Source organism: Quercus lobata, chromosome 2 (assembly GCF_001633185.2).
Source record: "Quercus lobata isolate SW786 chromosome 2, ValleyOak3.0 Primary Assembly, whole genome shotgun sequence".
In the NCBI taxonomy this organism is placed as follows: domain Eukaryota; kingdom Viridiplantae; phylum Streptophyta; class Magnoliopsida; order Fagales; family Fagaceae; genus Quercus; species Quercus lobata.
The window spans coordinates 96,347,063-96,490,796 of NC_044905.1; the positions used below are offsets into that span (position 1 = coordinate 96,347,063).

The 143,734-nt window shown below is 34.8% G+C and overlaps 4 protein-coding genes and 6 pseudogenes across 7 annotated transcripts; 1 reads left to right on the top strand and 9 right to left on the bottom strand.

Annotated features, from left to right (window-relative positions):
* Positions 1 to 1,215: 1,215 nt before the first annotated feature.
* Positions 1,216 to 5,819, bottom strand: LOC115973954 (annotated as a pseudogene).
* Positions 5,820 to 5,998: 179 nt separating this feature from the next.
* On the top strand, positions 5,999 to 22,077 carry LOC115977368 (conserved oligomeric Golgi complex subunit 3-like). 3 transcript variants are annotated; one of them, XM_031099194.1, is made up of 24 exons: positions 5,999 to 6,192; positions 6,307 to 6,516; positions 6,606 to 6,650; positions 7,335 to 7,409; positions 7,533 to 7,628; positions 8,028 to 8,105; positions 9,114 to 9,199; positions 9,340 to 9,406; positions 9,557 to 9,619; positions 9,739 to 9,840; positions 10,036 to 10,140; positions 10,659 to 10,751; positions 11,497 to 11,585; positions 12,372 to 12,591; positions 13,406 to 13,492; positions 14,076 to 14,192; positions 14,296 to 14,328; positions 14,595 to 14,681; positions 14,803 to 14,865; positions 16,552 to 16,668; positions 17,271 to 17,363; positions 20,601 to 20,726; positions 21,037 to 21,137; positions 21,619 to 22,077. In XM_031099194.1, the coding sequence occupies exons 1-24, from the start codon at positions 6,097 to 6,099 to the stop codon at positions 21,749 to 21,751; spliced, it is 2,382 nt and encodes a 793-aa protein (XP_030955054.1). In that variant the 5' UTR covers positions 5,999 to 6,096; the 3' UTR covers positions 21,752 to 22,077. The 3 variants fall into 3 exon arrangements, with proteins under 3 accessions (XP_030955054.1, XP_030955056.1, XP_030955055.1); XM_031099195.1 differs by having other exon boundaries at positions 6,104 to 6,192; positions 6,307 to 6,475; XM_031099196.1 differs by lacking the exons at positions 17,271 to 17,363; positions 20,601 to 20,726; positions 21,037 to 21,137; positions 21,619 to 22,077 and adding an exon at positions 16,992 to 17,102.
* A 1,171-nt stretch (positions 22,078 to 23,248) lies between these two features.
* Positions 23,249 to 33,274, bottom strand: LOC115973955 (glutamate receptor 2.8-like). Its single transcript, XM_031094196.1, has 5 exons — positions 32,961 to 33,274; positions 25,686 to 27,001; positions 24,810 to 25,122; positions 23,941 to 24,350; positions 23,249 to 23,800 (listed from the first exon to the last, which is right to left on the bottom strand). The coding sequence occupies exons 1-5, from the start codon at positions 33,235 to 33,237 to the stop codon at positions 23,249 to 23,251; spliced, it is 2,868 nt and encodes a 955-aa protein (XP_030950056.1). The 5' UTR covers positions 33,238 to 33,274.
* Positions 33,275 to 35,793: 2,519 nt separating this feature from the next.
* LOC115973957 lies at positions 35,794 to 42,068 on the bottom strand (annotated as a pseudogene).
* Positions 42,069 to 43,459: 1,391 nt separating this feature from the next.
* Positions 43,460 to 46,993, bottom strand: LOC115973958 (annotated as a pseudogene).
* A 76-nt stretch (positions 46,994 to 47,069) lies between these two features.
* Positions 47,070 to 55,733, bottom strand: LOC115973959 (annotated as a pseudogene). Its single transcript, XR_004087832.1, has 5 exons — positions 55,457 to 55,733; positions 49,485 to 50,800; positions 48,618 to 48,930; positions 47,749 to 48,158; positions 47,070 to 47,617 (listed from the first exon to the last, which is right to left on the bottom strand). The product of XR_004087832.1 is annotated as a glutamate receptor 2.8-like (transcript).
* Positions 55,734 to 62,291: 6,558 nt separating this feature from the next.
* On the bottom strand, positions 62,292 to 67,067 carry LOC115973960 (annotated as a pseudogene).
* A 1,390-nt stretch (positions 67,068 to 68,457) lies between these two features.
* LOC115973961 (glutamate receptor 2.8-like) lies at positions 68,458 to 73,937 on the bottom strand. Its single transcript, XM_031094198.1, has 5 exons — positions 73,655 to 73,937; positions 70,382 to 71,697; positions 69,716 to 70,028; positions 69,181 to 69,590; positions 68,458 to 69,015 (listed from the first exon to the last, which is right to left on the bottom strand). Exons 1-5 carry the CDS (start codon positions 73,926 to 73,928, stop codon positions 68,458 to 68,460), a joined length of 2,871 nt encoding a protein of 956 aa, XP_030950058.1. The 5' UTR covers positions 73,929 to 73,937.
* Positions 73,938 to 87,785: 13,848 nt separating this feature from the next.
* LOC115977371 (glutamate receptor 2.8-like) lies at positions 87,786 to 93,701 on the bottom strand. Its single transcript, XM_031099197.1, has 5 exons — positions 93,334 to 93,701; positions 90,674 to 91,980; positions 89,928 to 90,240; positions 89,017 to 89,426; positions 87,786 to 88,870 (listed from the first exon to the last, which is right to left on the bottom strand). Exons 1-5 carry the CDS (start codon positions 93,599 to 93,601, stop codon positions 88,403 to 88,405), a joined length of 2,766 nt encoding a protein of 921 aa, XP_030955057.1. The 5' UTR covers positions 93,602 to 93,701; the 3' UTR covers positions 87,786 to 88,402.
* Positions 93,702 to 107,774: 14,073 nt separating this feature from the next.
* LOC115977372 lies at positions 107,775 to 115,117 on the bottom strand (annotated as a pseudogene).
* Between the last annotated feature and the right edge of the window lie 28,617 nt (positions 115,118 to 143,734).

A 143,734-nucleotide genomic window follows, 5' to 3' on the forward strand; every position in this document is an offset into this window, starting at 1 on the left:
TAAATGGCTTCAATCACTCCCATTTTAGACTTAACTGGTACCAAATTTACTCTAATTAAAAGATAATTGCACAAATTACTCATTGAATAATTAATGTTTAACTATTTAGTTAATTAGGTGTGTGCAACCCTACCATATAATGTAGTCTTAACCAATCAAATTATGACACATCATTGATCTCAAATTGATTATACTTATAACCAATTGAAATCAATTGTTCATAATCACATATAGTCGGACTAAATTTGTGATGGTGCATCTTAGCCATTAAAATTTGATTTGATGATAACTTTCAATCTGGTGGTCTGATTTGGGCTTATGACCAGTCAATTTAATCATTACAACATTAAGATCATTTTGGTGAAATGAGATTAATGATCTAATGACCAGAATCAAAATACATATTTCCAAGGTGAAATTACCCTTTTACCCTCCATGTGAGGTTAAATGTGGGTTGCAAAATAGGGTGTCGACAGTCCCTTATTAAATTTCTCCATATATATGAAGCATTTTGAGGAACACCAACTTGCAACAGGGAGTAGAGCAGGGAGGAAAAAAAAAATTTTGTCTCAGCCGAAGCGAGCTAGACCCCTTATTATTTGGTTAATGAATAGAAAACTACAATAGACAAGTGGTCTCAACTCATTTATTAACTCTTAATTAACTGAAGGCTTAGTAATGAGTTTATTTGTCAAGCTTATATCAAGCTTATTACGAAACCCATAAATGCGCTTAAGCTTGGCTTGATTTGTATCGAGCGTTATTGTTTATGAGCTTATCCATAAACAATTTTTATGCTAGGGCTCAACTTATTTATTAAACAAGTCTAAAACTAAGGCTCAAACTTGGCTTATTTATAAATAAACAAACATGAATAAGATTTTTATCAAATTAAACCCAAACTGTTTATGAATGGCTTGGTCTATTTACAACCTTAGCTAAGAATAAACTTTTATTATATAAAACATGATAAAGTATATAATTGTCGAGGAATAATTTATGAAACAAACTTAGGGGAACGAGTTCATCTTAAACATTTGGATAGAAAACCATGTCTATGATGAATTGGGTACATCCTGCATAGATGCATCACTATGCCTTGAACTTGAAGAAAGACTTCTATTGTCATCGTGTATTATTACATCATTTGTTCCTTCAATGGAATTCCTTGAGTGGTTCTGCATATCATCAATACTAGTTGAAGGTTGAAAAACATCATGCCCTTGATTCTTCTCTCTTAAAGTGATGTGAAGAGAGATCTTTTTGGTCAAAAAGTTTTGCAATTTCAACTAATTTGGACCAGAAAGAGGTTGTAATATTTTTGTCACTCAAAGCAGGCCAATGTGAGAAAAAGAATTTAATCACATAAACCAAGAGTGAGACCATGGAAGTGATTCCTGCGATGAGGAAGAGGCCCCCAAAGCTGTCCACTCCAAGACTGGGACTATGTGAAGAGATTGTTGTGCTTTGATCTTCACAGTTTGTTTGACTTGAAAAGTACTTTCGCTCAATTGGTGCAATTTTCTCTTGGTCTTGAGTGACATTCAAGATTGCCCTTGAAATATAAGGGACTAAAGGAGATCCTTGTTGGAAGGCCTGAAGTAAAATGTAACAGAATTATTCCAATTTGAATTTAAAAAAAAAAAAAAAGGCTTGAACAATACACTTTGATCAATAAAGGTCATTACTAAAAAAGTTTCTTGTTGGTCTTATGGCATTCTTGAAAGTAAGGGGGTTTTTTGGGGAGGAGAAAGAGACTCACAAAGCCAAATCCATCGGTTTTGTAGGTCGGTCCAACCATAGTATACCTAGAGCAATACTTTGCAAGGAAGAGCTTGATATAAGGGATTTCACCAAAAACAGCTGCAACTCCACCATTGAGGATTCCTTTTGACAGTGCTTCATGATACTCCTCAGGTGTCTCAAATGGCTTAAACTTGGACTCATCAAAATCTAACTGTTTCATTAGAAGCCCCTTAATGAATGAACCCTTTTGATATCCAACCAAATAACCTTTCCTTTTAATCTCTTTTACGTCAACAAATGTAGGTTGCAATCTCTGTACTGTTAACATTGAGGTTAAGCTTGCCGTATAGCTTTGAGTCAGGATGAGTACCAAAAAAATCCATATGATGAGCACAAATCTTGACAAATTATTTACCACTCTCTCCCCTGGTACCATTAAACTACTATTAATATATGCATGCATAAATAATATGCTTCTTTTGAACTAGAACAAACCACAGAGAGAGAGAGAGAGAGAGACAATCTTTATATAGGGTTGTAGAAAATTTACTGTGAGCAAAGGCAAGTGTTGAGAAAGAGAACCATAAAATTAGGCCAAGTTGTTGCTTTGGAGGGCCTCTAAACTCAGTGTTTACACGGTGTTCAAGAACCCATATTACCAAACCTGTAAAGATAAATGCTACACTAGTTGTTAACCATAGATTCAAGCTTAGTGGCCTTAAGAAAATCCACAAGTTTTTGTTGTCATCATCTTTCACCAAAACCACCATCAATACGCCTGATTCCAAATAAGGCAAAGTGAAATCAACATACAAATAGCGATTAGCTACAATTGTTGTGTCTCCAACAACTGCATCGTACCTCTGCATTTAGAGAGAAAGAGAGATAATTATCAATTTTATGGAATAAAAACACTTGGTCTCATTCTGTTGCATTTTATGCCCCACCAATTGTAGTTTGGCACATGATCTTTTATTTATTTATTTAATTTACCAAAGTTAAAAGAAAAAAAGAAAAAATGAAGAAGAAAGATACTTGAAGATATTCTACAATTGATTGAGCGAAAAGTGGAACAACAAGAGTGAGACATTGTAATTTTATTCCAATTTATTGACTATTTAAAAAGTTAGATTAAGTAACTAATAAACAGCCACCTGAAGTCATTAGCAAGAAGAAAAAAATTATAAAAAAAAGGAAAAAAAGATGAAGACAAAAATACAACCCACCTGAGTTTTAATTTGGTAAAGAAGTTCATCATAGCCATTACTCTGCCTATGTTTATTCACGTAGGGAATAAACTCATGAGAAAGGGGAAAGGGTAATGCATCTTGTACAGCATGGAACACATCAATGACGAACCCTGATATGCTAGGCTTATCATCGGTAGAAGAATGCCATTCCACCTTCAGGAATTCTTCAAAACCATTTCTTATTGGAACCCCAATCCTTAACTTTGCTGGTTGGTCTGTTGTGCATCCTGGCCAAATCGGTTGTTTAAGTTTGTCCTTGGAAGTTGAGTATGCCTCTTCACTAGTGTCATTCAAATCTAGTGAAAATCCTCTGTTTCCTGTCCAAGATCCAATAATCCTCTCGGTTCTTCCTATTACATTGAATAGTTCAAAGGCTGAAGGCTCCAACTGCCCCTTAACCAAGTGAAAATTCACGCTTAGGCCTTGAAATTTAGTAGTAAGAATTGTATTGTGAAGCTTTCTACCTATTTCCAAAATGTCTAGAGCTGCAAGATCAACATTACTGTTGCTAGCATTTTGCTTCAAGAAGCTAGAATGCACTATGCCAGCCTTTTCCACTGCCATAGCCAATGCCCAAACTGTATCATATGCCCATAATCCAAAAGAGGTTTAAGCTAGTAGCAGTCTTGCTCCTTGTTTTGATTGAGGTTAAATTTCTCTTCCATTTTCTTTCAAAATCTTAGTTTTTTTGAAGGGAGTAAGTATGGCCTTATTCCCAATACACCTTGCAGTGAGTCCATGACCTTTGAGCCCATAGGATCTAGCAGAAAAGATAATCCTTGTGTGATGATCCATGCATATCCTTCGCTCATCATTTCTGCCTTCTTTGCAAGTACAAAGAGCTTGGAGCCAAGTGAAGCAGTCATGTGCACAAGAAATATTCTTGTATGATTTGCCTTTAACTTGTTAAGCTCTTCACTGATTTCAGTATTATTAGAAGATGGGGGAATGACACTCCTGTAAGGTACCCGAGTGTCAATCTCTTGTAACGCATCCATTAAATAGGGAATTAAACCATTGCCATACTCTGTGTCTTCATAGATAGGGGCAATTTCCCGCCAACCAAAGGCCTTAACAATGCCTACTATGACTTTAACCTGTGCAGACTCATCTTGAGTTGTTCGTATGAAAAATGGGTTTTGGGATGGAGAAAGAAAGGGACTTGTGGCTGAAAAAGAAATTATGGGAACCTGAGATATGGGGCAAAGTTCTATCACAAACCTTGCTTGTGCTGGCCTTTGAGGTATAATAGCCTGAACTTCTTCATTCTTTATTAAATCCAATGCTGAATAACATTTCAACAATGAAATGAATGATTTAGAAAATGGAAAATTTACTGGCAATTTTCAATAACGAGGACAACAAAAACAATTATAGCAACAACATACAATTATTTGAAAGATTTTCAAAAGATGATGGAAAATGTTTGTTAGAATATAAGCCCAATTAGATCCAAGAGTCCATTATACTATCTATGTAGTTTATACTTTGTGCTTCATACTACTGTAATTATGTACTTTTGTATTTCTATGCGCCTATATAAAGGTAATCTTTGTACGGTTTTACAAACAATCCATTGTGCAAAATTCAATCTTTTCAATGTTAACATGTTGGAGCATCAACATGCCAAGAATTGTTTGTAAAAAGGTGAGGATGCACATTCAAAAGGCTGGGGTCAATTCTAAACTTAAAACGAACCAGATTGCATGTTTAGAAGTTTGTTAGTACATAGAGGAGCAAAATTCCCCTGAATCCCTGAATGTGCTTTGTTGGTGGCTTATTTGCTGAAAATACTGCAGAAAAATAGGCTAGGATCTGCAGCAATTATGAAGTTCCTAGTGCAAAGTATGTTTCCCTTGACAGGATCCTAATATTAATTATTAAACATCTATTATGCAAAACTTATTACTTTTTTTTTCTTCATTTTTTTAAAAAAAGTAATTATACTTTTAATCTCAAAATTTGGGGTTATTTTTGTTTTGGTCCATCAAATTTGATTCCGCATTCTAAATGGTCACTTCATCCATGTCCATGACTAATCTGATTAAGAAATTATTTTGTTTTACTAGCATTAATGGTCAGATAAGTTACAAAGTTGGTCATGAAAAGATGAATTTGATAATAATTATCACACTTCGCCTCACATGTGAGCTCAGACTCCCCCTTAAAAAGTGTAGTCCAGCACGTGAGGTTTTTAGCATTTAAAATTAGAGAGTAAAGACAATAATAGAACTTAGGAACTCATTCTAATACCATAATAAATTATCAATCGTTCCAAAAGTTCAAGCTATCATGGAAAATAGTGAATATAATCATAATTCTAACATGAATGTTCATTTTGAAAATATAATCAAACTTGGTAGACCACAATGAAAATTCTCAAACTTAAAGAACCAAAATAAAAACAACAAACTTTTAAAGGTGAAAAGTGTAATTAAGTCCTTTTTTTTTTTTATTTGGCGAAAAACTAATATCTTTATTTTTATACTTTTTTTCTCTTCTAGTGGGAGCCTTATACAAGTCTTAATTAAGTTGCTTAGACCTAAAACAAGCTTGAGCATGTGAGCATGTCCTTAGTTACATGTGTAGAACATTTAGATACGCACCTGCAGATGCTGCAGCAATGATATCATTGCCAGAATCCTTTGTGAGGAGAGACAGTCTTGTGCTATAGTTATGATTCACGGCATAGAAGTCTGAGAGCGCCATGGACATGTATCTCTCTGCCACTCTTCCAACTGGGGACTTGTGAGGTGGAGTGTTATTATTTACCACGTTTTCTCCTGTGGGTATCATTCAATTATTATTGCTATACACATGCATAAAGAATATTCAAGTTTTGAATTGAATCGAATTAGAAAGAGAATAAAATGTTGGGAAATATAAACAAAATTAATGTAGTTTTCTTGTAAAATACATAATCCTCTTTAGATTTTGAGCGTAACACATAACCCCTTGTGGCATTTGGATGTAACAATAAACCCCTTGAGATTTGTGAGTGTAACTCAAAACCGCTCTACTGAGTGAGATAGAGAGAGAGAGAAAAACCTGTCCAGATTTGAAATGTCAGGATTGAGAAGTTGTGAAGTTGTGAATTGCAATGGCAAGCACGACGAAACCAAGCGCTCCCACGGCTTCGTTGCCGAAATCGGAAGCGGCTTCCAAAAGCTACTATTTCGCCCAAGCTTGGGATCAGGTACTCCTTTTTTTCCTGTGTTCTTAATCTACCACACTACGTGTGTTTTCGAAATCTGAATTCTTCTTGTTTTTGCTATAATCTAATTGGATCTAATGGTGGTTGGTACTTCAGAGTACTGTTCTAACGGAGCAGCAACAAGCGGCGATCGCAGCGCTATCTCATGTGTTCGCCGAGCGGCCTTTTCCGCCCAATCTATCTCAAGACCACCAGGATAACGCCGTCTCCGCGGTTGCAGCTTCCGCTTCGGCTAATGATAACAGCAACTCTTTCCAAGATTGTGGTTCTTCTACTACTCTACCACTCTTGCTCAATACAAACCAAGTTGAATGAAAGAAAAAAAATCCTTTTTTGCTATTATAAGTTTTTTTTTTTGGTTTTCTTCATTTGCCTGAATTCATTTTCTGTTGCAGTTTTACAAGTGGTTTACAGATCTTGAATCCGCCATGAAATCAGAGGTTAGTGCTTGTTAGTGATGTATGTTTGAATTGTTAAAGACTAAATTTATAATTTTATCACTGTAGCAGAGCAAATCTTTCTAAGTTTGTCCTAAGTTCGAACATTGTCTTGAGGCTGAGTGTTGTTATTTTGGTTAAATGATTGAAATTTATCCTTTTTTTTTTGTTGATAATTCAATGGTTACAATAATGGGGACATGGGGGATTCAACCTACAATCAATGCCACAGAGCCACAAGGCTCTTGGCATATTTATTCATAATTCAATAGTGATTTCTCATTGTAACATATTTTTTGTTACATGGTATACTTGAATTGTTAGAATTAATGTTGAATTATTATATTCATCCATTCCTAATAAAATTTTATTTATTTATTTATTTATTTTTTTGTTTCTGGACAATGGATAATTTATGATTAGATCGTTTTGGGTTCGAACCATGTCTCCACTCCAACTTGTGAGGTGGAGTGTTATTTAATATGATTAAATGATTAAATTTACCCTTATTTTTGTTGATAGTTTGATAGTTAAAACAAGGGGGAAGGGGGGATTGAACCAAGGTGCAATGCCATTGAGCTACAAGGCACTTGGAAAATTTATCATTTTTTAATAGTTTAAGATTGTGGAACAATTGGGAATTTATCAATAAATGCTAGTTGGCACCTCATTCTTCTGTTTCCTTAGACAGAGGAGAAATATCAACACTATGTGAGCACGTTAACAGAGCGCATACAGACCTGTGACGGTATACTTCGTCAGGTATGTTTGATCGTGTTAAATATATTCCGTTGAGGATTGATTCTGTTACAGTACCTTTACTATGACTTATATGGTGGTGTACTATTTGGATTTTTAAGACGTCCGAACTATTTTTATGTGCAGGTGGATGACACCCTGGACTATTTTAATGAACTACAGCTGCAGCATCAGGCAGTTGCTACAAAGACTAAAACTCTTCATGATGCGTGTGACCGGCTGGTGTGTTTTTTCTTGCTTTCCGATCTTTCTTGTGATGTTTTACTTGCCTAGACTCCACAATATTTGGCATATCGAAGTCCTGAAAACTTAAAATGTGGCTTCATTTTGACTTGAAGGAGAGTGGCCATCAGGGTTATTTGTAGATATTTGGCTTGTTCTTAGAGTCATTAGGTGCGAAGGAAATTCATTTATGGTTTTTTCGTTGGAGCTTCAACAATATAGCATGAGCAAGTTGTTTTAGGTCTAACCTTATATCTGTGGCATAGCTCTATTGTCTTATGTTGGTGTTATGGTAATTCTTGTTTTGAAATTGATGACCATGTCTCACAAACTACCTAAGGTAGTAATGTTTGTTTGAAAAAGTTGATTTTTCCTCTCACTCTGCTGTTCTCATTTCAGGTGGTAGAGAAGCAAAGGCTGATTGAGTTTGCTGATGCACTTCGTAGTAAGCTCAACTACTTTGATGAATTGGAGAATGTAAGGTTTGAATGCTATCTTACCAAGAGTTTCAGTTTAGGGTCTGTTTGAATATAACTTATTTTTGTTAAAACTGAAAACTGAAAACATTGTAGCAAAATAATTTTTAAATGTGTGAATAGTACCGTATGACCCATTTTTAATATTTTTTTCTGAATAAAGTGGCTGTGGGTCCCATCAACATTGCGTGAACAGTGCTGCTACAGTGCATAAACAGCAAATTTTGTCTCTAAAAGCTGGAAACGTGTGGAAAAAAAGAAAAAAAAAAAAAGCAAAACGCAAATGCAGACGCAACATAATTCTATCCAAACACTCACTTACTTTAAAAATTAGATTCTGCGCATATGTCTATTTGTTTGCCCTAACTTTTCCAATCATAGCCTAGTTGTATATAGTATGCACCTCATTTTTTATTTTATTTTCACATTTTGTGATCCAAGATCAATTGCATAAGACATGAACTTTAGAAGTTACCATTTATTTTTCAAGTTTTTTCCCACATGAGGAACTGTTTATAACATTCACGATGCTGTTTGAGTGACTGGGTTGCAGATTTCATTGTGACTTTGTGTTGGTGTTACTGTAAAATTGATCATTTAAGATAATATTGAACAGGTCCGACAATTGAGAATATTTCTGAAGTAATGGAAAATGATGGAACATTATTTTAATAAAATTGATCATTATTTTTTGCTTCTTTTGTGTCTTTTAGCTGCTTTGTTTATTTATTTATTTATTTTTTTGGTGCATAAAGTGTTCCTTTTTAAATAATACTTCTTACCTATCCAAAAAAAAAAAAAAAAAAAGTAGAAACTAGAAAAGTAAATTTCTACTCATAAGATCATTCTTGTTTGTTAAACTCCTTACAAAAGCACTCTAGCTTATCCAAATTCTGCAATTTTAAATGCAAAGCGCTTCTGTTTCTGTTGGACCCTTGAGTTGTCTCCAAACAAGATTGGAATAATGTTCTGCAAGTAATGGCTAATTTAATTTTACAACTATGTGCAGATTGCTTCCAATTTTTATTCTCCAAATATGAGTGTTGGAAATGAGAATTTTCTCCCACTGCTCAAACGGCTTGACGATTGCATTTCGTAAGTGGATAATTTCTCAAGTCGGTGATTTCTTATAATTCTGTGCATCTGGGATTACTCAGTTAAATCCATGAAAGTTTGTTGGCTATTAGCATTTGTAAGTTGTAATGAAGTGAGAACTTATCATAATTGAATCTTAGGTATGTTGAAAGCAATCCGCAGTATGCAGAATCTAGTGTTTACTTGCTCAAGTTCCGACAGCTTCAGGTACACAAGTGACTCTGATGTTAACCTTTCATTCGGTGAATGACTGGGTGAAAATTAGTAATTTTATCCTCTACTATTGAGTTAGCTTCTGCGAGTATGGTTTGTTTTGAGTTTTGACTTGAAATAATCTAGAAATCTACTTGTTGACAGTCGCGAGCTCTGGGCATGATCCGTTCTCATGTACTTTCTGTGCTCAAAAGTGCTTCTTCTCAGGTGAATTGAGCGTATTCATTTGAATAGTTGTCACACACACACGCATATGTAGATAGATAGGCACATGGGTAGACAGCAGAGGGCTCAGACCTCAGTGATGTACTTGTTCGTTCTGTCAGGTCCAGGCAGCAATCCGATCTAGTGGGAGCAGCAAAGCAGCTGTTTCTGAAGGTGTAGAGGCATCTGTTATACATGTTCGTTTCAAAGCAGCAGCGAATGAGGTAGCCATTTTGTGTTTGGTTTAAAATAAAGATGTTATATGATTACCACTATGGCAGTGACTAGAGTCAGGGCATAAAAAAATATATAAATCCTTTAAAACTCTTATTTGGATCTCTCTGACGTGAGAATGGGAAGTGTGCTGTAAATTTATTTTTTCTTGTGTAGAAGCAACTAAAGATGGTTATATTTTGCAGCTTAAGCCAGTGCTGGAGGAAATTGAGAGCAGATTATCAAGGAAAGAATATGTTCAACTTCTTGCAGAATGCCACAAATTATATTGTGAACAGCGTCTTTCCTTGGTGAGTTGATGATTAATTGTTTTGAAAATGGATTTTAGGAAAAGCTACATTTTAAACCCTATAATTTAGGGTGTGACAATTTAAACCGTGCAGTTTCAAAAATAATAAATTAAACACTGAAAAAATATAAATTTAAAACCTATAGTTTTAAAAGTAACATATTAAACCCTCAACCTATTTTAAACCCCAAACACAAGTTGTTCCACTTAAATCTTTGATTTGTGCACTGGAGAACCGTTTAGGTTTTATTTGTTACTTATGAAATTATAGGATTTACTTTGTTACTATTTAAAACCTTGTAGTTTAATTTGTTACTTCTGAAATCATAGGGCTTAATTTGTTACACCTTCTAAACTTTAGGGTTTAGAATGTAATTATTTTCTAATTTGAATTGTTTGATTTTAAAGGGGGTTCTATAATTTCGCACGTGATGGGTTATTTCTTGGTTTCTTCCAGTCATTTGTTTTAGTTGGTTAGTTGGTTTTAATCATATGTTTCATTTCTCTTATGCGATCCAGGTAAGAGGCATAGTGCATCAACGGATATCTGAATTTGCAAAGAAAGAGTCCTTGCCATCACTAACTAGATCTGGATGCGCGTATCTAATGCAGGTAGGCTTGATTTTGATAAACTGGTGAAAATAGAGGGGAGGTTGTGGGGTTCAAAATCCACTGGATGCATGTGTAACTTACCAATAAAAGAAATGGGGGTTGTTGTCTGTCCTGTGCGTCCTTGTTAATTAAAGAAAATGTGAAGAATTGCATTTTCAGATGTTGTTTTATGGCCAATAGTATTCATTTTCCTGGTTTCTATCAGGCCTTTAGGTGAAGTGGTTGTATTTAAATATTAGTTGGAAGCCTTTGCATATTTTAGATGGGTGAATCCTTAGAAAGATTCTTCCACGACTGGATTTTTAGTGATGAATTTGATATTCCCATTATATTGTTATTCAATGCTTCTTTAGTGAACTCCAGTAATGCTAAACCTAAGTGGTATATGGTTCTGGTGACTTTGGGCCATGCTATATTGAATGACGGTTTTCATATGACATTCTTGTATGTATGTATGTATCTAGAAAGAGTCGAAACTCAGATTCATGCATAATTATATAGTGGCAAGAGGTACTACCTTCAATTAGGTTGGATGAATCTCATATCCTCATGTTTTCTCACTAGAATTCCTAACATGTGAGCTTCCATCAAAGGGTGTGCAGCAAGTTTTTTATTGAGAAACAATTAGTTTGGAGCTCTGCACTACAATTGGATATTTTCTGTTTGAGTTCAATCATTATAAATGTTCTGGCAGATTTTTTTTTTTCCTGGTGACAGTTTGATTGATATTGATATAAAATTGCAGGTCTGTCAGCTTGAGCACCAACTCTTTGATCATTTTTTCCCATCTTCTTCGGAGGATGTCTCAAGTTTGGCTCCATTGATAGATCCATTGTGAGTTTTCAGCTTGTAGAGTCATTTTTCTTTCTTACTTCTTCTTCTACTTTTTATTTTTCTATTTTCTTTTACTTTCCTATCATTTTCTTATTAATTATTTTGAGGTTAACATGTAGTGGCTTAGGTTTAGTGTTTTCACCTATGCTAAATTGTTTTGCAATGATGGATAGTTGTTTCCCGCAGTTCCACATAAACATAAAAATTTCCTTAACCTTTCTTATGTCGAAGATGGAAAAACTCTGATATGACAGAAACCACTATTGAAAGATGTATTCACTCTAAATGTTTGTATAATTTAATGTAGTTTATTTTAATCGGTAAAATTTTCAGCCCTTGGAGTTCAGTACATCACAAGGGATATTCCATCAAGTATCTTAGATATTTTTAATTTGGGTTTTCATGGAAACTAGGAAAACGATTACCCTGCCACCCCCCCCCCCCCTCTCTGGCCAAAGAAACTTGCTTAGATGTGTTTAAGGGAAATCATCTAACAAGTTGTTAATTTTGGAATTTGAGTTGTCTTTTCATGTTCAAGGTGATCACTTCTTTTTATTTGTAAGTTCTTTCTTTCTAATATTTTCCCCCATAGAAATTGAGGTATTAGGGTAGATAAGGTTTTGAAAGTTGATTGGCACATAAGATTTCTCTTTGTTTTTCCCTTAGAGTTTCTGTTAATCATTTCTGTGAGCTCCTTTTTTGATGTTGAAATTATTGACGGTTTGGTTTGTTTACTCATCATTATTTTATATCTATTTCTTATGACAACAATAACTTATCCTGCAGGTCTACATATTTGTATGATACACTACGGCCAAAACTTATTCATGAAACAAATATTGATTTTCTGCGTGAACTTGTTGATATCCTCAAAGTTGAAGTCTTGGGAGAACAGGTAAATAGACGGGGTGAATCATTAGCTGGGCTACGTCCTACATTACAAAGAATTCTAGCTGATGTTCATGAGAGGTTGACTTTTCGTGCACGAACACATATTCGTGATGAGGTAATCTTTATTCTTGAAAAGTTGTTCCTATTGATTCTTTAAATTATGTATTTGCAAAGTTTTTTATAAGATATACGTTGTTGACTGGGCTTTGAAAGCTTGTTCACCTGATTTCTAAACACAAAAAATTTTCACTTGTTAGCAGAGACAGAATTGATTCTCTTTTTTAATGATGTTCTACGTTAAATGTCACTTGTTAGTCGGGCCCTACAAAAGTAGGAGTTTTGTGCATTGGGTATTGCTTTTTTAATGAGATTACCAAGAACCTTCGATGCCATTTTTGAGGTGTTGAAGATTTTCAGTGATGGCGGGCATATAAATGGATTAGGAAATTTGGATTCTTTCCTATATGATCATTTACACAGTGATTAATATGGTTAATTGATCACTGTTGATTTTTTGGATATATTTTAGGAAAATAGACTTTCCTCTGTTTTCTTTTCTTTCCTGAGAAATTACTTTCTCTGGATTGAGTGATTTATTACAAGTAGCATCTGAATGCTATGCAACTATGTAAAAATAAATTTGAGGAATTATATGCTTGGGGAACAGTAAATGTACTTGTGGAAGGATTGGAATAGCAGTATAACCCTTCTGGAGTTGCCTGCTTCTGTGTCACTTGATGTTTGTGACTTGACTCCCAATTGTAGAAAGAACCTTCACATTTAACAGCCTTTCTTTGAGATAACTATACTAAGATCAATTTCATAGATTTCTTTTCCTCTCTTTGCTATTTCTTAATTTTCTAGGGAAGCTACCATTTTGTTCAAGTAGATTGATTTTGTTTGGAATTTTATGCTTGCTTCTTATGTAGATAGCGAATTATTTGCCTTCTGATGAAGACTTGGATTACCCTGCAAAGCTGGAACAATCTATGGAGAATAACTCAGAATCTATTTCTGTAATGTACCATACCCTGCGTCTTTTTTTTTTTATTCATATATATATATATATATATATATATATTTTTAGAGCTTAAATAAAATTTGTCTAATAATTAAGTTGCTTCATAAGGATGTGTTCATGCATATTCTGCTGTCCTGCATATTACACTATGAGATAACTATAGTTATGTTAAATTGTCCAGCTTGTAGGAGTATTAGACACATAGTTGTTACAGTAGTTGCATCTTCTCTCTTTTTTGTGGTGGTCTAAGTGGAAAGATGTCAATTAGGGAAGTAATAAAAGAGATGTGTCAATTAGGGAAGTAATAGAGAGTATGACTTCAGATAGAATAGAATGGAGGAAAATAATACATGTGGCTGACCCTAACTAATCTGTCAAGGATTTGTAGCTGACCCCAAAAGGTTTGGACTAAGGCTTTTTTGTTGTTGTTGTCTGAGGGGAAACATGTATTACTTCTACTCTTGTGGTGGTTGATAGCATGTACCATTTATTCACTTTTTGACTCCCTGATATAAAGTATAAATTTATCTTGAATAATGTTCTTACATATATACACCTGCTTGTTTATCAAATTGTAGGCTGAGGAAAACCCAGATGTATTCAAAACATGGTATCCACCGCTGGAGAAAACCCTATCATGTCTTTCAAAGTTGTATCGTTGCTTAGAACAAGCAGTTTTCACTGGTTTGGCGCAGGTATTTAAATTTTTGGATTATCAATTTTTCTATACTTCTCATCTTTTAAATTGGCTTTCATGATTATTTTGTTGAAAATTGGGTTGTTTGATACCTTTATCAGGAAGCAGTAGAAGTTTGCTCCATGTCTATCCAAGTAAGTATGCTAGAGAAAGAACACTCTATACGGTGGAATGCAACACTGAGAAGTCATTGTGCATTAGTACTATGTCACATACAATCTTATGATATCAGTGGAAAATTTGGTTGTTTCTATGGAGAAGAGGGGATTTGATTATGGCCTCCATATGTTGAACTGCTTTTTATGATTCCTATATAAGCATGTCAACAAACAACCATATTTTATGTGTAGCAGTGTGCTATGCCTTTTTTTTATAAAAAAAAATTGGTGTTCTGTTACAGAAAGCAAGCAAACTCATTGTGAAGAGATCATCACCAATGGACGGGCAGCTCTTCCTCATAAAACATCTCCTTATTTTAAGGGAGCAGGTGATCTCTCCTCTCTCTCTATTTTTCCTGGTGGTTATTCTATTATTGAAGTGATTACTAATAAATTTCGCTGGCCGTAACTAATCATGTTGTTGTTTACTAATAAATTCTGGTCTTCCAGATTGCACCTTTTGATATTGAATTCTCGGTTACTCACAAGGAGCTTGATTTCTCACATTTGCTGGTAAGTATATCTGAGGCTAAAGCTATCCTTTTGTCAAGTGCATTAGTGTCACATGTTCTAGCACTTCTCTAGCTGTGTATGGTTTTTTCTTTTTCCTGTTTTTCCATTTTTTATTTTTGAATAAATAAATGCTTTGTGCATTATATCTTAGGAAAGTAGGTACACTTCATTTGGGGTGCCATACTTGAGACACTTCTACACTTGTGTCCCAACTGTGTCCTTAAAAAAAAAAAAATTGTGGAACACGGCTGGGACACTAATCTTTTATTTATTTTTAGTTTTAATCCTGAACACTTATTTAGTTCTTTTATTTACTCTTTTGGATCTTATTCTTGGTTTGTATTCTAATTTCTAAGCATAATTTATTAGTCATGAATTCACTTTATTATCCGTTATTACTCTTAAATTGATATATGTTTAATATTATATGAAAAAAAAAATGCCTAACAATATTTAAAAATATTTAATAACTAATTAATATGCGTATCCCCACCGTTTCATGTCCTAACTTTTCAAAAATTGTCTTGTCGTTCCCCTACCCATGTCCGTGCTTCCTAGATTATAACTTAACTTTTAGATCTTTGATTCTTGTCCATTGTATGTATTGGAGTTATTTGTTGAGGTAGAGTAAATTCAAGGCTTTTGGTTCTATAGGAGCTGAAATTTAAATCTGGTGTGGACTTTGTTTTGTTTATTTTCTACAAGTTTATAGTATTTCAAACTTAACTCAGGGGCTGTAGTGCGGTGCTTCATTCTATTCTGATGGTTTTCAAATATATTTTTATGGATTAAAAATGAAAATGATGGTTGAGTTGTTGGCTGTATAGTTTGTTCTTCAGTCTTCAATTGGATGTTTTTGCCAGCAAATGTGTTGGATTGTGGTTTATTACCAGAAAATTTAGAACGTGACACTGGATTATTACACTATGTAGAAATAAACTTTTTCATTACTAGCAGTATGATTTACAAGTAGTTTACCTGCATCATCAGGAAAAAAATAGAAACTATTAAATGATTATCACCTATGTAGCATCGATACAGATACAATACGTAGTATGACATGATACATAGTATGGTGACACGGCATTTCTTGAAAAACTAGGATACAATACGTCGAGAATATGAAAATTAATTAATTAATTTTTATTTTTAGGTATATATATTTTATATTTGAAATCATTTATGTTTATTTTGGATTTAAAAAGTATGTAACAACTAGCAACAATGAAATGTTTGGAAATATATCTAAAATCAATTTAAAAACAATAAAATATTGTTTAAAGTACGAACAAAAGAGTTCAAATAAACTAGACTCCCATAAAAAGAGTTCAAATAAACAACATTCAACATCAAAATAAAATAACTGAATTAAAAAAAAAAAAAGAAGATTTTTTTTCTTCTTGAGTGCATACTTGACACGGTTGCGTCCGTGTCGGATACGTGTTGTGTCCAACACCAGTATGTTAGCAATTTTGCTGTGTCCATGCTTCCCAAATCATCACTCAAAGCATTGTAGGAGTATTTTCTGAAATGTGTGCATATATATATATATATATATTTTAGAGTTCTGCTAATATTTCTTACACCGTCTAGGTTTATTATTTGAGCATGTTTTTTGTAATTAGAAAATCTCTGTTATCTTCCACTTTAATGTAATTCTTTTTTTTGCTTTAATTCCACTGCCAGGAGCATTTAAGACGTATTCTTAGAGGTCAAGCCTCGCTATTTGACTGGTCAAGATCAACTTCATTGGCAAGGACCTTATCTCCTAGAGTTTTGGAAAGTCAAATAGATGCCAAGAAGGTTTGTGACTTTTCCCTACAACACAATCTTTAAATGAGCTCAGTCCAGAGAATAGATGTTTAGCTGAGGAAAAGGTGATTTAAATATTAAACTAATAAATGAATAAGTGCACTTAATGGTGAGGTCATATATAACTCATGTTCTAGTGATGTCATTCTGGAAATTAAGTTGTATAAACAAATTTTATTGATATATTTTGCCATGCCTTTTAGCTTTTAATATGCTATTAGAAATTTGATGGTGATACTGCTTGTGCTTTCTACGAAAGCTTTAGTTACTGAAAGCTCTTGTATTTATTGGTGACTATTTCTTATTTGCTGCAGATATTGACTGTGCAATCACCAAGTCACTTATGAAAATATCAATGAACCCAAATTTTAATTTTACATAGGCCAAGTTTATTGCTTCATTCCTTCTCCCAATTATGATCTCTGATGCTCCAACTAATGTTTTTGGTGAATAACTTCACTTTTGGTAGTTGGTTGACCATTCTTTTCAAGTTCTGTTGATACTATGATATTTGTTGGAACTTTTTCTGTGTATTTCTATTACCCTTACTTTGAATAACGCTGTAATATGTGGTAGCATTCATTCACTTGCAGGAGCTTGAAAAAAACCTAAAAGCCACCTGTGAGGAGTTTATTTTGTCAGTCACTAAGCTAGTTGTGGATCCTATGCTTTCGTTTGTTACCAAGGTTTGTCTTTTGCCTCATTAATTATGATGTTAACTTAATAAAGAATATAATGAAGAAAACGTAGCCACTTAGCAAATTGAGAGACCAGACCCTGGATCTAATTATGAAGGAAGTTAACAAATCAAAGTTACAAGTGAGATAGGAGAAGGTTCATCTCATGTGAAATAAAATTTGTACAATCTTGGAGAACAGAGCACCTTGCTTCTCTTGAATCTTGTATCTTAATGTGATGCAAGAAGCAGAGTAAATTCTATTTTAATTTAGCTTGATTTAATTTTAGAAGTCATTGTATTTTTATTGGTCAATTTGATTTGATTTTAAGCCTTATTTTTTAATTAGGTTATTAGTATTACATTTAAATTTCCTAGATTCAAGGGTATTTTTGTAATTCAATAATTGAGATTTCCAAAAAATAGAATTAGGCTTTAGTCCAGATAGTCTATATAAGCATGCTATTGTACTCATATGGACACAAATTTATGATGAATAAAATTTCAGTTGGAACTTTTCCAACTTTTTTTAATGGCTTGCTGCTAACTCCAAGCAACCTTAGGTGTTGATTCCTTAGTTATTTTTATTTTTCTGTTCTTCAATTTCGTTGTTGCATCCATTTTGGTTTTGTTCTTCGTTAATTTAGGTATCAGAGCTACTTATCAAAAAAAAATTTAGGTATCAGAGCTTCTTGTTCTTAATCAGTTTTTCTATCAGCATTTGCTTCTTGTTCTAAATCAGTTTTGTTATCAGAACAAATGCTCTGGCTCAATTTTCAAACAAAACCACCACAAATTACCACCCTCTATAGTAATCAATTCCAACTCCAACTGCATCACAGTCAAACCTGAAAAACCAAAACCCACCTTACCTGGCAACCACTAGCTACCAAAAAATAAAATAAGAAAAAAGAAAACCAATTTATTGAATCCGAAACACTGACATAATTCCAGCTGCCACCAAGTTGACCACAATGTACAACCATGATTCCGCCCATTAGATGCATGAACCTCAATCAATTGAAATCGCAATCTAAGAGCTTCATCAAGGCTGGTGTCGAACAAGGAGATGACATCCTTGACCAAGTGTTGTCATTGATAACCAATTGACCAACAACTCTTGATTTGTCATTGCCAAAATCAAGGTGTGCCCATTCCAATTGCCAACAAAACTGAGCAGTTCGACTGTTTGTTGGTCAAGATCTGTCGCAAGGACATCCACAAATGTCGTCAGATTGCTCCTAATCACTATCTTGACCATCTCTTCAAATTGATAAGTGATGCCATTTTCATCATGTTTTGGAAGCTAGTCGTTGGTTTTTTAGTCTCTGGACCTTGTTTGGGACAGTATTAAGCCCATACATCTAGGCTCATGACATAAGTATTGGCCATGGTAAGCCCATCAGCCCACATGTTGAAGACTAGTTTATTTCATTAGTTCCAAATCAACTATAAGTCCACAAAATTTTAAAGCTCCATAAAGATGCTGCGTGCCCAGAACAGAGCAAGGTCATCAACAGATGAAGTCAGCATGCACAAGTTCTTGTTACAATTATTTGTTGAAACTTTCTTCTATTGAACCATGATAATATTAGAGGCACCGACTTTATTATGGTTGTCAAGACTCATAGATTTTGAACAATTGGTTATATGACATGGTCCAATTATCTAAACAAGTAGGTTTTTCAGATGATAAGAAAGTAAGGCTTGCCAAGATGAAACTCATTTTTAGAGCTATGGATTACTGGAGTGATATAGAGAATCTTCATCTTAGATTTTACAAGCTTGCCGTAACTGATTGGGATGAAAGGAAAAATATCTATTTTAATTCAATTGAAAGAAATATCTACTCCAATCACATCAGATGGTTTTTTAGATCAAAGAAATAGTCGGGGCAAGGGAGCAAACAGTCAGTAACACAATTTATAGAAAACAATATGAGTGTTCATGCAATACCTAATCCTAAGCCACTCTAGCAAAGCTTGCCATGGAACAAACCTTAGCAAATCTTGCAAAAGCCTTTCAAGACCTTTTCTTTTTTATAGAACCTTCTTCTTTGAAAGGTTCGAGATAATTAATAATGGACTTGAGTCATTGGAGGCGTCAAGGATGATATAGGTAGCAATGAACTTAAAACTTCGTTCAATGACAATGCTGGTATTGAAACCGTGGTGATGAGGAAACATCAAGTACCACTGGAACCTAGTGTTGAAAGCGAAGAACAATTACCAACAAATTTTGTCTCAATGTTCATGCGACAAAAAAGAAAATACCGTAGAGCCTAAACAAGTTGAAATATTTGAACCATTTGTAGTAAACTTAATTCAGCCTCTAGAAGAGTCAGAAATGTTACTTGCCACTAGAAATTTCTCATTTCTTGATGAGGAGAGAGTTAAACTAGAGAGCAACAAATTGGTGGGTACACATTGTTGTGAAAAGTGAGTTTGATGCATCTACTACTGATCATCCCTCTATGGTGCATGAAGTGAAAAAGCTTGATGGCGTGGAAAAGTTTGATTTAAATCTCTCTGAGGATTGGGATAAGGCTGTCACATCTGCACCACTGATTTTATTATTTTAAATAAATTTAATGATATGGTAGAACACAAGCCTTCTTTATTCTTGGTGTTGCCAAAGGTGATTCAAGAGTTGGTGCAAGCGTCACATGCCTAAATTCTTATGATGCAAAGGCACAAAGAAAATTCTATTTAATTTAGAAGTCAATTGGATTTTATTTGAGGTCTTATTATTATTTTTTGCTCAAAATTTGAGTTCTTATTAGTTAACTAAGTTGTTAGTAATTTATTTAATTTCCTAAAATCAAGGATATTCTTGTGATTCACTAATTGGGATTTCTTAAGTCAATTAAAATTTTGGTTTAGTCCTAGTAGTCTATATAAGAATGCTATTGTTTTCCTATGGAGACAAGTTTATGATGAATAGAATTTCAGTTGGAACTTTTTCTATTGTCTTAGTGCTGAATCTAGCCAACCCTAGGTGTTGATTCCTAGGTTTTTTTATTTTTTATTTTTATCTAGCTTGGTTCTGAGTCCTAGGTTATTTTTGTTTCTTTGTTCAATTTTGTTGTTGCATCTGTTTTGGTTTTGATCTGCATTAATTTTGGTATCTGATTTCTCTCATTTAAATTTTCTTGTATTTATATATCAAATTTCAGTTTTCATGGAGTTTCATTCAGAGGCAATTATTTGTCTTTTTAGTCTAAATAGTTTCCAATTTGTTTTTGTAGGTGACAGCTGTGAAATTTTCTCTATCCTCAGGCAGTCAGAATCAAAAGCAAGAGTCCGTTTTGGCCAAACCACTTAAGGATCAAGCTTTTGCTAGTCCTGATAAAGTGGCAGAAATTGTTCAGAAGGTATGTCATGTACCTTACTTTGATTTATGACAGCTTGATTAGAAGTGGTCTGAAGAAATTACATATATGAGGAACCTTCCTTAAAATATTCCTCATTTTTGGTTTTTAAACGGGAAACCATCGCAAGATGATAAATGATCAATTCTTTTCAACCTTTTCAACCATGTACTGATGCAAGTGATAGATCTTGTATTAAATGATTGATTTAACATGTTAATTTTGAGGATCATATTATTTGGTATGCAAATTTTCATTGTTTATGTTTAAATTTTTAAGGCTCACATGTATTGAGTTTGTATTTCTGGAACAGGTGAGTGCTGCTATTCAGCAAGAGTTACCAACAGTAATAGAAAAGATGAAGCTTTATCTGCAGAATCCATCAACCCGAACAATTCTTTTCAAACCAATAAAGTAAGTTATGGTGCAGAATTTGCAATTTTAATGTTCATGTTTTAATGTGAATGGTTAACCTGGTTCAATTTTGGTCTTATTTTAGCTGATTTTTTTGAAGCTAATGTTGAGTTCATTGGCAAAAACCATTGTTTCAAGTTTCATGCATTCAGGAAAAAATTACAGAAGTCTCTCTGTTTGAAGCCTACCTGGTTTAGGAGTCTCTTAAGTATTCTCAAATGATTAGAATTCTAGTCTTTGCAATTTCATTCTTTTAGTACATACTGGCCTAGTAAAATACACAACATAAGTGGCTTTTTTTAACTACGTATTAATTCATGGAATAATTAGGATCATCCGAACTAATGTCTCTGAGCCTGGTAGTTGTTACTTACGCTCTTCACCCTTATTGCTGATAATTCAACCAAATAATTTATTCTGGTCTAGTGCACTCTTAATTATCCTTTTTTTGGCTTTTTCTTTTTGTTTTTGGGTAATGCAGGACAAACATTGTGGAAGCCCATGTACAAGTACAATCCCTGTTAAAAGCAGAATACCCCCCGGAAGAAATTCAAAGCATCATCAATATGGTGTCCATGCAGGATCTGCAAGCGCAACTTGATAATCTCCTGTAAGGTGTTCGTGAAGTCCATTGAACTAGTTAATGCCAACTCTTTCCATCAATAAGGTGAGCTTTACCCTAAAGAGCAGTTTTAGGTCTGCCACTATAGTTTCTTGAGGTTTCTGGTCGATTTATAGTGAATTATGAAATATAGATGTATCAGGAGGTGTAGCTTTATTTTATAGAATCCATATCAATTTATATATTTTGGTTGGGGGTTGGAGATTCTATGTTTAAAATCTTCATTAGTTATTCTTTCATATATTCATGTTGCTTTTGATAATGCTTGAATGATGATTTTGTCAATAAGGAGATGATGCTTGATTAATTTTGTTGCTTCGAGTTTGTGTACATAACATTAAACGTATGCAATTTGACAACTGAAGTGTGCAGAAGGGTCAGCTAATATATTTTGCCTGACAACTAGAATAGAACAACTCGTCACCGTATATAAAGATCTCATCATGATAAGATTTGACTGTCTTCGGAACCGCAATAAAATTTTGTAGAAAAAGGGGAAAAAAAAAAGAAAAAGGAATCTTCTTTTAAACAGGCATAGGATTACGTCGTCTTGGAGCCAATCAGCTTGTGCACACACATCAATAAGCTCTATAGGATAAGCAGTTCAATTTCTAATTAGTAATTAGAACAAGAATGATGTTAGGAATGCTAGAAATTTTATTATATAGAGTTTATAAATTTATGTTTTATCAATCACAAAAACAATTCAAACATTCATTTATTAGGTATTTTAAGGCCCAGTAATTGTATTCATTGTTACATCAATTTTGAGGTTTTATATAAAAGTTGCAGTTGCTTTAGCACTATCCTTAAAAAAAGAAAAAAAGAAAAAAGAAAAAAGAAAAAAAAGTGTATGTCCACTTTGTACAAGTGTACAACCACATCATGTAAAACATATTTTTGTTGTATATTATATTATATCATTTGATTTAGACTAGAGTTCATATATAATATTAATTTTATTGTGAATATTTTTGTTAACAATAAGCCAATAACTAAATCATTTTCTGATATAGTTTTTTATTTTTTTAATAGGATCTGATATAGTTTTAAAATTTGCATATAGTGTGCTAAAGGTCTTATAATTTTACATGGAAGAAATTTGTGTTTAGATAGATTTTAGTCCAAAACTTATATAATTATTTTTTTTTAGAGAGAAACAACTTATATAAATTTATGTTACTTTTGAGGGCGTAAATTAAAACAATTTAGGAAGTTCATAGTTTTAATAAAACTTTTTAATATTTACAGATTAGTTTTGAACCACCCTAAATTATATAGGAAATTATGTAATTTCCTTAGTTTTTAATAAATGACAGTCACTTGTGAAAGAAGAATGTAGTCACTTCCTATAGAGAGAAATAGCTTCCTATTGAGAGAAATAGCCATTCGATGCAATCATGACTTATAAGACTAAACTTCTATTTTTGGGTAATAAACAAGCTTATGGGAATGAGATTGTCTTAAACATTAGGGTAGAAAACCATGTCTATGATGAATTGGGTACATCCGGCATAGATGCATCTCCATGCCTTGAACTTGAAGAGAGACTTACGTTGTCATGGTGTATAACCGCATCATATGTTCCTTCAATTGAATTCCTTGAGTGGATTTGCATATCATCAATACTAGGAGAAGGTTCAAAAACGTTGGGACTTGCTACAACATGTACCCTTGATTCTTCCCTCTGAAATGTTTGTAGATCTTTCTTGTCAAAATGTTTTGCCATTTCAACCAATTTGGACCAACAGGAGTTGGCGGGATTGTTGTTGCTCAAGGTAGACCAATGTGAGTAAAAGAAGTTAAAAACATAAACCAAGAGTGAGACCACGGAAGCGATTCCTGCGATGAGGAAGAGGCCCCTGAAGTTGTCCACACCAAGACTAGGACCATGTGAAGAGATTGTGGCGCTTTGATCTTCACAAGTAGTTTGACTTCCAAAGTACTTCTGCTCAATAGCTCCAATTTTATCTGTATCTTGAGTGACATTCAAGATTGCCCTTGAAATGTGAGGGACTAAAGGGGATCCTTGTCGGAAGGCCTGAAGAAACATGTTAGAAAATTATAGCATTCTTTTAAAGTAATTATATGGCATTCTTTATTGCATTCTTAAAATTAAAAGAATAATTCGGGGTAGTTTGTTTGTTTTGTTTTTGGAGAGAGAGAGAGAGAGAGACTCACAAAGCCAAATCCATCAGTTTTGTAGGTGGGTCCAACCATAGTATACCTAGAACAATACTTTGCAAGGAAGATCTTGATATAGGGGATTTCATCAAAAATAGCTGCAACCCCGCCATTGTGGGTTCCTTTTGACAATGCTTCGTGATACTCCTCAGAGGTTGAATATGGCTTCAACTGGGATTCGTGGAAATCTAATTGTTTAATCAAAAGCCCCTCAACAAAAGAATGATTTTGATATCCAACAAAATAACCATTATTTTTAATCTCTTTTATGTCAACAAATGTAGGCTGCAATCTCTGTACTGTTAATATTGAGGTTAGGCTTGCCGTATAACTTTGAGTCAGGATGAGTACAACAAAAATCCATATGATTAGCACAAATCTTGACCAATTGTTTACCACTTTCTCCCCTACAAGTAGCATAAATTATTTTTAATATTAACATGCATAATAAATATCCATGTTTTGAATTCAAACAAACCACAAAAAGAGTGGGTAAAATTTTTGGAAAAAATACACAAAACCGTATGTGATTTCTATGTAAACAAAAATTCCTGTGAGGTTTTGAGTATAACACTTAATCCTCATTAATATTGTTTTGTGTGTAAACCATTAATTGGCTAATATCGAAACCCCACTTTGGTAATGCTTTATGTGAAAATGAATCCCTAAATTTGGACACATGTCATCACATGAGCAACTCACTATTAAGTTTCATGGGTGTTTAATGGTTTACACACAAAATAATACCAGGTAGGGTTAAGTGTAACATTACAAATTTCTGGAAGTTTTTATGATTTGCAAAGATATCACAACGGGGTTTTATATACTTCTTCCTAATATCTTGTGGAGGGTTGAAGAAAATTTACTGTGAGCGAAGGCAACTGTTGAGAAGGAGAACCAAAAAATCAAGCCAAGTTGTTGATTTGGAGGACCTCTAAACTCAGTGTTTACACGGTGTTCAAGAACCCATATTACCAAACCTGTAAAGATGAATGCTGCACCAGTTGTTAACCATAGATTAATGCTTAACGGCTTTAAGAAAATCCACAAGTTTTTGCTCTTATCATCTTTCACCAAAACCACCATTGACACGCCTGATTCTGTATAAGGCAAAGTGAAATCAACATACAAGGAGCGATTAGCAACAATTGTTGTGTCTCCAACAACCATGTCAAAAACCTGCATTTAGAGAGAGAATTATGAATTTATGGACTTTTGAGAAACGTTAAATGAGGTAACTAATTGACACCCACCTAAAGTGAATAAAATTCTTATGTCCTACTTTGACTATTCTACATTATACTTCACCAATCTCAAGCCTAGCACATGTTTCCCCCTTTCCTTTTTTCTTATAAAGTAACCAAAATTTAAAATAGAAAAAAATCAGCAATATGACATGTAAAATTAAAAATAAAAATAAAATCAAATATATTTAGATGATATATTGCAATTGGTGGAGTATAAAATCAAATCCTCAAAGTGGAATAAAGGATGAGTAATACTACAATCATAAACTTTTTTACAATATTTTTATAAACTGTTAGGGTGGCAAATTTTTAGTTGTTCTCATATGGGTCCACCACTTAAATAATTTTTTTACTTACCAATAACCACTCACCACATCAGTAATTTGTACAAAAAAAAATTGTAAAAAAGTTTGTAACTCTTACATTTTCCCATAAAGGAATTTATTCACCTAGAGGCATCTGCAAGAAGAAAAACCTTGGGAGAAAAAAACTCACCTGGTTTTTAATTTGATAAAGAAGTTTATCGTATGTCCCATTAATTTGCCGATCCTTATTCATGTAGGGAATAAATTCATGAGGAAGGGGAAAAGGTAATGCTTCTTGTACAGCATGGAACACATCAATGACGAACCCTGATATGCTAGGCTTATCATCAGTAGAAGAATGCCATTCCACCTTCAGGAATTCTTCAAAACCATTTCTTATAGGAACCCCAATCCTTAACTTTGTTGGTTGGTCTGTTGTGTATCCTGGCCAAATCGGTTGTTTAAGTTTGTCCTTTGAAGTTGAGTATGCCTCTTCTCTAGTGTCATTCAAATCTAGTGAAAATCCTCTGTTTCCCGTCCAATATCCAATAATCCTCTCGGTTCTTCCTATTACATTGAATAGTTCAAAGGCTGAAGGCTCCAACTGCCCCTTAACCAAATGAAAATTCCCGCTTAGGCCTTGAAATTTAGTACTTTGAATTGTATCGCGAAGCCTTGTACCCATTTCAAAAATGCCTAAAGCTGCAAGATCAACATTATTGTTGCTAGTATTTTGCTTCAAGAAGGTAGAATGCACCATGCTAGCCTTTTCTACTGCCATAGCCAATGCCCAGATTGTATCGTATGCCCATAATCCAAAAAAGTTTAAGCTAGTATTACTTTTGCTCTTTGTTCTAATTGAGGTTAAATTTCTCTTCCATTTCCTTTCAAAATCTTCAAGTTGTTTAGATGGGGGTAAGCATGGCCTGATTCCCAATACACCTTGCATTGAGTCCATGACCTTTGAGCTCATAGGATCTAACAATGATGATAGCCCTTCTGTGAGGATCCATGCATACCCTTCACTCATCATTCCTGCATTCTTTGCAAGTGCAAAGAGTTTGGAGCCAAGTGAAGCTGTCATGTGAACAAGGAATATTCTTGTATGATTTGCCTTTAACTTGTTAAGCTCTTCACTGATTTCAGTATTATTAGAAGATGGATGAATTTCACTTCTGTAAGAAACCCGAGTGTCAATCTCTTGTAAAGCATCCAACATATATGGAATTATGCCATTGCCATAATCTGTGTCTTCATAAATGAGGACAATTTCCCACCAACCAAAGGCCTTAACAATGTCTACTATGGCTTTAACTTGTGCGGAGTCATCATGTGTTGTACGTATGAAAAACGGGTTTTGGGATGGAGAAAGAGAGGGACTTGTGGCTGAGAAGGAAATGATGGGAACCTGAGCTTTGCGGCCAAGTTCTATCACAAACCTAGCTTGTGCGGAGCTTTGAGGTCCTATAATGGACTGCACTTCTTTATTCTTCATTAAATCCAATGCTGGATATCATTTTAACAGTGAAATGAATGACTTAGAAAGTGGAAGATTTACTTTGCAATGTTTAATAACAAAAATTGATACTTTACGATATGCCAACATATGTCTGTAAAAAGGTGAAGGTGCAAAATCAAAATGTTGATAAATTCTGAACTTCAATTGTATCAGACTACATGATGAGAAGTTTGTATATTAAGAGTTAAGACATGGAGCACAATTCCCCATGGGCATCCTTTAAATTAAACTTGAGATATGCAGCAATTCAAAAGTTCCTAGTAATAAGTTGAATAAAAATCCTGTATCCCACTCTGCATGAGTATTCCGCTTCATGCTTCATTAACTGTAAATAAACCAAATGTTTGAAAAAAAAAAATTTCCATTTAAAATTTGGTCATTTTATAAGGGAAAATAAATTGTGTGGTAGGTTATGATTAGTGAAAAATAAAGTAGAACACTAAGAGTGGACATTAGTTTTTTTTTTTTTTTTTTACATGCTTTAGTGGGGCCGATTGTACTATCTAAGACTCCCAAATGGAAGAAGGCTCACAAATTGTAAGGATTGTTTCTTTAACTGTAGGAGTATTACTTAAGCCCCAACTCTAAGCATCCAACCCCCCCCCCACCCACCCCAAAACAAAAAAAAAAAAAAAAAAAAAAACAAAAAAGAAAGAAAGAACTCTTATCTTACTTGAGGAGTAGAAATGGAAAATGAAAAATTTTTTTTGGCTCGCGGGATGTGCTCTAAGTCTTGCCTCTTCTTTTTCTTTAGTTGGGAGATTTAGAGTGTAGAACATATAATCCCCACTATGAATGGCAATGGGGTGGGTATGGGATGAGTTTTCTATTCCCCACCCTTGATTGTCACTTTGGGGAATTTTTTTTTTTTTGATCCAATCCTAGCAAGCATCTGTGTGAACCTACCTTGCCCAATCCCACTCTATTTTTTTGTTTTCTAATTTATTAAAATTTGATTTAAAATATATTATTCATTAAACTAAAAATCATTACACATAAAAAAGAAAATCAAATTCTAACATCACAAAACCTTTTAGAAGCATAACAATGCAATAATGCAGGTATTTAAAATAATAAAAATAATTCAAACATAACAATACAATAATTGAAATCTTAAACATAAAAATATAATTTCAATAATACAACAACAAAAGATTTTATAAGTCTAAGTTTGAATGTTAAAGAACATATATATATATATATATATATATATATATATAAAAGGGCACTCTTTACCCCGAACCCACCCTGTAGAATGCATGTTTTTAATGTGATTTGTTGGTTTATTTTTGTTAATTTTTTTTTTTGGTATTGTTTTAATCTAAATAATATTTTAATATTAACATTAGTCAAATTAGCTTTTTCCATCAATCACTTAATGAGAGGGACTATTTTTACACATTATCAAAAGATTAGCGACTGATATGACATATTTTGACACATAGACCAAGTAGTAGGGATCAAAATAGTAATTAACCCTACATTTTGTAAATCAGTTTCTATTACTTTACACCAATCAAGGTTTTGAAAACTGAACTGGACCGGCTAGTTTAATCAAAAACTGTATCATATTTTAAAATACTGAAAACATGTGGTTCAACCGGAGAAACTACTAACCGGGCTGGTTTGACTGGTTATGGGATAGTTTAGACTATTGGCAAATATAGTCGTTTTTTGGAAAATTCAGTCGCCTCACCTCTAAATGCAAACTACGGAAGTTATTTTCTGTCATATATTCCTTCGGGTTGATGAAATAACAAAGAACAACCCATTGATTCTTCCTTGTAGCAGAGGAAGATCAAAAAAAAAAAAAAAAAAAAAAAAACACCATATAAGTCCACAACAATGAGAGAAAGAGATTTGATGACAATGAAATCTCAAAATCCAAACCCTCACAGAGAATCCTTACATAAAACGTTCCTCTTTTCTTAAAGAAATGAGATCTACAACCTTCATCATTGAAGAAATGAACCCCAAGGCAGCAAGCACCATTTCAGTATTTTACCATATTTATTTGTACTATAAAGTATAGATAAAAATTTGGTCTGTTGGTTGTAGCCGATCAAAGACAATAGTGTAAGAGGGAAAGAAAGAAGTGGGGGCATATTGGTTAGGTGAAGATATTCCTCGTTTATTTTGCTTTTGGTTATAGAATTTTTCTATTAATGTAAAGTTATTCCTTCTTTCTTTTTTTTTTTTTTGGTTGTTGTTGTTGTTGAGGAAAATGTATGGTGATTCCTAGCTGCCAGTTGTTGGCCATCTACACAACAAAAATTTAGGATAAATTTTACAAATGGCATAAATAAAAACCACAAACATGAGAATAAATTCAAGGAAAATGTTATAGTTACTACAAATTGTACTGTATAAAGTTTACAAATTAATGTGACAATTCTAAAATAAAAAAATTAATATGAGAATAAATGGTAGACTTCAATCGATTTAAAATTATTATTTGAATGGCTTCTTTATAATTGGTTACACATTAGTTTGTAAGCCTAATATAATAAATTTGTAGTACCCGTAAACTATAGCACTACTCTAAATTTAATAGATGGCTATATATATATTTATATACTCATACATACACACACTCAATATATAATTATAAATATCTAAATAATTATATATTAACTAAGTAGTCATATATTATATAAGTAATAGATATACATACTAAATAATTAATATACAAACTAAATGAAAAAATATAAATAAAATTAATATAAACTTGTTCTATGCTAATTCATTTGTTATGTCTTTTTTATCTAAATATTATTAGTTATTTTTCAATAATCTTTTAAAAAAACTAAATATTATTAGTATAAAATTATAGTATATTTTTATAATTTTAAAATTATTAATTAATTATATATGATATAATCGGTTTGACCATTAGTTTGACTCCAATCAAACTAGAGAACCAAGAGCCACTCCCTATTTTGGTTGATTGACCTGTCCGATTAAATTTTTAAAAGCATGGTACCAATGACCCTCTATTTCATCTCATTTTAAATTCCAGCACATGCTAGCCCATTCCACCAGTTCCAGTTATTTCACTAAATTTCTTCTAATATGGTGATTTCAGCTAGTATGTAAATGAATCATTATTATTTTTTTCCCTAAAAACTCTTTTTTTTTTTTTTTTGTATTATTATTATTTTACTCACATATGAGAAGTTTTTTTTCTTCATCAATTTTTTAATTACTCATATATGACATATTATATTATGTAATAACGATTTTAAGAATGTACATCATATGATTTTGAATCAATGGTTCGATATAGTATAATATTATGTGATGCAGATCTAGGTATATAAATGCCTACTTGAAAATATACATCTTGGATATCAATATATATATATATATATATATATATATATATATATATATATAATTGAGTCTTCCAAAGGTTTTTTAGATAAACTTGAATACAAAAATTTAATTAGCAATTTTACATCTAGAAAAACAAGAGTAAAACAGAAGAAACATAGATTTTAAGTAAAAACATTATTTTAATATTTAAATATATAAAAAATTTCATTGTTGCATTATTGAACCTCAAAATGCATAGAGATGGCTTTAATAGAAATAGTTGCAATGCCACGTTGGGTTCAGGGTGTTCCCAGGAACACCCTGACCTGAAAAAAAAAAATATACATATATATATATATATATAAAAATTGAAATTTTATTATTTGTTTACCCATTAAAAAAAAAAGAGGAACACCCTCAGCAAAATTAGGAACACCCTCAAAATTTTTATTACAAACAAATTTTGAACTAAAATCTTTAAAAAAAAAAAATCGCAACAAAGAATCTGAAAAAAAAAAAAATGGTTACAGAGCAAGCCCAAAAAACAAAAAAGCCCAACATCAATCCTAAACAAAACCAACCCCAACCAGATTTTTAAATCAAAATACATTATTAACTAAATACCCAACAGGCCCAACCCAAATGTATTCAAAAAAAAAAAAAAAAAAAAAAAAGCCAATGGACCAAAACCCAATCCGAATATGCGTCCGTCGATTAAAATCAAAAACCTAAAATCAGAAACCACATAAAGAAAAAAAAACCTCAACAATGCCTTACGCCTCCGCCTGGACCGCCTGAAACCTCATCATCAAGCACATAGGCACGACGCGGCGACGGTGCCTCCACCCGAAACTCGAGAAATTGAGCTTGGATCGGGCATCAGAGATCGGAGATTGGTCCGATTGGATCAAAGCTTGCGACGCCGACACTTGGCCTCTAATCCTTCAACGCCCCCGACGCCTCGACGTGCTATCGTGGCTCGCGGCGCCGCCCCTTAGGCCTTCCTCAAGGTATTTTACACTTTACTTCTCTCTCCTTTCTCTCTTAATCTTTGGGTTTTGCTGTGGAGTGGATTGTGCCACTGTGATCTGAGAGAGAGCTCAAGTCTTTTAGTCTTTAGTCTTTAAGTCTTATTCTCTCTCTTTAGTCTTTAAGTCTTAATAATTATTCAATTTATTTGTCCCCTTTTTTTTTTGGCTTTATCCATGTGAAACTGTGTTGGTGGTGTTGGTGAGTTTGTCTTTTAGTGTTTTGTGATTTGTGAATTTATCTGATTGGCTGCTCTTGTGTGAATCTTGTCTATTGAGTGGGGGGTAGATGGGGCCATGGGGCCTTGTGATGTGGGGTGAGATATTAAAAAAAATTAATGAAGCAACTAAACACCAGTAATTAATAATTTAATTAAATAATACATTATAAAAGACAAACAAATTAATAAAACAACTAAACAACTATAATTTATAATTTTATTAATATTTCAAATGGACTTATAGTTTATTGCACAAGTACCTTTGTTCATTTCATTTCTTTTCATTTTTTTTTCCTTTTGAGGTTTTTTGGTGTAAAGAATGCAAATTTGTTTTGGTTTTAAGAACAGGTTTTTTTTTTTAAGCACAAACTTCATGCCGGCCAAATTTTGAATTTCGGCCAGTATTTACCAAAATGTCCTGAAACACCCTAAATAGACCGAAATGACCCGAAATTTGTTCAAAGTGGAATAGGATAGGTTACTGTTCTAGTTTGTCCAGGAACACCCTGGACAAAATTCATGAAGTCGTCATTGAATAGAAAAGATTACGTTTCTCTTGACAAGATACTAACATTAGAAATGTTATTACCATGCTATATCTTCCATTCAAAAAAAAAAAAAAAAAAAAAAAAAAGAAAAAGAAAAAGAAATGTTATTACCAGGCAACAGTTTCAGCCTTGAAGGCCACACTATCCTAGTAATGTAAAACTTTCTTGACTTTTGGGATGAATTATATAGAAAAAATTTTGTACCCCAAATTATTCCACAACTTCTTGCCACAAATGTAATGTGGTAATGTGAGTGGTAGAGAAAAAATAGTGAGTCCATATATAAGTGATAAACTATCTTGATTTTGTGTAAAGATAGTTTTCCTTGTTTTCTAGTGTTTGGTAGCATAAAAAAAGATGAGTCAAAGGAAAATTATCTTTAGTCAATGTAAAAAGTATAGCTTATTTTCAAAGATTGTTTTCCATTAAATTTTTTCGAAAAACAACTCTATCTTACAGCAAGTTAAATAAAGGAAGTTAGGAGATTATTTTTCAACTCATTTAAAGTTGTTACCAAACATTGAAAAATGAGATAGTTTTATAGAAAATGCTACTTGAAAAATGACTCATTTTATAAAAAAACATCATTGTTGAAACAAACAAAGTGGTAGCCTGTAGACAATGTGAAATAGTTTGCTTTCCTAAAACAACTTGAATTATATATGTGTTGTCAAGAAATTTTTTTTGCAGTTTGCTAGTTAGAGTTGTGATAAAGAAACTGTGAAATAGTTTGCTTTCCTAAAACAACTTGAATTATATATTGTGTCATCAAGAAATTATTATTATTATTATTTTTAAACAAAAACACATCTCCGGTGGCATTTCATAAGGTACCTGTAGACGCTGCAGTAATGACATCATCTCCAGAATCCTTTGCGAAGAGAGTGAGTCTAGTGCGACAGTTATGATTCACAGCATAAAAGTCAGAGCGAGCCATGGACATGTAGCTCTCTGCCACCCTTCCCACGGGGGACTTCAAATCAAGAACCACGCCTACTGGTATGACCTCCTTTGCCAACACTAAAGGCTCATAACCCCAGAGGCAGAGGGAGAGGGAGAGGGTGAGTAAGAGAAATGATAGGAAAGAGAACAGGTGCTTCTGGTTTGCCATTGTCAATGTTTAACTGAGATCAAGCTAACCTTGCCAAATGATAACTAGAAAAAGCAGAGGAGACTACACGTTAGCATTTTGCGAAGTGTTTGAATTAAGTTAAGAAAAATTGGTCTACACGTTAAGTCGTTAAGTGTGAATTGTTTGAATTAAGTTTAGAAAATTCCATTCAATGTTGAAAATTTTGGGCAGCGGACAGTTGACTGGCTTACTTTGCGTGGCCCAAATTTACAGGCACAGCTGGCCTTCATTTTTTGTACGTTTAAAAACAGGAAAAACGTGAAAACGCAGGCGCACTCAAATTGTTTGCCTTATTAAGTGGCTCAGATAGCTATGGTCGGACACCTTACACACGACATGAAGGCTACAAGAGCAGTTGGACCCACGGGAATTTGGTAATGACTTTCCAATTTCAATATTCGCACTGAATCTTGTGGCCATTTCATTGATCATTTGTATCTTTGTCTCAAAATCAAATTTCCCCTTGCTGATGCAAGCTAGACCTGTGCCCGCTTGGTTAATTAGCACTTTACTTATTCGACCAAAAGTCATGTTGGCACTGTGAGAACGTGATTTGTACGCCTGGCAAGTTAATAAATTCGCTAAGTGCATTCACATCAATCTATTTGTAATAGAAAAAGGTCTAGAATTTACATATATAGTTTTGCCTAAAAACGACTCGTATTATTCCATGTATATAATTATGTAAATTTACAAGTTGGATACAATAATCGTGATACTATTCATTTTGTATTTAGTTATTTATTCTTTCTTAACGTCTCTCGAGGTTGAAATAAAATGATAGATGTGGTTGTTGTGCGTAAAAAAAGATAAACAATTTAAAAAATCAAAAAAATTAATATTTTAATGAAAAATAGAGTAAAATAATAATCTAATATAGAATATTTTGAAAATTAAGTATGTAAACTAGAAAAAGTAATTTCTTATGCTAAAATAGAAATGAATTTCCGCTCGATCTGACATGAATGCTCTAATATGGAGGAAATAAGCGTGTTGTACATTTGAGACCAGGGAGTCGCAATACCAAAATGCAGGATTTTTTTTTTTTTTATAAGATAGAAATTCTACTCTAGCCTAATCTAAATTACCCTCAATTCTATCTTAAAATCTCATTCTTCTTGTTCTTCAACTTAAAGCATTCACATTGGTTGTCCTAAAATATTTAGTAACTTTTAGCACCTAAAAAAGTTACTTTATCTATTTTAATTCACTATTTTATAACTTACCCAATATCTCAACTCTTATTTTTCATATCACAGTTAAACACTATTAATTCTCCCTCTCTCTCTCTCTCTCTCTCTCTCTCTCTCTCTCTCATCAAATAGATACACACCCACTAGCCACCACCATCACAAATCAAAACCCACCCCTATCCACCACTGTAAATTGAAACCCACCCACCCACCAACCACCACACAAACTAAAACTCACCCACCCACCACCACTACAAACCCCAGCCTAAAATTAACCCAACAAAAAAATAACATCGTTAATCATCACAACAATGACCACAACTTAACCACCATCGTCGTGGCCACAAGCAAAAATCAAACCAAACACCACCAAAAGGACCCACAAATCATCCCAATTAACACCCAAAACCAACCTAATTTTTGTGACCCATGACCCATATACACAACCTAGAAACCAATGCGTTGCCATCTTGAGATTAATGAAAAATTAGATTGAATAATAATAGTACTTTTTTCACAAAGGAAAAAAAATTGATCATTATTATTGTGTGCTTCCTTCTTCATTTTTCCATGTGTCATTGTAGTATGTTTGAGAATGAACACGTGTTATTGTTGCATGCATCCACCGATTTGAAGATCCAACTTTTACAAGATACTAGTATGTATCCCCGTGCACATGCACGAGTACAAATCACATTCATGCAGTTGCTTTAGCATTATCCATAAAAAAGGAGGAGGTGTCCACTTAGTACAACCACATCATGTAAAACTTTTTTATTTATTTTATATTTATATGATATGATTTAGACTAGAGTTCATGAAATATTAATTTTATTGTGAATATTTTGATAAAAATAAGTCAATAACTAAATGACATTCTGATATAGTTTTAAAATTTGCATATAGTGTGCCAATGGTCTTATAATTTTACATGGAAGAAATTTGTGTTTAGATTGATTTTAGTCCAAAAATTATATAATTTTTTTTTTTAATAGAGAAACAACTTATATAAATTTATGTTACTTTTAGTTAATAGTAACTCATTGAAGGTGTAAATTAAAACAATTTAGGAAGTTCATTGGTTTTTTTTTTTTTAATTTTTTTTTTTACAGTTTAATTTTGAACCACCCTAAATTATATAGGGAATTATGTAATTTACATATCATTTTGTAATAAATGATAGTCACCTGGTGAAAGAAGAATCCAGTCACTTCCTAAAGAGAGAAATAACCATTCGATGCAATCATGAGTGATAAGAATAAACTTCTATTTTCGGGTAATAAATGATTAAACAAACTTAGGGGAATGAGATTATCTTAAATATTAGGGTAAAAAACCATGTCTATGATGAATTGTGTACATCCAGCATAAATGCATCTTCATGCCTTGAGCTTGAAGAAAGACTTTTGTTGTCATTGTGTATAACCACACCATCTATTCCTTCAATGGAATTCCTTGAGTGGCTTTGCATCTCATCAATACTAGGTCTAGGTGAAGGGTCAAAAACGTTTGGATTGACTACAGCATGCACCCTTGATTCTTCTCTTTTGAAGTCATGTGAAGAGAGATCTTTTTGGTCAAAATGTTTTGCCATTTCAACTATTTTGGACCAAAAGGAGTTGCTAGTACTATAGTTGTCATTTGAAACTAGCCAGTGTGAGTAAATGAAGTTAAACACATAAACCAAGAGTGAAACCATAGAAGTGATTTTTGTGATGAGGAAGAGGCCCCTGAAGCTGTCCTTGCCAAGACTATGACTATATGAAGAGATTATGGTGCTTTGACCTTCACAGGCAATTTGACTTGAAAAGTACTTCTTCTCAATAGCTTCAATTTTATCTTTATCTTGAGTGACATTAAAAATTGCCTTTGAAATGTAAGGGACTAAAGGAGATTGTTGTCGGAAGGCCTGAAGAAACATTTAAAAAAAATATAGCATTTTGTAAATAAAAATAAATAGAATAGTCGATTTCATATGAATTACTATATGAATTACATATTTATTAAACATAAGAATTAGTTATGAAGCATGATGAGAATGACGAAGAATAAATAATAAAGGGCATTATTGAAGAAGTAGTTGGTGTTATTGCATTCTTAAAATAAAAAGAAACTCAGGTGGGTTTTCTTTAGATTAAATTACAGTTTTGATCTGAAAAGTGTTGGTCCTTTTGGATTGTTTTAATTTTGAGAATTTTCATTTTGGTCCACCAAATTTGATTCAATTTTCAAAATGATCATTCAATTCATGTTTGTGACTAATTTGGCCATTAAGAAAGAAAAACCAAAGGAACCAACATTGTTTTGTTAGCAAGGGCAATGTTGGTCACTATTTTAAAAACAAAATAAAAAACATTTTGACAATGAAATCAAAATAAAACCATCCCAAATTTTAAGACTTAGAAGGGTACTTTAGCCCTTTTTTTGGGGGGGGGGGGTTGGGAGTGGGGAAGGAGTGGAGAGAGACTCACAAAGCCAAGTCCATCAGTTTTGTAGATGGGTCCAACCATGGTATACTTAGAGCAATACTTTGCAAGGAACAACGTCAAATAGGGAATTTCATCAAAAATAGTTGCAACCCCACCATAGTGGGTTCCATTTGACAGTGCTTCGTGGTACTCCTCATGGGTTTCATATGGCTTCAACTTGGACTCATGGAAACCTAATTGTTTTATTAGAATCCCTTTAACAAAGGAATTCTTATGATATCCAACAAAATAACCATTCTTTTTAATCTCTTTAACATCAGCAAATGTAGGTTGCAATCTCTGTACTGTCAACATTGAGGTTAAGCTTATGGTATAACTTTGAGTCAGGATGAGTACCACGAAAATCCATATGATTAGCACAAATCTTGACCAATTATTTACAACTTTCTCCCCTGTAGGCACCATTAAATTATTATTAATATACACATGCATAATGAATATCTATGTTTTGAATTGAAACTAACTACAAAGGGAGAATAAAATCTTGGAAAAAAATGCACAAAATTTATCATGGTTTTCTTGTCAAACACAGAAAGCCCTTTAGGTCATGAGTGTAACACTTAAGCCTATGTGGTATTATTTATACTAGCTGCGAACGTGATAATTATTTTTATGGTAATTTTATTAAAAAAAAATTTACAATTTAAACTAATCTAATAATGAGTAATGTATTTCGTAGTTATATTTTTATTTATTACAGGAACAATCATAAATGTAATATAGGAACAATCCAAAACACCAAAAAAATGTAAACTAAAAAAAAAATTAATAAATGTAAACTGAAAAAAATTAATAAAACTTAAAAATGATTAATTGAACCAATATTAGGATAATTTTTTTTTTTTGATAATCTGTTAAGGTTATTTTCTTTGTAGAAATTATAATTTCGGCCGCCCAAAACATATTATCAAATAAACAATTATTAGCAAAATCTAAGAATTAAATTTCTATACATGCATTGTTATAAAATAATAATAATAATAATAAAATTGCAAAAGTTAAAATTTGTCACCTATTCGATTATTTTCGTTTGGCTAACCTTTACCTTTCTTTAAATAAATGGCATTATAGAGTACTTCTAATACAACTATTAAGAGTACTTTGTCTACCACAAAGGATTAGAAAATAAACAAAAATTAGTAAAATCTCATAGTTTAACATCTAAATTGAACACTATAAAAAATCATGCTATGTAACAGAATAAATATCAAATTATCCAAATCATACTATGTAATAGAATAATATTATATTTTTTTATGCTATATTTAATTCTTTAGAACGTAATAGGATAACATTTAACAATCAAAAAAAAAAAAAAAAAAAAAACAGCAATTTAAAAAACAACAACAACAACAATTTAAAAAACAAAACAAAATCACAATTTAAAAAACAAAACAAAATCACTTTAACCCAAAATAGAGTTTTAAATAATATAAAAAATTATAAACCTAAAGTAGAGATGCAAGAAAAATAAAAAAAAATCCACCAAAAAATTTAGAGAGAGAGAGAGAGAGAGAGAGAGAGGGAACCTTTTTTTTTTTTTTTTTTTTGTGTGAGGGAAAACTATGCATAGAATAGAAGAGATAGTGACAAATTTATAATAAGAGAGTGTGAATAAGAAGAGACAAAAATAAAGGAAGATGAAGGGAAAGAGGAAGAATGATATTTATGTAGAGGGTAGTGGGGAGATGAAAAGGTAAGGGAGGGAGAAAGATTGAAGAAGTAGTGGGGAGATGAAATGGTAAGGGAGAGAGAAAGGTTGGAGAAGTGAAAATATTAAAAAAATAAATGTTAAAAACAATTATAAGAAAATTGGAAATATATATATATATATATATTTTTTTTTTCCCTTTAAGCTGAAAATGCTCACATAAAATCCTAAAACTGAACTGAAAAGGTTTTGAGTTGGGCTTGATAGTAGAACTAAATAAATAAGAGGTGGGTTGGATTAATTATACAGATTTATTATAGGATGATAGTGGAGGTAAATAACTAAGTAATGGGCTGGATTTATTATAGAGTGATAGTGGAAGTAAATAAATAAGTAATGAGCAGCTGATGTGGCACAATGTAAAAGCAGCAGCATTAAACGCTACGCTTCAGCTTTTAGTAATATATAGATGTGTAAATTGTTAATTGTGTAACACTTAATCCCCTTGAACTTTTTGAGTGTACCATAAAAACCTCATGAGGTTTTTTAGTGTAACTCAAAACCATCATTTAGTATTATTTTATGTGAAATGCATTTCTAAATATGGACATGTGGGGTTAAGAATTACATTTGAAATTTTAGGGGCTTTCCTGTTTTGCGAAGAAGCCAAATGGAGGATTTTATATACTTTTCCCTAAGTTCTTTCTATAGGGTTGAAGAAAACTTACTATGAGCAAAGGCAAGTGTTGGGAAGGAGAATCAGAAAATCAAGCCAAGTTGTTGCTTTAGAGGGCCTCTAAACTCAGTGTTTACACGATGTTCAAGAACCCATACTACAAAACCTGTAAAAATGAATGCTGCACCAGTTGTTAACCACAAATTCAAGCTTAGTGGCTTTAAGAAAATCCACAAGTTTTTGCTTTCATCATCTTTCACCAAAACTACCATTTACACTCCTGATTCTGTATATGGCAAAGTGAAATCAACATACAAGGAGCGATTAGCTAGGATTGTTATGTCTCCATTAACTGTGTCGTACTTCTACATTGAGAGAGAGAGAGAGAGATAATTACGGATTGATGGACTTTGAAAAAAGTTCAATGAAGTAACTAACTAACACCATCTAAAGTGAATAAAAATTTTATGTCTTATTTTGAGGGTTTTACATTATACTCCATCAATCAAAATCTAGAACATGTCATTTTGTTTTCTTTATAAAGTAACTGTCATTTAAAATAGAAAAAAAATTAGATACATATGACATATTACTGTTGGTGGAGTATGAAGTAGAACACTCAAGGTAGAACATAGGATTTTTATTTACCTAGAGTCAAAAAGAAAATCATAAAAAAAAAAAAAAAAAACCCACCTGAGTTTTAATTTGGTAAAGAAGTTCATCGTATGTCCCATTACTCTGCCTATCTTTATTCATGTAGGGTATAAATTCATGAGGAAGGGGAAAGGGTAATGCATGTTGTACAACAAGGAACACATCAATAGAGAACCCTGATATGATAGGCTTATCATTAGGAGAATCCCATTCTACTTTCAAGAATTCTTCCAAACTTTTTTTCACTGGAACCCCAATCCTTAACTTTGTAGGCTGATCTGTTGTGTATCCTGGCCAGATCAGTGGTTTAAGTCTCTCCTTTGAAGTTGAGTTTGCCTCTTCACCATTATCATTCAAATCTTTTGAAAACCCTCTCTGCCGAGTCCAATATCCAATAATAATCTCAGTTTTCCTATTATATTGAACAGTTCAAAGGCTGGAGGCTCTAGCTGTCCCTTAACCAAATGAAAATTCCCACTTAGGCCTTGAAATTTAGCAGTTACAATTGTATTGTGAAGCCTTGTACCCATTTCAAAAATGCCTAAGGCTGTAAGATCAACATTACTGTCACTATCATTTTTCTTCAAGAAGCTAGAATGAACTATGCCAGCCTTCTCCACCGCCATTGCCAATGCCCAAACTGTATCATATGCGCATAATCCAAATAGGTTAAAGCTAGTAGTACTCTTGGTTTTTGTTTTGATTGAGGTTAAATTTCTCTTCCATTTTCTTTCGAAATCTTCAAGACGTTTAGATGGGGGTAAGTATATGGCCTTATTCCTACTACACCTTGCATTGAGTCCATGACCTTTGAGCTTATAAGAACTAGCAAAGATGATAACCCTGCTGTGAGGATCCATGCATACCCTTCGCTCATCATTTCTGCATTCTTTGCGAGTACAAAAAAGTTTTGAGCCAAGTGAAACAGTCGTGCACAAGGAATATTCTTGTATAATTTTCCTTTAACTTGTTGAGCTCTTTAATGATTTCAGTATTATTAGAAGATGGAGGAATGACACTTCTATAAGGCACCCGAGTGTCAATCTCTTGTAAAGGGTCCATTAAATAGGGAATCAAACCATTTCCATACTCTGTGTCTTCATAAATAATGGCCAACCAAAGGTCTTAACAATGTCTGCTATGGCTTTAACCTGTGCAGAGTCATCTTGGGTTGTACGTATGAAAAATGGGTTCTGGGATGGAGAAAGTGAGGGGCTTGTTGCTGAAAAGGAAATGATGGGAACCTGAGCTTTGCGGCCAAGTTCTATCACAAACCTTGCTTGTGCTGACTTTTGAGGTCCTATAATGGCCTGCACTTCTTCATTCTTCATTAAATCTAATGCTGGATTTCATTTCAACAGTGAATGACTTAGAAAATGGAAATTTACTGGCAATATTCAATAACAATGACAACAAAAACAATTAACAAAACCATGATAATAAACTTTATTATAACTTGTTGGAACCATATATGTTGTGCACCACCATGTTTGAATATGATCAACAGTCCCTCCATCCATGAAGCTTATCACTGCTACAAAACTGATACTTTTCAATATGTCAGGAATTGTTTGTAAAATGGTGAAGGTGCAAAATCAAAAAGCTCATATTAATTTTCAACTTAAACTGAACCAGACTGCACATTCAGAAGTTTGTTAGTATGTAGAGAAACAAAATTCCCCTAAATATTGGAAGTGCGTTTGAATGTGCTTTGCTGATCACTTATTTCCATTGACAAGATCCCAATATTAAAAATGTTATTAATATGTTACACTTTGGCCTTGTAGGCCACACTATCCTAGTATACTATATAATGTAGCATTTCTCCTCGCATTTTGGATGAATCATCGTCATGTTATTCCAAAACAAAGTTTTAACGTACCTGCAGACGCAGCAGCAATGATATCATCCCCAGAATCCTTTGTGAAGAAAGCGAGTCTTGTGCGATAGTTATCATTCACTGCATAAAAGTCGGAGAGAGCCATGGACATGTACCTCTCTCCTATTCTTCCCACTTGGGACTTCAAATCAAGAACTACGCCTATTGGAATCACCTCCTTTGCCATCAATGGCTCATGACCCCAGAGGCTGAGGCTGAGCAAGAGAAAGGATAGGAATTTAGAGAGGAGGCGCTTCTGCTTTGCCATTTGCAAATTGTTAGCTAGAGGGGACTACACGTTAGCTGTTTAGTTTTAGGCAGCTGACATTTGACATTTTGGTTGCCTCAGATCACTATTGCCAGAGGGACACATCACACACGAGTCAAATAAGTACAGTTGGTCCTCCCACAAGAATTTTAATAACTGTCAAATTCCAATCTTCAATCTGAAATTGTCAATGCCTCAACAGCCCTTGCATCCATTTAATTAGTATATTATTAGTCTTTGTATTTTTTTGGATGAGAAGATAGTTCAGATCATCTTATTCATTGAAAAGTATTTACATCTCTATTCACAAGACTAGTAATTGATGGTGGGCATACCTCCAACCTTGTTGGGGGATCACAATTAAACTCTTTGTGACTGTTTTAAAATCAGGACTGCGGGGTGCAATGTTGATTACTATAAAATATTTGAGTGTGCCTCCTTTATCACTAATTGGTTTTAAGGAAAAGTGGCACAGTTCACAGTCTGACCATCCGCACTGTACCTTGAGAAATAGAAAAAGAATCAACTGCTAAAGCTCTGGCAGAAAGTTTAAGTTTAGAATCCTAGCCCCCGAAAAAGAAATGTTTGAGAAAAATCTGACCTCAACAAATTTCCAAACTGGGAAAAATCATACTGAAGGAAGGTCCTCCACCAGGGGAATACGTACACTTCCAGCACTCTCAATGTAGCAGCAAGGACAGCTCGCATTTTGCCAGTATTTCCCACTGGAACAGCATTGCATTCGTGGTGATGATGTTACACGAGCTTACAAATGAAAGTTCAAACTTTGGGGGAAAATAAAAAGCTTTGTCCCCTATTAGATTTCATCATATATATGAAGCATTTCAAGGAACACCAAATTGCAACAGGGAGCAGAGCAGGGAGGAAAAAAAACAAATTTCGTCTCAGCCGAAGCAAGCTAGACCCCTTATTATTTAGTTAATGAATAGAAAACTACAATAGACAAGTGGTCTCAACTCATTTATTAACTCTCAATTAACTGAAGGCTTAGTAATGAGTTTATTTGTCAAGCCTATATCATGCTTATTACCAAGCCCATAAATGCGCTTAAGCTTGGCTTGATTTGTATCGAGCGTTACTGTTTATGAGCCTATCCACAAACAATTTTTATGCTAGGGCTCAACTCATTTATTAAACAAGTCTAAAACTAAGGCTCAAGCTTAGCTTGTTTATAAATAAATAAACATGAATAAGATTTTTATCAAATTAAGCCCAAACTGTTTATAAATTGCTTGGTCTATTTACAGCCTTAGCTAAGAATAAACTTTTATTACATAAAACATGATATAGTACATAATTTTCGAGGAATAATTTATGAAACAAACTTAGGGGAATGAGTTCATCTTAATCATTTGGATAGAAAACCATGTCTATGATGAATTAGGTACATCCTGCATAGATGCATCACTATGCCTTGAACTTGAAGGAAGACTTCTATTGTCATCGTGTATTATTACATCATTTGTTCCTTCAATGGAATTCCTTGAGTGGTTCTGCATATCATCAATACTAGGTGAAGGTTGAAAAACGTCAGGACTTCCCACATCATGTACCCTTGATTCTTCTCTCTTAAAGTGATGTGAAGAAAGATCTTTTTGGGCAAAATGTTTTGCCATTTCAACGAATTTGGACCAGAAAGAGGTTGCAGTATTTTTGTCACTCAAAGCAAGCCAATGTGAGAAAAAGAATTTAATCACATAAACCAAGAGTGAGACCATGGAAGTGATTCCCGCGATGAGGAAGAGGCCTCCAAAGCTGTCCACTTCAAGACTAGGACTATGTGAAGAGATTGTTGTGCTTTGATCTTCACAGGTAGTTTGACTTGAAAAGTACTTTCGCTCAATTGGTCCAATTTTCTCTTGGTCTTGAGTGACATTCAAGATTGCCCTTGAAATACAAGGGACTAAAGGAGATCCTTGTTGGAAGGCCTGAAGTAAATTGTTACAGAATTATTCCAATTTGAATAATAATAAAAAAAAAGGCTTGAACAATACACTTTGATCACTAAAGGTCATTACTAAAAAAGTTTCTTGTTGGTCTTATGCCATTCTTGAAAGTAAGGGGTTTTTTTTGGGAAGGAGAAAGAGACTCACAAAGGCCAATCCATCAGTTTTGTAGGTCGGTCCAACCATAGTATACCTAGAGCAATACTTTGTAAGGAAGAGCTTGATATAAGGGATTTCACCAAAAACAGTTGCAACTCCACCATTGAGGATTCCTTTTGACAGTGCTTCATGATACTCCTCAGGTGTCTCATATGGCTTCAACTTGGACTCATCAAAATCTAATTGTTTCATTAGAAGCCCCTTAACGAATGAACCCTTTTGATATCCAACCAAATAACCTTTCCTTTTAATCTCTTTTACGTCAACAAATGTAGGCTGCAATCTTTGTACTGTTAACATTGAGGTTAAGCTTGCCGTATAGCTTTGAGTCAGGATGAGTACCAAAAAAATCCATATGATGAGCACAAATCTTGACAAATTATTTACCACTCTCTCCCCTGGTACCATTAAACTACTATTAATATACGCATGCATAAATAATATCCTTCTTTTGAACTAGAACAAACCATAGAGAGAGAGAGAGAGAGAGAGAGAGAGAGAGAGAGAGAGAGAGAGAGAGAGAGAGAGAGAGAGAGAGAGAGAGAGAGGATCTTTATATAGGGTTGTAGAAAATTTACTGTGAGCAAAGGCAATTGTTGAGAAAGAGAACCATAAAATCAGGCCAAGTTGTTGCTTTGGAGGGCCTCTAAACTTAGTGTTTATACAGTGTTCAAGAACCCATATTACCAAACCTGTAAAGATAAATGCTACACTAGTTGTTAACCATAGATTCAAGCTTAGTGGCCTTAAGAAAATCCACAAGTTTTTGTTGTCATCATCTTTCATCAAAACAACCATCGACACACCTGATTCCGAATAAGGCAAAGTGAAATCAACATACAAGGAGTGATTAGCTACAATTGTTATGTCTCCAACAACTGCATCATACCTCTGCATTTAGAGAGAAAGAGAGATAATTATCAATTTTATGGAATAAAAAAACTTGGTCTCACTCTGTTGCATTTTATGCCCCACCAATTGTAGTTTGGCCCATGATCTTTTTTTTTTTATTTAATGTACCAAAGTCAAAAAAGAAAGAAAGATACTTGACGATATTCTACAATTGATTGAGAGAAAAGTGGAAGAGTGAGACACTGTAATTTTATTCCAATTTATTGATTATTTAAAAAGTCAGACTAAGTAACTAATAAATAGCCACCTGAAGTCATTAGCAAGAAGAAAAACATTATAAAAAAAAATAAGGAAAAAAGATGAAAACAAAAATACAACCCACCTGAGTTTTAATTTGGTAAAGAAGTTCATCATATGTGCCATTACTCTGCCTATGTTTATTCACGTAGGGAATAAACTCATGAGAAAGGGGAAAGGGTTATGCATCTTGTACAGCATAGAACACATCAATGACGAACCCTGATATGCTAGGCTTATCATCAGTAGAAGAATGCCATTCCACCTTCAGGAATTCTTCAAAACCAATTCTTATTGGAACCCCAATCCTTAACTTTGTTGGTTGGTCTGTTGTCTATCCTGGTCAAACCGATTGTTTAAGTTTGTCCTTTGAAGTTGAGTATGCCTCTTCACTAGTGTCATTCAAATCTAGTGAAAATCCTCTGTTTCCCGTCCAATATCCAATAATCCTCTCGGTTCTTCCTATTACATTGAATAGTTCACAGGCTGAAAGGCTCCAACTGCCCCTTAACCAAGTGAAAATTCTCGCTTAGGCCTTGAAATTTAGTAGTAAGAATTGTATTGTGAAGCTTTGTACCTATTTCCAAAATGCCTAAAGCTGCAAGATCAACATTACTATTGGTAGCATTTTGCTTCAAGAAGCTAGAATGCACTATGCCAGCCTTTTCCATTGCCATAGCCAATGCCCAAACTGTATCATATGCCCATAATCCAATGATCTCATTATGATAAGATTTGACTGTCTTCGGAACCGCAATAAAATTTTGCAGTAAAATGGGAAAAAAAAAAGGAATCTTCTTTTAAACAGGCATAGGATTACGTCGTCTTGGAGCCAGTCTACCAATCAGCTTGTGCACACACATCAATCAGCTTTATAGGATAAGCAGTTCACTTTCTAATCAGTAATTAGAACAAGGGTGATGTTAGGAATACTAGAAATTCTATTATATAGAGTTTATAAAATTATGTTTTATCAATCACAAAAATAATTCAAACATTTATTTATTAGGTATTTTAAGGCCCAATAATTGTATTCATAGTTACGTCAGTTTGGAGGTTTTATGTAAAAGTTGTAGTTGCTTTAGCACTATCCATTACAAAAAAAAAGTGTATGTCCACTTAGTACAACCACATCATGTAAAACATATTTTTGTTTTATATTATATTATATCATATGATTTAGACTAGAGTTCATATATAATATCAATTTTATTGTGATTATTTTGTTAACAATAAGTCAATAACTAAATGACTTTCTGATACAGTTTTTTTTTTTTTAATAGGATTTGATATAGTTTTAAAATTCGCATATAGTGTGCTAAAGGTCTTATAATTTTACATGGAAGAAATTTGTGTTTAGATTGATTTTAGTCCAAAACTTATATAATTATTATTTTTTAGAGAGAAACAACTTATATAAATTTATGTTACTTTTGAGGGTGTAAATTAAAACAATTTAGGAAGTTCATAGTTTTAATAAAACTTTTTAATATTTACAGATTAGTTTTGAACCACCCTAAATTATATAGGGAATTATGTAATTTCCCTAGTTTTTAATAAATGACAATCACTTGTGAAAGAAGAATGTAGTCACTTCCTATAGAGAGAAATAGCTTCCTATTGAGAAAAATAACCATTCGATGCAATCATGACTGATAAGACTAAACTTCTATTTTTGGGTAATAAACAAACTTATGGGAATGAGATCATCTTAAACAAACCATGTCTATGATGAATTGGGTACATCCGGCATAGATGCATCACCATGCCTTGAACTTGAAGAGAGACTTCCGTTGTCATCGTGTATAACCACATCCAATGTTCCTTCAATTGAATTCCTTGAGTGGATTTGCATATCATCAATACTAGGAGAAGGTTCAAAAACGTTGGGACTTGCTACATGTACCCTTGATTCTTCTCTCTGAAATGTTTGTGGATCTTTCTTGTCAAAATGTTTTGCCATTTCAACCAATTTGGACCAACAAGAGTTGGCAGGATTGTTGTTGCTCAAGGTAGACCAATGTGAGTAAAAGAAGTTAAAAACATAAACCAAGAGTGAGACCACGGAAGCAATTCCTGCGATGAGGAGAGGCCCCTGAAGTTGTCCACACCAAGACTAGGACCATGTGAAGAGATTGTGGCGCTTTGATCTTCACAAGTAGTTTGACTTCCAAAGTACTTCCGCCCAATAGCTCCAATTTTATCTGTATCTTAAGTGACATTCAAGATTGCCCTCGAAATGTGAGGGACTAAAGGGGATCCTTGTCGGAAGGCCTGAAGAAACATGTTACAAAATTATAGTATTCTTTTAAAATAATGCTATGGCATTCTTAAAATTAAAAGAATAATTCGAGGTGGTTTGTTTGTTTGTTTTTTTTTTTTTTTGGAGAGAGAGAGAGACTCACAAAGCCAAATCCGTCAGTTTTGTAGGTGGGTCCAACCATAGTATACCTGGAACAATACTTTGCAAGGAAGATCTTGATATAGGGGATTTCATCAAAAATAGCTGCAACCCCACCATTGTGGGTTCCTTTTGACAATGCTTCATGATACTCCTCGGGGGTCGAATATGGCTTCAACTGGGATTCGTGGAAATCTAATTGTTTAATCAGAAGCCCCTCAACAAAGGAATGATTTTGATATCCAACAAAATAACCATTATTTTTAATATCTTTTACGTCAACAAATGCAGGCTGCAATCTCTGTACTGTAAATATTGAGGTTAGGCTTGCCGTATAACTTTGAGTCAGGATGAGTACAACAAAAATCCATATGATTAGCACAAATCTTGACCAATTGTTTACCACTTTCTCCCCTACAAGTAGCATAAATTATTTTTAATATTAACATGCATAATGAATATCCATGTTTTGAATTCAAACAAACCACAAAAGGAAAGAATAGAATTTTTGGAAAAAATACACAAAACCGTATGTGATTTCTATGTAAATAAAAATCCCCTTGAGGTTTTGAGTATGACACTTAATCCTTGTTAATATTGCTTTGTGTGTAAACCATTAATTGGCTAATATCAAAACCCCACTTTGGTAATGCTTTATGTGAAAATGAATCCCTAAATTTGGACACATATCATCACATGAGTAACTCACTATTTAGTTTCATGGATGTTTAATGGTTTACACACAAAATAATACCATGTTGGGTTAAGTGTAACATTACAAATTTCCGGAGGTTTTTATGCTTTGCAAAGATATCACAACGGGGTTTTATATACTTCTTCCTAATATCTTGTAGAGGGTTGAAGAAAATTTACTGTGAGCGAAGGCAACTGTTGAGAAGGAGAACCAAAAAATCAAGCCAAGTTGTTGATTTGGAGGACCTCTAAACTCAGTGTTTACACGGTGTTCAAGAACCCATATTACCAAACCTGTAAAGATGAATGCTGCACCAGTTGTTAACCATAGATTAATGCTTAACGGCTTTAAGAAAATCCACAAGTTTTTGCTCTTATCATCTTTCACCAAAACCACCATCGACATGCCTGATTCTGTATAAGGCAAAGTGAAATCAACATATAAGGAGCGATTAGCAACAATTGTTGTGTCTCCAACAACCGCATCGTAAACCTGCATTTAGAGAGAGAATTATGAATTGATGGACTTTAAGAAACGTTAAATGAGGTAACTAATTGACACCCACCTAAAGTGAAAAAAATTCTTATGTCCTACTTTGACTATTCTACGTTTTGCTTCACCAATCACAAGCCTAGCACATGTTTCCCCCTTTTCCTTTTTTCTTATAAAGTAACCAAAATTAAAAATTAAAAAAAAAAAAAATCAGCAGTATGACGTGTTGTAAAATTAAAAAAAAAAAAAGAAATCAAATATATTTAGATGATATATTGCAATTGATGGAGTATAAAATCAAATCCTTAAAGTGGAATAAAGAGTGAGTAATACTACAATCATAAAATTTTTTACAATATTTTTATAAATTGTTAGGGTGGCAAATTTTTAGTGGTTCTCATATGGGCCCATCACTTAATTTTTTTACTTATCAATAACCACTTACCACATCAGTAATTTGTAAAAAAGTTTATAACTTAACATTTTCCCATAAAAGGATTTTATTCACCTAGAGGCATCTGCAAGAAGAAAAACTTTTGGAGAAAAAAACTCACCTGGTTTGTAATTTGATAAAGAAGTTTATCGTATGTCCCATTAATTTGCCTATCCTTATTCATGTAGGGAAAAAATTCATGAGGGAGGGGAAAAGGTAATGCTTCTTGTACAGCATGGAACACATCAATGGAGAACCCCGATATGCTTGGCTTATCATCGGTAGGAGAATGCCATTCCACATTTACGAATTCCTTAAAACCAGATGTCACTGGAACCCCAATCCTTAACTTTGGCGGCTGCTCTGTTGTGTCTCCTGGCCAGATAGGTTGTTTAAGTTTGTCCTTTGATGTTGAGTATGCCCTTTCACTAGTGCCATTCAAATCTTTTGAAAATCCTCTTTGTCGGGTCCAATATCCGATAATCCTCTCAGTTTTTCCTATCACATTGAATAGTTCAAAGGTTGAAGGCTCTAACTGCCCCTTAACCAAATGAAAATTCCCGCTTAGGCCTTCAAATGTAGTACTTAGAATTGTATCGCGAAGCCTTGTACCCATTTCAAAAATGCCTAAAGGTGCAAGATCAACATTATTGTTGCTAGTATTTTGCTTCAAGAAGGTAGAATGCACCATGCTAGCCTTTTCTACTGCCATAGCCAATGCCCAGGTTGTATCGTATGCCCATAATCCAAAAAAGTTTAAGCTAGTAATACTTTTGCTCTTTGTTCTAATTGAGGTTAAATTTCTCTTCCATTTCCTTTCAAAATCTTCAATTTGTTTAGATGGGGGTAAGTATGGCCTGATTCCCAATACACCTTGCATTGAGTCCATGACCTTTGAGCTCATAGGATCTAGCAATGTTGATAGCCCTTCTGTGAGGATCCATGCATACCCTTCACTCATCATCCCTGCATTGTTTGCAAGTGCGAAGAGTTTGGAGCCAAGTGAAGCTGTCATGTGAACAAGGAATATTCTTGTTTGATTTGCCTTTAACTTGTTAAGCTCTTCACTGATTTCAGTATTATTAGAAGATGGATGAATTTCACTTCTGTAAGAAACCCGAGTGTCAATCTCTTGTAAAGCATCCAACATATATGGAATTATGCCATTGCCATAATCTGTGTCTTCATAAATGAGGACAATTTCCCACCAACCAAAGGCCTTAACAATGTCTACTATGGCTTTAACTTGTGTGGAGTCATCATGGGTTGTACGTATGAAATACTGGTTCTGGGATGGGGAAAGAGAGGGACTTGTGGCTGAAAAGGAAATGATGGGAACCTGAGCTTTGCGGCCAATTTCTGTCACAAACCTAGCTTGTGCGGAGCTTTGAGGTCCTATAATGGCCTGCACTTCTTTATTCTTCATTAAATCCAATGCTGGATATCATTTCAACAGTGAAATGAATGACTTAGAAAGTGAAAAATTTACTTGCAAAGTTGCAATGTTTAATAACAAAACTGATACTTTACGATATGCCAACATATGTCTGTAAAAAGGTGAAGGTGCAAAATCAAAATGTTGATCAATTATGAACTCCAATTGTATCAGACTACATGATGAGGAGTTTGTCTATTAATATATGGAGCAAAATTCCCCATCGGCATCCTTTAAATTAAACTTGAGACATGCAGCAATTCATAAGTTCCTAGTAATAAGTTGAATAAAAATCCTGTGTCCCACTTTGCATGTGAGTATTTCACTTCATGCTTCATTAACTGTAATAAACCAAATGTTTGAATTTATTTTATTTTATTTTTCATTTAAACTTTGGTTACTTTCTAAGGGAAAATAAATTGTGTTGTAGGTTTGATTAGTGAAAAATAAAATAGAATACTAAGAGTGGACAATAGTCTTTTATTTTCACATGTTTTAGTAGAGCCGATTGTACCATCTAAGACTTCCAAATGGAAGAAGGCTCACAAATTTTAATCAGTAGGATTGTTTCTTTAACTGTAGGAGTATTACTTAAGCCCCAACCATTAGCACCCCCCCCCCCCCCCCCCCCCCCCCCCCAACAAAAAGAAAGAAAGAAAGAAAAAAGAACTCTACCTGGCTTGAGGAATAGAAAAGGAAAATGATTTTTTTTTTTTTTGCTCGTGGGATGTGCCCTAAGTCTTGACTCTTCTTTTTCTTTAGGTGGGAGATTTGGAGTGTAGAACATATAATCCCCACTATGAATAGCAATGGGGTGGGTATGGGATGAGTTTTCTATTCCCCCACCCCTATTTGATTGTCACTTTGGCCGGGAAATTTTTTTTTTTTTTTTTGGACCCAATCCTAGCAAGCATCTGTGTGTACCTACCTTTCCATCTCACTCTACTTTTTTGTTTTATATTATATTAAAATTTGATTTAAAGTATATTATTCATTAAACTAAAACTCATTAGACATAAAAAAGAAAATCAAGTTCTAACATTAAAAAACCTTTTAGAAGCATAACAATCCAATAATGCAGATATTTTAAAAAATAAAAATAATTCAAACATAACAATAAAACAATTGGAATCTTAAACATAAAAATAAAAATTCAATAATACAACAACAAAAGATTTTATAAATCTAAGTTTGATGTTAAAAAACATATATATATATATAAGGGCACTCTTTTCCCTGAACCCACCCTGTAGAAAACTTGTTTTTAATGTGATTTGTTGGTTTATTTCTGTTAATTTTTTTTTTTGGGTATTGTTTTAAGTTAAAAGAGTTAGGGTTTTTTATTAAATTTTTTTTTGAAGGATACGTTGCAGACCATGTGGCATAAAAAATAATATTTTAATATTAACATTAGTCAAATTAGTTTTTTCCATCAATCACTTAGGCTCCGTTTGGGAGTTCATAAGGGAATGGAATGAAATGATTATAAAGGAATAGAAAGGAATGGAATGTATTTAAGTAAGAAAAAGGAATGGAATGGAATGAAATTAAGTAACCTTGATTAGATGTTTTAAAATAAAGGAATGGTAAGGAATGAAAATTAATGGAATGTAAGTAATCTTATTTGGGAGTAACATGGAGGGAATGCAATGGAATCATTTTATGACAATATTACTATTATACCCCTATTTTAAAATAAAAAGTTGAATATATAAGGGTATTTTGGGAGTTTTAGTAAAAAAATCATTAAATCTAATTCCATTCTCTCCAATTCCTCCCAATTTCGAGGAGAATGAAAATTTGAGATTTTAAAAGTATAGAGAGGAATGAGTGTTCCCTCCTACCCATTTCATTCCCTCCCACTTAAACTCTCAAACAAGGGAATGGACTTTCCATTCCCTCTATTAAAACTTCTAAACAAGAAAATGGAAGAATATTATAAGATAATTCTTTTCATTCTTTTCTATTCCATTCAATTCCCTCCTCCCAAACAAGGCCTTAATGAGAGGGACTATTTTGACACATTATCAAAAGGTTAGCCACTAATATGATGCATTTTGACACATAGACCAAGCATTAGGGATTAAAATAGTAATTAACTCTACATTTTATAAATAAGTTTCTATTACTTTACACCATAGTTATGAATAGTTATAAATTCCTTTCCATTCCACCCGAAATGGTCAGAGTCTTCCATTCCAGTTAATCGAAAACTGTACCATATTCTAAAAAACCAAAAACATGTGGTTCAACTGGAGAAACCTCAAATCGGGTTGGATCGACCAGTCATGGGATGGTTTAGACGATTGTCAAATATAGTCGTTTTTTGGAAAATGCAGTTGCCTCACCTCTAAACTGCACACTACGAAGTTATTTTCTGTCATATATTCCTTCGGGTTGATGAAATAACAAAGAACAACCCATTGATTCTTCCTTGTAGCAGAGGAAGATCAAATATGAATAAAAAAAACACCATATAAGTCCACAACAATGAGAGAGAGAGAGAGAGATTTGATGACAATGAAATCTCAAAATCCAAACCCTCACAGAGATTCCTTATATAAAACGTTCCTCTTTTCTTAAAGAAATGAGATCTAGGCCTACAACCTTCATCATTGAAGAAATGAACCCCAAGGCAGCAAGCACCATTTCAGTATTTTACCATATTTATTTGTACTATAAAGTATAGATAAAAATTTGGTCTGTTGGTGGTAGCCGATCAAAGACAATAGTGTTAAAAGGGAAAGAAAGAAGTGGGGGCATATTGGTTAGGTGAAGATATTCCTCGTTTATTTTGCTTTTGGTTATAGAATTTTTCTATTAATGTATAGTGATTCCTTTTTCTTTTTTTTTTGGGAGGAAAATGTATAGTGATTCCTAGTTGTCAGTTGTTGCCCATTCCACACAAAAAAAATTTAGAATAAATTTTACAGATGGCATAAATAAAAACCACAAACATAAGAATAAATTCAAGGAAAATGTTATAGTTACTACAAGTTGTACTGTATAAATTTTAATTACAAATTAATGTGACAATTCTCAAAAAAAAAAAAATGAGAATAAATATGATTGGTAGACTTCAATCGATTTAAAATTATTATTTGAATGGCTTCTTTATAATTGGTTACACATTAGTTTGTAAGCTTAATATAATAAATTTGTAGTACTCGTAAACTAGTACTATAGCACTACTCTAAATTTAATAGATGGCTATATATATATATATATATATATACTCATACATACACACACTCATGTATATAATTATAAATATTTAAATAATTATATATTAACTATATAGTCATCTATTATATAAGTAATAAATATACATACTAAATAATTAATATATAATCTAAATGAAAAAATATAAATAAAATTAATATAGACTTGTTCTATGCTAATTCATTTGTTATATCTTTTTTATCTAAACATTATTAGTTATTTTTCAATAATCTTAAAAAAAAATTATTAGTTATAAAATTATTGTATATTTTTATAATTTTAAAATTATTAATTAATTATTTATGATATAACCGGTTTGACCATCAGTTTGACTCCGATCAGACTAGAGAACTAAGAATGACTTCCTATTTTGGTTCTTTGACCTGTCCAATTAAAATTTTAAAAGCATGGTACCATTTACCCTCTATTTCATCTTGTTTAAATTCCAACACATGCTAATCCATTCCACCAGTAACAGTTGTTTCACTAAATTTCGTTTGATATGGTGATTTCAGCTAGTATGTAAATGAATCATTTTTTTTTTCCTAAAATCTCTTTTTTTTTTTTTTTTTTGGTATTATTATTACTTTACTCACATATGAGAAGTTTTTTTTCTTCATCAATTTTTTAATTACTCATATATGACATATTATATTATGTAATAATGATTTTAAGAATGTACATTATATGATTTTGAATCAATGGTTCGATATAGTATAATATTATGTGATGCAGATCTAGGTATATAAATGCCTACTTGAAAATATACATCTTGGATATATATGTGTGTGTGAGAAAAAATATATAAAATCGAGTCTTCCAAAAGTTTTTTAGATAAACTTGAATACAAAAATTTAATTAGCAATTTTGCATCTAGAAAAACAAGAGTAAAACAGAAGAAACATAGATTTTAAGTAAAAAAATTATTTTAATATTTAAATATGTAAAAAAGTTCATTGTTGCATTATTGAACCTCAAAATGCATAGAGCTGGCTTTAATAGAAGAGTTTACGTTTCTCTTGACAAGATACTAACATTAGAAATGTTATTACCATGCTATATCTTCCATTCAAAAAAAGAAATGTTATTACCATGCAACAGTTTCAGCCCGGAAGGCCACACTATCCTAGTATGCTATGTAATGTAAAACTTTCCTGACTTTTGGGATGAATTATATAGAAAAAATGTAGTATCACAAATTAATTCACAACTTCTTACCACAAATGTAATGTGGTAATGTGAGCAGTAATAAAAAAAATAGTGAGTTCATATATAAGTGATAAACAACTATTTGCCGTTTGTCAAGTTAGAGTTGTGACAAAGAAACTGTGAAATAGTTTGTGTTCCTAAAACAACTTGAATTATATATTGTGTCGTCAAGAATTTAAAAAAAAAAAAAAACAAAAACACATCTCCGGTGGCATTTCATAACGTACCTGTAGACGCTGCAGTAATGACATCATCCCCAGAATCCTTTGCGAAGAGAGTGAGTCTAGTGCGATAGTTATGATTCACTGCATAAAAGTCAGAGCGAGCCATGGACATGTAGCTCTCTGCCACCCTTCCCACGGGGGACTTCAAATCAAGAACCACGCCTACTGGTATGACCTCCTTTGCCAACACTAAAGGCTCATGACCCCAGAGGCAGAGCGAGAGGGAGAGGGTGAGTAAGAGAAATGATAGGAAAGAGATCAGGTGCTTCTGGTTTGCCATTGTCAATGTTTAACTGAGATCAAGCTAACCTGCCAAATGATAACTAGAAAAAGCAGAGGGGACCACACGTTAGCAATTTGCTAAGTGTTTGAATTTAGTTTAGAAAATTTGGTCTACACGTTAAGTTTTTTTTTTTTTTTTGGTAATCAGGAAAATTGCATTAAAACTAGAAATTTACAAGGGGAACAGGACAGCGCCTGTTTAAATACAACTCAGAAATGTCAAATTCTAACAGAGGTTTTACATCCTCTGGGGGACTAGAATGAAAACTAAAAGAAGATGACTGATTAGCGCCCATCCTTGCTAGCATGTCTGCACTCCTATTAGCTTCTCTATAACAATGCTCAAACTGAATCCTGGGAATTCTGGAAGCCAGCTTCCTGCAGTCATCCACAATGGAGGAGATAATTAAATTAGTGTTGTTGGGGTTATTCAAAACTTCAATAATAACTTTGGCATCCATTTCAACCACAACAGCAGGGAAGTTTCTGTCAACACATATCATAAGACCGTCCCTCAACGCCCATAGTTCAGCTATAAAGCTTGAGGTAATGCCAATCTGCCTTGAGTATCCAAGAACCCAATTCCCTTCCTCATCCCGAATTAGACCACCCCCTCCAGCTCTGCCTGGATTTCCAAGTGAGGATCCATCAGAATTAAGCTTTCTCCACCCTATGGCTGGCTTTTCCCATCTGACTGGTTTCAAAACATGGTGGGTTGCCTCTCGAATATTTACGGCACAATGAGTGAATTCCAACACCTTGTGAAGGATCTCAGAATGGAGATTGAAGTTTAAAGGTTTGTTTTGGAAAACCAACAGGTTTCTTCTCTTCCATATAGTCCAAATGGCAAAGAGAAAAACTGATTTCCAAGGCAGGTTGTGTTGGCCGACTGTGTGGGCTGCTTTGGCATTCTTCGACAACCAAAGGTTAAGGGTAGAACCATAGAACCCCGAGCTTGTACCTTGCACACCCAAGTTGGCCCAGACTTCCTTAACAAGATCACAATCGCGAAGGCTGTGGATGATAGTCTCAGGATGTTTTTGGCAGAGCGGACAAAGGGGGTCTATAGATAGACCTCTAGCATTAAGGCAAGTTTTGACTCCTAAACTGTTATGGAGACATCTCCAGACAAAAATCTGGATTCTAGGAAGATGACAGTTGACTGTGAATTGTTAAGTTGTTAACTGTGAATTGTTTGAATTAAGCTTAGAAAATTCCATTCCAGCCCATGTTGAAAATTTTGGGCAGCTGACAGTTGACTGGCTTACTTTGCGTGGCCCAAATTTACAGGCAGAGCTAGCCTTCATTTTGTTTGCCTTATTAAGAGGCTCAGGTAGCTATGGTCGGACACATTACACACGACATGAATGCAACAAGAGCAGTTGGACCCAAGGGAATTTGGTAATGACTTTCCAATTTCAATATTCGCACTGAATTTTGTGGGCCCATTTCATTGATCATTTGTATCTTTGTCTCGAAGTCAAATTTCCCCTTGCTGATGCAAGCTAGACCTGTGCGCGCTTGGTTAATTAGCACTTAACTTATTCGACCAAAAGTCATGTTGGCACTGTGAGAACGTGATTTGTACGCCTGGCAAGTAAATAAATTCGCTAAGTGCATTCGTATCAATCCGTTTGCAATAGAAAAGGTCTAGAATTTACATAATTTTGCCTAAAAATAACTCGTATCACTTCATGTATATAATTGTGTAAATTTACAAGTTTGCTACAATAATCGTGATACTATTCATTTTGTATTTAGTTATTTATTCTTTCTTTTTGTATCTCGAAAATGAAATAAAATGGTAGATGTGGTTGTTGTGTGTAAAGAAAGATAAATAATTTTAAAAATAAAAAAAATAATATTTTAATGAAAAATAGTGTAAAATAATAATCTAATGTAGAGTATTTTGAAAATTAAATATGTAAACTAGAAAAAGTAATTTCTTATACTAAAATAGACATGAATTTCTGCTCAAGCTAACATGAATGCTCTAATATGGAGGAAATAAGCGTGTTGTACATTTGAGATTAGGGAGTCACAATACCAAAACGCAGGAGCCGCAATTATGGAAGAAAGTAAGGAAATGAGATATCTTTAGATATTCCATTTATGATTTTACATAGTCTCCCTAAATTACCCTCACTTTTTTCTTCTTTTCTTCTTTTTTATTTATTTATTTATGTTTTTACAAGATAGAAATTCTACTCTAATCTAATTTAAATTACCCTCGCTTCAATCTTAAAATCTCATTCTTCTTGTTCTTCACCTTTAAAGCATTCATATTGGTTGTCCTAAAGTATTTAGTAACTTTTAGTACCTAAAAAAGTTACTTTATCTATTTTAATTCACTATTTTATAACTTACCTAATATCTCAACTATTATTTTTCATATCACAGTCAAACACTATTAATTCTCTCTCTCTCTCTCTCTCTCTCTCTCTCATCAAACAAATACACACCCACTAGCCACCACCATCACAAATCGAAACCCACACCCCATCCACCAGTGTAAACTGAAACCCATCCACCTACTAGCCACCACACAAACTAAAACTCACCCACCCACCACCACTACAAACCCCAGCCTAAAATTAACCCAACAAAAAAATAACATCCTAATCACCACCGTGACCACAACTTAACCACCATTGTCATGGCCACAAGCCAAAATCAAACCAAACACCACCAAAAGGACCCACAAATCATCCCAATTAACACTTGTGTGGGTTCTTTTTTGAATAGTAGCCAGGCCTAAGTAGAAACAAGGATCCTAGGCCTTTTACTTGTTGTTTGGTGGACTGGACTTGGTTCACCGTAGCTAAATAGGGTTGATTACGAACCAAGTTGTGTGCAAGTCACATAAAACTCCTAAAGGCAAAAATGCGATTTCTCCTAAGCAATAAAATACCATTATAAGTGTTTTAGTGTCATAAAATGAACCTTTACTCTTATGAAATAAATAAAATAATTATTCATAATATTTCACAATGAGAAAGAGATTGAAATAGAATATTTAAAGCTTATCTTTTATTGTGTGAACATTTAAAAAAGTTCCTTCACTTGGTTCCCCGAGCGTGATGCCGTGGTACCCTAAATGGGATGTCATGATTCCCAGGAGTACTAGGCCTGTAAGAACTTAGAATGCTGATTCTCTGAACTATACGATCTTTCTCCATACTTATTATGTAATAGAGTTTTGTCATTTCCCTTTACCTCTATAGGTCCTGCATAAGAACACACTTTACAATACACATATTTTCAAATAACTGTTAGTTTCTTAGATTATGATATATATTCTAATACATATACATATATGTAAATAAATTTCATAAGAATGAGTCAACCATGAGGATCTTGACCCCAATTCTCACAGACTTAGTGCTTTTACACAAGACTTGTAGGATTTGGAACTCAAGTCCAAGTAGTTTTGCTCGGGCATTGCCTTCCTAGATAGTTAGGTGAAGAGGATTTTGTTGGAGAGAGTGATATCTGATGTGTGCAAATTTTGGCATATATTTCTTTGAAGGCTAAGTGATATTTTGAATGATCTCAAGGATATGGGACAAATTCCTCCCCCTTAACTCTCTTTTCTCCCTTGTTGGGCTCTTAAAGCTCTAAGAATTATCTTTTTAAACCTCTAAACTCTCCCCTTTTTCCTTTATCTGAATCCCCATTCCCCCCCCCTTTTGCTATGCCTTAGTGTTCCTTTTATAGTAGACATGGTCTGGTACCTCGGGCGAGGACGTCCCTAGTTTGCTAGGTAAAACCATGTCTTTTGCAGCCTAAAAAAGTGCATTAGGCAGAGGTTTAGCTTAATTAGGCAATTATAACTCAAAAGGGGCATTTGACTTTAGTTATAAATGAAAGATTCCTTCTTGGAAAGTCAAAGGAGTGGGTGGGCTGCTCAATGCAATGGATGACATCTTTAATTGAAAGTAACAATTGAGAGGAAATTGTGGGGAGATGTCATGCACATGGGGGAACTGAGTTTTCCATTGGTTCATGCATTCCAAACAAATATATGAACCAAGGGAAGCTTTTGAGATCCTCCTTTCACCAGAAATCACTCCCCTACCGACCAAACCACTTCTCCCTTACTATCCACTCAGAATCCCACGGGCTTGGACCATGAGTTACAAAGATAATACCTGGTTTTGCTGGATTTTTAATGGCTTTTTTGCTGGAAATCTAAACATACACCTTGGCTTTCCCATATGTCAGCCAAGGTCCTCTTCTCAAGGCTTCAAAAGGATACATCAAGGTCCTAGGGCCATGATGTTCTTCTTGCTGCATATCCTCTAGTCTGACCGAGATCCTTGCTGCATGTCCTTTAGCTTGACTAAGTCTAGGTCCTCTTTTTTATTTTTATTTTTTTTATAATTAATTATTATTATTTCTTTCTTTTTCCGTCTTTTTGGGACTTTGGGCCTTCATGGTCCTTCTTAACTTCATGAATTGAGCCTTCTTTTGTTAAGGCCCATGGTATTTCCTTACTTTTCATGGAATGGGCTTTCTTGTGAAATTTTGGTCCTCAACAACACCCAAAATCAACCCAATTTTTGTGACCCATGACCCCATGACCCATATACACAACCCATAAACCAATGCGTTGCCATCTTGAGATTAATGAAAAATTAGATTGAATAATAATAATAATAATAATAATAATAATAATAATACTAATAGGCCAAAAACGAATTGACCCCTTGTGATAAATTAACCAATTAATTTAGCCAAGTGAATTAATTAAGTTAATTAACATTCAAACGCATGGTAGCACAAACAAATCACCAATAAACTAATTATGCAGCGGAAAATAAATAACACGGTGATTTGTTTACGAATGAGGAAAACCTAATGGCAAAAACCCCACCGAGTGATTTTCAGGTCACGACTCTCGAAACTCCACTATTATCACAACAAGCGGTTACAAGTAAAGGAATCCCAAGTACCTTACCAACCTACAGTTGAACCCTTACCCCAATACCCAATTGGACTTATTTTTTAGTGACAGTTCCCCTTTCAATGCATGGCTCCCAAGTACGTGACTAACCAATTGCGCGGATCCCAGTACGCGACTTCAATCACCAACTAAGAAGGTTGTTGGCTGCAAAGTTTTTCAGTTCATCCACATGATGAAGATCAAGAAGATGCTTGATCACAAAACCCTACGGTGCACATACATAGCAACTTCTTCAAGAAAAAGAGATGAACTAGGGCAAAAACTTCATCTCTGGTCACAATTTGCTTGAACAGAGTTTGCTCAATGCTTGTGTAACTTGTGAACTATTTGATGGCCCTTAAAACAATCCTTTTATATGTCTAGGGTTAGGAGAAAAGAAAACCCAAAGACACATTCACAAATCCCAAGAAAATCATATTAGAATTCTGAAATTCTTAAATCTCGACAGATAGAAGGTGTCGAGCAATTGTCGAGTAGGTGTCGAGCACACGGGTTGAACAGCTTCCTTAAACCTCGACACATGCTAGCTGTCGAGCTTTAGTAATTCTACACTTTCAACTTGTTTTCTTGGACAGACTTGAAGGCTTCAACACTTGATCTTGAAACATGGTTTCTTGAAGTATTTAAACACATCTTGAATCTACCCAAATACAAGTAAAGTGCGTTTTGTCAAAGGATAAGTCAATTACATAAAATCATGACATATGTTCTTAACATGTGAAGCACATATGTCCTAACAAATAATAATAATAATAATAGTACTTTTTTCACAAAGGAAAAAAAAAATTGATTATTATTATTGTGTGCTTCCTTCTTCTTTCTGCTATGTGTCATTATAGTATGATTTGAGAATGAAAGCGTGTTATCGTTGCATGCATCCACCGATTTGGAGATCCAACTTTTGTAATTTACTAGTATGTATCCCCATGCACATGCACGAGTACAAATCATGTTCATGCAGTTGCTTTAGCATTATCCATAAAAAAGGAGGGGGTGTCCACTTAGTACAACCACATCATGTAAAACATTTTATTTTATTTTATTTTATATTTATATGATATGATTTAGACTAGAGTTCATGAAAAATTAATTTTATAGTGAATATTTTTATAACGAGTCAATAACTAAATGCCATTTTGATATAGTTTAAAAATTTGCATATAGTGTACCGAAGGTCTTATAATTTTACATGGAAGAAATTTGTGTTTAGATTGATTTTAGTCCAAAAATTATATAATTTTTTTTTAATAGAGAAACAACTTATATAAATTTATGTTACTTTTAGTTAATAGTAACTCATTGAGGGTGTAAATTAAAACAATTTAGGAAGTTCATTGTTTTTTTTTTTTAATATTTACAGTTTAATTTTGAACCACCCTAAATTATATAGGGAAATATGTAATTTACCTATCATTATGTAATAAATGATAGTCACTTGGTGAAAGAAGAATGCAGTCACTTCCTGTAAAGAGAAATAACCATTCGATGCAGTCATGAGTGATAAGAATAAACTTCTATTTTCGGGTTATAAATGATTATACAAACTTAGGGGAATGAGATTATCTTAAATATTAGGGTAGAAAACCATGTCTATGATGAATTGTGTACATTTGGCATAGATGCATGTTTATGCCTTGAGCTTGAAGAAAGACTTCTGTTGTCATTGTGTATAACCACATCATCTGCTCCTTCAATGGAATTCCTTGAGTGGCGCTGCATCTCGTCAATACTAGGTCTAGGTGAAGGGTCAAAAACGTTAGGATTGACTACGGCATGCACCTGATTCTTCTCTATTGAAGTCATGTGAAGAGAGTTCTTTTGGTCAAAATGTTTTGCCATTTCAACTATTTTGGACCAAAAGGAGTTGCCAGTACTATAGTTGTCATTTGAAACTGGCCAGTGTGAGTAAACTAAGTTAAACACATAAACCAAGAGGGAAACCATAGAAGTGATTCCTGTGATGAGGAAGAGGCCCCTGAAGTTGTCCATGCCAAGACTATGACTATATGAAAAGATTGTGGTGCTCTGACCTTCGCAGGAAGTTTGACTTGAAAAGTACTTCTTCTCAATAGCTTCAAATTTATCTTTATCTTGAGTGACATTAAAAATTGCCTTCGAAATGTAAGGGATTAAACGAGATTGTTGTCGGAAGGCCTGAAGAAACATTTTTAAAAAATATAGCATTTTGTAAATAAAAATAAATAGAATAGTCGATTTCATAAGAATTACTATATGAATTACATATTTATTAAACATAAGAATTAGTTATGAAGCATGATGAGAAAGGAGTGGAGAAAACTCAGGTGGTGTAATTCATATTTATTAAATATGAATTACATGTTTATTGAAGAAGTAGTTGGTTTTATTGCATTCTTAAAATAAAAAGAAAACTCAGGTGGGTTTTCTTTAGATTAAATTACAGTTTTGATCTGAAAAGTTTTGGTCCTTTTGGATTGTTTTAATTTTGAGAATTTTCATTTTGGTTCACCAAATTTGATTCAGTTTTCAAAATGATCATTCAATTCATGTTTGTGACTAATTTGGCAATTAAGAAAGAAAAACCAAAGGAACCAACATTGTTTTGTTAGCAAGGGCAATGTTGGTCACTATTTTAAAAACAGAAGAAAAAACATTTTGACAATGAAATCAAAATAAAACCATCCCAAATTTTAAGACTTAGAAGGGTACTTTAGCCCCTTTTTTTTGGGGGGGGGGGGGTTGGGAAGGAGTGGAGAGAGACTCACAAAGCCAAGTCCATCAGTTTTGTAGATGGGTCCAACCATGGTATACTTAGAGCAATACTTTGCAAGGAACAACTTCAAATAGGGAATTTCATCAAAAATAGCTGCAACCCCACCGTAGTGGGTTCCATTTGACAGTGCTTCGTGGTACCCCTCATGGGTTTCATATGGCTTCAACTTGGACTCATGGAAACCTAATTGTTTTATTAGAATCCCTTTAACAAAGGAATTCTTTTGATATCCAACAAAATAACCATTCTTTTTAATCTCTTTAACATCAACAAATGTAGGTTGCAATCTTTGTACTGTCAACATTGAGGTTAAGCTTGCGGTATAACTTTGTGTCAGGATGAGTACCACGAAAATCCATATGATTAGCACAAATCTTGACCAATTATTTATGACTTTCTCCCCTATAGGTACCATTAAATTATTAATAATATACACATGCATAATGAATATCTATGTTTTGAATTGAAACTAACTACAAAGGGAGAGAATAAAATCTTGGAAAAAAATGCACAAAATTTATCAAGGTTTTCTCGTCAAACATAGAAAGCCCTTTAGGTTATGAGTGTAAAACTTAAGCCTATGTGGTATTATTTACATGTGTAAATTGTTAATTGTGTAACACTTAATCCCCTTGAAGTTTTTGAGTGTACCATAAAAACCTCATGAGGTTTTTGAGTGTAACTCAAAACCATCATTTAGTATTATTTTATGTGAAAATGCATTTCTAAATATGGACATGTGGGGTTAAGAATTACATTCGAAATTTCAGGGGCTTTCCTGTTTTGTGAAGAAGCCAAATGGAGGATTTTATATACTTTTCCCTAAATTTTTTCTATAGGGTTGAAGAAAACTTACTATGAGCAAGGGCAAGTGTTGAGAAGGAGAACCAGAAAATCAAGCCAAGTTGTTGTTTTGGAGGGCCTCTGAACTTAGTGTTTACACGATGTTCAAGAACCCATACTACAAAACCTGTAAAAATGAATGCTGCACCTGCTGTTAACCATAAATTCAAGCTCAGTGGCTTTAAGAAAATCCACAAGTTTTTGCTTTCATTATCTTTCACCAAAACTACCATTGACACTCCTGATTCTGTATATGGCAAAGTGAAATCAACATACAAGGAGCGATTAGCTAGGATTGTTATGTCTCCAATAACTGCGTCATACTTCTGCATTGAGAGAGAGAGAGAGAGAGAGAGAGAGAGAGAGAGAGATAATTACCGATTGATGGACTTCGAAAAAAGTTCAATGAAGTAACTAACACACACCATCTAAGGTGAATACAAATTTTATGCCTTATTTTGAGGGTTTTACATTATATTCCATCAATCAAAATCTAGAACATGTCATTTTGTTTTCATTATAAAGTAACTGACATTTAAAATAGAAAAAAATCGGATACATATGACATATTACTGTTGGTGGAGTATAAATTAGAACACTCAAGGTAGAACATAGGATTTTTATTTACCTAGAGTCAAAAAGAAAATCTTAAAAAAAAAAAAAAAAAAAAACACCCACCTGAGTTTTAATTTGATGAAGAAGTTCATCGTATGTCCCATTACTCTGCCTATCTTTATTCATGTACGGTATAAATTCATAAGGAAGGGGAAAGGGTAATGCATGTTGTACAGCAAGGAACACATCAATAGAGAACCCTGATATGATAGGCTTATCAGTAGGAGAATCCCATTCTACTTTCAAGAATTCTTCAAAACTTTTTTTCATTGGAACCCCAATCCTTAACTTTGTAGGCTGATCTGTTGTGTATCCTGGCCAGATCAGTGGTTTAAGTCTCTCCTTTGAAGTTGAGTATGCGAAGTTGAGTATGCCTCTTCACCATTATCATTCAAATCTTTTGAAAACCCTCTCTGCCGAGTCCAATATCCAATAATAATCTCAGTTTTTCCTATTATATTGAACAGTTCAAAGGCTGGAGGCTCTAGCTGTCCCTTAACCAAATGAAAATTCCCACTTAGGCCTTGAAATTTAGTAGTTAGAATTGTATTGTGAAGCCTTGTACCCATTTCAAAAATGCCTAAGGCTGCAAGATCAACGTTACTGTCACTATCATTTTTCTTCAAGAAGCTAGAATGCACTATGCCAGCCTTCTCCACTGCCATTGCCAATGCCCAAACTGTATCATATGCCCATAATCCATATGGGTTAAAGCTAGTAGTACTCTTGGTTTTTGTTTTGATTGAGGTTAAATTTCTCTTCCATTTTCTTTCGAAATCTTCAAGACGTTTAGATGGGGGTAAGTATGGCCTTATTCCTACTACACCTTGCATTGAGTCCATGACCTTTGAGCTTATAGGAACTAGCAAAGATGATAACCCTGCTGTGAGGATCCATGCATACCCTTCGCTCATCATTTCTGCATTCTTTGCAAGTACAAAAAAGTTTGAGCCAAGTGGAACAGTCATGTGCACAAGGAATATTCTTGTATAATTTTCCTTTAACTTGTTGAGCTCTTTAATGATTTCAGTATTACTAGAAGATGGAGGAATGGCACTTCTATAAGGCACCCGAGTGTCAATCTCTTGTAAAGCGTCCATTAAATATGGAATTAAACCATTTCCATACTCTGTGTCTTCATAAATAAGGACAATCTCCCGCCAACCAAAAGCCTTAACAATGTCTGCTATGGCTTTAACCTGTGCAGAGTCATCTTGGGTTGTACGTATGAAAGAGAGGGGCTTGTTGCTGAAAAGGAAATGATGGGAACCTGAGCTTTGCGGCCAAGTTCTATCACAAAACTTGCTTGTGCTGTCCTTTGAGGTCCTACGATGGCCTGCACTTCTTCATTCTTCATTAAATCTAATGCTGGATTTCATTTCAACAGTGAATGACTTAGAAAATATAAATTTACTGGCAATATTCAATAACAGTGACAACAAAAACAACTAACAAAGCCATGATAATAAACTTTATTATAACATGATGGAACTATATATATTGTGCACCACCATGTTTGAATATGATCAACAGTTTCTCTATCCATGGAGAGGTCATGATGTCAGAGACTCAGGAATTGTTTGTAAAATGATGAAGGTGCAAAATCAAAAAGCTCATAATAATTTTCAACTTAAACTGAACCAGACTGCACATTCAGAAGTTTGTTAGTATGTAGAGAAACAAAATTCCCCTAAATATTGGAAGTGCGTTTGAATGTGCTTTGCTGTTCACTTATTTCCCTTGATAAAATCCTAATATTAAGAATGTTATTAATATGTTACACTTTGGCCTTGTAGGCCACAGTATCCTAGTATACTATATAATGTAACACTTCTCCTTGCATTTTGGATCAATCAATGTCATGTTTTTCCGCAACAAAGTTTTAAAGTACCTGCAGATGCAGCAGCAATGATATCATCCCCAAAATCCTTTGTGAAGAAAGTGAGTCTTGTGCGATAGTTATCATTCACTGCATAAAAGTCAGAGAGAGCCATGGACATGTACCTCTCTTCTATTCTTCCCACTTGGGACTTCAAATCAAGAACTACGCCTATTGGAATCACCTCCTTTGCCATCAATGGCTCATGACCCCAGAGGCTGACGCTGAGCAAGAGAAAGGTTAGGAATTTAGAGAGGAGGCGCTTCTGCTTTGCCATTTGCAAATTGTTAGCTAGAGGGGACTACACGTTAGCTGTTTAGTTTTAGGCAGCTGACATTTGACATTTTGGTTGCCTCAGATCACTATTGCCAGAGGGACACATCACACACGAGTCAAATAAGTACAGTTGGTCCTCCCACAAGAATTTAATAACTGTCAAATTCCAATCTTCAATCTGAAATTGTCAATGACTCAACAGCCCTTGCATCCATTTAATTAGTATTATTATTATTCTCTGTTTTCTTTGGATGAGAAGATAGTTCAGATCGTCTTATTCATTGAAAAGTATTTACATCTCTAGTCACAAGACTAGTAATTGAGGGCGGGCATACCTCCATCCTTGTTGGGGGATCACAATTCAACTCTCTGTGACTGTTTTAAAATCAGGCTTGCGGGGTGCAATGTTGAATACTATAAAATATTTGAGTGTCTCTTTTATTACTAATTGGTTTTAAGGAAAAGTGGCACAGTTCACAGTCTGACCATCCGCACTGTATCTTGAGAAATAGAAAAAGAATCAACTGCTAAATCTCTGGCAGAAAGCTTAAATTTAGAATCCTAGCCCCCAAAAAAAGAAATGTTTGAGAAAAATCTGACCTCAACAAATTTCCAAACTGGGAAAAATCATACTGAAGGAAGGTCCTCCACCAGGGGAATACGTACACTTCCAGCACTCCCAATGTAGCAGCAAGGACAGCTCGCATTTTGTCAGTATTTCCCACTGGAACAGCTTTGCATTCGTGGGGATGATGTTACACGAGATTACAAATGAAAGTTCAAACTTTGGGGGAAAATAAAAAGCCTTGTCCCCTGTTAGATTTCACCATATATATGAAGCATTTCGTGGAACACCAACTTGCAACAGGGAGCAGAGCAGGGAGGAAATAAAAACAAATTTCGTCTCAGCCGAAGCGAGCTAGACCCCTTATTATTTGGTTAATGAATAGAAAACTACAATAGACAAGTGGTCTCAACTCATTTATTAACTCTCAATTAACTGAAGGCTTAGTAATGAGTTGATTTGTCAAGCCTATATCAAGGTTATTACCAAGCCCATAAATGCGCTTAAGCTTGGCTTGATTTGTATCGAGTGTTATTGTTTATGAGCCTATCCACAAACAATTTTTATGCTAGGGCTCAACTCATTTATTAAACAAGTCTAAAACTAAGACTCAAGCTTGGCTTGTTTATAAATAAACAAACATGAATAAGATTTTTATCAAATTAAGCCCAAACTGTTTATAAATGGCTTGATCTATTTACAGCTTTAGCTAAGAATAAACTTTTATTATATAAAACATGATATAGTATACAATTGTCGAGGAATAATTTATGAAACAAACTTAGGGGAATGAGTTCATCTTAAACATTTGGATAGAAAACCATGTCTATGATGAATTGGGTACATCCTGCATAGATGCATCACTATGCCTTGAACTTGAAGAAAGACTTCTATTGTCATCATGTACTATTACATCATTTGTTCCTTCAGTGGAATTCCTTGAGTGGTTCTGCATATCATCAATACTAGGTGAAGGTTGAAAAACGTCAGGACTTCCCGCATCATGCACCCTTGATTCTTCTCTCTTAAAGTGATGTGAAGAAAGATCTTTTTGGTCAAAAAGTTTTGCCATTTCAACTAATTTGGAACAGAAAGAGGTTGCAGTATTTTTGTCACTCAAAGTAGGCCAATGTGAGAAGAAAAATTTAATCACATAAACCAAGAGTGAGACCATGGAAGTGATTCCCGTGATGAGGAAGAGGCCTCCAAAGCTGTCCACTCCAAGACTAGGACTATGTGAAGAGATTGTTGTCCTTTGATCTTCGCACATAGTTTGACTTGAAAAGTACTTTCGCTCAATTGGTCCAATTTTCTCTTGGTCTTGAGTGACATTCAAGATTGCCCTTGAAATATAAGGGACTAAAGGAGATCCTTGTTGGAAGGCCTGAAGTAAAATGTTACAGAATTATTCCAATTTGAATAATATAAAAAAAGGCTTGAACAATACACTTTGATCACTAAAGGTCATTACTAAAAAAGTTTCTTGTTGGTTTTATGGCATTCTTGAAAGTAAGGGGGTTTTTTTTGGGAAGGAGAAAGAGAGACTTACAAAGGCAAATCCATCACTTTTGTAGGTCGGTCCAACCATAGTATACCTAGAGCAATACTTTGCAAGGAAGAGCTTGATATAAGGGATTTCACCGAAAGCAGCTGCAACTCCCCCATTGAGGATTCCTTTTGATAGTGCTTCATGATACTCCTCAGGTGTCTCATATGGCTTCAACTTGGACTCATCAAAATCTAATTGTTTCATTAGAAGCCCCTTAATGAATGAACCCTTTTGATATCCAACCAAATAACCTTTCCTTTTAATCTCTTTTACATCAACAAATGTAGGCTGCAATCTTTGTACTGTTAACATTGAGGTTAAGCTCGCCGTATAGCTTTGAGTCAGAATGAGTACCAAAAACATCCATATGATGAGCACAAATCTTGACAAATTATTTACCACTCTCTCCCCTGGTACCATTAAACTACTATTAATATATGCATGCATAAATAATATCCTTCTTTTGAACTAGAACAAACCAGAGAGAGAGAGAGAGAGAGAGAGAGAGAGAGAGAGAGGGTTGTAGAAAATTTACTGTGAGCAAAGGTAAGTGTTGAAAAAGAGAACCATAAAATCAGGCCAAGTTGTTGCTCTGGAGGGCCTCTAAACTCAGTGTTTACACGGTGTTCAAGAACCCATATTACCAAACCTGTAAAGATAAATGCTACACTAGTTGTTAACCATAGATTCAAGCTTAGTGGCCTTAAGAAAATCCACAAGTTTTTGTTGTCATCATCTTTCACCAAAACCACCATTGACACGCCTGATTCTGAATAAGGCAAAGTGAAATCAACATACAAGGAGCGATTAGCTACAATTGTTATGTCTCCAACAACAGCATCGTACCTCTGCATTTAGAGAGAAAGAGAGATAATTATCAATTTTATGGAATAAAAACACTTGGTCTCACTTTGTTGCATTTTATGCCCCACCAATTGTAGTTTGGCACATGATCTTTTTATTATTATTTAATGTACCAAAGTTAAAAAAAGAAAGAAAGATACTTGACGATATTCTACAATTGATTGAGCGAAAAGTGGAAGAGTGAGACATTGTAATTTTATTCCAATTTATTGACTATTTAAAAAGTTAGATTAAGTAACTAGTAAACAACCACCTGAAGTCATTAGCAAGAAGAAAAACATTTAAAAAAAAAAAAAAACCAAAAGGAAAAAAAGATGAAGACAAAAATACAACACACCTGAGTTTTAATTTGGTAAAGAAGTTCATCATATGTGCCATTACTCTGCCTATGTTTATTCACGTAGGGAATAAACTCATGAGAAAGGGGAAAGGGTAATGCATCTTGTACAGCATGGAACACATCAATGACGAACCCTGATATGCTAGGCTTATCATCAGTAGAAGAATGCCATTCCACCTTCAGGAATTCTTCAAAACTATTTCTTATTGGAACCCCAATCCTTAACTTTGTAGGTTGGTCTGTTGTGTATCCTGGCCAAATCGGTTGTTTAAGTTTGTCCTTTGAAGTTGAGTATGCCTCTTCACTAGTGTCATTCAAATCTAGTGAAAATCCTCTGTTTCCCGTCCAATATCCAATAATCCTCTCGGTTCTTCCTATTACATTGAATAGTTCAAAGGCTGAAGGCTCCAACTGCCCCTTAACCAAGTGAAAATTCCCGCTTAGGCCTTGAAATTTAGTAGTAAGAATTGTATTGTGAAGCTTTGTACCTATTTCCAAAATGCCTAAAGCTGCAAGATCAACATTACTGTTGCTAGCATTTTGCTTCAAGAAGCTAGAATGCACTATGCCAGCCTTTTCCACTGCCATAGCCAACGCCCAAACTGTATCATATGCCCATAATCCAAAGAGGTTTAAGCTAGTAGTAGTCTTGCTCCTTGTTTTGATTGAGGTTAAATTTCTCTTCCATTTTCTTTCAAAATCTTTAAGTTTTTTTGAAGGAAGTAAGTACGGCCTTATTCCCAATACACCTTGCATTGAGTCCATGACCTTTGAGCCCATAGGATCTAGCAGAGAAGATAATCCTTGTGTGATGATCCATGCATATCCTTCGCTCATCATTTCTGCATTCTTTGCGAGTACAAAGAGCTTGGAGCCAAGTGAAGCAGTCATGTGCACAAGAAATATTCTTGTATGATTTGCCTTTAACTTGTTAAGCTCTTCACTGATTTCAGTATTATTAGAAGATGGAGGAATGACACTTCTGTAAGGCACCCGAGTGTCAATCTCTTGTAACGCGTCCATTAAATAGGGAATTAAACCATTGCCATACTCTGTGTCTTCATAGATAGGGACAATTTCCCGCCAACCAAAGGCCTTAACAATGTCTACTATGGTTTTAACCTGTGCAGACTCATCTTGAGTTGTTCGTATGAAAAATGGGTTTTGGGATGGAGAAAGAAAGGGACTTGTGGCTGAAAAGGAAATTATGGGAACCTGAGATATGCGGCAAAGTTCTATCACAAACCTTGCTTGTGCTGACCTTTGAGGTCCTATAATAGCCTGAACTTCTTCATTCTTTATTAAATCCAATGCTGAATAACATTTCAACAATGAAATGAATGATTTAGAAAATGGAAAATTTACTGGCAATTTTCAATAACGAGGACAACAAAAACAATTATAGCAACAACATTCAATTATTTGAAAGATTTTCAAAAGATGATGGAAAATGTTTGTTAGAATATAAGCCCAATTAGATCCAAGAGTCCATTATACTATCTTTGTAGTTTATACTTTGTGCTTCATACTGCTGTAATTATGTACTTTTGTATTTCTATGCGCCTATATAAAGGTAATCTTTGTACGGTTTTACAAACAATCCATTGCGCAAAATTCAATCTTTTCAATGTTAACATGTTGGATCATCAACATGCCAAGAATTGTTTGTAAAAAGGTGAGGATGCAAATTCAAAAGGCTGGGGTCAATTCTGAACTTAAAACGAACCAGATTGCATGTTTAGAAGTTTGTTAGTACGTAGAGGAGCAAAATTCCCCTGAATCCCTGAATGTGCCTTGTTGGTGGCTTAGGGGCTGTTTGGATTTGTTTTTTTTTTTTTTGGTCATCACTCATCACTCCTCACTCAATTTTCGTCACTCATCACTCATTACTTAAAATACCCCAACTCTCTACACTCCACCCATTTGGTACTATCACTCAACTTGTTATCGCTCAAAATTTTCAACTGTTTGTGGGGCCCATATCTATAACTTGGTGCAGCTTTTACTTTCTTTCTTTTTTTTCCCCCTTCAACCCTCAATACCCAAACTCACCGAACCCAGTGAAAAAAAAACCTAGAAACCCAAACTCAGTGAACCCAGTGAAAGAAGAAGAAAAAAAAAAAACCAGAAAACCAAACTCATCAAACCCAGTGAAAGAAGAAGAAGAAAAAAACAAAAACCCAAACTCCCCAAACCTAGTGAAAAAAAAAAGAAAAAGATAAAGAAGACCAGACCAGACCCAGCGTGAAAGGGAAAAGAAAAGAAGAAGAAGAAACCAAACTCACTGAACCCAGTGAAAAAAGAAAAAAAAGAAGGGTCAAAAGTTGTAGCTGGACTCTGATCGTGGGACTCTCAGTGTAGATTTAATTACGGAAATATCATTGAAAACTGAGTTATGGAAACAAAAATTAGAGAATTGAGTGATGGAAACAAAAACCAAACGGACTTCTCAACCATAGGTCCTACCATTTTTGAGTTATGGGTGATGGAAACAGAGTTATGAGTTATGGAAACAACAAATCCAAACAGCCCCTTATATTAAACATCTAATTATTATGCAAAACTTATTACTTTTTTTTCTTCATTTTTTTTAAAGTAATTATACTTTTAATCTCAAAATTTGGAGTTATTTTCATTTTGGTCCATCAAATTTGATTATGCATTCTAAATGGTCATTTTGTCCATGTCCATGACTAATATGATTAAAAATTTATATTGTTTTACTGGCACTTAATGGTTGGATAAGTTACAGAGCTAGTCATGAAAAGATGAATTTGATAATAATTATCACACTTCTCCTCACATGTGAGCTCAGACCCCTCCTTAAAAAGGTGTAGTCCAGCATGTGAGATTTTTTACATTTAAAATTAGAGAGTAAAGACAATGATAAAACTCAGGAACTTATTCTAATACCATAATAAATTATCAATCGTTCCAAAAGTTCAAGCTATAAGGGAAAATAGTGAATATAATCATAATTCTAACATGGATGTTCATTTTGAAAATATAATCAAACTTGGTAGACCACAATGAAAATTCTCAAACTTAAAGAACCAAAATAAAAACAACAAACTTTTTAAGGTGAAAAGTGTAATTTAGTCCTTTTTTTTTTTTTTTTTTTTGGCGAAAAGCTAATATATTAATTTTTGTACTTTTTTTATCTTCTAGTGGGAGCCTTATACAAGTCTTAATTAAGTTGCTTAGACCTAAAACAAGCTTGAGCATGTGAGCATGTCCTTAGTTGCATGTGTAGAACATTTAGAAACGTACCTGCAGATGCTGCAGCAATGATATCATTCCCAGAATCCTTTGTGAGGAGAGACAGTCTTGTGCTATAGTTATCATTCACAGCATAGAAGTCTGAGAGCGCCATGGACATGTAGCTCTCTGCCACTCTTCCAACTGGGGACTTCAAATCAAGTACAACTCCTACTGGTATGACCTCCTTTGCCATCACCAAAGGCGGATGACCCCAGAGGCTGAGGCTGAGGCTGAGCAAGAGAAAGGATAGGAATTTAGAGAGGAGGGGCTTCTGGTTTGCCATTGTCAAACCTTTGCAAATTGGTAGCTAGAGGGGACTACTCTACACTTCTGATTTGCCATTTTCAATGTCGACTGTTACTTGTTTGAAAATTCGGCTGTTGAAGTTTTGGGGCAACTGACCGTTGACTGCTTTACGTGGCACTTTTTTAATGGAAAAATATTTATTCACATGCGCTCGTTCACGCGCAATATAATATTCGTATTTTTAAAATGTTCACATTTTAATTCATAATTCATGAAAGATTATGTAAAAAGAGAGACGTAAAATAATAGACATGCATGTAAATATCTGAGAAACAAGGCCAAAGCTTGGGTCCAATGTGTCAAATGCGCCTGACTTGTTGTGATGATGGCATTTGGCACCATCAGAACAAGTTGGGACAAAATGGGCTTCTGCCCTTTTCCACAAAACTAATTAGCCTTTTGCCCTTCTTCCCAAACTAAATAGGGAAATGTCCCTCTTTTGAAACTCGACTTTTTCAAAATCGAGTTAAACCCTATAGTGACGTTTTTAAGGACCTATAGTGACGTTTTTAAGGACCTATAGTGGCGTTTCGTAACTTGATATCCATAAAATCGAGTTATAGGCAATTTTATTGCCTATAACTCGATTTTGTGAATATCAAGTTATAAAACGTCACTATAGGTTCTTCAAACGTCACTATAGGTCCTTAAAAACGTCACTATAGAGCTTTAGAATTTTTTTTTTTTTAACTCGATTTTGAGAAAGTCGAGTTTCAAAAGAGGGGTATTTCCCTATTTAGTTTGGGAAGAAGGGCAAAAGGCTAATTAGTTTTGTGGAAAAGGGCAAAAGCCCATTTTGTCCGAACAAGTTGGATCCAAGCCAAGTCCTAGAAGGGCAAAAGCTTGGTTGCCTCAAATTGCTATGGTCGGACAAATTACGTACACACAATTTCAACAAGGACAGTTACCCCCACAAGGATTTGAAATAACCGTCAAATTCCAATATACACTCCGAATTTGTCAATGGACCTTGAATCCATTTTGTTGATCATTTGCATCATTATTTTAAACATGTGACCCTTTATCAATTTGCATCTCATTTCATTGTTCTTTTTAGGTGAGCTAGTTAATTTCTACCAAAAAAAGAAAAGAAAAAAACTGATATTTAATTGAAAATAGAAAAATCAGATTAGTTATACATTTAGCACTCAACATGTTGGACAAAATGGGCTTCTGCCCTTTTTGGGAAAATTAATTAGCCTTTTGCCCTTCTTCCCAAACTAAATAGGGAAATACCCCTCTTTTGAAAATCGAGTTTTTCAAAATCGATTTAAGCCATATAGTGACGTTTATAAAGACCTATAGTGGCGTTTTGTAACTTGATATACATGAAATCGAGTTATAGGCAATTTTATTGCCTATAACTCGATTTTATGGATATCAAGTTATAAAACGTCACTATAAGTTCTTAAAATGTCACTATAGGTCCTTAAAAACGTCACTATAGGGCTCCAGAATTTTTTTTTTTTTTTTTAAACTCGATTTTGAGAAACTCGATTTTCAAAAGAGGGGTATTTTCCTATTTAGTTTGGGAAGAAGGGCAAAAGGCTAATTAATTTGCCCAAAAAGGGCATAAGCCCATTTTGTTCCAACATGTTTGCACTATATTTCAAAATGGTCCCTTATTTTTCAATTTAGTCTCTAAGTTTTTAAGTGTGTGTCAAAATCGTCCTTGCTGTCAACTAGTAAATGGAAAATTATAAGGTGGCAAACAGAAACACTAAAATCAAGTGTTAATACTGATATGGAGTCCAAGTGATGGGTTTTTTTTTCTTTTTCTTTTTTTTTTTAAAAATAAATATCAACTATTGTAAAAAGATCACGTGCTACGTGCATGAGGAGCCAAATTTGGGAACTTCCCATTTGAAATCCTAGCCAATAGCAGCTTATGTTTTATTTTTATTTTTTAAATAATGTTAAATTGCCGCATGGGCTCTATATATTGTCAGCATAAGTGCTTGACTTTAGTCTTTCCAATTTTCAAATCATACCTTTTCATCCACAAGATGACTTCATGGCCTTTTTAACACACGTTTAAAAGACTAAGAATCAAAACTGAATTGAAACATTTGAAAGGTTACGGGAATATTTAAAACATGGGGCAAAACGTTGACGTCCAAATATGTAATTAAACCAAGAAAAAAAAAACAAAAAAACCTAGTTAATTAGTTCAACTTGCATTTTTAACTAGTGTTGAGGTCCAAAATATCCCAATGTTGTGTCAAAGCCCAAAACAACACAAAGGATTGAAATCTAGAAAACATTCGGGCTTTCAATATATATATATATATATATATATATATATATAAAGGCCCAAATCCATTAAGGGTCCATGGAAAGGGACCCAAGCCCATGAATGGACGAGCTTTGGACCTTACGAAACAAAGGAAAGAAGAAGTCTAGCCCAGCTGTCAAAGGTAAGAAAATCACTGAGGAGCCCGGGGAGAAAACTAGACTAGGACACCTAGGGATTCACAGGAACCTGGGATCCTTAGGATGTGTAGCAAGGCCAGGTTGGGATTGAGACAGTTTAAGGTGGCATGCCCAAAAACACGAAGAACGAGGGCAGATATGTCCCACCAGCCACCCAATGATATAGAAAAAAGGATCAAAAGGCTTGGGAACTAACAACTCATGAATAAGGAGCTAGTACCTCCGGGAACCCAAGAAGATGGACGATAAAGGAAGGTGGCTGTGGATCTTTCAGCCTGATGGAAAGAAATTAGCCCATTTGGGGAAAAATGACGTAGGGGAAAACAGCCAAAAAGTGGGTTTGAAAAGGTGAAATCTAGAAGTCTTGGAAAAAGAAAGATCAAAGGTCAACCCTCTAGGACCCCCTAGAATGGAAAAGTTAGTTAGGGGCTTTAAAAGAGGGAACCTTAAAAGAGGAAAATAGTGAAGAATGAGGAAGGGACCAGCCACCAATGTTGCTGACACAACATTAGTTCCAGTACCCAAGGGAGTAAATGGAGGAAATCAATGGTACCCTAGAAATCCTAGGATGGCGCTATAAAAGGAGGGGCATCCAATAGTGAACGGCATTCAGGAACAATAAATTAGAGTGAAAAATCCCTGAGAAAGCTCTGTTAGAATTCAAAAAAGATAAAAGAGAGGGAAAACACCATCCGGGATCCCCAAACAACCACTAGATAACACACTTGGATTCAAAAGGATTCAAACTTCGTAAGTCTTAGAGGCTTGGAGAGCCATCTAAGTCTATGATTTTTGAACTTATTTGGACCTTGTAACATGTCCTAGTGAGCATGATGTATTACAAAATTAAGAAAATAATGAAACATCCCATACTATCTTAAGAATCCCTAACATTTTTATTTTACTTTTCTTCCTCATTATTGTCATTCTTTATTGTTCTTTGCTATTCAATGCGCATATATTTTCTATATGTTAATATGTATGTGTTGCAGGATCTACGCTTTGTGCACAAATTGGTTCGAAATTAGCCTAACTTAGCTGCGATGAACCAAGCCTAGTCCCTTAAAACACAAAGCATTAGGCCCAGGATCCCTGTTTGCTACTTGGGCCTGTGTGCTGTTCAAAAAAAAAAAAAAAAAAAGAACCCACACAACTAGAGAATATTATACTTAATCTTTACTAAGAATATGATTTTACTAATGTTCTAAGATTGAATAATTTAACAGTTAATAGTTAACATTTAGGTAATTTGTTCTAAGAAGTGAGAACAACTCTGTATTTCCTAATTGATACAAATGTAGAGTATGAACGTTTTCTTTTGTCAAATTTATTCTTTGACTTTAATTTCTTTTAACATAATACATCATTATTGGTAAATTTTTTACTTACTTTTATAAAAGGTAGAATATTACAATTCTCGATCCGATCCTATGATCCTATCCATGAAACCCTCTCACCAATCATATATAGTATCTTGATTTTAACAACTATGTTTGTGAAGCAAATGGAAAAGTGAAAGACGTTGAATCTCATTCTAGGTAGAATCCATCAGAAATAAAGAAACATCATTTTATTAAAACCTGTAGTGCTGAGACCATGATGATTGCTCTTATTATCAAGCTAACATACTAACAAGTTTTTGTTGTAGGCAGATTGAGATTTGAACTTCAGATCTTTTATTCGACGATAAAAGACTTTACTAGTTGATCAACTAAATGAAACCCACAAATTGTAAATATATTTAAAGGCTTCAAAAAACCTATATTACAAATTTACAAGTAAAAAATATTCATAATAGCAAATCCTAATTGACATCATACCATAATAGGACTCTAATTTAACTAGGAAGAAGTCCTAAAATCAAGGAAACTAAAAATCATAAATCGTAAATGTCACGCACCGAACCCAACTATAAAGATAGGCACGTGACAACTGTCGCACGCTTATAAAGTAAGCACCCTACAAGTGTGCAAGGCCTTCTTAGCAACTAAAATTTATCCTAAAAAATTAAATCAAATAAATCCAAAATACCTCAAAATTATTTCTTTATGAATAGATCTCCAATAATTTAATAGGAACAAAATCCCAAACCTCATGTACATAATGCCAATTGGTCAATAAATATAAAACTATTAGAAGATCATCCAATCCCAAAATCACTAAGCTTCTTTTCCTACTCACAACACGACATCAAAGGCCCAAAGCTTGCTATTCTTCACAATTTGAAACTAGAGGGGAAAAATGGGTGAGTTGACAACTCAATAAGTAACCAAAATCCTAATAAGTTCTATCAAGCAATAGATCTGTAAAGTAATATGATGTAATATGAGTCTTCAAAAGTTATGATATACTATGGGTTTTCAAAAATAACTAAAGAAGTTTCATAATCTTAAAATAATACTTTGCAAATAGATCACATAGTTTAATCTTACAATTATATCATAGATGGTTTAGAAAGTAGTCAGTTTTCCATATATCAAAAGTTATAACTTACAATAGGTTCCAAAAATACATAAGCAGTTTTAACGACTCAAAATAGTTAAATATTCAAACCTAATTCATATTCTTAACAATCTTATGACTATGGTCATGCTATCCCCGTGACTGGGTATCAAAGTACCAATGAATAACCCCCATTGGTTTGGGTATCAGAGTACCAATGAATAACCCCCATTGGTTTGGATATCAGAATACCAATGAACAACCCCCATTGGTTTGGGTATCAGAATATCAATGAATAACCCCCATTGGTTTGGGTATCAGAATCAATTCATAATCATATATATGAAATCATAGTTTCTAACAAAAATATATCTTATTCAAATACGTATAAATATATATATATATATATATATTCAATATTCAAATATATTTGTGATATTTCTATATTCTTACTTTAAATCAATATAGCAAAAAAAAAAAAAAACACACACACAATTAAATAAAATAATTCTTATATTCTATGCTCATATGTATTTGTGAAAATTCCTTATTCTTTACTTTGAATTAGTATAGCTAAAAACAATTAAATAAGATACATCATATATTTAGTAATCAGATATATTTGTGATAATTCTTTACTTGAAATCAGTAATACAATAGAAATAAAATTGTAACATGTGTAAACAATTTTCTTTTTTTTTTAGGAGGATATATAAACAATTTTCAGTAGTTAAAATACGCACAATAAAACCAATTAGGATAAAGTTACTTACCTCTAAAAGCTATTCCAAAAGAAACTTTTCCTTAACAATTTCTCTAAAATCTTTAGATATCACCTAGGCAATTTTCAAACACTATACTCAATAATCAAATAATTCAAGAAAACTTATAACGGTATCCAACCAGAAGAGAGACTATTCAAAATAACCAATAATTACCCACTATCCACTCACACCAATATCCCACGTAAATTTACAATATTTTTGCTCTCTTTATTTTCTGCCACTAATAGTTCTTAGGAATCAAGTCTATAGTTACACCATACCTATAGGCATAAAAGGGCCAAAAGTAGATCACCCATTATTATATTCGTGAGTTGATATATATATATATATAATCACTTAGTCAGACCTACTGCTTCCCCTTTACGCCTCAACCAACCAAATAAACAAATATAATAATAATAATAAAGAAAAGGAGTTGGTAAATCCATTTATCATATATACATATATAAATGTATTTTTTTTTCTTCCCTGTCGGTGCCGCCGACCATAGTTCTCTTTTGGCATGAGGGCAAAACTAAGAAAAGCACTATATCAAACCAAAATCAAGCTCCTGACATGCTTTTACAGAAAAATACTATTTGACACATATATTTTACCTCCGTAATTTATCACACTACCGACCAACACCATAACTTTTTGCTATTCACCAAAATTCAATTTGGTAAACTTGTGCAGCACTTACGGTTAACGCAACACCAGCAGGGAAAATAGATCTAATTCCTTCTTCGTTTACATCATCATATTCATTGGATTTTAAAAAAAATAGTCTCACTATTGGCCAAAATATTCATAAAAAAAATACTTTAATTCTAAATAAAACTTAGATTTGACAAGAAGGGATTTTTATGCTCTTACCTCCATTGTGCAGTCAAACTTTCTCTACTTGAGTAATTTGGGTAGTCACCTCTCTCAAAACTTAATAAGCTTATATATAGTTAGGGTTTCCACCTTATTTTCTAAAAATTCCTTATAAATATAAATTATAAAATTGGTCCCACATAAAGTTACTTAAATACCCCTCCTTTTAAATCTTTTTTTTTTTTTTCGGGGTATTACAGTAAAAGTAGAAAAATTACATGAAAATATAAAAAATTAACAAATGGTAAAAATAGACCCGTATATTCTATCCTACATCACTTTGAATTTGAACAAAGAGTTTTGTTGTGTATAAGCGCATCATTTGTTACTTCAATGGAATCCCTTAAGTCTAATTTAGAAACATTTTGACTTGCTACAACAGGTACCGTTGATTCTTCTTCCTTAAAGGCATGTGAAAAGAAATCTTTCTAGTCAAAATGTTTTACCATTTTAACTAATTTGGACCAAAACATGCCAATGCGAGTAAAAGAACTTAAAGACATAAACCAAGAGGAGACCACATAATAGATTCCAGCTATGACGAAGAGACCCCCGAAGTTGTCCACACCAAGACTAGGACTATATGAAGAGATTGTGTTGCTTTGATCTTCACAGGTTTTACTTGAAAAGTACTTTTGTTCAATAGCTCCAATTTTGTCGCTATCTTGAGTAACATTCAAGATTGCCCTCGAAATGTAAGGGACTCAAGGAGATCCTTGTCGAAAGGCCTGAAAAAACATATTACAAAATTATAGAATTTCATGGGCAGGGTAAATAGAATGCCCTTGATCAATAGGTTAAATATTCTCATATACACTTATTTTATATGCACTTTTTTACACAATGATGCTGTTTGGAGTGGGCGTCTGCGTTTTCAGATTCTGCGTTTTCAAATTTTTTTTTCCGCTGCGCGTGAACAGTAACATCATATGGGTTCACTGTGCAGGGATAAAAATCACTGTTCATCACTGTTCACGCATTAAAAAATATTAAAAATGGGTCCCACGGTACTATTCACACATTTAAAATTTATTTTGCTACAGTATTTTCAGTTTTTAGTTTCAGCAACAATAAGTTCAATCCAAACGGACCCAATATTCACAATGACATGCCCTAATGTACACTTTTTAAAAGGTGAAAAGGTAACCCACACATTTAAAACCAGAAAAATGAATGTAAAAAGTAGATGTGAAATAATGAAAAATGAAGGAGAGTGTCTATTATTCACATAGAGAGACTTCGAAATCATCATGATTTTCTTTGTTTTTGAAAAGTGTGTACTATGGGTATGTTTGGATAGAACTACTGAAAACTGAAAACACTGTAGCAAAATAATTTTTAAATGTGTGAATAGTACCGTGGGACCTATTTTTATTGAAAAAATTGTTAAAAAGTGATATTTGTGGATCCGTAAACAGTACACAGATGCACTATTCACGGTTGAAAGGTCAACATTTGCGGCTACTGTTCATGAACAGTAGCCGCAAACCTCCTGAAACGCGTGCCAAAAAAAAAAAGGGGTAAAACGTGGACATGAGACATGAACGTGGATCCTAACCCCCTCTATGTGTGCATTAAGTGATATGCACTAGATATTTCCCAAAAAATCAATATTAAAAGTGGAAGTAAAATAATGAGTGTGAGAGAATCATTACCCTAAAAGAATGATAGAGGTGGATTTTTTTTGTTTTTGTTTTTTGTTTTTTGTTTTTTGTTTTGTTGAGAGAGAGAGACTCACAAAACCAAATCCATCTATTTTATAGGTGGGTGCAACCATAGTATACGTAGAGCAAAACTTTGCAAGGTAGAGCTTGATATAGGGGATTTCATCAAAAATTGTGGCAACCCCACCATTGTGGGTTCCTTTTGACAATGCTTCATGATACTCCTCAAGGGTCACATATGGCTTCAACTTGGATTCATTGAAATCTAATTGTTCTATTAGAAGCCCCTTAACAAAGGAATCCTTTTGATATCCAACAAAATAACCATTCTTTTTAATCTCTTTTATGTCAATAAGTAGGCTGCAATCTCTATACTGTTAATATCAAGGTTAGGTTTGCAGTATAACTTTGAGTCAGAAAGAGTACCACAAAATCCATATAATTAGCAAAAATCTTGACCAATTATTTACCACATTTTCTCCTGCAAGTATCATTCAATTATTATTACCATACACATGCATAAAGAATATCCATGTTTTGAATTGAATCGAATTAGAAAGAGAATAAAATGTTGGGAAATATAAACAAAACTAATGTAGTTTTCTTGTAAAATACATAATCCTCTTGAGATTTTGAGTGTAACACATAACCCCTTGTGGTATTTGGATGTAACAATAAACCCCTTGAGATTTTTGAGTGTAACTCAAAACCCTCCTTTGGTATTGTTTTATGTGAAAATGAATATCTAAATATGGATATGTGTTATCATATGAGCAACTCAACATTTATTTTCATGGATGTTTCAAAATATAATTAGTAACTGGCCATAAGTATAAATGCTTGTGAGGTGTGGGGGACAAAGGTCAGGGTTCAAGTCTCTAAGAGGGAGTTTCACACACATATACACTTAGATTAGGTTAGAGTAGAAATTATATCTTGTAAAAAAAAAAAAAAAAATGCAACTGGCAAGATGGTAAGTTATTATTAATAAATGAAAAGGTGATATCAATAATGAATCTAAATGAGAATCTATTGAAAATTTGTCAACTTAACTATTGTTAAATTATTGTATTTGTAGTATTGCTCCAAGATTTTTTGAAACAAAAAGAAAAACATATCTGCTGGCATTTCATAACATGCCTGTAGTTGTTGCAGTAATGACTCCATCCCCAGAATCCTTTGTGAAGAGAGCAAGTCTTGTGTGATAGTCATAATTCACAGCATAAAAGTCATTGAGTGCCATGGACATGTAGCTATTTGCCACTCTTCCCACTGGAGACTTCAAATCAAGAACTAAACCAACTGGTATCACCTCTTTTGCCATCAACAAAGGCTCATGACCCCAGAGACAAAGGCTGAGCAATAGAAAGTATAAGAAAGTGAGGAGATGCTTTTGGTTTGCCATTGTCAAGGAGCGGCATACAAGAAAAAAAAAATCAAGAAAAAGTCCATTCCACAACCACAACCTTCTTAACTAGAAAGAGGGGGGGGCGACGCAATATTGATAGAAGCTTCTGTTTGATTCTTTTTGACAATGAAATTGAGAAGATTGCGAAAGAAATCTTTTAACTCGCATTAGCATCTAGTTTTTTTTTTTTTTTTTTTTTTTTTTTTTTTTTTCAATGAAGCATCTAGTTACTATTAATTGTTTGAAAATGCTGTCTTATTAAAAGACAGAAGGCTAGCTTTAGACCGACGTCAGAGTTTTTGGGGAGGTGACAGTTGACTTACTTCGCTAATTGGCTTTACTCTGAGAATATTCCCTGTCTTCATTCATCACTCAAGAGTCCAAACATGTAAAATTGGCTTGGGTATTGAAAATAAAAAATCAGAATTGAAAACAAACCTAAACAAGTTTTTCATTGGTGGATCCCAACATGAACACCACCCCCCCCCCCCCCCCCCCCCCCAAATTTCTTAATTTTTTCGAATTTAATTGTTATTGGAAAAGGTAACACTATTTTAATCTTATTGGACATAATAAAAAGGTGTTTGAATTCAATTGGGAAACTTAATATATTGCATTTAAGATCAAAGGAGTCAATACCGTACCGGAGGCTATACCGGTTTGGCCAGCGATACGATATATTTCGGATATCGGTCAATACCAATGTACCGTTTCGGGTTTACCGCTATTTTTTATATTTATAAATAAATCAATAAATAAATAAATATATCTATATATATATATGTATGTATGTATGTGTGTGTGTATATATTATAATAAATATAAAAGTTTACCATAAAACATTTCCTCAATTTAGAACTAATTATTCATGGTTTTAGACTTTAATATCAATTAAAAGAAGAAAAAAAACATAATATAAAAAATAGAAAGCTTAAAAGTTACCATTGCATACTAAGAAAATAAACAATACTAATAAGTTAATGCAAATAAGTTACCATTCTACCCTAACAAAAATTAAAAAATTACAAAACTTAAAAAAAAAAAAAAAAAAAAAAACTTTTTTCTGTACCGGCCGGTATGCTCGGTATTGCCCGAAATTGGCCGGTACACACGGTATTTTTTCCAGTACGAAACAGGGGGGTTATATGTACCAGTTTGCTTGCCGGTACTATATATACTAGTTGCACCGGCCGGTATGATACGGAATCGACTCCCTTGTCTAAGGTACTATAAAATTTTACTCTTTTTTTTTTTTTTTTAATTAAACTTTTTAGGGCTTTTACCATTTTCAACTTTTGTTAGCCAAAAAATTAATAAATCTATTGTGAAGAATTAAATTTTACCATCTATAAATCTTGTGTTTGAAGAAACCTAATGCAAAATTTTAAATTCCCCATGAGATTTAAAGCCTGGATTCAGGATCAGAAATCTTGGCTCTAATTCCATTTCATATGCCACCATTCTTCCGGAGGTGCAATATGACATAGGTCAGTTGAGTCGGGCGAGTTGGCCTCTGGGTTGACTCAATCACACCTTTAAACTTTGTCTTTTTTGTCATGTACATAACATATATATTACTCTCTCCTTATAGGTATAAAGTATACTATAGCTCAAGGCTCAAAACTTAATAAACAAAACCATTTTTCTTTCTTTAAGAAGATGATGAAGATTGCAGGGTGTTGCGCGTGGGTGTTTTTATAGCTGAAAAATCCCTTTATCATGTTTATGGTAGTGAAACGAGTGCTATGATTTTGAAGCTCCATGTTGAATTAATTGAGTTTGTGTTGTGTGGGTGTGTTCTAATTTCAAACTAAATATATACTACAATGATATAAGTTTTATAAACAACTAGTCGCAGAACCATACTATGTGTAGGAATATATAATTATTTTGTAATATATTATATGTATGATTAATTCTCTAAAGTTTACTATATATAATTTATCTCCTTAAAAATCAAATTATTTTTAAAATTATTTTTCATCTCCCTATCTCTACAAATATATCATTTTATTATTTTGGGTTTTTTTTTTTTTTTGGTGGAAAAAATTGGTTGTGTTTGATTGATATGATTCTTTTTCAAGTGATCTATATTTTTCAAACTCTTGCTATAGTGTATTATGTTTTTTTTTTTTTCTACAACTAAACTTTTTAAAGTTTCAAATTAATTATTTAAATTTCTTATTCAATCAAGGAGATTGTCATGCTAATCAAACTTCATCACAAATTTACAATCGATATTATTCAAATAATTGATATGCACATTTAAGTACATATTCATGCAAATTATATTTTGATATAAACTCAATTTCTCACTTCCAAAATATCTAAAAATTAACTCAAACCAAAACTATAAAAGGGAGGGAGAGTACAAGTGATGACAAACTCACAAAACACACCACCAATATATATATATATATATATATATATAGCCAAATTTTAGAAAAATTCAAATTAGATTTTAATTAGATCCTCAATTTTAAGCCACGTGTCCCATTTAATTTTTACTTTTGTGCCAAGTAAATTATTAAGCGTAAAAATCAAATAGTCCAAATTCAATTAGATTCTATATTGAATTTTAATTGGAATCTAATTTTCTGCCACATGTCCACTTAATTTTTTAATTTTTGTGACAAGTGAATTATTGAGTAAAAAGATCGAAAAATTTAAATCCAATTAAATTTTAAACCATATATATATATATATATATATATAATGAGAAAACCTGAAAGTTAACATTTAAGTAATTTGTACTTAACACACCACAATATTTCTTAATTGATAAAAATGTTGATAGGTTCTTGATAAAATTACATATTTTTTATGTTATTAAAGTCTTGTATTTTATTTTTTAATATAAATTGTGGATTCACTTATATTTGTTTCCTTTTTTAGCCATTTGAAATGTATATAGGATGAACCTTTTTTTTGGGGGGGGGGGGGGGGATTGTTTGCCAGGAATATTAGAAACAAATTTTAACCAACCACACATTACATTTTTTTCAAAATATCCCACCTTATATAATAATTGAATTAAAATACGTTATGTTTCCATGAAGGGGAAAAAAATCATAACACTTTCAAATGATAAATATAGAAAGATTAAATTATAATTTTTTTTTTTTTTTTTTTGTGCCCGTTTAGGATGCACTTATAAACTAAAAAAAATGTAGGATTAAGGACCCAAATCATATATTGGACCTTGGACTTTGGCCGAGAGCATGAGTTTTTTTTTTTTTTTTTTTTTTTTTTTTTTTTATTTTTTTTTTATACTATTTGCGGCTTTCACAAGAGTGACATGCTTATGTTACAAGTAAAAAAAATGTAGGATTAAGGACCCAAATCATATATTGGACCTTGGACTTTGGCCGAGAGCATGAGTAGTCTAAGGACGAACAAATGGTAATGAATGGTTCAGACCCGGGACTTAATGAGTAAAATACGAATGGGAGGGTGGTTCGAGGAGGAATACCTCCTCGGACATGATAATACAACTCAAATCTGTATTCCAACAATCAAGATGACCTTCCAGGAAGCTCCAGTGATAAGGACAAGCATCATACATGTATAAGAATAATGGGAACTCAGAAATATCTAAGGAAAAGCTGCTACCACCGCATTGAATGCACTGCAACTACTTTTCTAGCCGCATTTATGTGGAGAAGACCACTAAACAGTGCTGCCTTAGTTACTACAATTTACAAAAAGCTAAAGGGGGTGTCTGATGGGACAAGCACTCAAGTAAGGTCTCAAATGATCAACAAGTGTAGGGTCAGGATGGATCAAAAGGAGTTATATAATGAAAGAGATCCTCCATAAGGAGAGACCCGGAAGAATAGGGAAAGAACACTGTAGTAATCCAAATTATAATTGTACCCAATTGTGATCAATTTATAGAAGTGGGACCTCCTCAGACTGTAAATCCATTGATATCAGAATCTCTTATTTGTGTTTGATTGTCATTTAACTCAATACTAGTCGTTGTTCAACTCATTAAGGTCTAGTTCTTTAACTTACTCTCTACAAATTTATTATATTGGGTTCACTGGGCCAAGATCATACACCTTGGGTTTGGGCTGCAAAACGGGTCCTTACAGAAAATATTCCTAAACAAATCATAACTGATATGTAATATAGAGTTTAATTTAACTAGGAAAAAGTCCTAAAATGAAGGCGAAAAAATTGATAAATCCTAAAATAAGAAAAATTACATGAAAATATAAAAATTTAACAAATGGAAAAAATAGACCCAAACATTCTATTTTATATCACCTTGAATTTGAAGAAAGACTTTTGTTGTCATCATGTATAACCACATCATCGGTTACTTCAATGGAATATCATCGGCCAAGATCATACACCTTGGGCTTGGGCTGCAAAACGGGTCCTTACAGAAAATATTCCTAAACAAATCCTAACTGATATGTAATATAGAGTTTAATTTAACTAGGAAAAAGTCCTAAAATGAAGGGGAAAAATTGATAAATCCTAAAATAAGAAAAATTACATGAAAATATAAAAATTTAACAAATGGAAAAAATAGACCCAAACATTCTATTTTATATCACCTTGAATTTGAAGAAAGACTTTTGTTGTCATCATGTATAACCACATCATCGGTTACTTCAATGGAATATCATCGGCCAAGATCATACACCTTGGGCTTGGGCTGCAAAACGGGTCCTTACAAAAAATATTCCTAAACAAATCCTAACTGATATGTAATATAGAGTTTAATTTAACTAGGAAAAAGTCCTAAAATGAAGGGGAAAAAATTGATAAATCCTAAAATAAGAAAAATTACATGAAAATATAAAAATTTAACAAATGGAAAAAATAGACCCAAACATTCTATTTTATATCACCTTGAATTTGAAGAAAGACTTTTGTTGTCATCGTGTATAACCACATCATCGGTTACTTCAATGGAATTCCTTGAGTGGAAATCAGAACCTTTGTGACTTTCTCCTTTAAAGGTATGCGAAGAGAAATCTTTTTGGTCAAAATGTTTTGCCATTTTAACTAATTTGTACCAACAAGAGTTGGTGGGATTGTCGTCACTCAAAACAGGCCAATGTGAGTAAATGAACTTAAATAGATAAACCATGACTGAGGCCAAGGAAGCGATTCCTGCAATGAGGAAGAGGCCCCCAAAGTTGTCCACACCAAGACTAGGACTATGTGAAGGGATTGTAGTACTTTGATCTTCACATGTAGTTTGACTTGAAAAGTACTTCTGTTCAATGGCTCCAATTTTCTCTTTGTCTTGAGTGACATTCAAGATTGCCCTTGAAAAGTGAGGTACTAATGGAGATCCTTGTCGAAAGGCCTAAAGAAACATGTAACAAAATTATAGCATTTTGTTGAAGGGGGGGGGGGGAGAGATGGAATAATAGGCTTTGATCAATAAAATCCAATACAAAATCCTTGAAATTAAAAGAATAATAATTTTCTTCCTGGGAGAGAGAAACTTACAAAGCCAAATCCATCAGTTTTGTAGGTGGGTCCAGCCACAGTATATCTAGAGCAAAACTTAGCAAGGAAGAGCTTGATATAAGGAATTTCATCAAAAATAGCTGCAACCCCACCATTGTGAGTTCCTTTTGACAATGCTTCATGATACTCCTCAGGGGTCACATACGGCTTCAACTTTGACTCAGGGAAATCTAATTGTTTTATTAGAAGCCCCTTGACAAAGGAATCCTTTTGATATCCAACAAAATAGCCATTATTTTTAATCTCTTTTATGTCAATAAATGTAGGCTGCAATCTTTGTACTGTTAAGATTGAGGTTAGGCTTGCAGTATAACTTTGAGTCAGGATGAGTACCACGAAAATCCATATAATAAGCACAAATCTTGACCAATTATTTACCACGTTTTCCTCTGCAAGCACCATGAATTATTATTATAATACACATGCATAAAGAATATTCATGTTTTGAATTGAATTGAAGTAGAAAGAGATAATAAAATTTTGGGAAATATACACAAATCTTATGTGGTTTTCTTGAAAAACACATAATCCGCTTAAGGTTTTGAGTGTAACACTTAACCCCTCATGGTATTATTTTGTGCGTAAAGTAATACTTAACCCTAAAAGTTATTGGATGTAACAATAAACCCCTTGAGGTTTTTGAGTGTTACTCAAAACACCCTTTGGTATTGTTTTATGTGAAAATGAATCTCTAAATATGGACATGTGTCATCATATGAGCAACTCACCATTTATTTTTATGGATGTTTAATGATATACGCATAAAACAATACCACGTGGAAATAAGTGTTGCATTCAAAATTTCAGGAGGCTTATGTGTTGCAAAGAAATCATATAGGGCTTTGTATAGTTTTTCCTAAACTCTTTCTAGAGGATTGAAGAAAATTTACTATGAGCGAAGGCAAGTGTTGAGAAGGAGAACCAAAAAATCAACCCAAGTTGTTGCTTTGGAGGGCCTCTAAAGTCAGGGTTTACACGGTGTTCAAGAACCCATATTACCAAACCTGTAAAGATGAAAGCTACACCAGTTGTTAACCAAAGGGTCGAGCTTAGTGGCTTTAAGAAAATCCACAAGTTTTTGCTCACATCAACTTTCACCAAAACCACCATCAATACACCGGATTCTGTATAAGGCAATGTGAAATCAACATATAAGGAGCGATTTGACACAATTGTTGTGTCTCCAACAACTGCGTCGTACTTCTGCATTGAGAGAGAGGGAGAGAGAGAGTTATCAATTTATTGACTTTGAAAAAAGTAAAATGAGGTAATTAATTAACAGCCACTAAAAGTGAATAAAAATCTTATGTTCTACTTGAGTATTACATTTTATGCTCCACCATTCACAAGCCATCACATGTTTCCTTTTCTTCCTTATAAAGTAATAAAAATAAAAAAAAAAAAAAAAAAAAAAAAAAAAAAAAAAAAAAAAAGATATATGACATACTCTAACGGGTGGAGTATAATGTAAGATACTTAACGTGGAATAAAAAAAAATTTATTCGAAGAAAAAACCAAATTTATGAAGTATTGCAGTAGGTATAGCATAAACTGGAATAGTCATATAATGATATAATGTAACAAAAATTTTATCGCCTAGTGTCATTAGCAAGGAAAAAAAAAAAAAAAACTCCACCTGAATTTTAATTTGGTAAAGAAGTTCATCGTATGATCCATTACTCTGCCTATGTTTATTCGTGTAGGGAATAAACTCATGAGGAAGAGGGAAGGGTAATGCATCTTGTACAGCATGGAACACATCAATGGCGAACCCTGATATGCTTGGCTTATCAGTAGGCCAGTCCACTCTCAGGAATTCTTTAAAACCTTTTCTAACTGGAACCCCAATCCTTAACTTTGTCGGCTGCTCCGTTGTGTCTCCTGGCCAGATGGGTTGTTTAAGTTTGTCCTTTGATGTTGAGTATGCCTCTTTACCAGTGTAATTCAAATTTTGTGAAAATCCTCTCTGTCGGGTCCAATATCCAATAATCCTCTCAGTTTTTCCTATCACATTGAATATTTCAACGGCTGATGGCTCCAACTGTCCATTAACAAAATGAAAATTTCCACTTAGGCCTTGAAACGTAGTAGTTAGGATTGCATTGCAAAGCTTTGTACCCAATTCAAAAATGCCTAAAGTTGCAAGATCAACTTTACTACTGCTATCATTTTGCTTCAAGAAGCTAGAATGCACTATGCCAGCCTTCTCCACTGCAATTGCCAATGCCCAAACTGTATCATATGCCCATAATCCAAAGAGGTTTAAGCTAGTAGTACTCTTGCTCTTTGTTTTGATTGAGGTTAAATTTCTCCTCCATTTAATTTCAAAATCTTTAAGTTGTTTAGATGGAGGTATATATGGCCTTATTCCCAATACACCTTGCATTGAGTCCATGACCTTTGAGCCCATAGGATCTAGCAAAGATGATAACCCTTCTGTGAGGATCCATGCATACCCTTCACTCATCATTCCTGCATTCTTTGCAAGTGCAAAGAGTTTGGAGCCAAGTGAAGCAGCCATGTGAACAAGGAATATTCTTGTATGATTTGCCTTTAACTTTTCAAGCTCTTCACTGATTTCAGTATTATTTGAAGATGGTGGAATGACACTTCTGTAAGGCACCCGAGTGTCAATCTCTTGTAATGCGTCCATTAAATATGGAATTAAACCATTTCCATAATCTGTGTCTTCATAAATAAGGACAATTTCCCACCAACCAAAGGCCTTAACAATGTCTGATATGGCTCTAACCTGTGTGGAGTCCTCTTGGGTTGTGCGTATGAAAAACGGGTTCTGGGATGGAGAAAGAGAGGGACTTGTGGCTGAAAAGGAAATGATGGGAACTTGAGCTTTGCGGCCGAGTTCTAGCACAAACCTAGCTTGTGCTGAACTTTGAGGTCCTATAATGGCTTGCACTTCTTCATGCTTCATTAAATCCATTGCTAAATTTCATTTCAACAGTGAATGACTTAGAAAATGATAATTTTACTGGCAATGCAAGAACAAGAACAACAAAAACAATAATAAAAACCACAAAAAAATTATAATAAACATTATCATAACATGTTTGTTAGAATATAAGCCAATTGATCCAAGAGTCCACTGTACAATCTAAGTAGTATTGATAAATTACTAATTGTTCTAAAAGTTTATAAACTATTGGGAATTGGTTAATTTAATCATAATTCTAACAAGTATAGTATATCACTCCCTAATCCCTATACTCTGTGCTTCATATTATTGTACTTGTGTACTTCTGTATTATTCCTTACACCTATATGAAGGTAACTTTCTACAGTTTTACACAGTTCAAATATACCAGCATTCAATCTTTTCAATATTGTTAGCATGTTGGAATTGTGTATTTTGTGGACCAACATATCTGTTTGAATTTGATTAATTATAAGTCCATCCAAGGAGAGGTCACGAAGTTGATCACAACTACAAAACTGATACTTTACGATAAGAGATGAATTGTTCGTAGAAAGTTGAAGGTGCAAAATGAAATGCTGAGATTACTTCTATAACTAAACTGAATCAGACTGCACTTTCAGAAGTTTGGATAATTATACATGGAGGAGCAAAATTCCCCAGGGAAGCTTGAGATGCATTAATTAGTATAAGGAAGGACTATGATATGCATCAATTCAAAAAGTTCCTAGTCAAAAATTGAATAAATATCCTATATCTCACTATAAATATTTTACCTCATGCTGACTGTAATATATCATTTGATTTTTTTGTTATAAAATATATATTTATATATTATTTGAATTTTTTTTTTCATTTAAACTTTGGTTACATTATATGAAGACCGAAAAAATAGAAGAAATGCTGGGTTTTTTTTGGCTAAACAGAAGAAACGCTGGTTGTGACTTGTGACTGATAAGAGTAGGACCATAGATTTTTATTTTCATAAGCTTTAGTGTGAAAGAGGACTCTCCATTGACAAGACCCTAATAATAAAAATCTTCTTATTATGTGACTTTCAGCCTTGTAGGTCGCACTCACTATCCTAGAATACAATGTAAAATGTAAGACTTTTTTTTACTTTTTGAATGGATTATTGCCAAGATTGTCAATAAGTCTAGGCAGACAAAAAATCTAACAAATTCTGAGTTAGTGACTTGTTATCGGTAAGTTAAAAATTACATTAGTAATGGGTTCAAATAATAACCAGTAAAAATAGGTTGTAATAATTAAAAATTTATAAATTCATCTGATAATTCTTCAAGAATTTTTGGGTAAAAAAAAAAAATAAAATAAAGCATATCTGGAGGCATTTTATAACGTACCTGTAGATGCTGCAGTAATGACATCATCCCCAGAATCCTTTGTGAAGAGAGCAAGTCTGGTGTGATAGTCATAATTCACAGCATAAAAGTCATAGAGTGCCATGGACATGTAGCTCTCTGCCACTCTTCCCACTGGAGACTTCAAATCAAGAACTACACCTACTGGTATCACCTCCTTTGCGGCCATCAACAAAGGCTCATGACCCCAGAGGCTAAGACTGAGCAAGAGAGAGGGTAAGAAAGTGAGGAGGTGCTTTTGGTTTGCCATTGTCAAGCAAGCTAAGCTTTGCAAATTAGTTCCAAGAGGGACCACGTTAATTAGTACTTACTATTAATTGTTTGAAAATGCTTTCTTATTAAAAGACAAAATGGCTTTCGACGTTGAAGTTTCTGGGGAGCTGAAAGTTGACTGACTTGGCTTTTGGCTTTGAGAGATGAGAACCCCTAATTACGAGGAAGTAGTGGGATCCACCAGCTGTGAGGGGAGGACTATAGTCATCACACAAGACAAGTCTCTATTATGTAGTTTATCAAAAATACTGAATTAATTATGCACAGTAGGCCCGACAAGTGAGGTGCCATACTGCCATGTGAGAAAGAATACGAATTTTTCATTGAAATATTGTGCGGTGGTAGCTGATTTCTTTGTCAATGTCCCCTATCCATTTGATTAATCATTTGCATCATTACCTCAAAATCAAATTTCCTCTCTCTCCAAAAAAAAAAAAAAAAAAATCAAATATCCTCTCAGCCGAAGCAAGCTAGACCCCTTATTATTGTTTGGAATTATTGTAGACAGTACAGTTTTAAGACGTAACTTTGTGATAGAGAGTTTTAATCGAAAAAGTGATAACATGTTAAATTATAATATCTACCCACCTCGCATTAAATGCGTTGAAGTTTTAATTTTTAACATCTATTTGGTATCTAAATTGATATACAAATAAAAATAAAAAGGGCAAATTTTATTATCTTACTCAGAAATTTGGGTTAATGCCAGTTAGGTTTAAGACATTTTAAAATTAAACAAATTGATTCTTAAACCCATCTTAATTCTTAGATCTCGTTAGCCTCTGTTACTAGTTTACTATAAGTACAAAGTTTGAATACAAACTTGGTTATTGTCTAGGTTATAACTTTATTTAATATCTTTTTATTGAATGTAAATTTTGACAAATCTACCATTGGATTACTTTTTTTTCTTATATTTTTCATGCTTGCAAAATTTTCAGAAGATTAAAGATCAATAGTTATGTTATCAATTAATTCTTAAAATTACAAGTTTTTGTAGTCTAAAACTATACTTAAAGTTGAGTTTGATAATCATATAATAAATAATATTTGATTGACATAAAATTTGACATGTGTGTTAATAAGTGTAAAAAACATACAATCTAACAGTTAAATTTTCAAAATATGTAACAATATTAATTTTTTTAAAAGAAATTTTAGCCTTAAACTACAACTGAGTTTGTAGTCAAATTTTGTCCTTACTATAAATAACCATGGCAATATGCATTAACAATAATTTATTATATATATATATATGTGTGTGTGTGTGTGTGTGTGTGTGTGTGTAACAGAAAAAGTAACACAAATATATACAAAGACAAAAAAAAAAACCGTTATATGTAAGGCTGTAAACGAGTCGAGTTTTGTCGAGTAGTGCATGTTCAAGCTTGGCTCGTCAGGAAAAATCAAAAGCTTGAGCTTAGTTTGAGTTTGTGACAAGCCTAAAAATAGTGTTTGACCTTGAGCTAGTGGGAAAGTCAAAAGGCTTGAGCTTGGCTTGATTAATTAGTCAAGCCAAACTCAAGTTTAATATCAAGCTTAAACTCAAGCTTAGGTCAAATTTTTGAGCTTGAGATCTAAAAAAATTACTTTATTAAATGCTTAAATCTCTAAAATTAAGAAAAAAGAAAATAGCATTCTCATTTTATCATGCATCTAGTCTTATGATTAGCTATTATTCAAATTAATAATTTACATAATTAAATTCATTCATTCATCATTCCTTATCTACAGCTTCAGTTATTGTTCAAAATACAGTTTTTACATTCACGTTAGATGGTGAAGGACTGGAAAAATACCTATTTGTAACTATTATAAATGAGAAAATACTAACATATTTCATAACTTTGCTTTGGATAATTGATAAGGAAGGATCATATGTAGTCTATTTAATTATTTATTTATTTTTAAATGTAACTATTGTATAAAGTAGTTATCATTCAATTTAAAGGGAAGGAAAAAATTAAGGTAATATAGATAGTAGTCTCAAGTTGGCCATGCCATTATTAAGATATATAATGAGTATATTTAACTTACACATATAAATTTATAAATGAGTCTTTACTTGAATTGTTGTGTATCAAACCTAATAGCTCACGAGCTCGTTCGTGAACAAATTTTTTTGCTTGGGCTCGGCTTGTTTATGAAACGAGCCTAAAACTAAGGTTCAAGTTTGACTTATTTATAAACAAACAAACATGAACAAGCTTTTTATTGAGTCGAGCCTGAATTGTTCATGATCGGCTTGGTTCATTTACAAATCTAATTATATGATAGGCCAAGAATGTATTGACCTCTTGTGATAAATTAATTGATTAATTAGCCAAGTTTATTAATTAATCAAATTAACATGCAATGTACGTGACAGCACAAACAAATCACCAATTAACTAAAGTATGCAGCGGAAAATAAATTGACACGATAATTTGTTTACGAATGGGGAAAACTTACATGGCAAAAACCCCATCGAGTGATTTTAAGGTCACCATTCCCGAGAATCCACTATTATCAAAACAAGTGGTTACAAGTAAAGGAATTCAAGTACCTTATACCAACCTACAGTTAAACTCTTACCCCAATACCCAATTGGACTTGTTCTGTAGTGACAATCTCTCATTTTCAATGCACGGCTCCCAGTACGTGACTAACCAATTGCGCGAATCTCAGTACATGACTTCAATCACCAACTAGAGAAGGTTGTTGGCTGTAAAGTTCTTTAGTTCATCACACGATGAAGATTAAGAAGCTCCTTGGTTACAAAACCTTACGGTATACAAACACAGCAGCTTCTTCGCAAGAAAGAAGAACTAGAGTAAATTTTGTCTCCGATCACAATTTGCTTGAACAAAACTTTGCTCAACACTTGTGCAACTTGTGTCACTTTTGACAACCCTTAAAATAATTCTTATATATGTCTAGGGTTATGAGAAAAGAAAGCCCAAACATATAATCACGGATTGGATGAGAAACAAACTCGAAAATCTGAGTTTCATAAACCTCAACAAATACCCTATCTGTCGAGCTGCTGTTGAGCTGCTGTTGAGCCACGGGATTCAAACAGCTCTAAGTCTTGATAGATGCTAACTGTCGAGTTTTAATGAACAACACTTTTCACACTTGATTCTTGAGCAAACTTGCATGGCTTTAACACTTGAACTTGAAACCTTGTTTTTTGAAGTATTTAACACATCCTAGATCTACCAATTACAAGTAAAGTATGTTTTATCAAAGGATTATTCAATTACATAAAATAGTGACATATGTTCCTAACATTGAATCACATATGTCCTAATAATCTCTCCCTTTGGCAATCCGTGACAACCACAACAAACAAATGAGATATGAGAGAAGTCATAAATCACTCAACTGATCATACTCACTTGTTGAATACAATAAAATCTATCCTAACACAAACTCTTGAAAAATTTTGCAAGAAGAGAATTTATAGCAAGTAGATTTTGACAACTTGTATTTCTAAAATACTTTAAACAAAACTCATCAAGGCATCTTAGTGTGAAATAGAAATAATAGATTGCATACATAAAATAAGAAGCATGTGTATAAAGAGAGAAAAGAAACAACATATGTAAGGGTAGGTGAAAAACATACATCAATATATAAAGAATATAAGTACAATATATGTTAAAATGGTCACAAGACCCATGTACAAGAACAATGTATCTAAAAAGGAGAGAAAAGAAAAGGATACATAAAATCCTCACTACATCCCTCAATATCAACACTCCCCCTAACAAAAATCTCTTATACTAACTCTCCCCCTAACTATGACGACTCTCATAAGCAAAACTACTTCCCCTTTTTGTCACGAGTGACAAAGGGTAAAAGTGTCAAGTAGACATCTCGTTAGCTCTGGAAGAGTTAGCATCTCCATCATCCTCATCATCAGAAGCAGTAGCATCATCATCACCATCCTCATCCTCAGAAGCCTTGAAAGTAGGTGGAGGAGAAGCAACGAAACCACCCATAACCACCTAGCGTCTTGCAATTCAACCAACATGGGTGTTCACCTGACACAACTCATCACTGAGAGTGTCGAGGCGAGTATCCATGCGCTAAAGCTGCGCCATGATGTCCCCGAGAGTCATATCACTTGTAGAAGAAGAGAGAGTGTGGATGGAGCCAAAGGAGTGGGAGGAGCTGCTGACCTAGACCGCCTCGACTGAAATTGTGCCTCGCTCTGTTTAACGGTAGCAGCATCTATAGCACCCATAATAGAGAAGTGGTTGGACAAGGGAAAAAGAACAGAAAATAGCATAAAATCCTCGTGATAGCCGAAGGGAAGATAAGCTTATCACAGGTTGTCGAATCCCTATACACATCTATAACAGAAAAGAATGAAATGAGAAGGAAAATCTATACTAAGATGCTCTAAAAGTAAAAGCAAAAACCGAGCACAAGGTTTTGTAATAGAGTTATAATGAGATAAGGGATGTAAAACAAAAGTCATGACCATGTTAAGAAAACGAGGGCCTTTAACAAAGCCCGAACAGTAATGAACTGGCGCTCAGCCTAATTAGAAGGGTGCTCACAAAAAGAAGAAATAAGCTCGTCTTTAGACACGGTCTTAAGACAATCACAACCAGGGTAGTCAGGATGTTCTACCCTACGGACATGGAGCACATTGGATACAATATTCGGTGTGACAAAAATGTGTGTACCTTGAACGCGAGTAATAAAAAGAGGTATTGAAAAATCAAATCCATGCATGTTGGAATAGAACTTCTGGATTAGCAAGGATGGACAGGTGACCGGGACATCACATAATGACTCCCTTTCCTTACTATGGATGATAATGGGAAGGTTAGTGTCAGAGAAGTCCGATAAGATGACTTGGCGTTTAGAATAAATGCCTCGTCGAAAAAAATTCTCAAAGAAGTCCGATTTGGCCTTCTCATCATGGAACCGAACAGAAAAAGGTGTAGGATCAGAAGAAATGGATGCCCCAGAACAAAGAGGGTTCCGAGACGGAGTAGATTTGCGTTTGGGTGCCATAGAAGTAGACTAACGCAAACAGAAGAGAGAGAGAGAGGGAGAAAGAGACAATCAAAAAAGTTCCAAGCAGAAAAAATATATCAAAATATAGTGAATAGAAAGAACGTATACATGGGAATATATGAACATGTGACATGCAAAGGTAATTGCATCATGGGCTCAGTCCAATCCAATCCTACCAGCATACAATCAGATAACATATATAACACACATCTAAATGCATGAAAATATAGTTATAATGCACATGAGATGCAATGCATGAAGTTTTAAGATCACATAAGCATGAAGTTTTAAGGTCACATAGGCCAAGAATGTATTGACCACTTGTGATGAATTAATTGATTAATTAGCCAAGTTTATTAATTAATCAAATTAACATGCAAGATACATGGTAGCACAAACAAATCACCAATTAAATTAAGTATGCAGCGGAAAATAAATTGACACGGTGATTTGTTTACAAATGGGGAAAACCTACACGGCAAAAAACCCTAAATTTTTTTAAAAAAAAAAACCCAAAATCTAGGTCAGAATGCATGAACATGTATGATGAAAGACAAGAAAAAAGATCATACCTATGGAAATGCAAGCAAACAATCAAGGAAAGAGTAGGGAAGATGAAGTGGTTGAGTTGAGAGTGTTTGGGAGTGAGAGAGATGAGAAACTGTTGAGAGAGATCGAAGAAATGAGATTAGAAGTCACGATGCGCATATATATAGAAACCTCATAAATCTCGATCGATCGAGATGTATCGAGGAGCTATCAAGATTTAAAATGTGTCTTCTAGTTGTCGAGCTAGCTATCGAGGATCTATTGAGGATGAAACAACAAAATTCTTCACAAAGAAGCTCGATGGATCAAAGTAGCTGTTGATGAGCTATCGAGGGGACAAAAAGTTTCTCGATCAATCCACCTAGCTATCGGGAGGTGTTGAGATTGCGATAAAAAGCAACTAAAGAACCCAATAGATAAGCTAAGTGTCGAGGAGCTGTCGAGATTGCTTAAAATCAGTTTTTCAAAGAAGAGAAAAATACAGATATGAATGCAATTAAACATGCAACTCAACTAAGGATCCAAAAACAACATTTTGAGCTCTCAAAATCATCTCTCAACAATAAAAATGTTAAGCACATAGATCCCAAAACACACACACACACACACACACACACACACACACACACACACAAAACAAGTCTAACCAATTTTATTTTTCAAAAACAAGTTAAAACAGTTTAGTGAGCATACATTAACATATGTAAACATTGTGATGGCCAAACGTCTACATGTATCAAAAGTAGCAAAAAATATTACGTTTTGTGTGTGAAAAACATCGCAAGATTGCATAAACGTCTACATATTATGACGATTTAAGATATGAGAAAATCATTTTAACTCACACACAATCATAACTGTTTGATGAGGACTATCACCTTCGAGGTACATCCTATTACTCCCACATCTCTTAGAATACACGCTTACAATCATATATAAAGCATTTTGATCTTTTTGCTTTTATTTTTTTTTTTTTGCATATTTTTCTTTTAAGCAAACCATGCATGGGCATATGTGAGATAGAAAAGAAATACCCAATTATGTTAAGCAATTGACATTCCATTTTTACTATGCCAAAGCACACAAATGTCATTTCATGATTGGCGGGTAACAGTAGTGAGATGGTTATTTATGTCTTTCTCTTAGGATTTTCTAGTCCTTCCCATCAAAAAGAATTATACGAGTGTTAAGTACAAGAGATTACTTAATCTTACTCATTACAAACACGAGCCACAAATCTTACTTGCTTAGTTGTACATAGAGATGCTCATCTAAGTTACAAAAGATACAAAGTTTGGAAAACTTTGTTTCAATGGCTATCCAAGGTACACAAGTACTAATGTACACATACACACACTGTTTTTGTATTTTTCAATTTCAATTTTTTTTATATGAAAAGCAAAATAAACCAAAACTGAAAAGAAAAAAAACAAAAACAAATTAAACAAAGCAATACATAAAACTAGACTAAGTCAAAACAATAAAACAAAACACACAAGTAATGCAAAACAAAAATACGAAGGGGAGAGAGAAAAAGTGACAGAATCACTTAGAGCCATTTTCCTTCCACACCTTGGAAGAACCTTTCCTTTGAGTGAGTCCTTGAACTGGAGGTGAGGGGGAAAAATTGAAATCGTTCAAGTTCAAAAGAAACATGAGGGCTTTGAGAAGATCTCCAAGGGGAGCAAAAGAGGATGGAAACTGATTCTGGTTTCCTGATGCGATCATGCTTCTGTTGAATGGCTAACCACTTATAGCAATATGGTTCAGTATGACCAGCTGCTCCATAGTGATGATAGAGATGCTGCTTCTTCTGTTTAGGCTTTTGAGAGTTAGCTTTCTTAGCCCTAAGGTTTTTAGCTTTTTTCTTATCCAGCTAAGGGGGTGCTCCTAAGATAGATTTACCTTTGTCTATCTTCTCACTAGCTAATTCATTTTTAATAACATTGTTTTCAGTTTCAATATTATTAGCAGGAGGAACAAAAACAGTAGTACTAGTAGAAGCAATACTAGGAGAAAAGAAATCATACCCTAAACTGGTTCGATCAGAAGCAGATTTTTGAATACTGAGCATCTTGTCAAGCTTTGCACTTGAAGTCCTCTCCAATTGAGTTCTGACTTGAAATAGTTCTGCCTCAAGTTTCTTGGTCTTCTCAGTCAAGAAATTATTCTCAAACCTTAGTGCTCCAATAGTTTGATTGGCTTCATCAAACTTTGTAGAAATTTCCTCTAGCTCAAGCTCCACATCACTAAGCTTCTTGGTGGCCAACCTATACATCTTCTCATGCTTTTCTAAGACCTTGTATAACTTTGCATAGGCTGTGTGGATGTCATCTTGTTCATCCATCTTCCCAAACTTAGTCTCCACCAATTCCTCTTCTTCATCCACATCTTCAAAAATCCCCTTAGTAGGATTTACAGTGGCAATAAAGGCATTCAGTATTCCATCATCCTCATTTTCTAAATCATCCTCAGGTTCTGTGTCACTCAATGTAGCAGCAAGTGCCTTGCTCTTACCAATGATCTTGAGATACGTAGGGCACTCTTGTTTCATATGTCCAAATCCTTGACACCTGAAGCACTTTGGTCTTAAAGGAATAGTGTACTGACCATCATCCTTAGCATCCTTCTTCCCTTTGTCTTGGCTCTTGAACTGTGAAGAACTAGATTGCCTATGGTCCTTATCTAAGCCCTTCCCATTTGCATTCTTCATGAACTTCTTGAATTTCCTTGTAATATAGGACTTCATCTTAGAATCTTCATCGTCTGAAGACTCATCAGTATCACTTCTTTTAGCCTTCAATGTCATGCTCTTGCTCTTGCTCGATTTCCCAATCCCTGTCAAACCCAACTCATAGGTCTGTAGATTTCCAACCAACTCTGTCAAATGAATTTTTTCAATATCCTTTGATTCCTCAATCGCAGTGATCTTGGAATGGAATCTCTCGGGTAGAGATCTAAGCACCTTTCTCACAATCTTGGGTTCAGGAATGGTTTCCCCAAAATTAAAAGCTAAGTTTACTATGTCTTTGAGCTTGGCATAGAACTCATCAAACGACTCATCCTCCTCCATCTTGATTTCTTCAAAGCTTGTAATGAGTCTCTGAAACTTCGAATCCTTAACAACCTTAGTTCCTTTATAGGTTGTTTAGAGGATGGTCCATGCTTCTTTAGCAGTTTCAGTGGATGATATCTTTTTGAACTCCTTATTTGTGACTGCACTGAATAAGGCATTCAATGCTCTGCTGTTGAAATCTGCCGCCTTGATCTTAGCATCACCCCAATTGGCTGGCGCTTCCTTCAGTTTAGTCCAGCCTATCTCAACAGTTTGCCACACTTTCTCATCTAAAAACTGTAAGAAAGCTCTCATGCGTACTTTCCAGCATGTATAGTTAGTGCCATTAAATAAAGAAGGTATAATAAGGGATTGTCCTCTATCCATGACAAACAGGGGTCAATGGATCACACAGTAAAGATTAACCCTAATCAAAGTGTGTCTGCTCTGATACCACTTGATAGGCCAAGAATGTATTGAAGGGGTGTGCATGGGTCGGGTTGGGTCGGGTTGAGGGAATTTTTTGACCCGACCCACCATGATGGGTCAAAAAAAATTCGACCCAACCCAACCCATCACATAAGTCCAACCCAACCCAACCCAACCCGCGTGAGTCGGGTTGGGTCGGGTTGAACCCATGGGTTTGACAATTTTTTTTTATTATTAAATTGAGTAGAAAAAAAATATAAATATTAATATATTCAAAGTGTGTCTGCTCTGATACCACTTGATAGGCCAAGAATGTATTGACCCCTTGTGATAAATTAATTGATTAATTAGCCAAGTTTATAAATTAATCAAATTAACATGTAATGTACGTGGCAGCACAAACAAATCATCAATTAACTAAAGTATGCGGCGGAAAATAAATTGACACGATGATTTGTTTACAAATGGGAGGAAAACCTACACGGCAAAAACCCCACCGGGTGATTTTAAGGTCACCACTCCCGAGAATCCACTATTATCAAAACAAACGGTTACAAGTAAAAAAATCTCAGTACCTTATACCAACCTACAATTGAACCCTTACCCCAATACCCAATTGGACTTGTTCTGTAGTGACAATCTCTCTTTTTCAATGCACGATTCCCAGTATGTGACTAACCAATTGTGCGGATCCCAGTATGCAACTTCAATCACCAACTAGAGAAGGTTGTTGGCTGTAAAGTTCCTCAGTTTATCACACAATGAAGGTCAAGAAACTCCTTGGTCACAAAACCCTACAATGACACCTTTCCCTTTCTGGCTTCCCCTCCCATTTGTGGTGGATTTGATAAAGTTAATATTATATTATTTTAGTTAATTATATATATGATTTTTATTAATAGTGGATCATATAAATTATTATAAAGACGTAATTTGAGTCCCTAGCCCAAATGATAAATGAACTTAGCCCCAAAAAACCCACTACAATGAATTTGTAGAGAGTGAATTGGAAAACTAGGCTTTAATGAATCAGACAACAAGTAGATTTTGATGACAAGAAAATGAAGATAGACTAGTTTAATCTAAAGAAAATCGTCCTCGGCACAGTCTGAGGAGATCAGTTCTTATATATTTCTCTTAAGTTTGAGCACAAGTTTTAATTTTTGATTGCTACGGTGTTTTTCTCTTAATTTCTCAATCCCCTTCTCTCAGGGTCTCCCTTCTATTTTATACTATCTTCCCCTTTTATCTCCACCTTCCACGTGCAGATCAGATTGTTGGTATTGATCTTTGTCTCATCAGAACCTTCTTGAAGTCTTTGGGTAGTAGCTGTAAGGCTGAAAGTTACTGTTCAAGTATCACTTCCTCATTAATGCGACCAGAGAGTTAGCTGCAGAGCATTTAATGCAATGGTAGCAACTTTCCCTTTAGATATTTCATAGCCTCCTTATATCTTGTTCCTTCTTGATACTTATCCTCATTAGTAGAATTGTCTGGAATGTTGCTTTTGATGTCAAACTGTACATTCCGACCTCGGCTTTGCTTAGCTGAGGAGGCATTCCTCCTCGAACCACCTTTTTGGATGATCATGATCACACTTCACTTCTTCACTTACTAACACGGATTGTCATGAAAGTGTTTACTCATCCTTGGACTACTTAATGTCCTTGGATTAGGCCCCCAGCCCAATATATACATAGATATATACTCCTAGGCCTATCACCCCTACAATTACCAATAAGTTAAAAATAATAATTTGATATCTTGAGGCTTATTTACAAATTTAGAAAATCAAATCTCAAATATATATAAATACATACTTCGTGTGTGTATATATCTAATTAAGTTTTATATTTGTAAAGTTATTAATGAACACATTATTATTTTTGAGCATAATTTGAATATTATCAAGCTTAAATCTAGGTTTAAATTTGATTTATTTATTAAAAAAAAAAAAACATAAACAAGTTTTACTAAAGGAAGTAGATCTATTTGCAAACCATTGGAAAATCCAAGTAAATGGCCTCACCCTCACGAGACATATTGGACCCAATTTTAGCAAGTCGGATAAAATAAAAATTCAAATCTGAAAAAATAAAAATTGTGAACCAAAAATTAATATAAAACAACGCGGTTTCTATGAAAAAAAAAAAAAAAGCTATGAAAAGTCTAAAACCCTTCTTTCAATCTATGACCTATCTAGCCCCCCTCGTCTCTCTCTCTCTCTCTCTCTCTCTCTCTCTCTCTCTCTCTCTCTCTCTCTCTCTCTCTCTCTCTCTCTCTCTCTCTCTCGAACTATCAAATTTCGAATTTGGCAGTCATGGTGAGGACCAAAGTTTAGAGGATTATGACCCAAACCAATGTAAGCTCATTCCTTTACTTTCATTTCTTGGTATTTTTTTTTCTATGTGTAAATGCTGAAGTGATTCATTTATTCTTTTTAGGGCAGACTCTTCTCAAGGGAGACAACATAACTTTGATGATGAATTCGTAAGTTTATTGAAACTACAACCATCTCTCTCTCTCTCTCTCTCTCTCTCTCTCATGATTTCTTCTCTTAACGATTATAGTGGAAAGTGATGATGATTCCAGTAATTATGTAAATTGGCATCATGTTGCCTTTTCAATCAAATGGAGGTCTTTAGCATCTTTGTTCACTGGCTATGTTAGATGCATCTTGGACATTTAAGTATGATTTATGTAACTTATAAATGATTTTCTATCCATTAAATAGATACATTAGCACTGTAACTCTCATTTATAGTCTGGTTGGTGTAATATTTGAATGGCACAAGAAAGATTTGATTGAATTGTGAACAGGAAATTAACCCGATGAACCATCAAATTTGGAAGCAATTGATGGGAATATGTATGAAATTCCCAGACCTGTGAGATGCAAAAATAGAGAAAAATATATGCCAAAGAAAAATAATCACACATAAAATAGTATTTACGTGGTTCGGCAATTTGCCTATGTCCATGGAGTTGTAGAGATTTTACTATTCTTAAAGAAAAATACAAAGTGTGGCAGTATAGTTCTTTTTACATCCTACGCACAGGATTCATAATGAGCTACGAAAACAAGCCAAAACTTTTTCCCGAGGGCAACAGCCCAAGCTCATTGTAAGCTCGTTTCTTTCCTTTCCCATCTTAATGTTGTTTCTATGTTCACTCTCTCCCGTTTTGTTGAAGTATGCGGCAGAAGGGTCGGGTAATATATTTTTGCCGGACAGCTAGAGTACAATAGTCATCACTGTTTGTTTGTAAAGATCTCATCATGTTATTAAGACTTGACTGTATTCGGAACTGCAATAAACTTTTGTTGAAAAAGGAGAAAAAAAAAATCTTATTTCAAATAGGCATAAAATTTCATTGACTTTGGTCCAATCTGCCAATCAGCTAGTACGAACAACAAAAACTTTATACTAACCAAAAAAAAAAAAAAACCTTTATAGGATAATTATGCAGTCCACTTTCACTTTCTAATTAGAACAACTTGTCAGGGAAAAGAGCTAGTACTGAGAGGATGTTTACTTAGAGTGTGATTGACATTAGTTTCAGCTTTTAGTTTTTAACTTTTATATTTTTTAATACATCACCTTTTTTCACATTTTCTCACTTTTTTCCACTTTTTTCAAGGTACAGATATATTTTAGCATATTTTCAACAAATTTTTTTTTTACAAAAAGTTAAATAAGTTGTTCCCAAGTGAACCCTTAGTGCAACTACATTGTATAAGATATAATTACGATATAATTTAGATATGACTTTATGTAATATTAATTTTGATAACACTAACTAAATAACTTATTATTCTTTAGTTTCAAAATACTTATATTGTATACCAAATGTCTTCAAATTTTACAAGGAAGGAAATTTTGTGTTTCAATAGAATTTAGTCACAACTTATGTAAATTTATGTTACTTTTAGTTAATAGTAACTCACTGAGGGTGTGAATTTAAAAAATTTTAGAAGTTCGTAACTTTAATTAAAATTTTCAATATATAGGTTTTATTTTTTATTTTATTTTTTGAGAAACCATATAGGGTTTAATTTTGAATTACCCTAAATTATAGAGAATTATGCAATTCATCTAAGTTTTTAATAAGGGTAAACACTTGGTGCAATGAAAATGCAAACGTTTGACATGAAAATGCAAACGTTTGACATGGAGAAAAGATAATCATTTAGCACAACCATAGTTTATAATAGCATTTTGGTGCGTTGCACGAATTAATAAAATTCATATGTAAAGTAAAGATATTCTTCTTTAAAAAAAAGGTAAAGAAAGATTGCAAATATTAGTGGAATTTTAAAACAAATAAAACGTTATCCGTAAGTTATTTGACAAAAGCCTATAATGTAACTTTAATTTTTTTGTTTTTTTTTTTTTATTCAATCTAAAAATTATGGTAGTTGAATAAAAAAAATTAATTTCTTTTAAAATTTTAATGCACAAACATTTCTTACGGTTTGGAGAAATGGCATTCCATCTCAAACCTTAAGGAAAATTATACTCCCCTTAAGGTTTAAAGAAGTTAACAAATTAGACATTCGTTAATAATAATAGCAAAATATTCCAAATTTTAAAAAAGATTCTCTCAACCAAACCCTAATCATGGTTGGTGAATTTGTTTTTAGTTGAGTATAGTTCTTTGTCACCAAATTGTGTTTAGGCTTTGGTCAAGAGTATAATTTCAAAATTCAAAATATTTTGTTATTGTTATTGATAAAAGAACTAATATATTAATTCCCACAAATCTTAAGGGAGAGGATACCCACAAATATTAAGGGAGAGGATGGTCAACATAAAAGAACAAAGGGAAGTTAGGAGATTTTTTTTTTTTTTTTCCAACTCATTTAAGGTTATTACCAAACATAGGAAAATGAGACAGTTTTGTAGAAAACATTTTTTTTTTTAAAATGACTCATTTTTTAGAAAATATTATCGCTAAAACAAACAGAGCTAGATCTAAATCCTTGTGGAGGATTCTGAATAGAATCTAGAGTAGAACAGAAGGGAATTCGAACCATGACAAAAAAAAAATGTAATCTCTTCTTTCAAAAAGAAGATAGTTAATCAATGTAATTGTGATTGATAAGACTGATATAGTTTATTATATTGCATATGATATATTTTACATAATTTTTAGGTAATAAATTATGAACCAAGCTTAGGGGAATGAGTTCATCTTAAAGATTTAGGAGAAAACCATGTCTATGTTGAATTGGGCACATCCTGCATAGATGCATCACCATGTCTTGAACTTGAAGAAAGATTTCCGTTGTCATCTGATCCTTCAGTGGAATTCCTCGTGTGATTCTGCATATCATCAATACTAGGTGAAGGTTCAAAAACGTTGGGACTTGCTAGAGCATGTACCCTTGATTCTTCTCCCTTAAAGGTATATGAAGAGAGATCTTTCAAGTCAAAATGTTTTGCCATTTTAACTAATTTGGACCAACAAGAGTCGGCAGGATTGTCGTTGCTCAAAACAGGCCAATATGAGCAAAAGAACTTAAACACATAAACCAAGAGTGAGACCAAGGAAGTGATTCCTGCAATGATGAAGAGGCCCCCAAAGCTATCCACACCAAGACTAGGACTATGTGAAGAGATTGTAGTACTTTGATCTTCACAGGTAGTTTGACTTGAAAAGTACTTCTTCTCATATTCTAGGCTTTTATGTTTATCTTGAGTGACATTCAAGATTGCCCTCGAAATGTAAGGGACCAAAGGAGATCCTCTTCGAAAGGCCTGAAGAAACATGTTATAAAATTATATTATTTAAAAAAAAAAAAAAGATAGAATAATACACAAATCAAGGCCTTACTAAAAAATTTGTTGCTTGTTGGTCTTATCGCATTCTTATTGCATTTGTAAACAGGAAAGAATAATAGGGGTGTATTTTTTTAGGGTGAGCCAGAGAGAGAGAGAGAGAGAGACTCACAAAGCCAAATCCATCAGTTTTGTAGATGGGCCCAACCATGGAGTACCTAGAGCAATACTTTGCAAGGAAGAGCTTAATATAGGGGATTTCATCAAAAATAGCTGCAACCCCATCATTGTAAGTTCCCTTTGATAGTGCTTCATGATACTCCTCTGGGGTCTCATACGCCTTTAAGTTGGACTCATTAAAACTTAGTTGATCTATTAGGAGCTCCTTAACAAAGGAATCCTTTAGATATCCAACATTATAACCCTTCTTTATAATCTCTTTTACATCAACAAATGTAGGTTGCAATCTTTGTATAGTTAACATTGAGGTTAAGTTTGCTGTATAACTCTGAGTCAAGATGAGTACCACGAAAATCCATATGATCAACACAAATCTTGACCAATTATTTACCACTCTCTCCCCTATTATCATTAAATTATTGTTAATATACACATGGATAAAGAATATTCATGTATTAAAATATGAGAGAGAGAGAGAGAGAGAGAGAGAGAGAGAGAGAGAGAGAGAGAGAGAGAATTACTATGAGCAAAGGCAAGTGTTGAGAAGGAGAACCAGAAAATCAAGCCAAGTTGTTGCTCTAGAGGGCCTCTAAAATCATTGTTTACTCGATGTTCAAGAGTCCATATTACCAAACCTGTAAAGATGAATGCTACACCAGTTGTTAACCATAGATTAATGCTTAGTGGCTTCAAGAAAATCCACAAGTTTTTGCTCTCATCATCTTTCATCAAAACCACCATCGACACACCCGATTCTGTATAAGGTAAAGTGAAATCAACATACAACGAGCGCCTAGCTACAATTGTTGTGTCTCCAACAATTGCATCGTAGTTCTGCATTTAGAGAATGAGAGAGTTATCTATTATCGACTTTGAAAAATGTTAAATAAAGTAATTAATTAACACGCACTTAAAATGAATAAAAACCAACTATCCGACTTTAAGTGTTCCCTTTTATACTTCACTTATCATAGCTTTACTACATGTTTTTATTTATTTTTTCTTTATAAATTAAAAAAGTTTAAAATAGAAAAATAAAATAACAGTTAGTAGGGTAGCAGATTTTTATTCATCTAGTCATTAGCCAAAAAAAAAAAATATAAAAAAAAAACCCCACCAGAGTACTAATTTCCCCAAGAAGTTGATCGTATGTCCCGTTACTTTGCCTCGTTTCATTCGATTAAGGAATATACATGTAAGGAAGGTGGAAGGGTAATGCACGAAGCACATCCTCAAACACATCAATGGAGAACCCAGATACGATAACAGGATCCCATTCCACTTTCACGAAATCTAGAAAACCTTCTTTCACTGGAACCCCAATCCTTAACTTTGTCGGCTGCTCTGGTGTGTCTCCTGGCCAAATAGGGTGTTTTAGTTTGTCCTTTGAAATTTGATTTTTTGAGAGATTCTCATTTGAAGTTAAGTTTGTCTCTCGGGTCCAATGTCCAATAATCCTCTCTGTTCTTCCTATCACATTGAATAGTTCGAAGGCTGAAGGCTCCAACTGCCCCTTAACCAAATCAAAATTTCCGCTTAGGCCTCGAAATTTAGTAGTTAGAATTGTGTTGCGAAGCCTTGTACCCATTTCAAAAATTCCTAGAGCTGCAAGATCGACATTATCGTTGCTAGCATTTTGCTTCAAGAAGCTAGAATGCACTATGCAGCCAGCCTTCTCCACTACAATAGCCAACGCCCAAATTGTATCATATGCCCATAATCCAAAGAAGTTTAAGCTAGTAGTACTCTTGCTCTTTATTTTGATTGAGGTTAAGTTTCTCTTCCATTTTCTTTCAAAATCTTTTAGATGTTTAGACGGCGGTATGTATGGCATTATTCCCAATACCCCTTGCATTGAGTCCATAACCTTTGAGCCCATAGGATCTAGCAAAGATGATAAACCTGTTGTGAGGATCCATGCATACCCTTCGCTCATCATATCTGCTTCTTTTGCACGTACAAAGAGCTTTGAGCCAAGTGAAGCAGTCATGTGCACAAGAAATATTCTTGCATGATTTGCCTTTAACTTGTTAAGCTCTTTAATGATTTCGGTATTATTAGACGATGGATGAATGACACTTCTGTAAGGCACCCTAGTGTCAATCTCTTGTAAAGCATCCAACAAATATGGAATTAAACCATTGCCATAATCTGTGTCTTCATAAATAAGGACAATTTCCCGCCAACCAAAAGTATCAACAATGTTTGCTATGGCTTTAACCTGTACGCAGTCGTCTTGAGTTGTTCGTATGAAGAACTGGTTTTGGGATGGAGAAAGAGAAGGACTTGTGGCTGAAAGGGAAATGATGGGAACCTGAGCTTTGCGTCCAAGTTCTATCACAAACTTAGCTTGTGCTGACCATTGAGGTCCTATAATGGCCTGCACTTCTTCATTCTTCATTAAATCTAGTGCTGGATTTCATTGCAACAGTAAATTACTTAGAAGTTTGAAATTTTACAGGCAATGTTCAAAACAACTACCATAACAACAACAGTACACTGATAATAAACTTTATCAATACATTCTGGAAAATATTAACACGTTGAAACTATACACCGGCATATTTTATCAATGTCTAATTTGGTTCATAACTGTTAGGACCAAGGGCTTACCTACTGCACCAAAAGCTATAGCTGATGGTAAGGGTGACAGCCTAGCACCAATAAGTTGATTGAGACTAGGCCTAACTTGACCTCCGTCTCTAGTTAGACTTGGCCCATTAGGCCTCTGCCTAATAATCCCACTCCCAACACCTACACATGTGCAGTAGTGACCCGAACTTGTGACCTACTATGATACCAATTGTCAAACCTAAGCTATGTCACTCTACCTCAAAACCAATTGGTGATGAGGAAAATATACTCAAAATCTATTATGGCGTTCGACATAGCACCCCATTGGCCTGTTTTTAGAGCAGTTGTAGGGAGTTGAATTATAATGCCCCAACAATAACTTATAAAAATAATAAGAGAAAAAAGAATATGAAGAAACAAGAGTTTTAACAAAAGGAAAAACAACAAAAGAACTTAATTACATAATAAATTTAAAATTTTGTATTAATCAAATTCTTTTTGCAATAATTCATTATACTATACAAAGGAAGGAGATAATTACATAATAAATTCAAAAGATTATATTAATCAAAATAACAAAATTGACATAAGTTTCACTTGGTATATAGTCAACTACTAAAAATGATACACATGTGAAAAAAAAAACACTTAATATATAGGACAAAACTTATATATAGTACCTTAAGTGTTGTCCCTTACGTTCTCCACTTAAAATTTTGTCATGTGACTACTTAACTAAAAAATACACTTCTATCTGATGAGAAAAAAGCCACATGGAAAAATTTTGAAAAGTGAACCTAAGAAACAGCACCTTATAGTACTATACATGAGTATTGTGAAATAATCTATTTACGTAAAGTAAAAGAGTATAGAAGAGAAAATATGACACAGGGAATTTACATAGTTTAGCACTATGTCTACATCCACAGGAGGCAATAGAATAAAGTTTCATTATAATTTTGGAGATTGCAACAATAGCTTAAAGACACTCTCACAAATCCAAACCTCAAATACACCTTTGGTTCTCTCACAAATAAATAGAAAACACTCTATTGTATTTAGACAAAAATTGCAAGACACTCTTGCTTCCTATCTCTAGTGTGCACGCATAGAGAAGCTCTTTGCTATCTCTATCTCAGTAGAAGCTCTCCTGCATCTTCTCTCAAAACTATTTCTAGACTCATTTTCCACAAAAAAAAAAAAAAAAAAAAAAAAAAAAAAGAAAGAAAGAAAGAAAGAGAGAAGAAAAAAAGAAGCTATTTCTAGACTAAGGGACCCCTAAGATTTTTTTTATTTTATATATAAAAAATAGTGTGTATGTGCATAAGATTAAGGTTTTAAATTTGGGGAAAAATTATACTTGGCCCCCTCAAATTGAATATTTCCCCCCAAAAAAAAAAAAAAAAAAAATGGTTATCTAGTTCACTCCTGCAGTATGTGGTCCTTCCTAGAACAAACATCCCATTTACTTAACAGATTCCTAAGTGTTTTTCTTTTCTTTTTTTTTTTTATCAATTTATTTGTCAACTTATTTAATTTTTTTTTTAAATATTCAAACAATTTTTTGGTTTTTTTTTTTTTAAAATTGTGTTTGACTCTTTAGTTTTTCCTGTTAGGATCCAAAGTTTAAAAAAAATAAATCTTTGGGGTTTGGATGTTGTCATGTTTGACTACATCTAAATGATTTGATTCCTTTCTTGTTTGGGTCTTTTTTCTTAAAAATATACTCGGAAACACTAGTTAGTTTTTAGTTATAATACGTGAATTTTCCAATCATAAATGTTGTCAAAATTAGGCGCTGCCACAAACTGTGAAAATGACATTTTTTAATGAACTCTTAGATTTTGTACATTGAAATTAAAATCGCAACAAAGCTTATCTCAAAATCAAAACTAGATAATTTTTGGGATTTAAAATTACATTGAGTTCCATTTTAATATGTTACTGAGTTTAAAAATATTAGGAAACAATTATTCTTCATATTTTTTCTTTTACCAATTGAATAGATATTAGTTACATTTGTGTTAGAACTCCTTTCTTTTTCCCTTTTGTGTGTGTGTGTGTGTGTGTTTGTTTCTAAAAAAAAGGGTAACTGTCCCACATTACTTAAGAGAGAGTGTTATGTGTAGTATAACTTGTTCTACCTTCCCTTAAAAGTTACCATGGTTTTTGAGTGAAGTTATGAAATGTCTTTGTGATAATTGTTTAAACTCATTTCTCTCTCCCTTGTATGTGTGTTTGTTTCTTCAAAAAAAAAGGGGTAATTGTCCCATATTGCTTAAAAGAATGTGTTGTATGTAGTATAACTTGCCCTACCTTCCCTTAAAAGTTGTCATAGCTTTTGAGTGGAGTTGTGATGTGTCTCTGTATTTAAACTCCTTTCCCTCTCCCTTGTGTGTGTGTGTGTTTGTTTCTAAAAAAAAGAAAGAATAGATATTAGTTTACATTTTTCATATATTAATACAGTTTTTGAGTATTTGTATATATCTTGTTATTGAAATGTGATTTTTTTTTTTTTTTTTTTTTTTTTTTTTTTTTTTTTTTTTTTTGTTTCAAGCTTTAGCCTTCCAAAGAGAAAATCTTGGTTCTGTCCCTGTGAAGATCATATTTATAGGACCTAAACAGAACTTGATTATAAATATTCAAAAATTTGTATGTTATAATTTGTTTGTTTTACTATAAAATATTTTATATGTAAATATTTTTAGTAAAATATTTTCAAGCATTTGGTGACATATATAAATTTTTTTTAAACCAAACCACCAACCAAAACCGGTAGCTTAGGTACAATGACCAAGCCAGCAGCTTCAATGACCAAACTGTCAACACTAGCCACTAGACCAGCCACTAGACTAGTGACCACTAGATGGGGGGGGAGTCACAGTCAACCGAAAATATTTTCAAGTATAACCAAATTTTACAATAAAACAAACAAAATAAATTGATGAAAATATTTTTAGTAAAATATTTTACAAAAAAACAAATGGAGCATTAGTATCGTGAGGAGCAAATTTTCTTGGTGCTTTATTTGAGAGTGAGATACATTTGTTCAATTTTGTTAGTATAACGAAAAGGGTTTGCAGTCATTTTCTAAAGTTGCCAATGGAAAAGAAAATAATGATAGTTATTTTCATTTAAAATGAATCCATTCCATGATGCAATTAAATTTTATAATTTTAAAAGCATAAAGACTACCAAGTAACATAAGTATGTACACACACTACACAATAGTACACTACAGATCCAAAAGATAGAATCTTAACATTATAAAATTGACAAGATAAGGACTTTGAAACGAAAAAGGATTTTATTCCTAGAAAATATCCTAATCATAAAAATCTTCTTACAAGAACCTTTGTAGGCCGCACTATCCTACTGTATGTAACACTTTTCTTTGCTTTTTAGATGAATTATTGTCAAGAATTTTTTTTTTTGGGGGGGGGGGGGGGGGGGAACACATTTCCAGTGGTATTTCATCATGCATGTGGAGCAATATATGCTCAACTTATCATGTTTTCATTTGTGTGTGAGAGCTAGCTTGTGCTTATATTATATAATGTGCATATGTATGAAACATTTAGTTTTACGTCCGTACCTGCAGATGCTGCAGCAATTATATCATTCCCAGAATCCTTTGTGAGGAGAGAGTCTTGTGCTATAGTTATGATTCACAGCATAGAAGTCTGAGAGCGCCATGGACATGTACCTCTCTGCCACTCTTCCAACTGGGGACTTCAAATCAAGAACTACTCCAACTGGTATCAACTCATTTGCCATCACCAAAGGCTCATAACCACAAAGGCTGAGACTGAACAAAAGAAAGGATTGGAATTTAGAAAGTAGGGGCTTCTGGTTTGTCATTGTCATGGACATTGTCAAGCTAACCTTTGCTAATTGCTAGATGGAGAGGACTCCGCGTTAACTGTATTAACTTATAGACATATGGCTTATATTCCATGTGGAATTTTGGGGCAGCTTACAGCACACAAATGGGCCCAATAAGTACTATATGTTTGGAAACAACGTCATTGCCATAAATGTTTGATATTGACTTTAGTTATTAGGCTCAAAATGAGGAAAATACTTAGATAGTTCAATCGAAGTAATGCTAAGACCACAACTTGTTCACATGGTAAGTCATAAGTGGTGGAATTGTTGACCCACATAGACCTACTACTCTTACTTTACCATTCACAACTTGCCACATGAACAAGTTGTAGAAAAAATTGTAGTCCTAACATTTTTCAATTTCATAGCAATACTCTGAGCTCTTACCATATTATGGGTGGGCCCCACACATGGGTCCAACCATAGGGCTCACTCTTTTGTGATAGCTTGAAACATTGCCACTACCTATGAATTAACCATTGTCATGGACATTGTCAAGCTAACCTTTGCTAATTGCTAGGTGGAGAGGACTCCGCGTTAACTGTATTAACTTATGTATGGCTTACATTCCATGTGGAATTTTGGGGGCAGCTTACATCACACAAATGGGCCCAATAAGTACTATATGTTTGGAAACAGCATCATTGCCATAAATGTTTCATATTGGCTTTGGTTATTAGGCTCAAAATGAGAAAAATACTTAGTTCCATTGGAGTAATACTAAGATTACAACTTGTTCACATAGTAAGTTGTAAGTGGTGGAGTTGTGGGCCCACATAAATCCACTACTTTTACTTTACCATTCACAACTTGCCACGTGAACAAGTTGTGACAAAAATTGTAGTCCTAACATTTTCTAGTTCCATAGCAGTACTCTGAGCTCTTCTCTGAGCTCTTACTATATTGTGGGTGGGCCCCACACATGGGTCCAACTATAGGGCTCACTCTTATATGATAGCTCGAAACATTGCAAGTACTATACCTAAGTATTATGAAAATTTGTGAAATGATCTATTTACATAAAGTTAAAGAGTATAGAAGAGAAAATATGACATAAAGAATTTACGTGGTTCGGCAATATGTCTACATCTATATGGGAGGCAATAGAATAAAGTTTCATTATAATTTTGGAGATTACAACAATACCTTAAAGACACCCTCACAAATCCAAACCCCAAATACACCTTTGGTTCTCTCACAAATAAATAGAAAACACCCTATTGTATTTAGACAAAAGTTGCAAGACACTCTAGCTCCCTATCTCTTCTGCACACGCACAGAAAAATCTCTTTGCTATCTCTATCTCAGTAGAAACTCTCTTGCATCTTCTCTCAAAAACACCATCTATTTATAGTTAGATGTTCAGCCGAAATGTCAATAGTTTCAGCACATGGAACTTTATAATTCAAAGAAGATGGTAAGCATTAATTGCCAATGAGTGATCCATTTCGGCTACAAAAGATGAAAGCAAACTTTGGATTTCATGTCAGAATGTTGTTCTTGCTTTTTTGACAATTTATGCAAGACAGCAACATCATTTAATGTTGGCTCTTAATATCAAGCCTCCGAAGCTAAAATTCAAGCCATTCCAACATGAAGTCATAGATAAACATAAAACAATGATTAATATATATATTACTCCCTCCATCCCACTTTGTTTGTCCTGTTTGAAAAGTTAAACTTTTTAAGGGAACATCATTTATTATTTTGTCTACCTTTTAAAAATGTATAAGTTTTCAAAACTACCCTTAAATAAATTTATCAAAAAATTGAATTAGTAAATTAATAGGGGTATAATAGGAATATTAGTAAATTAATGACTTTTATTTTTAGAAACAGGACAATATTTTGGGACATCCTAAAATGGAATAGAGGACAAACAAAGTGGGACGGAGGGAGTATCTTTTAATGAATTTTTACATTTAAATATCACTTAGTATTCAAAAATAATGACTTTTTATTTTCCAAATTGGTATAAAATACTGTTTGTTTATTTCTTTATTTTCCAATTCAAGTCTTAGCTTGCCATGCGCTCCATTCATAAAGAGGTTACGAAGTTTATCACAACTACAAAACTAATACTTTACAACATGCCAATAATTTATTGTAAAAAGGTGAAGGTGAAGGGACAAAACTATTTATAGACTCCTTTTCCAAAAAAAAAAAAAAAAAAAAAAAAAAAAGAAGCTATTTCTAGACTAAGGGAACCCCTAAGATTTTTTATTTTATATAAAAAATAAAAAATAGTGTGTAGGTGCATAAGATTAAGATTTTAAATTTGGGGAAAAATTATACTTGGCCCCTCAAATTGAATATTTCCCCAAAAAAAAAAAAAAATGTTTATCTAGTATATTCCTGTAGTATGTGGTCCTTCCTAGAACAAACATCCCATTTACTTAACAGATTCGTAAGTGTTTTTTTGTATCAACTTATTTGTCAACTTATTTAATTTTTTTTAAATATTCAAACAATTCTTGGTTTTTTTTTAAAAACAATTGTGTTTGACTCTTTAGTTTTTCCTGTAAGGATCCAAAGTTTAAAAAATTAAATCTTTGGGGTTTGGATGTTGTCATGTTTGACTACCTATGTGACAAGTTGTTATAGGTTTTTAATCTGAATTCACTGCTAAAATGACTTTTTTGCCCACCAATAACAGCAAGAAACAACTTGCTACTAAGAATTTGTTGTGAAAGAATTGTGAAAATGTTATGGACATAGTATTTTTTTAACAACATTTTATATTTTCCATAAAAGTTGGTTTCAAAATTTTCCTAAACTTTCCTTAATTTGTTGCTTATGTGTATCCTCCTTTGGAGCTTTCTTTGTTGCTTAGCTGAAATTTTGCTGTCGCTTTGTATAATCGTTCTGCAAACTCTGTTGTTGCTGGTTTGGCAGCTTAGCTGTTGAATGAAAAGCCTTGTTTACCAAAAAAGAATTATTATTATTATTATTATTATTATTTTTTACACCTTTATATATGTTGGAATTGGTTTGGTATTAGTATATATGCAACTTATTTGTTTGCAACGGCAGGCAATTCCTTGACTAGAAATTTTGCTTGCAAGTCCAATAAGCAGGTTCGAAAACCAAAACAACCAGACATTGTATTTGTAGTAACCATCATTTTTCCAATTCTGACTTTTCAGTTCGTTTTGATATATTCCTATTTAACTAGTCATTTCAGAAGAAATACCCACAAACTAATTAATGCCTCGTGTTTCTGAATGTCGGAATGAAGCTTCATATTATTAATCAACAATGACTCTAATACTGATTTGGATGGACATGCATGTGCCATGTTTTAGATGAATACAATTAAGTAGGTATAAACATTTTCAGCTATGAAAGTCTAATAACTTTGAAACCTGGGGTTCTTAATCTTCTCACACGGTAAGGACTTGAACAAGCTAGGAAGAATCCAATCATATTCTTGACTTTTCTCACTCTTGGATTTCTTAACGGAAAGGCCAACCCCACGTTCAAAGTTCAAACATCAATCCCCATGAAAGCCAGGCTTGACCAAGGCACAGGCTTAAACCAATGGCTTTCCTTTAGATATAGTAGTATGCCCAGCCAAACCAAACAACCTACTGGCTACTGCCCAACAGTCAAGAGTTAAGACCCCACCTAGAATTAGAGCATTCTCATTGCAAACACCTCTACTTTTACTGGCTATTGCATTCTCATTGGCAACGGACTGGCTATTGCATTCTCATTGGCAACGGATATGAGCTAGTTTTTTACTTAAATAATTCACTCTACTTTTTTTTTCTCAAATAAATTTATTTTAAATAATACAAATTCAGTTTTTTTTTTTTTTTTAAATAAGATAGCTTTTATTATTTTATCTCAAATTATAAAAATAAATTACTGAAAATAAGCAATTTTCAAGCCTAATTTTCTCCCCAATACTTCTTGACGGCAATTAGTTGAACTTGAAGCCTTTGATGTGAACCCCCTCAACCGATATTTTTGATACAAGAACCCGGGAATTTTCCCACATGCAACATGGTGCGGTGTTATTGGGCAATCTATACCATGTCAACACTATTTTATTAGACAGAGAAGGAATGGTATTTGGACTAAGTTGTAGAAAAGCTCAAATTCTCCTCTAACCATACTGGTTGGGCTTTACCTCAAACTCCTTATGTTTTTTTTTTTTTTTTGGGTTGGGCTCAATACTCTTCACTTCATAGAACAGGTTCATGGCCTTTTACATATCACATAATCGGCTCATGGCAACGTTGTTTCATCACCTCAGGGGTTGGGCTCATGGCTCCTATATTCTCCATATCGTGATTCAAACTTATGGGCTATGCTTCATTTTATGGAATGGGGAGTTAAACCTGCATCATGCTATGTCATCACAAATTGGTAGTGTTATTGCCAATCTCATTTGATGGGCTCACAGTCCACCTTTCTCACACCTCACGGATTGGGCTGGAAGCCCATTTGTTTTTCTCTTCAAGGGACCAAGAGTCAAGACTCAAGGCTCACATTGTTTCTCTTGTCTCCTCATGGAAGGCTTTCCCATAAAATTGGTCCATTTAGTTTTATTTCGATATAAAAAAGACTGGGCTTTTCACATAAGTTATATTACATTTTTTTACAGTATTTTTCTCTTGAACATGCCCATGTTACTTGGCATCATGTTGCCTTTTCAATCAAATGGAGGTTTCTAGCATCTTTGTTTACCGGCTATGTTAGATACATTTTGGACACCTAAGTATGATTTATGTAACTTATAAATGATTTTCTATCCATTGAGTAGATACATTGGCACTATAACTCTTATATATGGTTTGGGTTGGTGTAATATTCGAATGGCACAAGAAAGATTTGATTGAACCGTGAACAGGAAATTAACCTGATGAACCATCGAATTTGGCTACAATGACAAGCACTAAAGCACAGAGGATGATTACCCAAAGTCATTGTAAGCTCATTAATTTCTTTACTTTCCTTTCTTAAAGTTGTTTCTATGTTCACTCACTCTCTCCCATTTTGTTGAAGTATGCAACAGAGGGTCAGCTATTATATTTTTGCTTGACAGCTAGAGTAAAACAGTCATCACTGTTTGTTTGTAAAGGTCTCATCATGTTGTTAAGACTTGACTGTATTCGGAACAGCAATAAACTTTTGTTGAAAAAGGAAAAAAAAAATTCTTATTTCAAATAACCATAAAATTTCATTGACTTGGGTCCAATCTGCCAATTAGCTAGTACGAACAGCAAAAACTTTATAGGATAATTATGTAGTCCACTTCCACTTTCTGATTAGAACAACTTGTAGGGGAAAAGAGCTATTACTGAGAGGATGTTTACTTAGTGCAACCACATTGTATAAGATATAATTATGATATAATTTAGATATGACTTTATGTAATTAATATTAATTTTATTGTGAATGTTTTGATAACACTAACTAAATAACTTATTATTCTATAGTTTCAAATTCTTATATTGTATATCAAATGTCTTCAAATTTTACATGGAAGCAATTTTTTGTGTTTCAATAGAATTTAGTCACAACTTATGTAAATTTTAGTTAATAGTAACTCATTGATGGAGTGAATTTAAATAATTTAAGAAGTTCGTAACTTTAATTAAAGTTTTCAATATATAGGGTTTAAATTTTTTCTTTTTTTTTTTTTTGGTGAAACCATATAGGGTTTAATTTTAATTACCCTAAATTATAGAGAATTATGCAATTTATCTAAGTATTTAATAAGGGTAAACGCTTGGTGCAATGAAAATGCAAACGTTGGACATAGAGAAAAGATAATCATATAGCACAACCATAGTTTATAATAATATTTTGGTGCAATGCACAAATTAATAAAATTCATATGTTAAGTAAAGAAAATATTCTTCTTTAAAAAAGGCAAAGAAAGGATTGCAAATATTAGTGGAATTTTAAAATAAGTAAAAAGTTACCCATAAGTTATTTGACAAAACCCTATTATGTAGCATTGATTTTTTTTTTTTTTTTATCAATCTAAAAATTATGGTAGTTAAATAAAATAATTTAATTTGTTTTAAAATTTTAATACACAAATATTCCTTAAGATTTGGAGAAATGACATTCCACCTCAAATCTTAAGGAAAATTATATTCCCCTTAAGGTTTAAGGAAGTTAACAAAATATACATTCGTTAATAATAATAGCAAAATATTCCAAATTTTAAAAAATTCTCCCAACCAAATCCTAATCATGGTTAGTGAATTTGTTTTTAGTTGAATATTGTTCTTTGTCACTGAATTGTGTTTAAGCTTTGGTCAAGAGGATAATTTCAAATTTTGGAATATTTTGTTATTGTTATTAATTAAAGAACTAATATATTAATTCCCACAAATGTGAAGGGAGAGAATCGTCGTTTTTCCTTTTGAGGAATAGTGTCATTTCCTTTAACCTCAATGAAAGTTTGAATATTTAACTTGGAACTTTGGTGATATGAGTTGAATTAGCTTTCTATTTTTAATGTGTGTACAATTTAGAAGAACTCTTTTGTTATACAAATCATAACCCAAAAAAAAAAAAATACATATATATATATATATACACACACTATAAGACCAAATTCTTACATATTTTGTTGTAAATGCAAGGTATCCACTTTTCATGAGGCACAATTTTTATTAAAATATATATATATATATATATTTATATGTAAGTTAAGAAAATATTTTCATGATATAATTGAGAAACCACAAACATTATTAGCAATGGGTCAGTTCAAAAACAAGGATAATGATGAAAACCCTAGAAACTTGAGATAAAGTTCCTAAACAAGACAATGAGTGTGTGTGTGTCACTAATGACCTAATATTAACTCAAGACAGAGTAGATCAGTAAATAACCACCAAAAAACACACAATGATTTCACTAGAATATCAGATACCCATGTACAATCAAGTGATATACAAATATCAGTAAAAAAACACAATCCAAGAGGAATATGCAGAAGATGAGAAAGATAAAGAGTAAGAGACAAAAACCCAAACCTTTCCTTGAAGAATGGGAGAGTGGTGACAAATTAGTTGAAACTGATGTGTGTGAGCACGATGGTGTTGAAGAAGAACAGTCACTGAATGCGAGGGAAAGAAATGAAAACCCTTTTTGAAACCAGTATAGAAAAAGAATCTTCCTGTGCAACGCACGCGATTTTCGCGACTGAAACAAGTCACATGCAAGTCGCCAAGACCAGCTGCCAGAACACTTGAAAGAAAACTTTTGAAAAAAATTTCTAAGTGTTTTTCGCGACTGGAAGTTCCACTTGCGAGAGAGTCATGAAAATCTCTGTGTACCTCTCGCAACTGGACCTTCCACCCGCGAACAAGTCGCCAACCTGAGCCGCCAAATTTTTGAAAAATATTATAAGTCTTTTTCGCGACTGAAGCATTTACCCACCAATGAGTCGCCAGTGAGTCGCGAAAAATCTCTGTGATGGACTCGCGACTGGGGCATGCGACTGGTTCTACCCGCGACTGAGTCACCAAAACAGGGCAATACAATTTTTTGAAATTTTTGACAATTTTTGCAAAAACAAAGTACTTTCCAAAAAACAACTAAAACACTCAAAAATATTTTTGTGATTGATCAACAAAGATTAAGCATGTGAAAACACATTTAGTCAAGTACAATCACACGAATGAATATGGCATTCATTGAACATAGACATGTGTGTTGCGTATGAATATCAAAAATGAGATAATCCTTAGTCTAATGTGAAGCTTCAATGATCAATTCAATTAGGGCATATACAACTAGCACTAGATAATGTGATCCATCTCAATTATAGAAATATGTATATATGACCTCCCACAAAGGCTTGAGTACAATATCTTTGAAGCTTTTCATTTGGCTCCATGTTTGACATAACATTTGATCTTTTTGAATCAACGCATCTCATTGTGAGATTGATGCTTGAAATTTTTTGATATTTCACTTTGATGAGTTAGCCTTTGGCTTTTTGGGCATCATACACTTTTAATTTTTGGTCGCTTTCCCTTTTTCCTAGTCAAATACTAGTATGTGCGACAGGCTTTTGCAGCTCAATATCTCTTTTCATTTGGAGATTTACATTTGGTGGGCTCTTTTAGCAAAAACAATAAAATAAAGAGTGGGAAGATATATAGTCATAAGTCTATGCATGTCTCAAGATCAACAAGATCATTCACTAATCATTCATGACAAGGTTGAAGATCTATTTACAATAGTCACATAGATTTCAAGATTTCTCCCACAATGATATGAGTGCATAGGGAACAAGCTATGCTCGAAGATGCACAAAGCTATTTGCACCAAGGTACAAGGTAAAACATATTTTGAGACAAAACTCAACAATGTCGATCAATCTTTTTGGATTTTCTACTTTTTAAGTGGTTTTTGGATTTTGACACATAAGAAGGAAAAGATTGATCAAAAACAATAAAGGAAAGACAACAAAAGCAGATAAAGCAATAAACAATAACAGATCATGCTATATAGATAGCAAACAAAGAAGTGTGTGCCTGACAAACAAAATAACTAACTATAAAGAGGTGAAGCACACAGCACACAAGAGAGTCAAGGAATTGTACCGACACCAATGGTCTTACGGAGGGATTCAAACTGTGGACCATTGAGAGGCTTGGTGAAGATGTTTGCCTTTTGATTGTCTGTGTGTATGAATTTAAGGCACACGACCTTTTCTTCCACCAGATCCCGAATGAAATGGTAATGCAGATGTGCTTAGAATTTGAATGCTGAACTGGGTTCTTAGAGAGATTAATGGCACTGGTGTTATCACAGAAAACACACATTGTGTCTTGAGGAATTCCATAGTCATGAAGTAGCTTCTTTATCCAAAGGAGTTGTGTGCAGCAACTTCCAGCAGCTATGTACTCTGCTTCAGCTATAGAGAGAGACACGGAATTTTGTTTCTTGCTCATCTAGGAGACAAGATTGTTACCCAGGTAGAAGCATCCTCCTGAAGTACTCTTTCAATCATCAACACTACCAGCCCAGCCTGCATCAGAATAACCGGCAAGGCATGCATTTGAGTCCTTTGAATACCACAACCCATAGTCTGGAGTTCCATTAATATATCGTATAATTCGATTCACCGCAGTCAAGTGTGATTCCTTTTAAGCAACTTGATATCTAGCACAAACACCAACGCTGAATGCAATATCCGGTCTACTAGCTCTAAGATAAAGTAGACTCCCAATGATACTCCTATACAAGGTTGGACTCACTTCCACTCTGGAAGAATCAACATTCGGTTTTGTGGATGAACTCATGGGAGTGGAGGCATGCTTTTTGGAGTCTAGTCCAAACTTCTTGACAATATTTCTAGCATACTTTTCTTGTGACACAAATATGATAGTTTTTAGACCCCTTAAAAACACAAATGGATTAACCTAGGTAATTAGCCAAGTTGTTACTTAGTCCAATTTAACAAAACTAGGTTATCACGATCACAACAATCATATCATGCATAGCAGCGGAAAGATAAATAACATAAAGATATGATCACCTAGGAAACCAAACCGGTAAAAATCTAGGGAGGATTTAACCTAGCTATCTTCAAGGTAAACTTGAATCCACTATCTTGAAAGAATCGAAGTTCATACAATAAAACTTATAAGCCCCTACACTCGACTTCTTATTGCTACCCACCAGTAGAACTTACTGACACGACCACGTGCAAGCTCCGAATCCACGGACTCCTTCTTTCTTGGATTCACCACCAGATACAAGCACACCCGCTTGTGTTTCTCTAAGCTTCAATGGCAGCAACTGAGTTGATCATCAAGGTGTAGATAATATCTCCTCCTTGAAAACCCGAAGTTTGTGTAAAGGAAAGCTCCTCTAGATCTCACAAGAGATTTACATAAACAGCAATATGAACAACACTAAAACGTGGCTAGGGTTTTCCTTTTATACTTAGGACAAATTAGAAAATCCTAAACGTTTTAAACAAACTAGGACTGAGTTGGAAATCTGTAAAAAAAACACATTCTGCCTGAGATTCGATCGATCGAGCCTAAGCTTCAATCGATCGAGCCAGACCGAAATGCACAGTAACTTCTACATCAACTCGATTCCAACTTTACATAAAAAATACAACTTTGAGCAAGTCTAAACACAACTAAACATATTGTTTTGGTCATGGTTTGCCAACAATACACATTAGAGTTCTAAATACATAAAAACCTAAGTCTTTAGAACCTAACAAACTCCCCCTTTGGCAATTCATGACAAAACAGAATTAGAAGCTCAAAGTTTACAAAGAAAAGCCCTTTACAAAACAAATGCTCATAAAACAAACTCAATCCTAACTACTATCCATCAGTTGCAAGTGTAGACAGCAGCACAATTGAATCAACCTGTATATTTCCTGAAACACTAAACAAAATGCATAACCGCATGTGTAGAAAATACAAGTAAACAAAATAAATTCTTGATTTCAAACAACACACAATAAAGACATATATCAATGAATAACTCATAAATATAAATCAATAAACAGTTGAAAACAAGAAACATAAAAAGCAATAAAAGTAACTCCCCCTAACATGAATATCCCAACAAAAATATGGCAAGAGCTAAAAAGATAAAATACAATGTGAAGCACCTAGATACAATCTAAACTCCACAAGCTCCAACCAACAAAAATACTCTCCCCCTGAGGACAAAAACTCTACAAACTCAAATATGTACTCCCCCTTTTTGTGACAGAATGCCAAAAGGCAATCAAAATCCATCATCAAAAGGAAGGGTGGCGGTGAAGATCGTCTAAACTGTGCCAACTCGACGCGCAAAGCACAGATCTCATTGAGCACGTCCACCAAAATCTGTCCATGAGCCGCCTGAACGGTCAAGACATGATCCAACGTACGTCGAATGTCCGAATCATCCAAAGTAGTTGGTGGAGGAACATCAACATCAACAACAGCAGCACCAGACCTCTCAACAGCATCAGCACCTGTAGAAGAGGGATGAGGGAAAACAGCACCAGATGACACACCTTTAGGACGCTGTTGAGGTCTAAAAGGGATCATAGTGAGGGAGGCCCAAAAGAGTGAGCCAGGCCCAAAAGGAAAAAAACAAGCTAAGTCCAAAGAAGCAGGTGCAAGGGGACCACGAAAGAATAAAAAGGCCCAGAAGGCTTGAAGCCCAAACGAAGAAACATCAAGAAGGAAAAGAAACTCACGGCAAGAGGCTAAGTAGCCAGGATCCTCAGCAATCATCAAGGGGCGCAGATCCTTCCAAGCGCATAGTCAAAGAAGATTAAGACAGTTCGAAAGAAAAGGACGAGAAAAGAAAATAAGAAACAGAGCAAAGAAACACAAGCGCCAAAAGACTCAACGACATCTCATGACACAAGCAGGAAGCGTCTCGGGGAACCAGAACAGAGAAATACGAAAAAGAGAATGGCATCAGGCGACTTTCAATTTGGCAGAATGGGATTCCGCCCAAATGAGAAAAAATGGCAAACAGGGAATTGACAAATGGTGAGACCAAGAAGGGCATACCTCAGCACATCCCGAAGAAGGTAACCAACCAGGGACTTTCAAAGGAATCAAATCTGAAAGAAGAAAAGAATGAGAAAAATGGGAAATAGAACCTACCGAGTGAAAGGCACGGAACAGGCTCTATTCACAAGAAAGCAAAACAGGGGAACCAATGGTTCCCCTGGAAGGCCAGAACTTCATTATAAAAGGAAGGGGTAGGTTACGAAGACAAGGCAGTGAAAAAGAGAGAAAAAGAAGAGATTTTCTAGAGAAAAAAACTATCAGTAAAGTTGTGGTGAAGAGAAAGAAAACACTAAGGGAAAAATGAATATTGCTTCTCGGTATCCTGTAAAAGCCACTATTGCACATACTCGGATTCAAAGAAAATCAAACTTTGCAAGTTTTGAAGGCTGAAATAGTCATTCAAGACTGTAATTTTTGAGCTTGATTGAACCTTGTATCATGTCCTAGTGAGCTTTCTGTAACTTAACAAAGAACATATTAATGAAATTTGTCTCAGTAATTCCAGGATTCCTTTAACATTATTTTATACCTCTTCGTTAATCCTGTTTTTCTTTTTCGAATTTATCTTGTTGTTTTGGCATGCCTCTCCATACGAATATCCTTACTTGTCATTTTACTTGTATTGTAGGAAGCATCCCCTGTGCATCACTTGATTCTTAAACAGCTTGTTAGCTGTGGTGAATCAAGGCCCGGGATCCTTGGGCCTGAGTGTCAAAAAAAAAAGGCACTCTCACATTTTGGCGACTCCACTGGGGACTGGGCAAAGAAGAGGGAAGAAGCAATCCCTTCACAGAGTATGCCTCCAAGACAAAGAAACAGCAAATGAACTAATGTGCCACCTACGGCCTCTGAGTCCGTAGGAGAGAACGAGGTAGCTTCCAGGCAAAGAGGCAGGATACCACTGGTAGAACAGGAGGTTGTGTCGAGACAAAGACACACAAGGTAGGAACCAGACCTCATGGCCAGGATGACAGCAATGTTGAAGGATCTGGAACAAGAAGTTCGTCTTCTCAAAGAAGGCAAGACACAGGAAATCAGGGACAATATTCCCCCTACTGGTCACCAAGATGGAACGCAGCTAGAAGGAGGGTCAGCAATGGGAGGAAGAGCCATCCCTCAGTACTTAACACTGACAGATGTCAATGCCCTCTTGGAGCAAGAAAGGGAAAAACTCTCAGGGATTCCCAAACAATTCTCTCGGGATCCCCCGTTCCCTCCAGAACTTCTTGGCAAACCATACCCTAAGGGGTACGAACCCCCAAAGTTCCATCCTTTCGATGGAAGAAGTGGAAGTGTTGTGGAACATGTGAGTAGGTTCATCCACACTATGGGCCCCTATGCATGAGACAGAGAATTGTGTCTAAGGGAATTTGCCAAATCCTTAGTGGATAGGGCATACACTTGGTACACCACGCTGAGACCCGGGTCCATCAAAACCTGGGATGAAATGATGGAAAAATTCTGTGCCAAATATTATCCTAGTGAAGACAAGATCACTTTCCAAAACCTTCAGATGGTAAGGCAGAGATCTGGAGAGGATCCCGTCCAATTCATTAAAAGATTTAAAGATGTGTCCCTAGATTGCTATGGGGACCACGAAGAAAAGGAGCTCGTGGAAACCTGTGTAGCCAACATGCTTTTTGATTACAAGCTTAATCTTGAAAATCTGTGTATCACGCAGTTTGCTGACCTGTTACAGAGAACCAGAAGGATGGCGCAAACTATGAGGACAAAAAGGATGCCCGTGTCCCAAGCTATGACAACATCATTAGGAGAAAAAAGGAAGAGGCCAGATGGGAAGGTGTTTAAGGAACCACCGGTGATCCCATATACAGCTGAAGAATTAAGCCATGTTTTAGACAAATGGATCGGAGATGGAGTTGTTAGGCCATTCACTATGTCCAGGCCACCAACTGAAGAAGAAAGGAAGAACCCTTTATTTTGCAGAGTCCATAATTATGTCAAGCATTCCACCAAGGATTGCTGGACCCTTCGCAGACTCTTCCACAAAAAGTTGAGGGAAGGAACCCTGGAACTCACTCAAAAGGAGCCAGAAGTGCAGAGAAACCCCTTGCCTAACCATAAAGGGAAAGGGGTGGTAGCAGTAGTAATACATAGGAACCCGGCAGAAGCAGGAGAATCCGAAGGATCCTTCCACCCGAGCACAGTCAGGACCCTCTAGAAGAATCCCAAGTTCAGGTCACTATTCAACCAATTGGGATTTGGAACAGAAACAAGAAGGGTGGCCATAGAGTCTCTCATGAGCATAACAGCAGATTCAGGAATTGAATACTTTACAGCAGAGTCACATGCTAGTTGAGCTTTCCTGGAGACAACCAATGCAATAACCTTTACCGATGAAGACATGGAGATTGAGCACCCAGACCACCGTAGACCCCTTTATCTAATGGCCACCATAAACGGCGTCCAAATCAGAAGAGCATTGGTGGACACGGGGGCATCGCTCAATTTCATAGCCTTGAGTACCCTGGAAGCTGTGGGCATAGTTGACAGAAGGATTCTAGGGGCTCCCATGGAAATAACAGGATTTGGAGGATCGGTGGAATCAACAGAAGGATACGTGCAGCTAGCCTTAAGGGTAGGGCCAATAGTAGCCCTAACAAGGTTTCATGTGATTAATGCAGAAGTTTCTTACCATGTGTTGCTGGGACGCCCATGGCTTCATAAACATCGCTTTATTCCATCTACGTTCCATCAATGTATTAAGGGGAGACTGAATGGGAGGCCTGTAAGGATCCCTGCCAACCGTAATCCTTTCAGTCAAGGAGAAGTGAACTTTGCAGAAACGATGTTCTATGATGAATTGGAGCCAGATGATGAGAGCCCCACCCCGGGGACCCTAGGGACACCCATCCTAGAAGAAGAAGAAGGAGGGAGGGGCACCCGTGACCTGAGGAACCTTTTGGAAAGAAAAAGACAAAAGAGGGAGCCCAGCTCCTTAGGATCCCGAGAATGTGTGGCGGTACGGGAACCCAGAGGGAGGCTAATCTACCGTTTGTGAAAGTGCGCGGGACCTGAATACATTATGCAGAAAGGTCCCGGACCACCAAGCTGCATGATGGCCCAAGAAGAAATTCCAGAAGAACCAGTTAAGGAAGCCCAGATTCAGCCTGAGGAAGAATTAAAGGAAATAGATTTGGGAGCCGAACCAGGATCCCGAAAGCCTATCTTCATTAGCAGTCAATTGGTGGCACAAGAAAGGGAACAACTAGTAACCTTACTTCAAAAATACAGAGATGTGTTCGCATGGACCTATGATGAGATGCCTGGTTTAGACCCAGGATTGGTAGTCCATTCTCTTAATGTGGACCCAGGGATGAGGCTAATAGTTCAACCGGCTAGGGTCTTCCATACCGAGGTAGAAGCTCAAATAGTTCAAGAGGTTAAAAAGTTACTAACAGCTGGTTTTATCAAACCCATCCAACACCCAAAATGGCTTTCCAACATTGTACCTGTGAAGAAGAAAAATGGTCAGATCCGTTGCTGTGTGGACTTTCGCAACTTGAATAAGGCATGCCCTAAAGATGAATTCCCCTTGCCCAATATCGACCTCCTTGTAGATTCAGCTGCAGGAAGCTCAATGTTCTCATTTATGGATGGGTACAGTGGGTACAACCAAATCCGCATGGCTGCCAAAGATGCAGAGAAGATGGCATTCAGAACTCCAATTGGGAACTTTTACTACACTGTAATGCCCTTTGGCCTCAAAAATGCGGGGGCTATGTATCAACGAACCATGACAGCCATTTTCCATGACATGATACATGAGGAGATGGAAGATTATGTAGATGACATTGTTGTCAAATCAAAGACCAGAACAGGACATTTCCAAGTACTTGAGCAAGTCTTTGAAAGATGCAGGAAGTACAAATTACGTATGAACCCCATGAAATGCGCCTTCGGAGTGTCTACTGGAAAGTTCCTTGGGTTTCTGATACATCACAAAGGCATAAGTGTGGATCCAGCCAAGGCCACAACTATCGCCACAATGAGAAGACCAACTACTGTTAGGGAACTCAAAAACTTCCTGGGAAGGGTCTCCTATATTAGGAGATTTGTGCCTAGTTTGGCCTTAGCTATGGCAGGTCTATCCAAACTGTTGAAAAAGGGGACTGAATTTACCTGGGGAGTGGAGCAGCAGGAGGCTTTCCAAAGAATTCAGGGCATCATGAATCATTTGCCCACCCTCTAGGCACCAGTACATGGGCGACCTCTGCTATTATACTTAGCATCAAATTCTCAGGCAATAAGAGCTTTACTAGCACAAGAAGATGACCAGGGGAATAAGCAGCCTATTTACTATGTAAGCAGAACACTCAAGGATACCGAGACTAGGTACCCCAGAATAGAGAAAGCCTGCCTAGTAATCATCTACACGTCCCAAAGGCTAAAGAGGTACTTCTCAGCTCACCAAATCCTTTTGGTGACCAAGTCCCACCCCATAAAAGCACTCCTGCACCAGCCCCTTCTAACGGGAAGAATAGCACAATGGCTAGTCTTGCTCTCTCAATATGACATAGGCATCAGAACTCCCAAGGCTGTCAAAAGCCAGGCCATAGCAGATTTGCTAGCTCAGTTCCGAGGAAAAGAGGAAGGCCTGCTGAGCGAAGAAATCCCTGGCGAGGTAGCAGTAACAGAGATCCCAGGAAAGAAATGGACCATGAAGTTTGACGGGTCCGCTACAGCAACTTCAAATGGGGTAGGAATTGTATTAAGTTGTGAAAATGGGGACATCATACCCTTGTCTTTCAAGCTTGGTTTCTCGTGTTCTAATAATGCAGCTGAATATGAGGCATACTTAACCGGGCTAACTATAGCACTCAGCATAGGAGTGAAACATATAAGAGTGTTGGGAGATTCCAATCTTGTAATCTCCCAAGTGAAAGGTGACTTCGCGTTACGGGAACAAAGCTTAGCAGCGTACAGAACTTGGGCACAAAGACTGGAGCTGGAATTTCAGACCTTTAGCATAGAGTACACTCAAAAAAGTGAAAACAGGTTTGCGGATGCGCTCGCCACTCTGGGATCCCAAATACCATTTAATGGAAGAGACACGCTGATAAAAATAGGAAGGCATGAACATTCTATTGTAAGGATCCTCCAAGGGATGTACCCCGGAGAGTCCAAACAGTGGGATTGGAGGAGCGAAGTCAAAGAAAAGATGAAAGAGGCAGGACCCAGAGGAAACATCAAAGAACTAATGAATTACACTCAGATAGAAGGGGAATTGTATAGAAGACTGCCAGGTGGAATATTGTCCAGATGTATCACCGAGAAGGAAGGAAAGCTGAAGCTAGAAGAATTACATACCCAAGCTTGTGGAGTTGCAGAAAAGGTCAACCTATATAGAAGGATGCAACGCATGGGATATTACTGGCCAAATATGGACAAGGAGGCAGCAATTATACAAGAGAAATGTCAGGAGTGTCGGTTGGCAATAGATAAAGAAGAAAGCTAGGCTGTGTTTATTGCAGAAGATTGGCGGGTTCCTTTCATAGGATACCTGGCTCAGGGGATCCTGCCAACTGACAGAATACTAGCCCACAAGTTCAAGAAACTAGTGGACAAATATTTCCTGTAGAATGACATCTTATTCAAAAAGGGATACAGTGGGGATCCCTTAAGGTGCCTGGGGCCAAAGGAAGCTAGAGAAGTAGTCAGGGAAGTTCATTCCGGAGATTGTGGAAGTCACCCGGGGAAAAGAAGGCTGTATAAGCAATTACTATTGTTGGGATATTACTGGCCAATGATGAAAAGGGACTCTGAGGAGCTAGTCAAAACATGCCATGCCTGCCAAGTCCTGGGAGATGCAATTCATACTCACCCAAATGTTCTACAGGATATGACGACACTATGACCTTTTCACACTTGGGGGCTTAATCTCATAGGGCCTATAAACCCTCCATCCAACGGTTACATATGGATCCTGGCAACCACCGAGTACTTTACAAAATGGGTAGAGGTCATCCCTTTGAAAAAAGCCGCTGGAGCAGCCAGAGCAAATTTCATTCGAAACCACATCATTACAAGGTTCGAGATCCCCAGAAGATTGATCAGTGACAATGGAACCCCATTCATAAACAAAGACATGAAGGGGTTAACTGAAGCATATCACATCAAGCATGGGAGGTCTACCCCATACTACCCACAAGGAAACGGCCAAGCTGAAGCTACTAATAGGGTAATGTTGAAGATCCTTAAGAAGATGAAGCATGAGTATGGAGGGAAATGGAGTGATCATCTGGCAGATGTACTCTGGGCATGTAGGAGCTCTGTAAAGACAACCACAAGATTCTCCCTATTTTCCCTAGTCTATGGAACAGAAGCTATCAGCCCCGTGGAGTTAGTCATTCCTACACCAAGAGTAGTTCTGGAAGAAAGCCAAGAAGAGAGTGAGAACACAAACAATGAAAGGAGGCTGGCAGATCTGGAAGGGGTAGAAGAAGAAAGAGAGCTAGCCAAGAAAAGAAGCCAGAGGTACCAGCAAAGAATGACTAGAGCATATACACAAGCAGTATGCCCAAGAATGTTCACTGAAGGGCAATTGGTACTAAGGATGGCGGAGCACGTAAGGAGGAACCTACCAGGGCCCTCCAAGTTCATCCCAAAGTGGGAAGGACCCTACATCATTAGTGCAGCCCATGAGAGTGGATATTATTACCTTACCAAGGAAGATGGGACAGTCCTGACAGAACTCATAAACAGGAAATGGCTGAAACAATACTATGCATAAGACGAAGGGATCCCGGCACATCAGGATCCTTTTACCAGCTTCACAACCCGCTAAGTGTTTTTATTTTTATATTTTTTTATTTCCTTCAGCTTTTGTCATGAATTCTGGTCTAAATGATTTTGTTCAAGAACCTATGATAGATTGACACTTTGTGGTCAATATTACACTAAATGATTTTCTTTGTTCCTTAAAAGATGACCATATTTTAATGAAGTTTCTTTTTCTTCAATATTTAAGTCTTTCTTTTAACACTGCAAAGTCCAAGTTTGGATAGATTTAAGGAAGGATACCTGAGTCAAAAAAAAAAAAAAAAAGGTATTACATACCTTTTTACATATGGCCCAGGATTCACCTCACAGATGATTTCAAATACCCCACAGACAGTTCCAAGTGCATAGGTCTAGGATCACAGGCAAAAGTAAAATACCCAAGATACCTAGCTTAGCACTTGGCAAAAGAGGGGAACCTGTCAAAGTTCATGAACTGGGACCGTATCTCAAAAAAAAAAAAAAAATATATATATATATATATAAGGGAAAAGATACCAGTGTACCCAGTTCAGTACTTGCAATAGACCACTGGGTACCTGGACCAGAGCTTACAGTGAAGCCTGTAGGAACCATGGTCCAGGACTCAAGAAAGAAAAGAGAAAAGTCATATATAAAAAAAAAAAGAAGGCAATATATCAAAGAGAAAGGCAGATTCACATACTAAGAAATTAGAAGCAATTTTGAAACACAAGCAAAAAAAAAAGGGAGAGTAGTGTTCAAAAAAAAAAAACTTATACAACCCCAAATTGTTTATATAAATCTAAAGTAAGCTAAGGAATGAGGCCGGCCAACAAGGAGCCATCCGGAGGAATGACAGGCACAGTTGAAGCAGAAAGAATCCTTTGCCGCTTAACCTTCAAATCTTGTAAAACCTTGTGAGCACGAGCCAAAGTTTCCTCAGCAGCAGCTATCTCAACGTTTATGCTCTTGGAGGATTGCCTCTGAAACAGCATATGAGCCAACAGGCGCAAGTGATCCAACAAAAAAGATAAATTGAACTTGACCTCCAGAAGGTCTTGGACCACCCCTCTCCACTCTAGAAGCCTTTCTTCAGACAAAGAGTCCACAGAAGAATTCCTCAGTGAAACCAGCACAGCGCATAACAATTCCATCAAAATATTACTCAGAAAAACGCCTCCCCTGAAGCCACTGGTGAAATCCCCATGGCTCTTAATCAGACTCTCTAATAACGGCAGGCCTTCAACAGGAACGGAGAAATGCAAGAAGCTGTCATAAGAAGACCCAAAAGAATAGAAGTGGCTGGCAAGAAGGCTGTTAAACTCGAGGTCAAAGTGAGCTAGGAAGGAGGAAAGCCTTGAATCAAAATCTGAGGCAGCCACTCTCGAGGCATCCCCCATCGCTGTGTCACCGCTTGCAGAGACTGGAGGACTTGCAGCCTTTTGCTTTGACTGAAGATCAGCAATTCAGGGATAACAGGCTCAGAATCTTTAAAGCCTGTATCAATATTCGTAAAAGAAAAGGAAAAGGAAGAACAGATTTAGTCTTTAAAAAAAAAAAAAAAGAACAAACCAGTACTAGCTTCTTAAGGCAGAGCCTCTTCTTCCTGATCCCCTGATTTCCCCGAAAATTTTAGGAAAGAACATAAAGCAAGTTGAAGAAAGGGTGAAGAACCAGTGGCAAAATGGCTAAAGGAAGGAAAAGATGCAGGGGGCTTCGCCATGGAAGAAGGAAAAGAAAAGAGAGTAGGGAAAGAAAGAAAGAAAAAGGAAACACAGTGGAAGCAGCTCGTACTCACCTTCTGAGCTTTCTGATTCCAAGGAAGAGGCAACATTGGGAGCAGAACTCACACTAGCTTGACCTTAAAAGGAGAAAGGAAAGAAGAAACTCAAAAAAAAAATAGAGATAAAATGCTATTTTAAAGGGAAATATGGCTCACCTGTTTGTTTAGATAAAGGTGTGTCTCCCAGAGTCCCTTTATCTGACAATGTTTGAGGAAACACAGTTCTGATGGGACTAGGAGTGCGCTCAAGACGAGGACTTTGAGATGCAGGGATCTTAGAGGTTTCGGGATCCTGTGAACCCTGTATCGGTTGCCCGATCTCCTCAGCCAGGCCACCACTAGGGGGCTCCTCCCCCATAATAGGAAATGCAACAGAAAGGGCTGTAACAGCTTTTTCTTCCAGAATTTTTCCGGTCATAGAAAGAGACACCTCCACCTAAAAAAAAGGGAGGGGAAGCAGCGCTAAGTGAAGACAACGAGGTAATGCAAACAACACAATACCAGAGCAAAGGGGAAAACATGAACAGAGAAAACACATACCACGTCGTCACCAGAAAATTGGCTTTTGCCCTTCTTGAAATCAGACTTGCGTTTGGACTGCAAAGGAAACCACCACTCGTCAACAAAGAGGAAATAATTGCAATAATATGAACAAGTGAAAAAGAGAGAAGAAGGAAAGAAGTCTTGCCCTTCTCTCTCTCTCTACAGATTCTCTGGAAGTCTTTTGCTTACTACGAGTACGCCCAGAGGGTCCTAAAGGGGGCTGGGATACAAAATCAGAGGATCCTAAAGAACCATGGACTGAAGCAGTCACAGGAACCTGGGAAAAAGAAGACTCTACCTTGGTCTTCTTCCAGGTCCTTGAAGCCAAAGGTTGCTCGACATCCTTGCCTTCTTGGGATACCAAAGGTGTTTGAGATTTCCCAGTTTTTCTTCTTTTCGTCTCAGGACCAACCTTCACGCCCTCTGTACTTTCCTCAACATCAACTGTTTTCATTTTTCCTGGCTTGACATCCTTGCCTTTACCCGAAGCGGTAGCAGCACCTATTGTCTCCACTGCACCTTTCTTAATAGGTACTCCAGTGGAAGTGCCAATAATGAGACTGCAACCTAACCAAGTCTCCAGAAAATCTTGCGCATAAGTCACCCAACCTCCCCTGGAGGCATGCCACTCTGCAAACCCAACCTTGCTACTTATGGCAGCAGAAACAATTCCAACAGTAGGAAGGGATAAACGCCTATTGAATGTCGGAGCAGAAGCAATACCAAGATTCGGGGTTTCCCGAATTAAACCAGAGCCAACATAGTCAATGAAAGACTTCTATATTCTTCTCCAATAACTAGTATAGCCACTAGAAGCAAAAACTCCTCTCTGAGAGTTAGGTACTGCAAATTGGGGGGCTCCTCCATGACCAATAAGAAAAGGCCTGCAGCCTCAAGAAATGATCCAAAGAAGGAAGGGACGGCACTACGTCCTTAAAAACTGGAGGAATGTCTTGGTCAAAACCAAACTACCGGAGCACCCAGTGTGCTGAATAATGGGTATATTTTGGGCCACTCAAAGAGGGCACAGGAAGCCAAGAGGGGCTAGTGCAAGCAAGATAAGCCAGACTACCCTCATTACCACGGCGCAAGTCAAAAGTATTACCTGTAGAAGATAAAAAGGAAGACAACACAGAATCACACGCAAAGCCAGGGCCAAACTCACGAGGAGATCTCCAATGTAAGTTCCCTGCTTGATCAAATAACTCCACAAGATTGAGGCCACCACCTTTCAAGCTAATCCAACGAAAAATAATGGGAAAAGCATCAGTCAAATTGCCACAAAGACCCTTCACTATGTCAGGGGATCCTTGGAATTTATCCTTCACAAATTCCAAATTCCTACACTTGGCTAAAGTAGCTGCAGAACGGTCCCACATAAAAATCTGAAGGATAGCACAATGAAGAGACGAGGTAATCACATAACAAGAATCACCCTCGGTCTCATCTCCATGAAGCTGGTCCAATTGAGAATACACATGACCCAAAAACAGAGGGGCTAAAGGATATTGGGTACCTCGAGCTAACTTGATCGCTAATGGAAAAAAGGAAGACTTAACCCCGTACCCAGGAAACTCGCTGAACAAGAACTTGCTAAGCCAAAATGCCAGAAAACCAGCCCACCTCACTTCCTTATTCTTCTCACGAGAAAGGGTCATCACCCATCTCCCCATTCTAGCCAGCTTACCACCAGGAGAGGCAGCACGACCACCCAAATGGCCAAACAGTTTATCTTCCACCACAAGATCCTCTTCAGAAAGGTTGATATCAAAGGGACTCTCATCACCAAACACTGGGAGAAGGAAGTTGTTAACCACATCCTCCAGGGTAATCGTCAATTCACCAACAGAAAAGAAAAAAGTATGAAGGGAAGGGCACTAACGACGTACCAGATGTCTGAGCCCTTTGGCGTCTCTGAAACCCTCAAGGTTTCTGGAAATAGCCACTGCCCTTAGGATACCAGCGCGCTCTAGGCGACCCACAAACTCCGCATCAGACAGCTCCTTGTCTACCTAGATGGGCCAGCCTTGGATTTTTCCCGGGACAAAATCAAAGAAGATAGGCACCGCCTCTCGAATTCCTTGTCTAATCTGAAGGTCAAAAATCTCTCTAGGGTCTGGAACCTGGGCGGAACCGGCAAAACCCGCTTGACTAGAAAACATCCAGGCATGAGGAGACGAAGGAGCCTTGCCATGAGATACATGAGGAAAAAATGGACTGGAAGAATACCAGGGATCCCGTAAAGGGAAGGCCGGATGTTCAGTAACTTCGCGAGAATCACTCGGAGCGGAACCAGAAGAACCTTCGCCCTCAGAAGGACTGGGGGTACGCTCTCTCCTTTTTCGGGAAGAAGAAGAAGCCATTGGAACAACACGAATGATGAAAAGAGAAGAAATTGAAAGAACGAAAAGAGGGAAGACGGGAATAATAGAGAAGAAAAGAAAAAAGAGAGACCCGAGAATGAAAGACTCAGAGAAGCAAAGTGATAAGGTGAAACGACCACAATAAAGGCGCAAAGAGCAGTTGGAGAAGACAGTGTATGGAAAGACGCGCCAGTTGCCAAAAAATTTAATTTTAAAGAAAGGATTAATCAGCAGTTATTAATGAAAAGTAACGGGAAACGAGAAAAGTGGGTAGAGGAATTTCACCTCAAATACTCAACTGCCACGTCCCGTGCAAAGAGGAAACTGCAAAAAATAAGGGAATGCAACACACAGTAAAAGACTAAGGTGACCAAAAGCAGTAGAAAAGGGCCGGGATCCTAAGTAAGAAAGAAGGGAACCCAGGAGAAATTAAAAGAAAAAAATGGGGGGAGGGGGGATCCTACGAAAATCTTAGAAAACTTGAATTACTCACGCGTGGGCTTCAGGCAACCCACGAGCTCGGGGGGCTAAATGTTGAGGTCTAAAAGGGATCATAGTGAGGGAGGCCCAAAAGAGTGAGCCAGGCCCAAAAGGAAAAAAAATAAGCTAAGTCCAAAGAAGTAGGTGCAAGGGGACCACGAAAGAATAAAAAGGCCCAGAAGGCTTGAAGCCCAAACGAAGAAACATCAAGAAGGAAAAGAAACTCACAGCAAAAGGCTAAGTAGCCAGGATCCTCAGCAATCATCAAGGGGCGCGGATCCTTCCAGGCGCATAGTCAAAGAAGATTAAGACAGTTCGAAAGAAAAGGACGAGAAAAGAAAATAAGAAACAGAGCAAAGAAACACCAGCGCCAAAAGACCCAGCGACATCTCATGACACAAGTAGGAAGCGTCTCGGGGAACCAGAACAGAGAAATACGAAAAAGAGAATGGCATCAGACGACTTTCAATTTGGCAGAATGGGATTCCGCCCAGATGAGAAAAAAGGGCAAACAGGAAATTGACAAATGGTGAGACCAAGAAGGGCATACCTCAGCACATCCCGAAGAAGGTAACCAACCAGGGACTTTCAAAGGAATCAAATCTGAAAGAAGAAAAGAATGAGAAAAACGGGAAATAGAACCTGCTGAGTGAAAGGCACGGAACAGGCTCTGTTCACAAGAAAGCAAAACAGTGGAACCAATGGTTCCCTTGGAAGGCCAGAACTTCATTATAAAAGGAAGGGGTAGGTTACAAAGACAAGGCAGTGAAAAAGAGAGAAAAAGAAGAGATTTTCTAGAGAAAAGAACTATCAGTAAAGTTGTGGTGAAGAGAAAGAAAACACTAAGGGAAAAATGAATATTGCTTCTCGGTATCCTATAAAAGCCACTATTGCACATACTTGGATTCAAAGAGAAGCAAGTTTTGAAAGCTGAAATAGTCATTCAAGACTGTAATTTTTAAGCTTAATTGAACCTTGTATCACGTCCTAGTGAGCTTTCTGTAACTTAACAAAGAACATATTAATGAAATATGTCTCAGTAATTCCAGGATCCCTTTAACATTATTTTGTACCTCTTTGTTGATCCTGTTTTTCTTTTCCGAATTTATCTTGTTGTTTTGGCATGCCTCTTCATACGAATATCCTTGCTTGTCATTTTTACTTGTATTGTAGGAAGCATCCCCTGTGCATCACTTGATTCTTAAATAGCTTGTTAGCTGCGGTGAGTCAAGGCCCGGTTCACCAAACCTCTTATTAGGCCCAGGATCCTTGGGCCTGAGTGTAAAAAAAAAAAAGGCACTCTCACAGACGCGAAGGAGCAACTCTCAAATGAGTAGCCTTCTGCCTAAGAAAGGTGGCACCTATGGGAGCAACAACATGAACAGGCTCACCGGAAGGAAAACCATCTAGACCCAGAAACAACAAAATCCTATGAATGAAATAGGGTGAATAAGCGCATGCCCTACGGTAGAACTCCTATGAACCTCGTTCAAAGAACGAAGGAACAGATGAGGGAAATTGATAGATGCACCAGAAACAAAAGCATACAAAAACACACATCGCTCTAGAGGGATGGTGTGGAGATGAGAGATAGGCCACAAAGAATGATATGTTATCCTAAAGAAAAGATAGGCACTCTCGGTAAGCTCAGCAGACGTGATCCGAGGATCAAAACCCCACTGGATAGAAGACCCAGTGATGTATGACATGACAACATCTAAGGGTGGAGACTCATCATAGGGATAGTCAGGCTCCCGAACAACCGGAACCCCAAGAGCTTCAACCACTACCCGAGGAGTAATGGTGAACTCAACACCTTGTATCCAACTCCTAACAAGAGTGTTGGAATCATAGACGTGGCAAGAGAGATTCGAGAAGAACTCTCTAATCAGGGCGATCGGGGGTGGATGATCTATCTCTAAAAGGGACAACCAACCTCTAGACTCAAAGTTAGCCCTAATGGCCGAAACAATCTCATCTAAAATCACAGCACGCTCAGCCCAAATCTTACGCTTACTGTTCAGATTCTAAATGGCCTTTCTGCTTTTGTCATTCCTAAACACCTCACTCCTAGAGGAAGACTCAAAGGAAATTGAGGGGGTCCTATGGGCCTTAGTTTTCCTAGGCATAATGCTAGGAGAAGGACCAAGACACAAAGCAAAAAAAAAAAAAAACAAACACCAAGGGCAGACTGCAAGTTAGAGCAAAAACAATATAGAACAAAAATCTATATGATGCATGTACAAATTAAATGTAGTGATGCATGACCTAATGCAGTGCAATTAAGTTCAAAATTAGTTCAAGTTCACAAATTTGGCTTGAGCATAGAATTTCTAACAAAAACCCCAAAATTTTGAAAAACCACTTGATTAATTTGTAATACATTGACGAATTAATCATCATACAAGATAGATTTCAGAAAATAAAGACCAATTACATCAATTCAACAAGCCAATTTCATCAATTGAACCAATTTGAACAAAAAGCCCCAATTCGAATTCAAGACAAACCCTAGAATTTTTTTATTTTTCACAAAGCCCCAAATTGATCAAATTAACCAACATATATCATGAATATAATAATATAGGAACAAAACCCAATGATCAATTTCAAAAAAAGAGGATTGAATCAACAAAAATCCCAATTTTGAAAAGTTCCAAAAATCCCACAAAAATGCATGAGTTTATGCATGAAAACATGAAAATAAATGCAAAAAGAAGGGTATAAAGGTCTTACCAGCCTTGAGAGAGGAAAACCTTGCAAAAAATTTGGAGGAAAACGAAAAAAAAATCTCTGTGGAGCCTTGCCTAGTCGAAGAGAGAGAAAAAAAGTTTTGAAAAAGTGATTTGAACAAGTCAAATCTGAGTTTTTAAAAAACCTGATTCACAAGTTTCGATTGATCGAAAAACAGTTTCGATTGATTGAAACAGACAAAGGCTCATTAAAATTTTTTTTTAAACATTTTGATTGATCGAAAAATAGATTGGATCAATCAAAACTGGCAAAGGCTCACTAAATTTGAGGAAAAACACAGTTCTTGAAAAGACATTTAGGAATAACTCAAAGCATTAACATTGAGGAACAAAATGCATGAGTATGTGATGATATGATTTTCAAAAACAAGAATTGAAGCCCAAATTTCCCAAAATTAAAATTTCTTGCATTCTCCATAAATTTTCAAGCATCAAATCAATTTTGCATAGAATTCAAAGTAATTGCAAACTTGGTTGGTCAAACCATAAACACACACAATAACATGTACAATGTTTAGCAAAGAGTAACTCGTGTAATGTGTGCAACTAACAAAAAACTTGAGATACATGTGAGGTGATATGTAAATAGCAATCAATCATAAAGTCTACAAAATTCATCACATAGAATTTAAAAAGGACTATCACTTAAAGAGTTACATTATATAACTCCCACATCTCCTAGATCATAAGCTTGCAATCATGTAAGTTTCTTGAATTTTACCTCATAATATACATACCAATTTTAATTTATTCAGAAACTTATTAAAGAGTCAGGATAATGTACACACCAGTTTTAATTATGTGATTTGGCATCAAACCTAATAGTACACACCAATTTTGAGTATTAAGCAATTAAACTGAGGCTACACCTTATGTTTTTTTTTTGCATGTGCTACACTTTTTCGAGCACAAAAACTTACGATATGCATAAGGTGTTCATGATTGGCTAGTGAACAGTGGTGAGATGGTTATTTATGCCTTTCTCTAAAAGTTCAAGTTCGACAGTCAAACACATGTGACTTCAAGATCAAGACAAAATGATCAAAACCATAAACATTTTTCCCACACAACATGCACTACAAAACTTCAATTAGTAAAGTGCAATAAGTAAGCTCATCAAAGCTAAACAAGGTACAAAGACATGTCATGTGAAAATAAATTGACCAACCTTGTTCTCAAAAACCAAGAAACTAGTGCAAAACACAATTTGCTTCCTTTTTCTTCCCCTTTTCATTTTTTTTTTAATATTAAAAAAAAACCTAAAATGAAATGCATGAATGTTATGCAATGCAAATCCTAGAAAAAAAAAACACAGAACTAAAGAACAATGGTCACAAAGGGTAGATCAATAAAGCACAATGACCATGTCAGAAAGACTCAATTAGTTCGAGTCTTTTACATCCAAAACCTTTTAGATGTACCATGAGCATTGGAGTTCTTATTCACATGGGAATGATTACCAACTCCAAGATTGGAATAAAGGTTTAAAGCCTTTACCAATTCACCAATGAGTACCATAGGATCTTGTGCTTGAGGCACAGGTACTTTTGGTTTGTTTGCTCTCTTTGCAGCTTGTAACAATTTGGACGAATGTGTCCAGACTTTCCACAAAAATGACAAACCCATGCAGGTTTATCATGTGACATGTCCTTAGACAGGGTAGGCTTCTTAGGTTTAGACTCTTTCAGATCAACCCTAATCTTCCTAGATGATGAAACTTCTATGGGTTTGACAACCTCACTCACAGGGGGTTTGACAGTTTCACTCACAATCTCACTCACAAAAGGTTCAGAAGAAGATGAAGGGACAAAGTTTGTGGAATGAGGAGCAGACACAGAGATGCTTTCAACATAACCTAATTCAAATTTGTCAGAAGGAGACTTTTGAACACTCAGCATTTGATCAAGTTTAGAACTAGCAGATCTAGCAACAGATAAATCAAGTTCCAAAGATTTAACTTTATCAAGCAATAGCATATTCTCAGTTTTCACATTGTTTAAAAATTCATTAGCATCAAACAGTTTTACAAGCAAATTCTTCTTATCAAGCTCAAGAGATTCAATTTTCTTCAGGCCAAGTGCAACATTCATAGCATCCTTTGCAGCAACTTTGCAAAGTTTATTGTAGGCCTCTTGAAGATCTGCATCCTCAGAGAGTTCCCTAACAGAAGGGTTCTCTTCAACAGATATGCTCTCATTTACTACAGTAGTAGCAGTGAAGGCAATGAAGTTTCCATCCTCGTTACAATCAGACTCATCATCAGAAACTTCACCATCGCTAAGGGTTACAGCCATAGTCTTACCCTTAGACTTCAAATAGGTAGAACATTCAGATTTCATGTGACCATACCCTTGACATCCAAAACATTGAGGACCCATAGAATTATTAGAAGATTGACCTACTTTTTCTCTAGGTTTATCATTATTGTTA

Coding starts and splice junctions, on each gene's coding strand:
- LOC115973961 (XM_031094198.1), bottom strand. CDS start 73,928: ATGGCAAACCAGAAGCCCCTCCTCTCTAAATTCCTATCCTTTCTCTTG. Junction 69,591..69,715: donor AACACTTACCTTTGCTCACA/GTAAATTTTCTA, acceptor TAATGGTACCAG/GGGAGAGAGTGGTAAATAAT. Junction 69,016..69,180: donor AAAGTGATGGATTTGCCTTT/GTAAGTCTCTCT, acceptor ATTTTACTTCAG/GCCTTCCAACAAGGATCTCC.
- LOC115977371 (XM_031099197.1), bottom strand. CDS start 93,601: ATGGCAAACCAAAAGCACCTCCTCACTTTCTTACCCTCTCTCTTGCTC. Junction 90,241..90,673: donor TTTACCAAATTAAAATTCAG/GTGGAGTTTTTT, acceptor CTCTCAATGCAG/AAGTACGACGCAGTTGTTGG. Junction 88,871..89,016: donor AAACTGATGGATTTGGCTTT/GTAAGTTTCTCT, acceptor ATGTTTCTTTAG/GCCTTTCGACAAGGATCTCC.
- LOC115973955 (XM_031094196.1), bottom strand. CDS start 33,237: ATGGCAAACCAGAAGCACCTGTTCTCTTTCCTATCATTTCTCTTACTC. Junction 27,002..32,960: donor CATTACTGCAGCGTCTACAG/GTACCTTATGAA, acceptor AATGATATCCAG/CATTGGATTTAATGAAGAAT. Junction 24,351..24,809: donor AACAGTTGCCTTCGCTCACA/GTAAATTTTCTT, acceptor TGCTACTTGTAG/GGGAGAAAGTGGTAAACAAT.
- LOC115977368 (XM_031099194.1), top strand. CDS start 6,097: ATGGCAAGCACGACGAAACCAAGCGCTCCCACGGCTTCGTTGCCGAAA. Junction 9,620..9,738: donor TCAAAAGTGCTTCTTCTCAG/GTGAATTGAGCG, acceptor TCGTTCTGTCAG/GTCCAGGCAGCAATCCGATC. Junction 13,493..14,075: donor ATAACTCAGAATCTATTTCT/GTAATGTACCAT, acceptor ATCAAATTGTAG/GCTGAGGAAAACCCAGATGT.